Source organism: Tenrec ecaudatus, chromosome 2, assembly GCF_050624435.1.
Source record: "Tenrec ecaudatus isolate mTenEca1 chromosome 2, mTenEca1.hap1, whole genome shotgun sequence".
Lineage (NCBI taxonomy): Eukaryota > Metazoa > Chordata > Mammalia > Afrosoricida > Tenrecidae > Tenrec > Tenrec ecaudatus.
The window spans coordinates 77396521-77540699 of NC_134531.1; the positions used below are offsets into that span (position 1 = coordinate 77396521).

The following is a 144179-nucleotide window of genomic DNA, read 5'->3' on the forward strand; positions in this document are numbered from 1 at the left end:
TGGACAAGGAAGAAACGAGCCAGTAAGGGTGCAGTATAACACCTAGAAACATACAACTTTCCTCTAGTTCTTTAATGCTTCCCACTCCCCCCACCCCCTACTATCATGACCTCAATTTTACCTTACAAATCAGCTACACCAGAGCGTGTACACTGGTACAGATAAGAGCTGGAAACACAGGGAACCTTGGACAGATACACCCCACAGGACCAATAATAAGAGTAGTGACACCAGGAGGGGAAGGAGGGGAGAGGGGGACCTGATCACAATGATCTACATATAATGTCCCGCCCCTGGGATGAACAGCAGAAAAGTGGGTAAAGGGAGACAGTGGTCCATGTAAGACACAGAAAAATAATAATTTACAAATTAGCAAGTGTTCATGAGGGAGGGGGAGGGGGAAAATGAGCTGATACCAAGGGATCACGTATAAAGAAAATGTTTTGAAAAATGATGATGGCAACATATGTACAAAAGTACTTGACACAATGGATGGATGTATGGGTTGTGATAAGAGCTGTTAGAGTCTCCAATAAAATGATTTTTAAAAAGAAGAAGTACATATAAAGGAGGTAATATATGGTTCGTGGATGCTAGGCAGGCTCTCTACCTTATTGCTTGGGATCAGATGAGAAGCTTACATCAATTGAGAGCAGAAGCCTGCCTTTGTCTTGGAGTTTATCCTTATAGCTCTGGATTCATGCAAAATTTATCCTTTTGTGATGGGTTTTGGGGGGCTTTCTGTTTTTTTGAATCAAACTATCATTGTGGGTGTAAAGTAATAACTCACTGTTTTGATTTGCACCTTCCAGATGGCTAGTGATTGTGAGCATTTCCTTCTGCGTTTGCCAAGCATTTGAATGTTGTCCCTTGTGAATTGTCTGATAATGTCCACTGCCCATTTTTAATTGGATTTTTGCTTCTTGAGGTGTTGCAGAATTCTATAGATTTTAGTGATCAGTCCCTTGTTCGCCGTGTCATTGCTAAAGATTTTTTTTATTATTTTGAGGAAGAGAGGAAGAGCTTTGATGAAGGTGTGACTTTTGCCTTTCAGCTGACCATACCCCCAAGGAAACAAAGGGTGGTGACGTGGTTCCTAGGAAGGTAAGAGACTCAGAATCCACCACCTCCCTTAATGCCTTGGCATAGCAGGGAGCACCCTCCAACGTGGTAGTATAACTACAGGCATGGCACTGCCATCACGTTGATGCCAACTCATAGTGACCCTTCAGGACATTGTAGAACTGCCCCTGTGCATTCCCCAGGCTGCAACTATTCATGAGAGTTGAAAGCCCCATCTTTCTTCCTTAGAGTGGCTGAGAGCTTTGAACTGCCGACCTAGGGGATCACAGCCCAATGCATAACCACTAGCCATCTGGGCTCCTTAACCACAGGCATAGGGGCTAGATTTTACAATATATTACAAAAGGGCTTATGGTTACAAGGCCCATAATAATTGGATGCACCTCAGTATCTATGACTAGAATAAAGAAGGGGTGACTGGAGGCCACAGCTGTCAATGAGCTATTGCAATAATAAAATCATCTTCCTTTCCAATTAACAGCAGAAACAATACCAACTTTAGTGGTGGGGAAAAAAGTAATAAAAGCTTTAGATAATTAAAGGACAACTCCTCAGAGAGAAATCATATTGATAATATCCATGAAACTCACAGTTGAATTTATCTATCTAATATACTTAGTCAATTTTGGATGTGTGTGGTTCTAGAAGGAACATTTAAGGTTTGGAGGAAAAACAATCTTTGCTTAAAATATTTAATGCCCTATTCTCATTAAAAACATAACAGCACCTTTTGGATGATTTTATGCTGGCATGCCTACCAAAATTTTATGGCAATTAGAGCTGATTTGCATTGCATTTCCTCAGCAAAATGTAAAAGCTTCATGGGAGAATAAAATTATAATTGAAGAAGTTTTTCAGTTTTACAAAATAGCTATTACTCTTTAGAGAATGTGTTTTGTAGTCTTCAGTACACAAAACAATTCTCATTCACTTTACTCCACAGAATTCATGATGTGTAAATTAGTAATGCTAGTCAAATCACAATTTAAATCCACTCCTCATTGTTAGGAAAGATTGCATTGACGTTTAGAATGCATCATTTGATATGCAGCATTACAATTCTGAGGCAATAACTCAAGTACATTAGAATAGTACTAATAAAAGTCATAAATCTTTAACACTAATGGCACTATTTGTTTGTATTGACTACACCTGTCTAAAACATTCCTTTAATAATAAAAAAGGTGAATAAATGCATAGAGGTCACCTCTTTCCTTAAAACATTTTCAGTAACTTACACTAAGTATATATATACTCTTTCTACATAGCTACCTATCCTGTTTATTTACATACCTACTTATCTTGTTAAGTGCCACTGAAAACGTTGCCTGATCCTGTACCATCCTCAAAATTGTCGCCATGTTTGGGCCCTTGTTGCAGTCACTGTGTCAATCCACCTGCTATGAGAGACTCAAAGAGCCCGTTGAGCACCAAAATGACCTCAGTGACCTTTCAATGACAACAATAAGACTCGTTTTTGTATGACTTATTAAAATAATAAATTTTACAAAAGCTGAAAGTATGTAGCCTTTAGGGAACCAGTGGAGAGGTCTGGGAGGCTGGCCCCAGCACCATAAATTAAGTGGTTTCCTGCCCCTCCCCCGAGAAGAACTTGTTCCAAAGGACGACATTGACTCTGCAGCTATGGGAGATGAACAATCTGATCAGAGCACACGGGAGCAGATGAAGGGGCAGGAGGAGAGAGTGGAGCACAGCCTGGCCCACCAGGCCGTGAGGACGATGTTCCTGAGTAGAGCAGCCAGTCCACAGAGAGAACAACATGGCTGGCCCCACTATGAGACATGATGCCCCTCAGTGGCTAAGGGCGATACAGGGGACAGCACCGGAGACACAGTGTGGGAATTGCATCTGACCTGATCCCACCACACTGAGGCAAAGCACTGGGGGAGTGCAGCGGAACAGCAAGGGAATGGAGTGGCAAGGTCCCCAGGGAATGCTGAAAGTGGACGTTGGGGCCAGGGCGTGGTGCCCCAACAGACTGGACTGGAAAACACTCCTAAGGGCCAACAAACGATCCTTGAACTAACTACAAAAAAAAGAAAAAGAAAGTATGTAGCCTTCTTGGAACTGAGCTTGCTTCATGGAAACATTTAGAGTGCCTAAGGCCTTAATAGATGTTCCTCTAGATGACTCTTCAAAAAGTACTTCTCTGAACTAAAGTTCTCATGGAGTTCAACAGCATTAAATGAAAACACAAACAAAAAATACCACTGAGAAAGAATCAGGAATGCTGGAATTTTGAATTGCTGACAAAGGCAAAGCCACAAACTCCGGAGAGCAGATCAGGGCTCAGATTGGGAATAGAGGTAGTAGAATGGAAGACGCTTCGTGTTAGCATTTAGGTAGGTGGCAGGGATAGGAATCAGTAGGTAACACCAGAATTTTCTTTGAAGAGGTGGGTTTGGTTTTCCTCTAATATTTGAGTAACTCACTATTCCAGAATGCTCAAAACGATCATTTTTGGTCTGAAAAATTAAAAACAAATATTGACAAGCATCCGTAATATTCCATGGAGAATAAAACTCGAGAAGCATAGTTCCTAATAAACCAAAACCAAACCAAACCCAACCATCAAATCGATTCTAACTCATAGTGATCATATAGGATAGAGATCACATAGGAAATGCTTCATAGCATTGATAAGGCTATAAATCTTTATGGGAGCAGGTAGCTTCATCGTTCTTCCAGAGTGTTGTTTAACTCACCACACCACCAGGGCTCCTAACCTCACAGCTTCCTTGTGTGTGTCTATTTAACTGTTAGTCTCAGTTCTTCTCTTTGGTTACTAATTCCCCGCCATGGCCCTGGTTCCAGGAGGGAGGAGTGCCCTTTTCCATCTCTTGACTTTGGGCTCAGCCACATGAGCGCAATGGACTTAGAGGTAAAGGCTTGAAATGAGCACCTGCACTTGCCCTCTTGCTCCTCTGCATGTTGGTGTTACAGGATCGTGCCCCAAAGAGCTGAGGGTCTCAGAGAGTGATGAACTCATGGAGCAGACCCGGACCAAATCTGTAACTTACAGTCAAACCTCACTAGGCCAGTATAGATCTGATTGAACCATCACAGAACCAAAGATGCGTGAGCAAGAAATGATTGTCTCGTTGTTACATTTCACTGACCTTTGCAGAGGTTGGTGTGGAACATTATTGTGGTCATAGGTAACCCATACAATGTGCATGTAGTCTTTTTTTTAATTTTAACAATTTATTAGGGGCTCATACAATTCTTATCACAGTTCATACATATACATACATCAATTGTATAAAGCACATCTGTACAGTCCCTGCCCTAATCATTTTTTTCTCCTCTTTTCTTTTTTTACATTTTATTAGGGACCCATACAACTCTTATCACCATCCATACATATACATACATCAATTGTATAAAGCACATCCATACATTCCCTGCCCCAATCACTCTCAAAGCACCTGCTCTCCACTTAAGCCCCTTGCATCAGGTCCTCCTTTTTTTTCCCCTCCCTCCCCCCTCCCCCCTCCCTCATGTGCCCCTGGTAATCTATACCTCGTTATTTTGTCATATCTTGCCCTATCTGGAGTCTCCCTTCCCCCCTTCTCTGCTGTCCCTCTCCCAGGGAAGAGGTCACATGTGGATCCTTGTAATCAGTTCCCCCCTTCCAACCCACTCACCCTCAACTCTCCCAGCATCGCCCCTCACACCCTTGGTCCTGAAGGTATCATCCACCCTGGATTCCCTGTACCTCCAGCCCCCATATGCACCAGTGTACAGCCTCTGCCCTATCCAGTCCTGCAAGGTAGAATTCGGACCATGGTAGTTGGGGGGAGGAAACATCCAGGATCTGGGGGAAAGCTGTGTTCTTCATTGGTACTACCTCGCACCCTAATTAACCCATCTCCTCTCCCAAACCCCTCTATGAGGGGATCTCCATTGGCCGACACTTGGGCCTTGGGTCTCCACTCTGCACTTCCCCCTTCATTTAATATGGTACATATACAGATATATACACACACTTATATCGTTGTTTTTTTTTTTTTGCATGATGCCTTATACCTGGTCCCTTGGCACCTCGTGATCGCACTGGCCGGTGTGCATGTAGTCTTTAGCACAATAAATTAATATATGTAACTCCCCCAAAACTAAACCCACTGCAATCTAGTTGATTCCAGCTCAAAGCAATCCAATGTATTGCTTCTGAGGCTGCAAATCTGTTGGCAGACAGCTTCATCATTCTTCTGCAGAGCGACTGGTGGGCTCAGACCACTGACCTTGTGGTTAGGAGCCCAATGCTCAACCAAGAGCACCACAAAGCTATTTCCATTTCTTACAGTTTTCACAATATCTTTGTATATTTCTTAGAGACAAAACTTTGGTTCATTTTATAAATGTATTTTAATTTTATAAAGAGTTACAAGATGAATGTTGATTAATGCTTGCTATCGGTTTTCTTCTTGATCAGGCAGTTTAGGGAAACTGTGAGGTAGGCTATGAAAAATATATTCTTTTTAGACAGAAGAAATCGGTATAGAGATGACCACTCACCGGTGATTTGAATACCAAGTGATATGATATTTTTTTATTGTCTTCTCTTTTTTTTAAGTGAAGGTTTCTCATAGGCCCAAACAAGTGGCTGTCAGTGACTGGGGGGGTGGGGGGGGGGAGCAGCCGGAGCGGGTCGGGTCATCTTAATTTTCCACTCACACACAGTGCTAAATGAACAAGCACGGACTCACTACTGCAGTTAGAAGTTGGCAGCCTGGAAAAAGGGGGATGGGGAGTGGTCGTTAAAAAAAATACAACCCCCTTCCCCAACTGGGGGAGCCGCAGGGAAGGAACTTGGTCTGTTTCAACAAAGGAATCAAAGATCAGAAGCCATTTGGGATGGCCAGAGCCGTAGGGGCGGGGCGGAGGGAGGTGGGCTGGTCCAGGGGTTGGGGGCCTGTTTGGCAACTGGGGGGAAGGGATTGCCCTCCCCCTGCTGGGGTCCCCCCAGCTTCTCCGGTCTGGCAGGAAGGGGGCAGCCTGCAGCCCCCCGCAGGCAGGTCTGGGGCTGCCGGGTGCTCCTGGCAGGGGTGGAGGGGGCTCACAAGGGCTTGCCCTCCAGGGAGATGACAGTGCTGCCCCCCAGCTTCTCGGCCAGGGTGCAGCGGTCCTTAACCTCCTCATAGCAGTTTGCTTGTAATTCGTGTTTGATTCCCGTCAGCTTCTTCTTGATGGCATCCTTGGAGTTGGCGTAGATCATTTTGCTCTTAAGGGGTGCACACTCGGGGGCCCAGAAGATGAACACCAGGTCCTCCTTCTTGCTCTCCTTGGTCTCGTAGGTGGCGTCGTACAGAGCGTAGCGGCAGACCTTGTCAGGCAGCATCTTGACAAAGGTGGCGTAGGGGTCGTCCACCGTCTGGCCCACGTCCCCAACCAGGATCTCCTTGCCCTCCTCCTCCAGGATGATGTTCTTCTTGTCCTCGCTCAGGCAGAAGAGCACGGCCTTCTTGCGCTTCTTGACCTCCTCCGGTGTCGAGGGCTTGCGCACCTTCATGTCATTGAACACCTTGATCACTCCGTCGGAGACAGCCACACCAGAGGCCATGTTTCCGGAAGCGAGAAGAGTATGGCAGAGAGAGGAAGAGAAGATGGGAGCCGCTGCAGCCGCTGCCGGGACCCCACTGAACCGATATTTTTTAACTATAGTTTCCTATGTAAAAAGTAAAATAAGTGTGTGGGCCTAAACCACTGCATTGTTTCAGGCTTAGGTGAACTGAAGAGAAGGCACTTTCTTAGTCCGTTTGGAGATGTGTTAGTCTGGGTGGTGTACAGAAACAAAACCAGTGGCATTCATAAGGGTATAAGGAAGTTTATATCAAGAAGTAATTCCATATCAAGAAGCTATCCCAGTCCAGTCCAACTCAAGTCCATAGCTATAAAGCTAGCCAGGGTCCTCTTTCAACCCACGTAACTGCAGGTCAATGATGCTGACAGCTGAAAAGGGAAGCAGGGAGATCGTGGGCCAGTGAGTACACAGTCATGTGGATCCAAAGTCAGCAGAAACATGACGGGCACCGACAGCTCTCAGGGTTGGGCAACTCCCATGGGGCCACCCCTGGAGGCAGGCACAGACTCCCAACAAGCAGGGGGCTCTTACAGATATATATTATAACAACCACAAATCAGTTACACCAAGCGAACATGTCCAGATGCTGCCATCATTTTCAAAACATTTTCTTTCTACTTGAGCCCCTTGATATCCGCTCCTCTTTATTCCCTCCCTCCCTCACCCTACCACTCTTGTGAACCCTTAATAAATTATATATATTCATATCTTACACTGTCTGAGGTAGCCTTTTACCCACAGTTCTGTTATTCGTCCCCCCAGTCTAACAGGATTTGTGAGGTCAAACTGGGGCCATGATAGTGTTGTTATGTTATTGAGACAGGATTAATGAAAGCTATGTTTTGAGTTAATCTCTTGCAAAATATAAAAGGAGCAGAACAAGGAAGCAGAGTCAGGGAGGGAGGTGCCAAGCCATATGATCATCACTCAAGAGCAGATGTTCAGAAGAGACCACAGCCATTCTCCAGAATGGAGGGCAGGAAAGCCTTTCCCTAGAACCTTCGCCATGAATGCAAACTTCTAGTCTCCTAAAGTATGAGAAAATACATTTCTGTTTGTTAAAGGCACCCACTTAGGCTATTTCTGATCTACTAGCCCTTCATAACTAAGACAGCATCCAAACAGGAAAATAAATCTCCAAAAATTCTTCATTTGAAATAAGAACGTCCACACTGCAACCAGTTGTGCTCTTTCTGTGACAAACAATTCAGAACAAACAGTATGTGTTTGAGGGTGTGAGACACTCGGTTAATATGATGAAGCACTTTTCACATAGCAGAGCCCTCTGGTACAGAGATTCCCTGTTGGGGTGTGATCTGCATGGTCGACAGATCTAAACCACCAGCATCTCCAAGGGAGGAAAGGCTGGGCTTTCTACTCTTGTAAACAGTTTCATAAGATTTTTTTGAACAAGGGACCTCGCACATTAATTTGTACTAGACCCTGTGAGTAAGCTTTGTCTTGAAATCTTTGTTCTTTTTCTCTACTTTATGATGCTTGTCTTAATTTTACCAGAAATTTCCCAACAAATTTAATAATAAAATAGTATTAGCACATTCTAGTCTGTTTTCAGGAATAATCCAGATTTTATGGGACCTGAAGTCTATGTAGTTAGGGGGCCTCTTTCAGAATAAAAGGGATAAAATTAGAAAAAGAAATTGGGTATAAAAGTATGTACTGACTTGGAATAAGAAATGAAATAACAAGCTTGGAATTTTAAAAAATCATTTTTATTGTAGGATCTTAACAGTTCTTATCACAATCCATATATCCATCCATTGGGGCAAGCACTTTTGTTCATATGATGCCATCAATATTTCCAAAACATTTTCTTTCTACTTGAGCCCTTGGTATCAGCTCCCCATTTTTTCCCCTTCCTGCCTCATGAACCCTTGATAAATTATAATTTTTTTTCTTGTCTTACACCAACCGATGTCTCCCTTCACTAACTTTTCTGATGTTCATCCCCTTGGGGGAGAGTTATATGTTGATCATTGTGATCGGTTCCCACTCTCCACCCCCACGCCCAACTTCCCTCTACCCTCCTGGTATTGCTACTCTCATTATTAGTCCTGAGGGGGTTATCTGTCCTGGATTCCCTGTGTTTCTACTTCTGATCTGTACCCATGTACATGCTCTGGTCTAGCAGGATTTGTAACGTAGAATTGGGATCATGACAGTGAGGGGTAGGAAGCATTAAGAACTAAAGGAAGGTTGTATGTTTCATCGGTGCTATACTGCACCCTGACTGGCTCCTCTCTTCCCCGTGACCCTTCTGTAAGGGGATGTCTAGTTGCCCACAGATAGGCTTTGGGTCTCCACTCCGCACTCACCCTCATTCAAAATTATATGACATTTTTTGCTCTAAGTTTTTAATACCTGATACCTCATGAGCACACAGGCTGGTGTGCTTCTTCCATGTGGGCTTTGTTGCTTCTCAGCTAGATGGCTTCTTATTTATTTTCAAGCCTTTAAGACCCCAGATGATATATCTTTTTTTCTTCTTCAGACACTATATCTTTTAATAGCCAGGCACCATCAGCTTTCTTTACCACACTTGCTTATGCACCAACTTTGTCTTCAGTGATCGTGTTAGGAAGGTGAGCATCATGGAATACCTTTAATAGAATTAAGTGTTCTTGCATTGAGGGAATACTTGAGTAGAGGTTCAATGTCCATCTGCTACCTTAATACTAAACCTATACATATATGCACATAGATCTATTTCCCCATCATCATATATAAATATATTTACATATATACATGCCTGTATTTAGACCTCTATAAATACCCTTTGCCCCTAGTTTACTCCTCTATTCCCTTTTACTTTCCTCTTGTCTCACTGTCATGTTCAGCCTTCATCTGGGTTTCTGTAATTCCTCTTGGTTACATTGCCTTTGATCAAGTCCTACCAGGCCTCCTACACCCTCTCCAACATCGATTTTGGATCACTTGTTTCCTTGTCCCTGGGTTTGTTAGCTCCCACTTCGTTTCCCCCACCTACACCTCTCCCACATCCCATTGGAACCGTTAGTCTGGTTGTTTTCTCCTCCAAATTGCTTATCCCACCTATCTTATCTAGATAGACCAAGTCAAACACATTTTATGATAGCATGCTCACCTCCAGGACCATGATCTCAGCAGCCAGGTTCGAGCAGAGAGCTGGGAGGAGGAGAGGAGTGTGTGTATGTCTTTATTTCTTCCCAAGGGTTATATATATATACTTCTGGGCATGACTTCAGGTAACCACACACATGACAGGAGGGGCTATACAATAAGCATACGCATCACAGGAAGGGGATGAACTAGGAGTGTACATGTAATAGGAAGTGGAGGGACTAGGTGTACACATGTGACAATATGGGCAGAGCCTAGACTCAAGATAGCAGCCTAACCTTGGTCACCCTTGACTGGGCTCGACCTTCTCTCTGGGCTCTCCTTCAGGGAGACAAACACTATCCTTATCAGAAGCGAGTGGGCCCTACTTAGGGTGGGACAGATTATACAGTCTGATTGCTCTAGATAGCTGATAACCCTTAGGGAGAATAACCTCTAAGCAGGTTGCATTGACCTCCAAGTGTACAGTTGTTTACCATGAGCAGCAAGCAGCGTCTTAGATTTGGCATATATTTGGGGCAACAACCTGGGGAAAACCCTTTTGCATCCCACAATAATTTATAGTTCACCAAGGGGTCATGACGGTGGGAGGGGAAGAAGGAGGGAAAAAAAGAGGAGCTGATACCAAGGGCTCAAATAGAAAGTAAATGTTCAGAAAATAATGATGGCAACTTTTGTACAAATGTGCTTGACACAATTGATGTAGGGATTGTTAGAAGAGCTGTAAGATCCCCCAATATAATGATCTTTTAAAAAACAGAAAAGCCAACCCTCCCAACATAGTCTGCTTAAACAAGAGTAGGCCACACCCCAGAGAAAGCGCCCTTTCAATTGCACTCCATCATATTCTTAACACAACTGCTTATCTGCTCTCAGGAGAGCCCATCAGGAAGTTGATCATTGTTGGGTGTTATCAAGTCAATTCCAACGCACACAGACCATATGCATAACATAACAAAACACTGCCCAGTCCTGTACCATCCTCACAATGGTTCTTATGTTTGAACCCATTGTTGCAGGCACTGTATCATCTCATTGAGTACTTTCCTCTTTTTCATTGACCTCTTCTTTACTAAGCATGATGTCCTTCTCCAGGGATTGGTCTCTCCTGACATATCCAAAGTACCTGAGGTGAAATCTTGCCCTCCTTGCCTCTAAGGAGCATTGGGGTTGTACTTCTTCCCACACAGATTTGTTCATGCTTTGGGCGATCTATGGTGCTTACCATATTCTCCATCAGCACCATAATTCAAATACATTAAAACTTCTTTGGTCTTCCATATTCTATGCCCAACTTTCACACACATATGAGAAGATTGAAAATACCATGGCTTGAGTCAGGAGCACCTTAGTCCTCAAAGCAACATCCTTGTTTTCAATAGTTTATGGAAGTCTTGTGTCCCAGATTTACTCAGTGCAATAAATCATTTGATCTCTTGATTGCTGCTTCCAAGAACACTGATTGGAGATTCAAGGAAGACAAAATCCTTGACAACTTCAGTCTGTTCTCCCTTTATTATGACGTTACGCATTGGTCCATGTGTGAGGACTTTGGTCTTCTTGACATTGAATTGTAATCCAAAATGAAGGCTGCAATCCTTGATCTTCATTAGCAAGGACTTCAAGTTCTCCTCACTTCCAGGAAAGAAGGTTGTGTCATCTGTGAGAGGGAGAACAGAGGCGCAGAACAGATAGAATTTAGCCAGGAATGTGAAGTTGAGAAAGATTTTATTGAGGCAGAGAAAGAACTCCAGGAGGGAAGGGAGAGCAGGGAAAGGGACAGGGTCATCTTGAGCCCCCAGGCAGTTCCGCGACCCAATGAGTTAGGTCAGGGATGTCTCGCCAGGCATTGGGGTGGTGGGATATATATATATGTGGTTTGAGCTAAAGGCATGCGGTTGAAAAGGGGAAGAGAGGCTCCAGGTGCTGTGGCCGCTGGTCTCAGGCCAGGTGCCGTCCTGTCAGTAAATCATGTTGTTCTTAGGAAACAATGCTAGGGAGAGGGGAGCTGTGTTTTGTCCCATGAGGTAAGTTTTGTGAAACTCTGAAGACAGGTGCTTTGAAGTTCAGGTGCTTTGAAATTCAACCAGGTCATTTGTCTTCTCCAGAAGCTGGTACAAGGGACTGCCTTGGTCCGGGCCTGCCCCAAACAATTTGCATATTGCAAGTTGTTAATAAGCCTTCTTCTGTTCTTGGTGCCATATTCTTCTTCATATAAGCCAGCTTCTCTAGTGATTTTCTCAGCATACAGACTGGACAAGTATGATAAGGGGAAGCAAACCTGATGCACACCTTTTCTGATTTTAAAACATACAATATTCCCTATTTCTGTTTGCACAATTGCCTCTTGATCCATATAAAGTTCCACATGAAGTGTTCTGAAATTCCATTCTTGTCAAGGCTAGCCATAGTTTCTTATGATCCACATCTCAACACAGTCAATAAAACAGAAGGAAACATCTTTCTGGTATTCTCTGCTTTGAGCCAAAACTCATCTGACATCAGCGATGATATCCCTATACCTTGTTCCGCATGCTCTTCTGAATCTGTCCTGAACCGCTAGCAGCTCCCTGTCAATGTACTGCTGCAGCTGTTGTTGGATGATCTTCAGCAAAATTCTACTTGCAAGTGATATTAATGATATTGTTCTGGGTACAAATATGGATCTTTTCCAGTCAGTAGGCCAAGCAGCTGTCTTCCAAATTTCTTGGAATAGATAAGTGAATGCTTCCAGTGCTTCATCAGCTTGTTGAAACATTTCAATTGGAATTCCATCAATTCCTGGAGCCCTGTTTTTGGCTAAAGCTTTCAGTGTTGCTTGACCTTCTTCCTTCAGTACCACTGGTTCTTGCTCATATGCTGCTTCCCTCTTGAAATGGTTGAATGCCAACTACTTTTTTTAGGTAAAATGATCCTATATTATTTCTATCTTCTTTTGATTCTTCCTCATTACTCATTGGAGTGCTGGTAGTGTAATGGCTTCAAGTTGGGCTGCAGTCCACAAGGTCAGCAGTTTGAAAGCACCAACTGCTCCGGGGAAGACAGACAGGGCTGTCTAGTTTGGTAAAGAGTTTCAGTCCCAGAAACGTACTGGTCCAATTCTACCCTGCCCTATGGAGCCATTATGTTTCAGCAACCACTCTATGGCAGTGAGTTTAGTTTGGGTTCGGCTGCATCAGTCAATATTTTGCCCTTAGAATCTTTCAAACTTGCAACTCAAGGCTTGATTTTTGTCCATTTAGTTCTTTTGGTTTAAGATAAGCTGAAGATGTTCATTCTTTTTCTCTCATTTTCATTTTTCAGTAGTTTTATTAGCAAGTAATTTGCATGTCATATAGTTCAATCATTCAATAATATCACTGAGAACTGTATAATCACCCCCACATCAATTTTAGAACATTCCCCCTCCCCCATGGTCAAATCGCCTTTAAGATGATTCATGCAGTCACAGTTTGTTCTAGCCAATTTCTAAGTCTTTATACATTTTATCATATTCAACTTTGTCATCTAGATCTGCCCTTTAGAATTTCCTGTTCAACTCGTTGACTTCATTATTTCTTTCATTTGCCTTAGCTTGGTCAATGATTAAGATAAGCTTCAGAGTATTTTCTGACACCCACGCTGAACTTTTCTTTCTTTCTTGTCTCTTTGACGACCATTTGCTTTCTTATTTTATGATGTTGCTTTTGTCCTCCCACAGCTCATCAGGTCTTCTGTCATTAGTGTTCATATGTTAAATATGCACTTGAGGTGCTCTGAAAATTCAGCTGGACATCCTTCTTCAAAGAATTGGAAAAACTGATTACCAACTTCATATGCAGGGGGAAGAAGCCCAGAATTAGCAGAGAACGCCTCAAGAAGAAGGACAAAGTGGGAGGGCTTGCTTTACCTGACTTTTGCACGTGCTATATGGCCACAGTAGTCAAAACAGTGTGGTACTGGTATAATGACAGATATTCAGACCAATGGAAAAGAGCTGAAGACCCAGAAATAAAAACATCAGCATACAGGCAACTGATCTTTGATAAAGGCCCCAAAAAATATTAAATGGGAAGCAGATGCCATCTTCAATAAATTGTGCTGGAAAAAATGGATATCTACCTGCAGAAAAATGAAGCAAGACCCTTACCTCACTCCATGCACAAGAATAAACTCAAGGTGGATCACAGACCTTGAGATAAAACCCCAAACAGTTAGGGCCATTAATGAGGGAATTGGAATAAACCTGAGAACCTTGGCACAGGGAATACATAGGCTATCAGAAATAGGGAAGGTTACCAATACAGAGGAGTCACAAGTAGACAAGTGGGGATAGACTGACGATAAGACACCTGTGTACAACGAAATAATTCACCAAGAGAGTAATAAGAGAGTCCACCAACTGGGAAGACATCTTTAGCAATGACATATCAGAAAAAGGCCTTATTACTAAAATCTATAATACTTTGAAAGCTTACAATAAGAGAAGAGCTAACTGCCCACTGAGGAGGTGGGCAAAGGACTGAACAGAAGTTTCACAGAGTCTGAAATCCAAATGGTCAATAAACATATGAGAAAATGTTCCTGATCATTAGCCACAAGAGGAATGCAAATCTAAACAACTATGAGATACCACCTAACACCCTCAAAAATAGCTCAATTAAAAAAATCAGAAAGCAACAAGTGTTGGAGGGTCTGTGGTGAGATAGGAACTCTCATCCACTGCTGGTGGACCTGTAGGTATATACAGCCACAATGGAAATCGATTTGGCGATATCTAAAATGGAACTTGAGTTACCATACGACCCAGCAATCCCCCCTACTGGGCATATACCCAGTAGAGGCAAGAGACAAACCACGGCCAGACATCTGTGCTCCAATGTTCATTTTGGCACAGTTTACAATTGCAAGGAGTTGGAAACAGCCCAAATTTCCATCAACAGATGAATGGATTAAAAAACTGGTACATACATACAATGGAGTATTATGCATCACTAAAAAGCAGTGATGAACACATGAAGCACATTACCAAATGGGAAGAACTGGAGGAAATGATGCTAAGTGAAGTAAGCCAAGCACAAAAGGACAAGTACAACATGAGTCCACTGAGGTAAGTTTATATATGTAAAAAAGAAAGAACAGAAAAGTAAATGCAAAAGAGACACAGGGAATTAGCTACTGTATACAAACACTCCAGGGGTGAGGTCCAGGTAGTATGGCAGGGGCCAGAGCAAATCCAGGGGTACATATGGTAGCCAACTAAAAAGAGCAGGGAGGGAGGAAAGGGAAAAATAAAGATGTGTGATGGGGGAATAGGGCACTGACCCACCCAAGGGGAGGGTATTGTTTGTGTCTCCACAGGGAAGGAGGAACCAGACTTAAAGCCAGTGCCAAAAGAATGCAGTGTGCAGCCAGTGGAGGAGGCTGAGTACTCGGCCCCCATACCAGCTATGTGGACAACTTCCCCTCACCCCAGAAGAATTTACTTTAGAGGATGGCACTGAAGCTGCAGCTAGGGGAGAGGGGCATGTCTGATCAGAGCAAATGGGAACAAATGAAGGGGTAGGAGAGTGGAGCACATCCTGGCCCACCAGGCCTGGAGGACGATATCCCCGCTCTGAACAGCCAATGAATACACAGATTAGACCATTTGGCTGATCCCACTGCGAGACACACCATCCCTTGCTGACCCAGGGTTCTAATGGAGACAATGCTGGAGACTTAGTGTTGGGACTGGCCCGGACTGACCCCGCGACACTGAGGCAAACCACTGAAGGCATGAGGCAGAGAAACTGTGGGAGCAGAGCAGGGAGCCCCCGCGGGAGTACAAAGGACAGACTCTGGAGTCAGATCGTGGCACCCCATCGGACAAGACTGAAGGACATGCCTAGAGATGTATTTTGACTTTCCTACACTGGCTTTTCACATTCTTCTCCTTCAACCGGTACTTACATATGAGCTATTGACGGTCTGTTTCAGAGACAGCTCCTCCCTGATGTGATCTAGCTGCTGCTGTTGAGCTTCCCCATCCTCTCTTCTCACAGATGTAGTCAATTTGACTTCTGTGTATCCCACTTCTGGAGAAGGCCACATGTTTAATTTCAATTTATGCTGTTGAAAACAGCAACAACGAAGAACGAACAACGAAGAACTTGTTGATCTTGCAAAATTCTAGCATGTGATCTCCAACTTCATTTCTAACACCAACGCTGTTTTTTCCAACTACTCTTCCTTCCTCCTTTTCCCCAACTTCCACATTCTAATCACCAGTTATGAGCAGTACCTCTTTTTTTTTAAAAAAATCATTTTATTGGGGGCTCATACAACTCTTATCACAATCCATACATACATCAATTGTGTAAAGCACATTTGTACATTCATTGCCCTCATCATTCTCAAAACATTTGCTCTCCACGTAAGCCCCTGGCATCAGGTCCACATTTTTCCTCTTCCCTCCCTGCTCTCCCCTCCCCCATGAATCCTTGATAATTTATAAATTATTATTTTGTCATATCTTGCCCTGTCCTACGTCTCCCTTCACCCACTTTTCTGTTGTCCATCCCCCAGGGAGGAGGTTATATGTAGGTCCCTGTAATCGGTTCCCCCTTTCTACCCCACCTTCCCTCCTGGTATCTCCACTCTCACCACTCGTCCTGAAGGGATCATCTGCACTGGATTCCCTGTGTTTCCAGTTCCTATCTTTACCAGTGTACGTCCTCTGTCTAGCCAGATTTGTAAGGTAGAATTGGGATCATGATAGTTGGAGTGTGGAGGAAGGAAGCATTTAGGAACTAGAAGAAAGTTACTACACCGCCCTGGCTGACTTGTCTCCTCCCCGTGACCCTTCTGTAAGGGGATGTCCCGTTGCCTACAGATGGGCTTTGGGTCCCCACTCTACACTCCCACTCATTCACAATAATATGTTTTTTTGTTCTTTGATGCCTGATACCCAATCCCTTCGACACCTCATGATCACACTGGCTGGTGTGCTTCTTCCATGTGGGCTTTCGTGCTTCTGAGCTAGATGGTCACTTGTTTACCAGACTCTTTTTCTTCTGATAGCCGGACTCCATCAGCTTTCTTCACATTTGCTTATGCACCCACTTTGTCTTCAGCGATTGTGTCAGGAAGGTGAGCATCATGGAATGCCAGTTTAATAGAACAACATATTCTTTCATTGCAGGAGTACTTGAGTAGAGGGAGGCCCAATGTCCATCAAGCAGTACATCTTGATTGCTTGTTTCATTATTTCAGATTAAAGAAGTTGGTAAAATTCATCAATCTCTTCATCATTTGCTTTAGTGTTTGGCATATAAATTTGAATAATAATTGTATTGACTGTTTTCTTATATGTGGTTAGGCATTATCCTATCACAGTCAGTATTGTACTTCAAGGTTGATCTTGAAATGTCCTTTTTGATGATCAATGTAACACCATTTCCCTTGAATCTTTTATTCCCAGCATAGTAAACCATATGATTTTCTGGTTCAAAATAGCCAATACTAATCCATTTCAGCTAATGCCTAGAATATAGATCTTTATGCATTCTATTTTATTTTTTACAACTTCCAATTTCCCGGGACTTATACTTTGTACATTCCAAGTGTCAATTATTAATTGATACTTGCAGCTATATTTTCTAATTGTGAGTCATGCTCCATCCACAAATGAAGGTCCGAAGCCTTTACTCCCACAGGTTTTTCTCCATCTGTGTCATTATGGTTGACCCTACTTTGAGAAAGCAGCTCTTCCTCAGTCATATCTCGAGTGCCTTCTGACCCCCAAGGGGCTCGCCTTCTGGCACAATCTCTGACAATGTTCTGCTTCTATTCTTGAGCTTTTCAGTATCTGACAATGTTTTGATGCTATCCATAAGGTTTTCAGTGGATAATTAGTCTGAAGTGAACAGCCTATTCCTTCTCCCTAATCTGTTCTTATATATGCTGAAACCTGTTCACTCTGAGTGACCCTGCTGACATTGTACTTACCAATGACTTAGCCCCCAGCACCATAGCAACACAAAATGAGAGGTGGAGTTGATTACATTATGTCAAATTACGGGGGATTAGACCAGCTATCCCGTATCAAGCTGCATCTGAAATGAGGCTGCGGATGAAAGGAAAAGAAAGAGACGTACAAAACATGGGATTGGGAGGACAACAGTCTGATGGACTGAAGTTCCGAGTATAATCAAAGCTTGGTTTTTATTTTCTTCTTACAAGGGAATGGTTACAAAACAAACATCAAAGAACTTGCTTTTAAAAACGTTCCTGAACTCTTATTATGCAAATGTTACTTAACCAGTCGCACTTTCTTAATATTTGAATAATAAAAGCACTATGTTCTAAGTTACCACAATGACATGCAGGGTTCAAAAGAATCTTAAAGAGGTCATAAAGAACTGAGTTATCTCCCAATGCTTTTAGCTACAAGGTGAAGAGAGGTACAGGGGACTAATTAGTCACCCACCAATTAACACCTTGACCAGCGGACCTCCTACATCAAATTACATTATGGAGGAGAATCCTGGTCCAACCAAGTTGACACAAAACCTATCTACCATACCACCACTAAAATTAAAACAAAGATCACTAAAGAAAGTTCTATTTAGAGAAAACTAAAATCAGCATTGATTTAAGCCCAAGGATCTTGTCCAGGAGTTATTAATGTTTGAAGAGACTTGGACAGGGAAATGACTTCTCCTATTTAGTGCACATTCCCTATAGATATCTTTGGGTTTTGTATTGTTTATATACTATACAGAGAGGCTTGGTAGTGCAGTGGTTAAGGGCTTGGCTATAAATTAAAAGACTGGCAATATTCCGTGCAATTTGAACCCACCAACTTCTCTATAGGAGAAAGATGTAGCAGTCTTATAAACCTTATGGGGCAGCTCTACTTTGTCCTGTGGTGTCCCTGGAAGTCAGAATTGGCTGGATATGAATATATGTATATCTATATATCTATATAGAGAGATATATAGTGTTTAAATTGGGCCGTAACCTCATCCATATGTGAGTCCATACGTTTCTTTAAAATAAATATTAAGTGAATTTTATATTTCTACCAAGGCAAATTTACAGGGTGGGGAAAGATTCTTCTGGTTATCAGTAGACCTCTTTTTCATGTGAAGGAGTAAATCAAAGACATTTTTAATAAAAAATCCCCTTTTTGAACCAACTACCAGATCGCTGTTAAAAAGACAGCAGAAACATGGTCATCTGTCCCAAAAGAAGACAAACAAATGCACCCATGGCCAAGTCGGCTCTGCATCCTGGCAACCAGCAGTGTGTCAGCAGAGAACTGGCTTCCAGCAGGTGTGCAGTGGCTGGTTTTTCGGAAGTCAACCACCAGAGCTTTCTTCTAAGACGTTTCTGGATGGACTCAAACCACTAACCTTACATTAGCAGCTGAGGGTGCAGCTGTTTGAGAGGTTCCCGTTATGAAACCACATATAATAGACATGACCTTTATTCCACCATGCCAGGATACAAGATATACTGATTTTCTTCTTTCCTAAATTAAATATCATCTGTTGTGGGTCTAGGGGGAAAACTTAGCCACCAATTGTTTTGGGGCTCCCCTCTTTCCCTCAGTGTGATCCTGAAACAAAAGAGGGCGTCTACGTCCAAGTTAGGAGGTCAAGCCAGTCTCCCCATCGTTGCATCCTTGCCATTGCTCTGTGAGCACTGTGATGCTGCTGTAGAGCTCTGGCCTCTGCCTCGTGAGTCCTGAGGCTGGAAGATGAGCTCACATGGATCTTCCCACTGATGTCACACTGTGCTTCCCTGAACCAAGTCCCTAAGAAAGCTACTGGGTTAGGCCGCCCCAAATCATGATCTCTTTTCTTGACATAAGGCAAGAAAAGGAGATAGTCCCAGCTCATTCCCACCCCCGAACCCCCATATAACTCAAAGGACAAAGGGATGTTAACCATTTGTTTTGAGCATTGTCTCACAAAATATGCTAGTGACTAACAAGTAGAATATTTCAGTGCACCTCTGTAATCTGAATTGCAGTTCTCTTGCTGGCCATAACTAGTTGTCGGTGGAATTAAATCACCAACAATTGGTTCTTCTCTCTATAAGCCATAAAGCAGACCCATTGCCATCCAGCCAATGAGAACCTACGACAGAGTAGAATTGCCCAGTAAGATTTCCAAGGCTATAAATCTTGTAAATCTCAAGTAGCTTTCTGGTGACAGTTTTAAGTGCTATTAGTTTGATCCCATCACCAATGTTTGACTCTATAAGCCAATCAGAGTGACCGTATTGGACAGAGCAAAATTGCTCCATAGGTTTTCCAAGGCTACTGATCTATGAAGGAGCAGATTCCCATATCTTGCTCCCTAAGAGCAACTGGTGGGTTTGAACAACTGAACTTTTGATTCACAGCTGAGTGCTTAAACACTGTGCCACTAGGATTCCTTTGTTCTAAGCCTGATCATCATGTCAGTTCCATCTTATTGAGCTCCTTGTGCCAACTTTCAATCATTAAATGAATTTACCTATACTAATATATCAAACCTGTATTTAGAAATTTTGAGGTATGAATGGAGTCATGATGATACTTAGCCACAGAAAAGTAAATAATAGTTTTGCAAACAAATATGTCCTGGAGGAAGTACAGCTAGAAGGAACCTTAGAGGCCATCGTGAAAAAGACTTCATCTCACATACTTTGGAAATGCTATTAGGAGACAACAGTTTCTGAAAAAGGACATCATACTTGATAAAGTGGAGGACAGTGAAAAAGAGGAACAATGTTGATGAGATGGATTGCCACAGTTGCTGTAACAAGGGATCAAACATAACGATGGGGAGGATGGTGTGGGAACAGGCAGGGTTTCATTCTGTGTGTATCGAGTTACTGTGAGTCAGAGCCATCTTGATGGCTCCAAACAACAACAACAACAACAACAAAGAATTTGCAAATGCTTTCTAACTTAACCTCTTTTGTGACTTAATTAAAAAACACAACCAGAAATCTAGCTGAGATAGTTAAAGTTTATTGTGTCAACCTGGCCAATAAACACATGTGGGGTTAATTGAAGGATGGAGTGATAAATGGCTCCGTGAGCGTCACCTCTGTAGTTCTCGGGTCTCTTGCTTTCTGATGGTTGGACCAGGGTGCAGCTGCCTTAGCCAGTTGCCTGCTTCAGCTGGCAAGGCTCACTTCCTGCAAGACATCCCCAAGGAGAAGCCACATGGACCTACCCGGATGCAGCCCTGGGTGCTGGAGCAGCTGCGTGGAGACCCCTGCCAACACTGAAATGCTTACACGTTCACTGATTCAGCTTTCCTCCTGCAGTTGGCGTTCATAGTGTGTATTTTGTGAGATGGAGGAGGGCTTTGTGGATTGGTGTTGGACATATGGGTTAATGGGTTAATGGTGGACTAGTGGGCTTGGGCAGCACTGGGTTGGGATGTTTGCTTGAGTTGCACTTACCCTTTATATAAAACTCTCTCGTATACATATGAGTTTCTGTGGATTTGTTTCTGTAATGTACGCAGACTAACACACTAACCTTAAAATTTTAGTCAAATCCTAATCAGATTTCATTTTAATTAGGGTCTTTTTACTATTTTAATAATTTTGTTATAAAATCATAATAATGGATATGACATGTATTCGTTATACAATTTCTAATTGATCTCTTTTAGAAGACACAGGGAACCAAATCATTATTCTAAAAAGTCACCAATAAAGAGTCCAATATTTAACTCCCCTCTCCTGTAAGAACTACATTTCTGAAAACCCAGATAATTGCTACAGGTTCCTGAGCCAGAGAGAAAGGGGCTTCCTGAGGGTCTTATTCTTGATTGGTGAGTTAAAAAATCCAGCCTTGAAATGACACATCACAAATCATTTGCCTAAATCAGTCACTCAGCCTTGTCCAAACACAATGGAACCTAAGAGAAGAGCAAATGGAAAATGTTCGGCCAAGAGTTCTGTTCTAATACCCTCAGAGAGCCTGGGTCTTGATGTTAGGATCATCCACAAGCCCAGGGACGAAGACATAGGAAGCCAGACACAAGTACTGTAGCTCACCCGTCCTTGTGGGCTGTTTGTCTCTTGTGGCTCAGAGTCATGCAACATGTTGCATTCAGAGATTGCATATGTATGTTAGGTAGTTTGTTGACTCAATTACTAATTCCACAATGCTTTTTAAAAGAGAGTATTAAATTTTTCATCTTGGATTAGCAAAATAGATAGGCCTTTCACTGTAGAAAATCTGGAGAAGTAGGAAGAATTGGGGAGGTGGGGTGTGAATTACTCATAATTTTACCATTTCAAGAGATCACAGTTAATATTTGAGTGAATTTTCTTCCAACTTTTCTACACATTCTGAAAAGAACATCATGCCATTCAGTCTTTTGCTTACCTGTGGAGGCCATACTTTTTTTTAACTTCAGGTGAATTTCATTTTACTTTAGGTAAGAGTTTCCATAGCAAATTAGTTTCCAATCAATGATTAATAGGCAAATTGGTTATGACTCTGGCTGTATCCTCACAGGGCATCAGTCCTCTTTGAGTCCCCTGTTTCTGTACTTCCCATTCCTGTCCCTCCAGCCTCCTCGCCTTGGTTTTGAGGAAATGCTGTCCTTCTGATGTCATAAAGTTGATGCGTTTTAGAAGCACGTTCATCCTGGGTGTCTTAGCTTATTTTATAGGCTCGATTAATTCACTGAAAGGTGGGCCCCAGGGTGTCTCTAAGTTTCAAATTAGATGGTTGTCCTAAGGTGATAGTCTTAGACATAGTGGTGTGCTTTCTCTGCACCAACTTTTTTTTGGGGGGGGTAAGGGGGAAAAATCGCAGGGGTCAGCACACCTGGAGTGAAATGGATAAGCCTCGCCCTGGGAAAACCACCTTCGTGATCATGGCATTGCCCCTGCCAGGTAAGTATTCGCACCAACTTTTAACTGTAGGCTGGCTTTGCCTTGAAATCACACTTTGGGGTAAGCTCCTATCTGGCCCATTTTCAATGTGACAAAAGAAGAATTTGATATAAGTTTAAGGAAAATAATAAGGAAGGCAACTCACACTTATAGAGTACATGCTGACTCATAGCAACCCCTCTGGGTTTCCGAGACTGTAACTCTTCAGGGGAGTAAAAAGCCCAGTGTTTCTCCCGGTAGAGCTGCCGGTGGTTTTAAACTACCAGCCATGCGGATCTCAGCCCAATTTGTCACCACTCCACCATCAAGGCTCCTAGAAAACTCAAATCCTTTTAGCCTTCAGATGAAATGGTATATGCTGTATGGCATCTGTGTGTGTATGGGTGCTTCCTTTGTGCGCTGCACTGTGCTAAGAGTTGTAAGGGTTACGGAAGTAAATGAGCTCGGCTGTTTCCTATGAAACAGTTAAGCAGTTTACAATTCAATGTGTCAGTCTTTCGTTTACTAGCAAATAGTTGAGAGAGGTGTTGAAGTATGATTTTTGGTTTATGGAATCAGGATAGGTAAATCTAGAGAGAGTAACTGAATGAATAGTTCCTTGGGTTTATGGCAGGGGATGTTGGGGAGCATGGGGAGCTACTAATAGTGAATACAATAAAGATGAAAATGTCCTAAAATGGATTATGGTAATGATTGCACAACTCTTTTAATATGTTCATACTATTGGAATATATGATACGCCATGTATGAATTACATGTCAATAAAACTATGGAAATGTTACAAGATCTTTGTCCCCCACTTCCTTGAGGGGTACAAACAGCAGAAACATGGGTGAAGGGAGAGCAGACACTGTGTGTGGTCTGGGTGGACTAGAGAAACAAATTTATAGACTCATGTGTATAAGAAAGAGCTTTATATAAAAGAGTAATTGTATATATTTTTTTATTTAAGTGAGAGAGTGAGTGAATTAGTAAGTGAGAGAGTAAGTGAGAGTAAGTGAGAGAGTGAGTGAGAGTAAGTGAGAGAGTGATGAGTGAGTGAGAGAGTGAGTGAGAGTAAGTCAAGTAATTGTATATTAAGAGAACATTCACAACCCAGTCCTGATCAAATCCATAAGTCTGATATTAGCCCATATGTCCAATAGCAGTCTGTAAATTCCTCATCAGACTCACGCAACACATGCAATGATGTTGAGTGCAGGAAGGATCATAGGCCTGTGGGTGGAAAGTCTTGTGGATCCATTGGCAGTACAAGCATCTCAGCACTGGCATGGGTCTCCACATGGCTCCTCCAGGGCTCTGGCTTCCATCAGCATAGCTCCATGTGGCTTGTCAACAGGAATGCCTTGCAGAGAGATGAAGCAGAGAGAGTATGTGTCCTACCTTCAAGAAGGAAGACAGGAGTTTCCAGAATCCTCAGAAGGCCATGCCCACACAGAGGTCTCATTGGCTATGAACTGATTGACAGGCTAGGCTCCACCCCTTCACTAGTTGACAAGAGATTATGTAACTCCCACACAGTGTAAGATGTGAAAATAATAATAATTTATAATTTATCAAGGGGTCACAAGGGTGGGAGGGGAGGGGAGGGAGGAAAGAAAGAAGAGCTGATACCATGGGCTCAAGTAGAAAGAAAATTCTTTGAAAATGATGATGGCAACATAGGAACAAATGTGTTTGATACAATTGATATATAGATTGTTATAAGAGCTGTAAGAGCCCCCAGTAAAATGATATAGCTATCTTTGTGAAGAATCTTGGTTAAAATTTATATGATTGCATAAATTGATTGGAAAGAAGAAGAAATCTGCACTTCAAAGGCAGTACTGGATAAACTATTAAAGAAAAAATATTGACAAAATTTGAATAATTACTGCTGAAAAAATTCCAGGTATCAGCATTGACCTCTAAAGAGCTCAGTTCACATTAAAATTCCCACACTTGAGGAACTCATTCCAATTTTAACATGTTTGTACAATTTATTCCTAAGACTATTCCACCATAATCTGAACTAGCTGCAGGTTTTACTACTTTGAAAGGTAACCAGAAATCTTGGTGATTTAAGGAAGCTTGGTTTTAGAGTATTAAGAATTTGTAAAGCCGTCTCTTTTCATAAGTGAAGAAAATGAGTGGGTGGAGGAAATTCTAGATGCAAAAGAAACTTCCAATACAATTTTTTATTTCTTTCTCTTTTTCAAATTTCTTCAATCTTATTATGAAAAAACAAAACAAATTCATTGCCATTATGTCAATTTCAACTTGTGGAGCCCCCATAGGACAGAGTAGAACTGCTCCGTGGGGATTCTAAGGAGAAGGAAGCCCGTCGCAGTCCCATCTCTGTCTTGCAAAGCAACTGATGGTTCAGACTACTAGCAACCAAGCACTTCAGCCAGGGCATCACTGGTCTCTCTACTGGACTGATCCTAGCCGGCAACACTAGGACTCAAAATGTATTGACCTCAAAGCACTGAATGTGTTCTGAAACGTCAATGTACGTATTAGCCATTCATTTCAAAGCACTATGTGACCATGTTAAAGTGCTTAGTTACAAGGACAACACCAAAAAAACAAACAAACATTTTTTTTCCAGAAGATAAGACCTTTATTATAATTTGTCTGCTGCTCTAGGACCAGTTAGGTGAGTTATCTGGAGCAATGTCATTAATGACACATAAGGTAGTGACCATGAGAACAAGTTGGTTGACTATTTCTTCCAGAATCCACAAACTGTCACTCTATGTACATTTCTTAAATCTAGAATGTTACAACATAACTTCAGATGAGCAATAATTCTGCTACAAAACTGTGGTACTACTATGTTTAAAATTCCAGGTGCATGCTTTACTGATGCTTTAATTTTGTGAGTATCTATAAGGTCACTGTGAGTCGACATCCACTCGATGGCAGTGATTGTGTAGACATCATGCTTGGTAAGATGGACGGTGAGTGTAAAGGGAAGGCTGCCAAGGACATGGATCGACCCAGTGGCTGTAATAATGGGTCCAACCGGACAACAGTATGAGGAAGTCTAGATCCGGCAGTGTGTCCTTCTGTTATGCGTCAGGTGACTATGAAATTGGAACTAAAAGACACATGACGACAGCCAACAACTTACACAGAGTGGAACAGACAGTATTATCTTTTATCCCATGGAGTGGCTGGTGGATTTGAACTGCCAGCTCAGAGGCTGGCCATCCATTGCTTATCTGAGATGCCACCAGGACTCCATACATAGCATGGTGAGCCCAGGTTAATAAATTTAATTGATGATAATAGTCAAAATATCACTATAATATCGAAAACAAAACACGATTTCAAATTCACGGCCATTGAGTCCATTCCCATTTATCATACGTATGTTGGAGTAGAAATCCCCTGTGGGCATCTGAGACAGTAAAACCTTAATGGGAGTAGAAAGCCTGATTATCTCCCATGGAGCAGCTGGTGGTTTTGAACTGCCAGCTTGCAGCTAGCAGTCCAACGCCTAACCCACCCCAACGCCAGGGCGCCTTTCTAAAACAGTTGTATATAGACAATAAAGCACAACTTACCTTTCAATGTCCATGCAACTTAATTTCCACTTTCCTGTCAATTTATAAGCAGGGCAGGGTCTTGCAGTGAGTGCATCAGTGCCATCAGCAGGGAAAATCATTGAGCAACACTGAAAAAAAAGAAGTATATGCTAAAATAGATATCAGCGGTTTCTACTTTTACTATAGGTATAGAAAGAAGTTTTGTAGGATTTATTAACAAACATATCCTTATTGTGTTGTTAATTTACTATTTGTTACTTTATCGTGGATTTCAAAATGTACTCTGGATGGGGCTGGGGGTGGGAGGACGCTGATATTTTTGCTTCCAGAACTCAAAATAAATAGAAATTATGTGTCACTCTAGTGATTGTCCTGTAAGTACTACAAATAGATGCCTTAGAATGCGGAGATGTAGCTCTTTTAAGAAGGAATGCTAAATAGTAGCGCCTGGTATAGGCTGTTAGCCAGTTGACAGAAAGTGTTCTTCAGTTGCCCTTATGAGAAAGGACTCCACTGGAAAGGGTTGTGCGTAACACTAGGTCTAGGAGGATCCCTAAATTTTTGAGGTTCTTCTTCACACATGAGCAACATTGTTCATCGTCTGGATTTTGAGTTACCGTATCAGTTTTACAGATGACCAGTTTTTCAGAAAAGCAGGAGATGATGAACTATTTGAAAAGTCCCTGGTAATAACCGGTCTATGTGCACTGGAAGTAAACAATGAGTATGAGCTATTGCTGTGTGCCAGAGGACAAGAGGCTAAATGTCTGGGCCATAATGCTTGCACTCTGGATTGCTCTTCTGTTGCCTGCTCTGCACGCTGCGTGGACCGCCAACTGCAGAGCCAGGTGCGCCATGCAAGCGAGGTAAAAAGGGGCAAGAGAGAGAGAAGTTCCCCGTGTCACCCTTCTAACTCTACCTCCATGGAGAAATCTTCTGAGAGATAGGTTGGAATCTACCCCTACTTTCACACAGGTGCAAATTGACCTACAATCTAGCCATCCCAGGGACTATCCCATGCATTGCGGGGCGTTTACCTTGGCCTCTACCCACTGGATGCCAGTGGAAACTGCAAAGTTATGGCACTCAAAGTTATCTCCAAACGTTGATAAATGTCCTTTGGAAGGGAAAATTCCACCCGTGCTATTCAGACCCCAACCCTACTACCCTATTGAGAACTACTGGTTAGATTAATAGTCATTGATTTCAAGGTGATTGATTGATTTTACTTATTTTTCTTTCTGTATTTAAACCACTCCATGGATCAGACATTTGTGGAATCCAAGTTAAATACTCACCCAAGACTTAATTAGGGTAGGCTATCACACTTGTAAAAACCTACGAAAATTATAGTGGTTTGTTTCTGTGAACTTGATAATTCAATTTCTACCATTAAATATTTATATATAAAAAGGTAATCGAGGGCTGTAAATTTTATATGGGCAACCTTATTATGTCTTTTTTTAATTATAGGTTTTCCTAAGGTGAAAATCGTGTGTCCTTATGTATCCCCAATGTCTTGTTTAGTAGAGTAAGAAATTGAGTTTTTCAATATATTTAAGGGTCATTGTGTTCCAGGGAAGCAATATGCAATAGTCAAACTCATAGGAAACTGATGTATCAACATGAATAAAAGTTATTCACTGCCCCAAGGAGCTAACCACCACTAATAACTGCTCATTTATACTGAATGTCCTCCTTGAAGCACTGTACACGGATTATCCCATACAATCTACTAGTTCAACCATCATTGGACTATAAGATTACCTAAGTTTAGCAAGGTTAGGTCACATTGCCAATTAGTGCTGGAGCTGAAATTAATGACTCAAAAGACCATACCCTTCACAATCAGGGGCCCAGTCTCTTAGATTTACACATCAATTTAGCACATCCCTTAGATTAAAACAAATTCAGGATATAAAATTATTACATGTACATTATAGAAAATCAACATTGTCCAGAGACTAAAAGTAAGATTTAAAATGACACATATTCTAATCACTTGGCTAGGTCCAATGTGCACATCTTGATATGCTATCTACATATACTCTTTTATAAAGATGATTCAAAACACTACTAAAGGCCAAAAAATGATCCTTGAGCTAACTACATGCTTTTCTTTCTTGTTGTGTTTTGTTTTGGGGTTTTTTGTCATTGGTTTGTTGTTGTTTTGTTGTATATTGTTGCTTGGTTTTGCTCTGTCTTGTTTTTGTGCATGTTATTATCTCCGCAGGTCTGTCTAAATACGATAAGTTGGATGAACAATCTGGAGGAGAAAATAGTAGGACCAACAGTTCTGGGGGGACATGGGAGAAGGGGAGGTGGTGGGAAAGGAAGTGGTGTTAACAAACCCAGGGACAAGGGAACAACAAGTGATCCAAATTGGTGGTGAGGAGGATGTAGGAGGCCTGGTAGAGCATGATCAAGGCTAATGTAACCAAGAGGAATTGCTGAAACCTTGGTGGGGACTGAGCATGATAGTGGGACAGGAGGAAAGTCAAGGGAAATAGAGGAAAGAGCTGGGAGGCAAAGGGCATTTATAGAGGTCTAGATAAAGACATGTACATATGCAAATATATTTATATATGAGGATGGGAAAATAGATCTATGTGCATATATTTATAGGTTTAGTATTAAGGTAGCAGAAGGACATTGGGCCTCTACTCAAGTACTCCCTCAATGTAAGAAAACTTTCTTCTATTAAACTGGCATTCTATGATGCTCACCTTCCCGACACAACCACTGAAGACAAAGCGGGTGAATAAGCAAATGTGGTGAAGAAAGCTGATGTTGCCTGGCTATCAAAAGATATAGCATCTGGGGTGTTAAAGGCTTGAAGGTAGACAAGCGGCCATCTAGCTCAGAAGCAATAAAGCCCACGTGGAAGAAGCACACCAGTGTGTGCGATCATGAGGTGTTGAAGGCATCAGGTATCAGGCATCAAAGAACAAAAAAATCTTACCATAGTGAATGAGGGGGGGGAGTGCAGAGTGGAGACCCAAAGCCCATTTGTCTGCCACTGGAGATCCCCTTGGAGAGGGGTCTAGGGGAGGAGATGAGCCAGACAGGGTGCGATGTAGCAACGATGAAAAATACAACTTTCCTCTAGTTCCTAAATGCTCCTCCCCACTAGCCACTATCATGATCCCAATTCTACCTTCCAAGTCTGACTAGACCAGAGGATGTACACTGGTACAGATAGGAACCAGAAACAGGGAATCCAGGGCAGATGATCCCTTCAGGACCAGTGGTGTGCATGGCAATACTGGGAACATAGAGGGAGGGTGGGTTGGAAAAGGGGAACTGATTACAAGGATCTACATGTGACCTCCTCCCTGGGGGACGAACAACAGAAAAGTGGGGGAAGGGAGACGTAGGACAGGGCAAGATATGACAAAATAATAATTTATAAATTATCAAGGGTTCATGAGGGAGGGGGGAGGCGGGAACGGGGAGGGAGGGGAAAAAATGAGGACCCGATGCCAGGGGCTTAAGTGGAGAGTAAATGTTTTGGGAATGATGATGGCAATGAATGTAAAAATGTGCTTTACATTTTGATGTATGTATGGATTGTGGTAAGAGTTGTATGGGCCCTAATAAAATGATTTAAAAAAATGATTCTATAATGGTGGCTGTCCTCATATTACTTAAATAATGTTAAGTATTCTTAAATATTTAAAATGTTTTCCATGATAAAATAGTAGTCCTCTCATTATTAAAAATTCTTTGTAAGTATAATTTTTAATGATTTTAATCCGTGATCATTTAAAAAACCTTATTCTAGTAAAACATATGTAACGTCTGAGAGACAGTTACAAAATGTTTTCTTCGTTGCCAATGCCAAAAAATGCCACTGTTCATCAAGTCCAAACAATGGTGTCGAATTCTAACAACTGATCAACTGCGAACTTTGATAAGCAGTTCTTGATAACCAGTTCTCAACAATTATTTGTTATTATTAAAGTTTAACATTATAGACTTAACACCAATAACATAAAACTCATATCCTGGCAAAATAGCCACATGGCAGTTCTGTATTCCCTTCCCGTCTCCCGCTGTTCCCTAGCATGTCCTGCCATCTTTCCAAAAATCTTTTTTCAAACGCTGCGGGACGCGGGACAAATTGTTAAAAATCGGGACGGTCCCTCCAAAAGCGGAACATCTGGTCACCTTATGATAACCACAAGCCAATTTTAGTTTCTATGTATTTACTTATCGTAGGTGATTTCCTATTTTCCTGTAAGTGGTATAATATCATGTCCAAGTTTCAGCCGTGTGAAAGCATGTATCGGAGCTTCACATCTCTTTATGGTTGAAGAGCATCCTGTTTATGTACCACTTGTTTATTTTTAATCCATTCATCCGTGGACGGCCACTGGGATGGCTTCCACCTATCGGACATTGTGAATAACACTGCAGTGACTATTAGCGTACACATTTCTGCTGTTGTGTGCTGTGGAGTCAAAATCCAACTCACAGTAACCCTGGAGGGTAGAGAAGAACAGTCTTCTTGGGTTTCTGACAGAACCCTGGTTGGTGTAGTGGGTTATGAATTGGGATGCTAACCAAAAGGTCAGCAGTTTGAAACCACCAGCCACTCCACGGGAGAAAAGTGAGGCTTCCTACTCCCGTAAAGAGTTAAAGTCTGAGGAACCCACAGGATCTGTTCTGCCCTGTCCTCTAGGGTCTCTATGAGTTGTGATCAACTCGATGGCAGAGAGCTTGAGTGTGAACTTTCAAACCTAATTGAATCATGCACGTTGGCTGTCCTTTGTTAACCAGTATGTAGCTTGTGATTAATCTATAGCAAATTTTAATCACATGCTAGTGTTAGGGCTCAGTGTGTGCTCAGGAACACAATTTGGTGTAAGTTTAAGCAAAATAATAGGTGAAGAAGCTACCAAAACCTTGTTTTTGGAAGTGAAATTGTACTTTATATTACATTTATGAGTTCTATGAGTTGTTTATATTGGTTGCCATGGGTTTCATGATTTTCCTCCAAGATAGGTCTGGATAAGTTGTAACCACCAACCTTTCAGCTGCTAGTCAAGTGCTTAATCATTTGCACCACCAAAAGACTACTTTATAGAATATATACTTGACATGTAAAGTTTCTATTTTGTGAATTGGTGTTCATGCATATGTCTTTCCCATTTATGTCATTTGACTATTTAAGGTATTAGTGTTTTACTTTTCCAGTTGTTTTCATTTTCCTCATATACTGTACTGTTTAAACACTTGTCTCAAAATACATTTTTAGACACATGGGTAGTAATTTATCTTTTTTAGTGCATACCATCTAGTAGAGAGAATGAGTCCTGAACTTCTTAGAATCATTTTTTAGGATTAAATGAGTAGGTGATACGAGCAAAGCACCGAAAGGCAGTGCTCTCATACAGCAGATGCTCAATTAATTATAAACATTATCTTAGGCAACTAATTAAAGTTCCACTCTTGAGCTAAAAGATACAATTCCACTTTAGAGTTTGGGAAAATCAAGATTAGAGAGATCAAGGATGCTTGAAACACCACAAATTAGTAAATTGCAGATTTAGGGTTTGAACTGAGATTCTCTAATCTTTCACCACGAATCAAACTTGCTTGGAATATTTTTTGCCTTTTAAGTGTAGTGTGAATGAAGGGAAGGGTTACAGAGCAAGCAGATCATCAGTTTTACATCAACAGTTTACATACATGGTGTTTCACATCAGCCATTGCAATTCCCTCACGGCCCAATAGCCCATCTACTTCCTGCCCTGGGTTTCTCATTTCCATCTCCCTCCTTCCCTAATCCTCTGTACTGTGTCCTCGGATAAATGTTGCCTCTTTGATCTTAAATGGTTGATTATCCTAACAGACTATTCTTTAATTTTTTATAACATGTCCCTTTGTAACTTATTTCCCTCAGCATCTCAGGTTCCTTTATGTTGTTTCAGACTCGTTATTCTTTAACACTGGGTAGTATTCCATTGTGTGTGAGGACTAACGCTTTTTTGTGTGTTTGTTGAAACTAGCTTGCTGAAACTAGTCACCGAAGAATTTAAGTCCATTTCAATTTTACTTTTCCTCCTTTTAGAACTCACTCAGACTAGTGTTTAGGTTTGATGGGTAAGTTTTTTAAGATTGTGGAGGTTTTTTTTTAAGGTGTGACCGCTTTTTTAAAAACTTAACTTTGTTTCCCTTGTATTTGTGGAATATAACATACAAAGGAAAACTATGTCTGCCTTTACACAGCCCACCAAAAGTGACAGTATCCCAAAAGCCTCTTTCTTCTTTTCTTATCCACCCTCCCTCCTTTCCTTTCTGTCCACTGTCCTCCACCCGCGGCCCGCCCCACCATATTTCTTTTCCTGTAGTGTGAAAACTATATTTTAATTTCTCCCTTTATAATAATGGTGTCACAAAATATGACATAACTTTGCTAAACATAATGTCCTCCTGGTTTGTCGATGCCATGAGGTGTTTGATACTCATTGTTTTTTAAGGATGTAATATTCCATTATGTGTATGGCCCAGTTTCCTTATCCATTCTTCTCCCGACGCGGGAGTTGATGGTTTGCATCTTTGTGCTATTACGGACAGCGCTGTGATGAACGCTGAGTGTGCAACCATCTGTTTGTGTAGAAGCTTGCCTGGAATCCTCTTGAGAGATGGTTTTTCAGTTTTAGTTTTGAAAGGTCAGTATGGTTCTTGGCCTTGTGGCAATTAATGGATTCTTCTGCTCCGGCCGCGGGGACACCCTGATACCACACAGATGTCTCTTCTTCCCTCATTTCAATTATAGGAAATTTGAGATTAAAAATGCAGCTCAATGAGCACAGAAGTACATCACAAGAAGATGCATATTTTATTTCGCCATCAGAGAAGTTAGCTTTTGCTTTTAGACAGTGGAGGCTCTTGTGGTGGTTGTTGACAGAACCAAAGTTACACAAAGTCGAGCCACTGAGAATTTGTCACAACCAAAAAACTGCCTTCGAGTCAATTCCGACTCATGGTGACCCAACAGATAGGGCAGAACTGCCCCTTGTGGGTTTCCAAGACTATTAACTCTTCACCGGCGGGCGTAGAAAGTCTTCCAAGGAAAGGCCTGGTTGTGACCCACCAGCCACTGGCAGGAGACCTAAGCAGTTGCTTCCAGGAATATTTACAGCCTTGAAAACCCAATGGGGGCAGGTCTCCCCTGGAGGGCCTGCAGGTAAGGGCTGGGTTCATGCTGCTGCTGTCCGGGGTGGCGTGGGGGAGGTGGGGAAAGGTAGCCAAACCAGCTAGAAATGGCAAAGGTAGGCCCCGCAGGGCTGGCAGCGGGCGGGCGGGTCCGGTCCGGACCGGAGCACGGCGCCCTCCACGCTCCCCGGCCGCCGAGGCGGGGGCAAGTCCAGTCTAGGTCAGCGAAAGGCAAGAGGTGGCCGGACCGGGACGCGGCTCGTCGCTCCGCCCCGGACACAGGGCGTCTAGAAGAAAACGAGTCCCCCGGGCGCATCGGCTCGCCAGGTTTCCGCGCTCGCCAGGTTTCCGCGCCCCCCGCAGCACCGCCTCAGGCACTTCCGGTGAGAACCCGGTGCCCGCAGCGCGGACCCCGCACGCAGCGCGCAGGCGCCTCGGGACCGGCGGAGGCCGAGGACGCGGCGGGAGGGGGCGTGGGATCCGAAGGAAACCCGCTTCTGCGCCTGCGCGGTCTCCGCACCCCGGGTCGGGGCGGGGGACCAAACCAGCCCGGAGCGGACGTCGCGCGTTCCGCGGACTCCCGGCCGGGGTCGCTCTTCACACCCGGCCCAGGCGTGGCGCAGCGCCCAGCGCCCCGAGAGCTCCGCAGGGGTGCGGGAGGTAAGAACTCCCCACAGTACCCCGCCTTGGCCTCTCCGCGTCCGGCTGCCGGCGCGAAGGGGCGGGGGAGACGCTGGACCAGCCGACCTGGCGCCGGCTCGGCTCTGGCCCTCCTCCTCCTCCTCGGACCGAGTCTGGGCCCCGGAGCGGTTCCTCCTTCCGAGCCCCTCTCCCGCCCCCTCGGTGGAGTCGGGGCGCGGGACTGAGGTCTGGGCGCCGGGTCCCACCCACTCGAGTCGCTCGAGGGCTCCGGAGCCGCCGGGAAGCGCCCTCGGAGCCGCCTGACCGGGTCACCCGGTGGTGGTGGGGCGGGGGGGGGGGGTGTCCTGCGCCTGTTGGAGCCGCCGCCGCTGCGCTGGAAGGATTTGATCCCGCAGACGAGCCCGTCACCGCCGCCCGCGCTCTCGCAAAGCCCCTTCCCGCAGCGGTGCCCGCGCACTGCTGGTTAGCGCCGACGGCGGCGGTGACGGTCCTCGGTGCCTCCGAGAGATTCTCGGGGAGAACTTTTCCACTCTCCGGGATTGCTGCTGCACTGATTGAGAGTCCTTACAATCCGGGCTGCGTTGACGTCCCTGTTCGTTGGACGCGTATGGGAAGCTCTCCCTAAATTCCATCTTCCCTGACTGCCATCGAGTCGATACCCACTCATAGCGACCCTACAGGACGGGGCAGAACTGCCCCCGTTGGATTCTGGGACTGTAATTCTTTATGGAGTAGAGATTTCTGTCTTGTCTTCCGCTGTGCGGCCCGTGATTTCGAACTGCTAACCTTAGAGTTAGCCCATTACCATCATGCCATCAGGGCGCCTAAGTTTAATGTTAAGGTAGTCTTTTTCATTTTTAAAAAATAGGCAAGTTCTTGGATCAACTCAACTTCCTCTATTTATTCATTTGTGCCCTTTTCTTGATTTAGCCACTGTAAAAGCTTGATCCGGGAGAACTGTATATAATTTTCACCTAATTTCCCTCTCCCATGTACATTAAATTGCATGGTTAGAATTTCAAAAATTGAATAATACAATAATAAGGGTGGAGCGACTAACTATAATTCCACTATTTAAAAGTAATCATAGTTTGAGTTTTTTTCCACCCCACCCCCATTTTCTTAATTAAGATCACAAGACTTCTGCTGTTGGTTTGCTTGCTTCTCTCAATTAATGTCAGATTTTAAACACTTCCCTCTGCTTTTAAAAAGCTTCATAACTTTATTACATTTTCATTATACAAGTAGTACACGAGCAAAATCTCTTTTGAAACTTTTAAAATCTCTTCTTGATATGGCTGGACTATTGAATTCTATATGTGGATAAAATGCCAGTTAAGCTGTTTGAAAAATGTTAAAACATCGCTGATAAAGCAACATTTCCATTTCATTATCTCCAATCATAATGTCTTGTAACAAAGTTGTGTCCGAGTTTATTTAAATCAGCAGTTCTCACACTTTAAACGTACTGCCTGTGAGTCCATTGCGTCTCAAAGGGATTCTTGCGCAGAGCTACCCGCCCCGCCAACACACAGGCTGTAAATCTTAATGGAAACCCACTGCTACTTGGTTCTCTTGCCAGAACCCCTATACTTAATTCAAAATTACTGAGGTCCAAATGTTTTTTTTTCAAATACAGTATAGTTTTCATTTTATAAGTTAAAATTGAGGAGGGACATTAAGTATATTAATTTAAAATAATAATCACATATATTAACAAAACATAAAACAATTTATTGAGAACAGTGCCATTGTTTTATGTTATTGTAAATCTTGAGGTCTGCCTTTATTGGAGACAGCTGGATTCCCTTGTCTGCTTCTCCATTCAATCTTGTTAATAGATTGAAGAACATGAAGGAATCTAACCTTCCACAGATGGTGTAATTAGAAAGCAGAGGACCAAGCAAGCACCCTTAAAGAGTCTTGGGGATCTCCAGGGATGATCAGACTACAATTTTTTTTTCAGACTACAATTTTAACAGTTTTTCACAGGTTGCAACATTGATTTGTTTTTTTTTTAGTGATAAGTTCTTGTGCACAAGTGCCAGTGTTTCTTTACAAGTAGAATGGTTAGATCACAGAGTAAGCCCATGCAAAAAAAGTTTTGACTGACAAATATTACTTTGGTGACAGCCCAAATTTCTGTTTTTGTGAAGTTGGTATTTATATGGTTTCAAATAAAGACCCAATGAATTATCTTTTTTAAAATTTTATTTATTATTATTTTATATTTTTCTTAAAAATTTGAAGTTTTATTAGCATAGAATGCACTTCATATAATTCAATAGTTGAGTCAGATTAAGGAGAGTTTTATAATTATTGCCACAATTAATTTTAGAACATATTCTTCTTTCTTGTACCCATTGTTATTAGCTCCCCATTTTCTTAAATGTTGAAACAATTGCTAAGAATATTTTTGAGACTATTGACAGATATTGTTACATTGTTGTCCTGCAAGCTTGTTAAGTTTACTTCCTATCAGTAATGTTTTTTAAACATTCAGTATCTTTATTATTAAAATTTTACTTCTCAATTTAATAGGCAATTTTTTTGTAATTCATATTACTTTGATAGTACAGGTTGTGCCCTGAACTTGTTTCATAATCTTCCCAGTTAACTCTTTTTCCTCGTCTGTATTCCAGTATCCACATTTTTCCTAGCATATACTTACTATCTTTTATTGTAAGAATATTACTATTATGGCTTAAGGAAAAGAACAAAATAAGTTTTTTGTTTATAAAATATGTTTTTTTTTAAGTCAATAGTATAGAGATACATAGTTACCACTGGTGTATATCCCTCTATTTTTGCCTTTGTTACTATTGCTAATACTTTTATTTTTAACATGTGGACAAGTGGGCTTATGCTATTCATAACATTTTGTAGCTTGATTTTGTTTTATTCCCTATTTAACTGGATATTTTCTATGTAAGTACATATGACTCTGGGTAAAGTCTTACAGAGTGGCTGTTAGGAATTCTAATGTTGTGATGCTCGTTATCTGATATCAGGCTCCTCTCCTACCTTCTCTTTTTAGGTGATCTTATCCATTGCTGTGTGCTGCCAACCCCCAAATCTTTATCTTAGACTTCTCTCCCCAACTCCAGATCCTTATAGTTACTAGATATCTTCTCCAGGATGATCTCAAGGTACTTCCAACAACAGTCTGACAATGAACTCAAGTTTTCCTCCAAGTCTTTGATCAGTGAGTGGTACCACCATCTACCTGGTCAACTGTTATAGAAACCTGGCACCGATCCTCAATTTCTCCCTCATGTCCACTTTCCACAGATTGCTGATTTTTAGCCACTTTTGGATCTAGCTCCCCTCCATCTCTGCTGCACTGTCTCAGTACTCATCCTCACATCTCACCTTTCACCATTTTAGGAGTCGCCTCGCCATTGTAAGTTGGTTTTGCCCATTTTAGAGTTCATCTTTCATGTTGCTGCCAAAATGGCTTTTTTTCCAAACCATAAGATTTAAAAAAAAAAACAACATTTTTTCAGCGAATGTTATAAAATATTTATAAATCTGAGTGCATGAAGAGCCAAGGGATTTAAACTATTATCTAAACCAGCTTACCATATGAAGATATCTCAACTATCATACAGCTCTCTCCCTGCTAGGGAGTCACTTCCGAGTCATAGCGACCCTACAGCACAGAGTAGAACGGCCCCTGTGGGTTTCCAAGGCTGTAAATGGTGATGGGCAGAAGGCTTCATTGCTTTCCCAAGGAGCGCTGGTGGGTTTGAATCACGGAGCAACCCAACTCGTAGCCCACAATGCTTCAAGAACTCCTGATCCTTTTGGGATTTTTTCGCTTTCTAAAATGTATCATAGAGTGCTGGTCCAATAAATACATCTTGGGTGATTTAAATGTGAAGTAGAGGTACAGCTTAGTAAGATTTCATGTTAACAGGTTTGTGTCTGAATTTTCATCATCAAACCTTTTATAAACGGGTTATTTTAACATACTTTCTGGATCTCTTTCTAGGTATTTGAAATAACATTGTTTAGTAGTATATTGTTAAAAAGAAATTCTGTAAATACTAGCTAATGAATTTCATAGTTTTTTTTGGGAAATCACATGACTATCTAATGAGAAACTATTGCTAGACATTACCATTCCTCTGCTTTATTTTTTTAAACACATTCCATATTCAGAGTTCCTTTATTATGTATTTCTAAGGAGTCCTGGTGGGAGAGTGCTTGCTTACCACAAGGTTAGCAGTTAGAACCCTCCAGCCAGGCATGGGAGAAAGATGGGGCTGTCTGATGACAGAAAGATTTATAACCTTGGAAACGTAGGAAGCAGTTCTACTCTATCATACAATTTATAGAACATGGAATTTGGGTCTCTTACACCAACCCCTTAAAGTGCTTAAATACTGCACTTTCCTTTTCCTTTATAGTCCCAATTTAGTTCTGTGATGGAGCTCCAACAAGTTTATGGCAAATGGAATTAAAAGATTATGGAATTTTCCCATGAACTTTTTTGATGCCTCCTTGTATGTTAATATTTTAGTTGTATCATCATTAATATTTTTAACCTCACTTTAAATGATGGAAGCATTGCAGATAACTGAGTTGAGTTGGATGGTCGTTCTTGGGTGTCTTCATGTCTGTTCCGATTCATCGTGACCCTATGTGCAACAGAACGAAACACTGCCCAGCCTGTGCCATCTTCACACTTTATTATGTTTGTGCTTAGTGTGGTAGCCACTCTGTCAATCCATCTTGCCATGGATCTTCCAGTGGAGGCTTTCTACTCTCCTAAAGAGTTACAGTCTAGAAGACCCACATGGCATCTCTGTCTTTATCCTGTAGGTCCCTATGAGTCAGAATTAACTTGATAACAGTGAATTTGGTTTGACACCTAATCCCCCCTCATTTTCTTGTCTTTTTGTTCTACTTTTAGGATATTTCTTGAATTTTATTTTCAATGCTTTGATTACATTAAATTTATTTTTAATTTTATGAAGTTTAGATTTATAGAATTATTGGCAAGATGAAAGAGTACAGCAGTGATGTGCAAGCATGTGTTTATATTCCTGCAGTCTTTTGGAGTATATATCTAGTAGGAGAATTACTGAACCATGTGTTACTTCTGCGTTTCAATTTTTGTGGAGATACCAAACTCTTTTCTATGGCAACTGTACCATTTTACTCTCCCACTAATAGTGGATTAGGGTGGCCAGTTTTTATAATAGCCTCACTAACCCCTGTTTTTTATTTTAAATATTTTTATTGGGGGCTCATACAGTTCTTATCACAATCCATACATACATCCATTGTGTCAAGAACATATGTACCTTTGTTGCCATCGTCACTCTCAAAACATTTGCTTTCTACTTGAGCCCTTAATATCTGCTACTCATTTTCCCCCTCCCTCTCCACTCCCCCTTACCTCGTGAACCCTTCATCATTCATATATTATTATTATTTTGTCATATATTACACTATCTGAGGTCTCCCCCTGCCCTCTTCTCTGCTGTCCCTCCCCCCAGGATGAGGCTATATGTTGATTCCTGTAATCAGTTCCCCCTTTCTACCCCACATTCTCTTCACCCTCCAGGCATCTCCACTCTCATCACTGGTCCTGGAGGAGTCATCGGTCCTGGACTCCCTGTGTTTCCAGTTGCTATCTGTACCAATGTACATCCTCTGGTCTAGCCAGATTTGCAAGGTAGTATTGGGATCATGATAGTGGGGGGAGGAAGTATTTAAGAACTAGAGGAAAGTTATTTGTTTCATCGTTGCTACCCTACACCCTGCCTGGTTCATCTCCTCCCCACAGCCCCTCAGCAAGGGGTGTCCGGTTGGCTACCATTTGGCTTTGAGTCTCCACTCTGCACTCACCCACCTTTTCAATGATAAGATTTTATGTTCCTTGATGCTTGATACCTGATCCCTTCGACAGCTTGTGGTCACACAGGCTGGTGTGTTTCTTCCATGTGGGCTTTGTTGCTTCTGAGCTAGATGGCCATTTGTTTATCTTCAAGCCTTTAAGACCCCAGATGCTATATCTTTTGATAGCTGGGCACCATCTGCTTTCTTCACCACATTTGCTTATGCACACGTTTGTCTTCATTGATCGTATCAGGGAGGTGGGCACACACTGATATGGTTTTTAACTCTTTGATGTCTGATAACTGGTACCTTTTGCGCCTTGTGGTCAGACAGGCTCGTTTGCTTCTTCCATGTGGGCTTTGATACTTCTCAGCTAGATGGCCTCTTGTTTATCTTCAAGCTTTTAAGACCCCAGACACTATATATTTTTATAGCTGGGCACCATTAGCTTTCTTCACCACATTTGCTTATGCACACGTTTGTCTTCAGTGGTTGTGTCAGGAAAATGAGCACCCACTGATACGGTTTTTAGCTCTTTGATGTCTGACAACTGGTTTCTTCTACACCTCATGGTCAGCCAAACTGGTGTGCTTCTTCCATGTGGGCTTTGATGCTTCTCAGCTAGATGGCCTCTTGTTTATCTTCTGTTTTTAATTTTTTAGTACAGCCATGATAGTTAGTGTGAGATATTATTTCATAGTGATGTTTTGATTCTTATTCCAAAATCAGTGATGCTGGGTATGTTTTTTATGCTTACTGACTATTTGCTTCATTTTCTGGATAAAATCTCTCTTCAGGTTCTTTGTCTATTTTTTTCAGTAGGTTGTTTGGTGTCTTGTAGCAATTCTTTATATATTCTGGATATTGAATTACTTGATAAACAAGTATGTTTCCCATTATTTCCTTCATTGTACAGGTTTTCTTTTCATTTCATTGACCTTTGATGCACAAAACATTTCAATTTCTATAAAATCTAATGAATCTATTTTGTCATTTGTTGTTTGTGCCATTTAGGTGTTATATGCAAGAATCCATTGTTCAAAATGATGTCCCAAAGCATTATCTCTTATGTTTTCTTCTAAGTATTTTATGAATTCAGGTCTTACTTTTAGGTACAAAATCCATTTACAGTTATGTGTTAAGTCTGGATTGACTAGAGAAATAAATCCAGGGAGTTATCATATGTGTATAGGAAATAACTTTATGTACAAGAGCAATTGAATATTGAGAAAACATCCCAGGCCAGACCAGATCAAGTCCATAATTCTGATATTAACCCATATGTCTAATACCAATCTATAAAATCCTCTTCAGACTCACAAAACACATGTTGTGACACCAAATGCAGGAAGATCACAGGCCAGTGGGTAGGAAGTCTTGGGGAGCCAGTGGTGCTGTAAGCCTCTTAGCACTGGCAGGGGTTTCCACATGGTTTTTCCAACTCAGGACTGCATCAGGGTAGGTCCATGTGGCTTCTCCTCAGCAGGGATGTCTCACAGGTAGTTAGCAGAGCGAGAGAGGAAATATAGGAGTTCCCAGAATCCTCAGGAGAAGGTCATACCCACACAGATGCCTCATTGGCTATATCCTGATTAACAGCCTAGACTCCACCCCTAAACTTTTAATCCTCAAATTGAAACCAGATTATTTGACTATTACAGACCATCCCTTGTCAATTTGACACGTTCACATAACTCTTTAGCCAAATACAATTTTCAAACAAACAATAATAAAATTATATCTGTACCTTAGAGGATAAAACTAAAATGCATACTATTAAAAAATAATGCCACCCTCATTTAAACATAACATTCCTTAAGTGAACAAAACAAAAATATCCTATGCCTAATAATTGCAGTTACGTAACAACCTATACCTTAATCTTATATTCCTATGAATATATTCCCCCACCTACGAAAGTTTGTAAGCCAACTACTTCATGCCTTTATCCCACAAATTTTGGATATCCAATTTCTATACTGTCCACTTACATCAACCCACCCAGTGCTCTGAGGAGACAATCATTTTCGACGTGAAGAATCTTCATTCAAGTTGGGACCTTGTGAGTCTGCATCCATAAGCAAAGTCAAATCAGGACAGGCCATCCATAAAGGCCATCCATAAAGTCTGAAGCAAGATGTACCAGTTCACAGGCTGAAAAATCTTTTCTTCATCTGGTTGGGTTCTGGTCAACTCAGTGTGGGCTGCCTCACTTACCCTCACCAGGGTGCCCATTGGTCACCTTGCCTTCAGACCATGGGCTCATCACCAATTCTCAACAAGCCTAATCCCCTTATGCTAGGTTATCAACCTCAGACCAGTCAACTCCCTCTCCTTTTCTCCTCTAGTTCCTATAAACCAGGTCGACATGTGTCAGTGGCCAGACTCAACACATCTCTTTATTCATGCTTTTCTCCCACTTCCATTCACCAAGTGGTTCCACATGGTCACCCAGCAAGCATTTCAGCCTGCCCACAGGCTCCCTTTAATGTTCAGTCCTAGAAAGGAGTTTTCTTCATGGTTCCAGATTTTGTCCAGCTTCTGATTAAAAGCCACTAGAGTTCAAATTTCAAAAAGCCAAAGAGTTATTTTTTCTTCAGTCTATCAACAACAGCCCCTTAGGTGAAACTCTTCAAATACAAACATCCCGAGTACTCCAAAGCACTGGGTGGGGCATATCTTTTCAAAGCTTTCTTTGCAAGCATTTTGAAAACCCATTTGAGGATTCAATTTTAATGGCTGAAGACAAGTGGGCTTACAAACTCTCTATTTTCATACTTCCCAATAAACATTTCTGTTAATCATTATATCAATAATCAGAAGAAATCAGTATAAAAAAGTAGAATCAGATACTGATTTCATTTCTTAAATGAATCACGTTTAATCCTTATTTAGCTTGTCTTTATCTAAACTATTCTGTTGACACAAAATAGGGGATTAGACCGCTGAGAGCATTAAACCCAGAGACAGGCTTTCTGTCAGCCATTTTAACCTTCGGTCAGCCATTCTAAGCAGCCATGAGAAATTCAAGGGGCGATTTCTACCCCTGAGCTCAACCTATACATTAATAACATTCATTTTTGACATTTCACACAGGAATAACCAAAGACTACAACCAAACAAAATAATCAAAACTTTAACTTCCCATATTCTTTCCAGAAAACAACCCAGTAAATTTCATGGACATACCTGACTATGGCTAGCCCAAGGAGAAATGCTACCATGAGTCAGAGGTCAAATAAGGATCCACTCTTCATCTTTATGATTAGTTTCTCTAGTACCCCACTCCCAAGGTACCATAATGTCTTTTTCTGGATCACCTAGAGAAACAAATGCAGAGAGACATGCGTGTGTGTATAGGAAAGAGCTTTAGATACAAGAGAAATTGAATATTGAGAAAACAATCCAGCCCAGGCCAGATCAAGTCCATAAGTCTGATATTAGCCCATATGTCTAATACCAGTCTATAAAGTCCTCTTCAGACTCATTAAACACATGCAGTGATGCTGAATGCAGGAAGCTCACAGGCCAGTGGGTGGGAAGTCTTGTGGATCTAGTGGTGGTGTAAGCATCTCAGCACTGGCAGAGGTTTCCACATGTTTTTTGTAGCTCCTATAGCTGCATCAGGGTAGGTCCACATGGCTTCTCCTCAACAGGGATGTCTCACAGGGAGTTAGCAGAGAGAAAGAGAGAGACAGACAGACTGCCTCCAAGGAGAAAATATAGGAGTTCCCAGAATCCTCAGGAAAGGCCATGCCCACACAGAGGTCTCATTGGCTATATCCTGATTGACAGCCTAGACTCCACCCCTATACTCTTAGACCTCAGATTGACTCCAGATTATAGAACTACCAGAAGTTATTTTTCCTACAAGGTGTGAAGTATCAGCCCAGCTGTATTCTTCTGCATGTGGAAATCCACTTGTCTCAGTACTATTTATTAAAGGGAATATTCTTTACTCATTGAATGGACTTGCCACTCTTGATGAAAACCAATTGAATGAATATGTACAGATTTATTTCTGACTCTATTCCATTGGCTTATATGTCTGCCACTATATCAATACCAGTCTGTTTTGAGGTTCCTGTGCCCTGCAGAGGGTTTGAGTTAACTCAACCACAAGGTTAGATGTTTGAATCCACCTAGAGGCAACATGTGTGAAAGGCCTGGCAATCAGTGTGCTTCTTTAAAGTTTATAGCCAAGAAACCTTTATGAAGCAGTTCTGCTCTGCAACAGGGTTGCCATGAATTGGATTAACTCAAAGACAGTGAGTTGCGTTTCTAGTATTCCTGCATTTTATTATTCTTTCTTAAGATAGCTTATTTGGTGCCTTTAAAATTCCACATAAACTGGAGGATTGACTATTCCATTTCTGCCTGAAAAGGCTGTTGGAATTTTGATAGGAATTACATTGGATCTATTACTTTGGGTATTAATGATACCTTTTTTAAAAGCCAATTTTTATTTGTAAATTAGGTGGGGTTTACATTTCAATTTTGTATTCAGAAGTTTAAATTAGTAATCAAACTCCCCAATGGTTTACCTTTCCCCTGCACCTTGATCCCTCTTTTCTGTCTTGTGGATTCCTGTCTTCCATTCACCTACCACCACCACCAATCTGGTCCATTCTTCTCTTCTCCTCCCTCCCCACCAGGCAATGTCTAATGTCTGCTCCCATTGGTTTGAAAGTCTTTATCTTGTTCCTCCCTGTACTCAGTGGTTTCATAAAATATTTGTCCTTTTGTGATTGACTAATTGTATTCAGCATACTGTTCTCCAGGTCCGTTAATCCTTCCAGTTCATGAACACAAAATGTACATTTACTTAGGTTTTAAAGCCTTTCCTTAATGTTTTGTAGTTTTCAGTGTACGATAATTTACCATCCGTTAAATTTATTCCTGGGTGTTTTATTCTTTAGTTATGATTATAAGTTGAATTGTTTCTTTACTTTTCAGCTGCTCATTACTAACTGCTTTGTTTGTTGATCATGTACTCACATACTAAAAGCTAAAATTCCTTTATTAGCTTTAGTAGTTTCTTAGAGCATTTTAATGTCTACGACCCTTCAGCTAGTTTATTTATTATTGAAGTCTGTTTTACTAATATCTTTCTTAACCTCATTAATGTGACATTATAAACAATGTTTGTTTGATCCCTCTTATTTTAATTGCTGTGATTTCCTTTCCTTTGGGGCTGCTTTTCTTTGAAAGTGCATGCTTTAGAAGGTCTTTTAAAAGCTTCGTGTGAATAAACTCTTTATTTGGGGGACATTTTTTCCCCCTCTAATAACTTGAAATTTATTTTCCTGGGTACACCTTGGTATTTTATCTCCATTCTCTGAATGTATTGTCCCCTTTGTTGTCTGTCTTCTGTTGTTGCTTTTAAGTCTGTTCCCAGGATTGTTGTTCCTTTGAAGATACTCTTTTCAGTCTTGCAGTTCTTTGTGGCTCCCTAATTACACTATGACTTTAAACAGTCCTTGGAGTTCCAGGTTGCTCAATCCCACAGTTTTTATGTGCAGTATTTTGTGTACAGTATGTTTATATAGCGTATAAGTATTTCTATTACTAATTTTAATTCTACCTAGAACTTATTTCTTTAGATAAATGTTTTAACATTTCTGTTAGTTTATGTATGCATTTGTGTAGTTGTGAGATTGGTTTCTCAAAATGTTATTTTAATGTGTATGTTGAGGCAATATTTCTAAGCTAATTATAGATGCATCAACACAGAATTCTTTGACTGTATTCCGTGGCATATAGTAGATAACTTGATATTACTCTATTCAAAAATCATTATATCATACCTTTTATTTTCTAGGTATACAAGAGTTAAATTCTGAATGCATCTACAGGTAGGATGGACAGTTACTTTAAAGCAGCTGTCAGTGACTTGGACAAACTCCTTGATGATTTTGAACAGAACCCAGGTTGGTTCATTTTTCATTTTTTTTTAGTAAGAGTATATTTTCAAAATATGTGTAATTCTGTTTATAGAGTACTCAAAGAACAATTTACATCGTTAGTTTCTGTAAAAAGTACATTTCATTATAGTATAGTAATTTACGTGTTCTTTTCTCGAGAATGCCCCACGTTTTGATTTTTTTCTTGACTTTCTGTCTTTCCTGTTATTGTTGGTGTTTCTATATCCTTTTTCAATTCTGTGAGGATTTAATTGACATATTTTGAGGGTCTTTCATTGGGTGCATATGTTTATTATTGTTGAGGGTTCCTGAGCTATTGTTCCCTTTATCATTGTGTAGTATCTGTTCTTATCTCTTACTACATTGTTTGCCTTGAAGTCAATCTTCTCCGAGATTAATATTGCTACCCCTGCTCTTTTGGTTACTGATTGCTTGATATGCTTTTGTCCAGTCTCTGATTTTTAATCTGTTCATGTCTTTGTTTTTGAGGTGTGTTTCTTGTAGGTAGAATCTTGATGGGGTTTTGTTGTTGTTATCCAATCTGCTACTCTCTGTCTCTTGACAGGTGCCTCTAGTCCATTAACAGTGAGATTATTGGTTTGTATTTGTTACTGTTATTTTGCTTTATGCGTGTGTGTTGTATGTATGTGTGTGTGTGTTGTATTTAGTTCCTTTGTTCTTTCTGTATCATTTCTTTGCTTTGGGTGTTCTCTCTGTGTTGCTTTTGTGAGGTATTTCCTTGTTTGTTGGTTTCAGGTTGGTGTGTTGTTGCTGTTGGTTTTTTTGGCTATAGTACTTCGTTGAGTATTTTTATAGTGGTGCTTTTGTGAATTCTTTTAGTTTCTCCTTGTCTTGGAATGCTTTCATTTTGCCATCATATTTGATTGATAATTTTGTTGGATACAGGATTCTAGGTTGACAGTTTTTTTCTTCTAGTACTCTGTATATGTCACTCCATTGCCTTCGTGCCTGCATGGTTTCTCCTGAGAAATCTGAGTATTCTAATTGATGACCCTTTGCGTGTAACCTTTGACTGTTCATAGAATTTTTTCCTTGCCCTTGATGTGAGACATCTTGACCACAATATGCCAGGGAGTTTTCCTTTTGGGTCTCTCCAGGCTGGGGTTCTTTTGGCTTCCTGAATAATGATCTTTTCCTCCTTTAAACATTGAGGAAAGTTCTCTTGCAGAAACTCTTAGACTGTTCTCTGTATGGGTTTTTTTATTTTCTGGAATCCCTGTATGATGCAGGTTGTTCTTAATTGTGTCCCATGTAGTTCTCATGCTTTTCTCAGCCTCTTTTGCATTTTTTCCCTTATCTTTTAGGTTGGAATCTGTAGATTTCTCATGTTGTTCCTTTATAGTGTTGTTTAATTCTGCTATTGTAGTGTTTGATTTTTGTGTCTCTGTTTGGAGTTTCTCTAGTGAGGTTACTAGCTTTTCTATTATTTTACCTTTACTCCTTGAGTGTTGCATGAGTGAAATACATTCTTTTAAATTCTTTTTCTGTTAAATCCATAGTCTCTTCAATATCAGACATTGCATTTAAGTCTGGTTGGTGTTTGGTTTTTGTTTCTGTTCCCCTGTGTGCACCAATGTCTTCTGTGGTTTCTTTGACACCTTGGAGTTGCTTTGGAGTGTTGGGTAGGTGGTGTCATTTGGGGGTGGTTAAGTGGAACAGTAGTGGGGTGGTGGACAGTTTATATTAAGTATCTGGAGGTGAGTGTTAGATTAGGTGTTAGGGGAGCAATCCGAAAGTGGGGGAGAAAGTGTTAGAGGAGGGAGAGTGAAAGATGCAATAGGTAATTAAAAAAAAAGTGGAAGGGATCAGTTAGGTTAAAGGGAGAAAGATTTGGCCCCAAAAATGCCTGCTTTGCAATGATGGAAGAACAGGTACAAGTATTTGATAGAAAAAACTATTTTAAAAGAGGTAGTAATAATATTAGCTCATGCTTTTATGAGAATGCAATGTAAAACAAGGTTTGACTAGAAGAAAAGTGAAACTAAAAGATAGGTTAATCGGGGTAGGAGGTAAAACTTTACATACTTAAAGGAAGGGGCAAGAGTAAAACACAGGAGAACTGTGAATGTATGTTAATTCGTGCTCTAAGCTTTGCCCAGTTTAGTCTCTGTTGTGGGTGCTAACTTTAGGTAGATGGTATGTTAGGGCACTAGCAAATAAATTAAATTTGGAGGTAAAAAGTAAGTAATAAGTATGAATTTCCCCCGTCCTTACCCCCATGTAGCTCGGTAGTCTGTGTTGTCTCTGCTATTGGGGAGCCCTGACTGGGGTATCCATAAGGGGTCTTCAGATCTGGATAGAGAGCCAAAGCAATTTATTTTTTCTTTTCCCTAGTCCCAGTCTGGTCTGTTAGAATTATGACCTGTTGCTCTGTGGTACCTACCCAGCAGCTAGCTCCTTGATTCACAGACCTGGGATTCTGCCTTTGGGTGGTTGAGTGCCTCAGGGTGATGACCAAGGGGATTCTAATTGGCTGATGTTGCTGCTCCCTGATTTTAGTAAATTTGTGTCTACTTATCTTTATGTTGAAAATCCTGTGGTCTGGCAGTGGTAGTCCTCTTAGTGGCTCCATGCGCTGTTCTCTGGGGAGTCCTTGCTGTGTGTGCTACTCGGTTGCTATCTTGCCAGGATCCCTCCAACACTTAACTCTATTTCTAGAGACTACTCTGGCAAAGTGGTTGCTGGTCCAGCAGCCACTGGAAATGCCCAGGCGAGCGCCAAGCCCAGCAAAAATATGCCTGGTTGCCCTCCTCCCATTTGCCAGCCTCCTCCTGCCTGCTGGCCTCCTCCCTCCTGCCACTCACCATAGTAGTGTATTACACTGAATGGAATCTATAACCAGAAGCAGACATAAGAAAACCAAAAGTTTCTCTGTAGGTACAATTTCCATATAAGAGAAGTCTTTAAAACCAATTTATGAACAAGCTAAAAGCAACTTGAAAACTCTGCAAAAACTGGTGTTTAATTACTACAACAGATAATATTTTCTTAGTGTTAGAAAAAGGACTAGCTTCCTGTCTGGTTGACCGAGGAAGTTAGATTGTCCGTCAGCAGTTCCTTAGTCTGATTTTTATGATGCAACTGAGTTACTGGTACAATTCACACCACTTTATGGAGTCTGTATTCAAAAGTAAGAAACCAGAAGTATTTTTAAGTCCAATAAAAAGTTTTAGATAAGGGGAAGATGGGAAGGGAAAGGGGAACCAATCACAATGATCTACATATAACCCCCTCCCAGGAGGAGAGACAACAGAAAGTAGGTGAAGGGAGACATCAGTCAGTGTAAGACATGAAAAAATAATAATAATTTATAAATTATCCAGTGTTTGGGAGGGAGGGGGGAAATGAGGAACTGATACCAAGGGCTCAAGTAGAAAGAAAATGTTTTGAAAATGATGGTGGCAACATATGTACAAATGTGCTGGATACAATGGATGGATGTAGGGATTGTGATAAGAGCTGTATGAGCCCCCAATAAAATTATTTTTTAAAATAGCTTTAGAGTATTACTTGGTGTAAAGAGATATCCACCTAGGTTGAAAGCTTTAGAAAATATAACATCTTCATAATTTTATTTCATTTCCATCTCCTGAATAATGTGTGTCTCTCTTAATTAGATCAACAAGATTATCTCCACGAAGCACAAAATGTGTATGATTCTAATCACTGTTCAGTTTCTTCAGAATTGGCCTCCTCACAACTAACTTCACCACTGCCAAAGGATCCACAATGCATTAATACTTTCGCCTCATCAGAAACGTCCTCTGAGACAAATCAGAATGCCCTAACTGAAACAACCCTTGAGGGACTGACTTCTGTACAAAGTGAAAAAAATGTCACAGGACTTGATCTTCTTTCTTCTGTGGATAGTGGTACTTCAGATGAAAGCAAGCCTTTGTACATGGGTCGGTGTGGTAAACCTGTCTGTGATCTGATAAGTGACATGGGTAATTTAGTTCATGTAACTGGTAGTGAAGAAGAGGTTAAAACATCATTGCCTGATGATTTTAAGTCTAATGTAGATTCTTTGATTGGATTGGATCCGTCCTCAGTGTTAGAGACTTTTTGTGTTTTTTCAGCAGATCATGTTAGTGATCCTGTCATAGAGGAACAGAATGATGCCAACTCAGAATTACAAAATAGAGAAATCTGCAGGGCCAAAGAGTTGACCAAGAAAACAGACACAGCTTTTTCAGATGCATGTAACTTCAGTGGATCAGAAAATGTAAAGGATAAAGAGATCTCTAATCAGTTAGAACCCGTTGACTTTAACGTGCCATCTGCTTTGATTCAACAAAGTTCTCAGACTTTTGCTGCCAAAGACAGTTTACAGCTCGAGGACCAGACGAGTGAGTTACTAAAAGATGATGGGTGTTCAGTAAAAGAGGAGGTAGATGCAGCCGTCGGAGCTGCCACCAAATCTTTAAAAGAAGTGGGTAGTAAAAGTGCTTTGCCTTGCACCCTTCCAGAAAATGAAAGTTTATGTTTAAATGATTCGAATTCACAAGAGGAAAATGTCAGAGTACCTGACTTTCCTTTTCAAGAAGATAAGGTTGCTTTATGTATAAAACAATCTGTAAAAGAAAACTCAAAAAATTTAAACATTAAAGATAATGATGAACTTCACGATTTCCATTCAACTGTCCATACTTCAAGTGAAGATGTACAATTCTCCTTGTCCTGTCTCCCAGTACCTGGATCTTTGTGTGGATCCTTAATGGAAAGTAAAGCTTGTGGTGATTGTTTACCTCACAGTGAGCAGAAAGATAGCATAGACAATGTGGTGACTGTGCAAGAAGAAAGACTGAAGAATGTTCTTCTCGCTGGGGAATGCTTTCAGGAGACTGAGCGCTTGAAACAGGAAAAATGTAAAAACATGCCCCCAGAGCTGGTAATTGAAAAAATAAGAGCAGAAAAGGTAGATCCTGTCCAAATTAGAACCTCTGTGGAATCTTTGAATTACCCAGATAGCAACAATCCTGCAGCTGCAGCACCTGTGATGGAGCTTTCCCTTGCTGATGCCCCAGAGTCACCTGATCACGGTGAAGGCCCTCCTTTTTCAAGCACTGATATCAATGGGCCAGACTTAGATTACTTCAATATTGATGAAGGCATGAAAAGCAGCACATTAATTAGTGATGCTGAACTTGATGCCTTTTTGACTAAGCAGTATCTTCAGACCACTAACATAAAACCCTTTGAAGAAAATGTAAGTGACTCAGTATCTCAAAAGAGTCCGATGGACATGAAAGGCCTAGTTGGTGGCGACACCAGTAATACATATTTCAGTGCCGAAGCAGGCACTACCGGGGAACATCCTGGCATTGATGTGATCTGTGGAGCCGTCAGCAAGCAAAGTACAGCAGAAAATGGCAGTCTTTCTTTAGGGGAAAACACAATTCCAACTGAACAAGGGTTATCTAGCAGTAAATCTGAGAGTCCAAATGAGTTATCAGCCTCTCATATTAACAATCAATCTGTTCACGTGGGAGGAGCCAGACCTAAACAGTTGTTTAACCTTCCACCCAGAGCAAGGACTTCAAAGGAACCACATAAGCCAGATGTTCCAAATACTCCCAGAAGTGAACCCAGTGAGGCAGGTGCCGTTGCTCCAAGCACTGGGACCACAGCTTCTACAGCTGACCCTCAGGTTAGCTTCAACTCTAACTACATTGACATAGAAAGTAATTTTGAAGCTGGATGCAGTTTTATAACTGCAAACGAAGACTCACTTCCTTTACCTGAGAAACCACACAAAGGAGGCTTGATTTTGGGCCAGAAACAGCCTCCTTGGGTTCCTGATTCAGAAGCTCCAAACTGTATGAACTGCCAAGTCAAATTTACTTTTACAAAACGGAGGCACCACTGCAGAGCATGTGGGAAAGTAAGTTACATTTTAAGTCTTTTTGTTCTTTAATTGACATTTCAATGAAATCTATGGCCCATAAGCTAATTAAAAGGAAAACGGCAAGGTCTCGTTTGTTTAGAGTAAGTGATTTTCTACCTACCAGTGGAAATAGATACGACCATTGCCACTTCACAGATTGCTTGATATTTTAGTAAAATACCACATTGTCACGGGTATTACTTGCCAGGAAATAAGGAACACCTGTTTAATTACTAATTTTTATGAAATATATGCCAGTAACACCCCAATCCAGGCTCAGGGCCTTTTGTCCTCTAATACATAATGTCAAGGCCATGTTCAGGGAAGTTAGTGTGGTGGTCAGTGTCCAGGGAAGCACTGAAAAGTGACAAGGCTGGAACAGGAAGTTGGAAGCATCTGAGCTCTGACTAAGCTCATGGTCTGTAAACTCTCAGGGAGAGCTGTAGAAATAATAGTGTGTTTTTTATTCAGCGCCTTTCAGCAAGATGTTGGTTTCAAATCAGTCTCAATCATCATGCAAAAATGCCAACTTTCTATTTTTAAACAATTAAAATAACTTCAGAAAGTTTTTGACTTATGAACCTCACCGCGTTGTCCCCTTTTTAATCAATTTCACCTAGAAATGATTGAAGAGAAATCCTTATCTGAAATACAGTTTTAAGTAGCAGAAATTTTAAGTGAAAATATAAAATAAATAACTGCCCCAAGTTATGGTAATTTAGGAAATTATTTATGTCATAAAGGAAATGGTATTTTGTTAATTAGGGTTTGGGTTGCCTGCCTCTTTCCAAAAGGTTTAAATATGTTTAAAACAAACAGATTTGAGGGAAGGGAGCATTAGAACTGATTATGATTATGTGTATACAACTCTTTAAAAATGATTTTAACTGTGGAAGTGTATTATATGTGAATGTCATACCAAGAAATCTACTAAAAGAAAGAAAATGAACTTGACCTATAGTTACCATGGGCGAAGGTGGGAAGAGTATTTGCTTAGGGCACATGGAGTTTATGTAGAATAATTTGGAAAAGGATATCAATAATGGTTGTACAACACCAAGAGTATAATCAATGGAACTGACATATATGTAGAAGTTGTTGAATTGTAGAATGCTTTGTTGTATATATTTTTGTCATAATTAAAAATAAATAAATTACACAAATAACAATGAGTCCAAGGGGGAAAAGTGAACACATTTGCCCGATTGTTTTTCATCCAGGTATTCTGTGGTGTCTGTTGTAATAGGAAATGTAAACTCCAGTATCTAGAAAAGGAAGCAAGAGTATGTGTAGTCTGCTATGAGACGATTAGTAAAGGTGAGTATGAACCTGACACATTTTCTTCCAGTTATTGAACGTATGCATGCAAACAATTGTTTGACTTACCTGTCTTAGGTGGGATGAGCCTTAGTTTTTTTCTTCTTACTGTTCTACTCTCACAATTAATACTGCCAGTGTTGGAAGGAAGCAGTCAGTGTCTGGAGTGACTGTCGATTAACTTTTTAACGGGTACAAGTCCCTAAATGCTGCATTTCATTGGTTTTGTCATCATCACTGTTATCCTCATCATCTTACTCTAAACTTCGTAGAATATCTACCTATACATAGTATCCAGTACTATAAATAGCACAAGACAAAAACACAGTTCCCACCTAAATAGGGAATAAAATACTGGGCAGTCATGTTTATGATTTTATAGATAAACTCATACAACTGCCACATGATTTGCATATTTATGTACATATGTGTTTATATGCTTGGTTTTGTTTTTCCCACTCTCTGAAACTTTAGGATTTTTTGGTGTGTTTCCATCATTTCCTCCGGCTTCTTGCCTAGCTACCATGATCAGCAGTCAAGGTGGTCTTATTTGAGTGCTCACAATGCCGTGTTATGTAAACCATGACTCAAGTGTACGTTCTTTTAAGGTCATCTTGGAATTTTCTAAGATTTGGTGATTATTTAATTCCCAGCAAACGTTACTTGGGATTTTTGTAGACCAGACCTGTGTAATAACTCAGGCACTACTTCCAGTTAACCAGGAGAATAAAAATCATTTTTTTTCTCTTTTGAATGAAGATAGCTTTTTTCAACAGTTACCCAAATAGTTCTGATGTGAGTCTGTTAGTCTGAGGTAAGCTGCCTTACTCTGCTGTTGACTTCTGCTCGGAGGATAGTAGAATGAATATTCACCTTTTGTAGTTTTGCAGTATCACCATTGTTTATGATGAGGTTGATTTATGTGTTTGGTTTTTCCTTAGGGTATTTCAATAGCCCAAAAGACAGCAGCTGGTGCTGCTAGACCAGGGAATCTGCTGAATTCAGAAATGTTAGAACAATCTCCCACTTAGTGATTTCTCCTGCTTTAAAAACAAAACAGCCGTGAATATTTGCAGCATTTTTCAGTTGGCAGATTGGAGTTTGGGCTGAGCACTGAGAAGAATTGGCTGTCAGGGTTGAAGTGGGGAGAGGGTACGTTTCACCAAAGAGATTTAATTAAATGCGAAAATCAAGCTTGGGTTGATCAGAGAAAATGTTCTGGAACAAAGTTATAAACTTATTTGTTTTATATATTTTATTTTGATATAGCATGTGGTTTCATGGTTCTATTTATCATTGAGCTGATGTACCAGAAGTACATATTAGGTTTATTTTAGGGTCAGCTGTAAGGTTTCAAGTAGCATATGGGAAAATAACATAAAATTAGAGGAGCTAGACGCTTCAAAGTTTGTGAGGCACCTTCCACGAAAGATTGAAAGAGAGTTTGAGTGGAGACTTTGGATAATGAGGAAGTTATGCTGAGACTCTGAATTTCAAGGAAACACCCATGAATGCCATTAGGGAGGTTTGAGACAAATTCAAAATCGCCCTTGCAGCCCAGACAAAGAAGTTTGTCATTTAGCAGTGTTTGAGGAAGAAGACAATTGTAGCAATGGCAGCATTTTTAGCAGGTCGGGGTTGACAGTGTTGAAGCTACCAGTTCAGTTATTTGGATGAAGGCTCACACAGCCCTATTCAGCCACTGGGTGTAGGTTCTGGAGCTCCAGCTGAAAACACAGTAGACTTCTTGTCTGCGTGAAACATTTCAATGTGGGGGATGAACAGTGAGTAAAGAAAATGCTTGAAGGTAACAGCACTCTAACTGAAAATAGAACAATGTGTGAGAAAGATAGTAACAGGCCAGTAATAAGAGAAGTAGTTTTTCATAAATTGGTTAGGGCATAGCTATATGAGTATACAAAAAGTGAGCAGAGACTGATAAATGTGAGATCAAGGTTGTGTGTATATATGGGAAAAATATTCCAGGCAGAGGGAACAATAAGAATGAAGGCTTGAGCTGGATAGTTCTTCCTTGTTAATGAGGAGGCTGGGTGGCTGGATCATAGTGAGTAAATGGGATGATAATTAGACATCAGGTCAGAAGGTGGTGGGAATGCAGATTATTTAGGACCTGGTGGCACAGTGATTAAAATGCTGGATCCTTAACTGAAAAAGTTAATGGTTCAAACTCACCTGGTGCTCTTGGAAACCCTATGGGGCAGCTCTACTCTTTCCTGTAGGCTTGCTAAGAGTCAGAATTGTCAGCAGTGGGTTGAAATTGAACCACTGTAATAACAATCTTTTTTCTCTTTACTCCAGTTAAGAAAGTGCTAAGGAATAGTAAACAGGGGGACAGTGAAGTGCCTTATGCCATAGAAGAATGACTGAACCATACTGGAAATAGGATCTAGGGGCACAAGGGCAGAAACAGAGTCCTGTCCAACCAGTATGATTTTCTGTAGTAGGGGTCAAACATGTCAAATCTAATATCTAGGTAACTGATGCATGCACCAGATCTACTGTGCTCCAACATGGCAGTGATTGTGAAGATAGGGCAGGAGTTGGCAGTGTTTTGTTCTATTGGGGCCGCTGTGAGTCAGGCCTAAGAGCAACAGCACTGAGGTGGAGGGTTGCCGACTGGAGTAGGAGCCTGTGCTAGCTACTCAGACATTAATCATTGCCGAGTGCCGCTTCTTTTTCTTGCTTGGATAGTCTTCTTTTCTCGTGACAACTAGGAAAATAGAATAATTATTTTAACATATTTTAAATCTCTCTCCCTTCCCACCCCCCACCCCCTCCATCTTTATAGCTCAGGCATTTGAGAGGATGATGAGTCCAACTGGTTCTAATCTTAAATCGAATTCTTGTGATGCCTCTACCACCATCCCGGCTACCCAGGAGACCCAAACATCTAGTAATTCTTCACCATCAGCTGTACCAAACTCAGCACTTAAACAACCATGTGCTGAAGGTAACTAGAAAAAAAAATGCTATGTCCCAGACTAAAGACTGATCATCTACATAGTCAAGATCTGGTAGGAAATCGAAAGCAGACTAGCTGCCAGAAAATTTTAGTGCAGGGTCTTGGTTACAAATGCATATTTGTATCGTCTGGACGAACACAGAGTAAATGCTGAAGTAACTTAGAAATTAGTCATGACATGAAGCACCTGCCTCCCTTAGCACTGAGGGGCCCAAAGGAGAGAGAGAACTTAATAGGGCCTGGTACAAGAACTCCGGAGGTGCCTGGTTTTCAGACCTGCGGGTGGCTGCTGCCCTAACGTCAGAATCGTCAGAGGGCCAGTAATAGGGTTGACGCTAGACTGCAGGACGAATTTTGGTTTACTGATGGGTAACATTGTTAGCTGCCATTAGTCGGTTCTGACTCTCAGTGACCCAGTATACAGCACAGCAGAACACTGTCTGGGCCTGGGCCCTCCTCAGCGATCCTCTTATGTTTGAGCCCATTGTCGTAGCCACTTTGTCAGTCCATGTTGTCAGGGGCTTCACTCTTTTTCTCTGCCCCTGTGCTTTACCAAACACGATGCCTTGAGAGAATGGTCTCTTTCTGACAGCATGGCCAAAGTGTGAGACAACGTCTCACCATCCTTACCTCTCAGGAGCATTCTGGCCGTACCTATTCCGAGACAGATTTCTTTGTGCTTTTGGCAGTCCGTGGTACTTTACTTATTCACCTGCACCATAATTCAAACATACTGATTCGTCTTCAGTCTTTCTTTTGCGTTGTCCACCGTGGGTGTCAGGAGCCCTCAGGGTCAGGGGACTTGCAGCTTTATCTGGTACTGCTGTTGCTGCAAAGATCCCTACAGAAACTAGGAACCAGACTCTTTTCATCTCCCACCAGTGCCTGCCATTGTCAGAACTTGAACAGAGACAGCTAGAAAGGGAGTATGGGAAGTGTAGTGTCTAAATCCTTAGCCAGCCCTCAAAGGACACTGCAGTGGAAGGTGGGCTTCACTGTGAGAGAGAAGGTTAATAGCTGCACATCTCCCATTCTTTCAAAAATCTTCTTTTAATGCTAGGATCTCTTTTTCTTATTATCTGCCATAGTTTAGGAACTTGAGGAAGGCAGGTGCAGATTTTTAAGCACAAACTGTTCATCTGTTACATGCTGGAAACAGTAAATGTCAGTTAATGCAGATTCTTCTAACAATTGTTTTAGACTTCATTTTTATCTTTTTTTTTTAAAGAAATCATTATTAGGTAGTTTTGATGCCCCCCCCCCTTTTATCTTCTCTGTAGCTATTTTCCACTTACTGTCATTGAGAAAAAGGATTATTTGTGTACATTGGGTAATATAGCTCTAAATCAGAATAAATTTGCATTAAAATATTTACAGATTGTTTTATATTGACAATCTAAATTATTACATTTTAAAAGTATCATATGTTCACTCACAATCAAGAATACGTGTATGATTTTGACATTTTTCAGTGTTAATCTGTGCTATGTTCCAAAAGGTAGATCACTGTTTTAAAATCATCTGGGAAAATAAATAAGTAAAATCATACGGAGGACGTGATTTTTGTAGTTTTCTGCTGTGGATCATGTAAAGTGGAAAAATTATGGTATTTGTAGTTATATTCTATCAACTTTGGGTTATTTGGGTTATGGTAATTTTCAAATATTAGTGGTGTTTAATATCCACGTTATAAGGATAAAAGGGGTACACTGCTTTTCTTAAGTAAATTCACTATAAGAAATGACCTCTGATTTATAAATGATCTTGTTTTTTTAATGCCCTTTTCCACTCCTGAATGTTTTACTTTGCATCTCTGCCACATTCTGCAGTCCACTGCATTTTTACCCGCCCCCCCCCCCTTAGTCCCTAAATGTGTTCACTTTCCACTCCATACTCAAAGACTCCTTCAGTAATGCAGGCTTTAAATCTGCCCCATTGTCATTAAGACATAACCTCTCCTGGCCAGTCCTTTTCCAAGTACCTCATTCCCAGGGATGCCCTGATCTAATACGCTGCCTTTGTGTGAATTAGAAAGACTTACCCACAGACTGGATGAATGACAAAATGTCATCTTTGCTTCTTTGCTGCCCGAAGCAGGGCTCACCACTGTACAGCAACAGCTCTGTAAGAGTGCTCATCCTCCAGGTTGTCATTTGTTATCCCCCTCTGTGCAATAACCAATTGGGCATTTCATTCATAGCCACCTGTGGCTTTCTGCTCTTTGTGTTTGTGTGAATGGTGTGTGTTAAAGAGAGTTGTAAAACTCAACCACATGCATGGCAAGTTTTACAGAGCTTTTAAAGACGTTTCCTGACCCAATTGCTGTAGTGCCAAATTAAAATAACTGACCTCTTCAACTTATTTCAGGACTGTGTTCCAAAGAACAGAAGAGAGTACGCTTTGCAGATGGTATACTGCCCAATGGTGAAGTTGCAGATACTACAAAGTTATCATCGGGAAGTAAAAGGTGTCCTGAAGACTCTAGTTCTCTCTTACCCGACATGCCCTTGGTAAGGAGTCTAAAGAATCGCCCAGTCATGCAATTTTATTTTGTAGATAATTCCTTGTATGATAATTTGATTTTGGAGTACTTTTTTTATAAAAATAATGCTTTGAGCCTCTTAGAGCTCAAGAAGAACTGAAATCATGTAATGAATATATTTTCAATTTTACCTTAATGTCAGTTGAAGACAATGGTTCTCAACCTTTTTGGTCTCGGGACCCCTTTATACTTGTCAGTTACTGGGGACTCCCTTGGGTTATGACTATTGATAATTATTCTTTTAAATTTAAAATGGAGAAAATTTTAGAAACTAGTTTTAAAAGTCATAAACTAGTTAGGTTAACAAAAACTATTTTTATGAAAAATAATATTCTTCAAAGGAATTTTATTGGGAAGAGTGGCATTGCTTTCCATTTTTATAGATTTCTTCAGGGTCTAGTTTAATAGAGGACAAATATATTTTCTTATGTGCTGCTTATTATTTGGTTAAATTATATGAAGACAAAGTTATTCAGTGACTCTGGAAGAGACCTAGAGTCCCTAGATGCCCATGTTTTGGGAACCACTAGGATTTCATTATTGAGTTTAGACAAACTTTTGTTTAGTGCTTTCATGCATACTGGGAATTATCTGGTGGCATTTATGTTCATATTTATATAAGAGGGCAAGTGTTAAATTGAAGATACCCAGTGTACAGACACAGCTCACTAAGAACACTCATTGTAAAATATCAAAGTACTCAGAGGCAAGTATTAATGTGTGAATTAATAATGTTTTCATTCATTAAACATTGGTGTTGGGTACCTAAGGAGTCCTGATGATGCTGTGGGCTGGATGTTGGGCTGCTAACCACAGTTTTGGTGATCAAACCCACCAGCTGCTCCATTGTAGGAAAATGAGGCTCTCTGCCTCCATAATGCTCTGTCATCTTATCTTAGACATCCTACCTATGGTCACTATGAGTCAGAATCGACTTGACGGCAGTGCGTCTGTTGAGTTACCTACTGTATGTTAGTCACATGGCTCATCTTAAGTATACAAAATTAGGCAAACTATTGCAGCTTGCATACTAAGTAGATGGAAATTGCTTGTCTGTCAACATGCTTGAGGTAGATTTTATAAGTAGCCACAATCACTGAAGGCACAATGCTAAGGCATTTCATGTGTGAGGATGTGATATTTTAACAAAATGAAAGTTTTAAATGGGACAGTAAGTATGATTTGAGTTCACAGATGATTCTCATTTACTGTTCATTCCGACTTGAGCCGTCTAAAAGGGGCTTTACTGAGACAGACGTGATGTGTGGTTCACTCCAGGTGGCTGCTGTCGCAGGATACATCTAACGCCCTGCTTGCCTCCCACCCTCCCTGCCCAAACTTTGTTGACGGTTACAAGGAGAGCCTTGGATTGAGCTAAACTTTTTTGCTTGTTGTATGATATGGTACAGGGTCCTGAGTTTCCCTTGCCTCATTTTTTATTTAAAAAATTTTTTTTTAAACTTTTCACTTTGTCATTAGTTTCTCCTCCAGTGTCTTGCAAAGCTAAAAGTAAAATACCTTACTCATACTTTTGAAATTAAAAGAAGTAAAGTGGTTTTGTGTCTTGGGATATTGTACATCAGAAAAATGTGTGAGCCCATTTTGGTTTTTATTTTATTGAAAGGGATTGTGCCGCTATTTATGTACATGAAGATTTTACATAAAGATGAATTGGGTTTTTTTAAGGTCATTTTATTGGGGGCTGTTACAGCTCTTATAACAATCCATGCATTAATTATATCAAGCATATTTGTACCTATGTGGCCCTGATTATTTTCTAAACATTTACATTCTATTTCAGCTCTTGGTATCGGCTCCTCTTTTTACCCTCCCCTCCATGACCCTTTGATAAATTATACATTATTATTAATTTCACTGATTTTTTTAATTCTCTATTTTACAGATGGTAAACACAGTGGATTATGCTCATTCTACAGAGGAAAAACCAAATGAGATAGCAGATAATACAAGAAATGAAGTTATTCAAAAACCTGTTCCTCAGGATATGGCTGTGGAGAAACTGCCTATCAACACAGGAACTGAAGGGCTCCCTTCTCCTGGTTCTTTTGTACGAGACAGTGACGTTTTTGCGGAAATCAAGCCACCATCTAGTCCTACTGGTGGTGTCGTGGTAGACAGTGTTTTACCTGCTGGTGGCATTTCAGATTATAATTTACTGTCTTGGATTAATAAGTATGTTTCCAATAAGATTAGTCTTCTACCTACTGATGAGCATGGCTTACCACCACTTCTGGTGACATCTAGAGAAAAGGAATCAGGTAGGAGAGAGTGGTTTGTTTGTTTGTTTTTTATTTAAAGACTGCTCATGATTTTTTGGTTTTGTATGAAATGCATTAAAAAAGTTTTTTAAAATTTTAAAAGGTATGATAGGGAACCTGATAGACATTTGGCTGTGAAAAATGTTTCTGCTGTATTAGAAGGTTTGTTTTTAAGTCACATTGATAGCCAATGAGAAGAGTGTAGGAACTGAGAGTAAAAAAATTGTTACCCATTCTGCTACTTGTAAGGAGAACTGGTAGGCACTTTTGGATTTGTCTGCTAACTACAAGATTGGTAGTTCAAACCCACAAGCTTCTCTTCAGAAAAAAAGATGGAAATTGTCTGTTCCTGTAAAGATCAGAAACAATACAGTGACAGTGGGTTTTTATTCTGCTACTTTGCATGACTCGATGCATGTTGTTTAATCTTGTTGGGCTCTGTTTCTTCAGTAAAGAAGAAAAGGAACCAGGTGATCTGTAGGGTCCTTTTCAAGCTGGAGATACGGTGGCCAGCTCCCACCTCAGCTGGTTTCCCAGGACAGGTCTTTGTCATGGTACGCTTTGTGCTGCCACACCGTGAAATGATTATGTTCTCTGAATGTAAACACTAGTAGGAGAGGAGAATGAGGGATAGGGTTTTGTTCCGTTAGTCAGAACCATATCACCAACGTCGCTATAGTGGCAAAAAGTATCTTAAGTCTGAGTCTTTGCCTTCCATATTTTCCTCCTGATTGTCGATATGAATTTTTGCTATCTGATGACTTTCACAGAGGGTACATTTTTGGAAGGATAATTGGCGTGACTAGCCAACTGAAATCCACTATACAAAAATAGTGCTTTAAATCTTTACAGGTGGTAAAATTGTATAAATATACTGTATAGTCAACACACTTTTATTTATCAAATTTTCAAGACTCATTACTTGCATTATACAGGAGACCTGGTGGCACAGTGGCTAAGCAATCAGCTGCTAACCGAACGGTGGGTTTGAACCCACCAGCTACTCTGTGCCAGGAAGACATGGCAGTCTGCTCTATAGGCTTCACAGCCTTGGAAACCCCGTGGGCAGTTCTGCGCTGTCCAGTAGCATCTCTGTGAGTTGCAGTCAACCCGACAGCATGGGTTTGCTTTGGGTTTTATGTGTATTACAGTTCTAATGTCTTTACACGGGGAAAGTAAAAAGTCTATAACAATTGTCCAGAGTTTTGATCGAGTCTACAAAGCTTGGTTGCTTTTGTTTTGAAATTTGGTTAGTCATTGTTAGGGTTTAGAAATAATTTCTTTGTAAGCACATTTAATGTATGTTTCCATTGCAAGTTGTATTTATCATAATTATGATGTTGCTTTCATTATTTAGTGCCCATAGTTGAAGACCAGCCATCTCATGAGCAGATTATTTCGCTGCTTGAAGCTGAAGGGTCACATCCTGTTACATTTGTCTTAAATGCTAATCTACTCGTGAATGTCAAGTTAGTATTTTGTAAGTAATGAGTCACCTTTCTTTGCCTAATTGGTAACCAGGATTTTGGAACTAATGACATCTTCAAATGAGATTTTAACAGACAACAGAGAAAGCAATGTCAGATACTGGGTTTTTTTTAAGTAGATAGAACCATAAAGAAATGTTGTAAATGTATATGCCTTTGAACTTGAAATAGCTGCTTTGGGATTTTTATTATCATCTTCCAGTCAGTCCGAGGTGAAGGTCCTGGGCTTATAACTGAATTGTATTTTGATGCTCATGGAACAATTGACTGATCTATTTTGATATTTGATAATTGGATAAACCAGAATCCTGATTATTAGCAATAAAAGATGATTTTTAGTGTCATAGTACCCAGTTAAAAGGAAAGAAGTAAATCATCGATTTTAACATCTATCAGCTTTTCATTCTCTTTGAGACTAACCTAATTCTTAACCACTACCTTTTAGTGTGTAGTATGTATCTTTTACTTATGTGTTGTTTGATTCCTTAAGAGAATCCTTTATGTAAAAAATGATGTCTTTGTGTGTTCTCTCTTTTTTTTTTTTACATTAACCTTATACAGTTCATCTTAAAGCTATTGTGAGGAGAGCTTTGGAAAAATAGGAATTTGAAAAGTTGTGCGTCGTGCAGAGGACAATTATTTGAAGTATTTTTTGTTAATATAAGTTGACATTTATAGTTCTATGCTTTTATCACTTAAGATTCCTCAGACAAATATTGGTACTTCACAACCAATGGATTGCATGGCTTGGGACAGGCAGAAATTATTATACTATTGTTATGTTTGCCAAACGAAGATACTTTTCCTAAGGACATCTTCAAACTATTTATCACCATATATAAGGATGCTCTAAAAGGTACAGCATTTTATTTTGAACTTTTCAGACCAGGGAATGGATAAATTACTAAAGGCATTTATGCTTTTGGCTATGATAACTTTCTAAAGTTTTATTTTGAGATGAGATTGCTGATTTCTTTAAAGGTTCTTAATATCATTTCCAAGCTCCTTAAAGATAACATTTTATGTCATCAGAGTCTATACACAGACATTTTGATTATTTTAATGTAAATAAATATGCCTTGTTGATTGTGTGTGCCTATGTTTTATTTTGCTTTTATTGAGGAGATGATAGAATGTTTTTGATTTGCCTGATCCAAAGCAGTAAGATGAAAAAATGTTAAGTACCTATGCTGGAAACACTTTCCGTTTTTGTTCATAATCCTGAGTTCTCCAGTAACAATTCATCTTTGTGCACAGAGTGATCAATAGATGCTTCTTTAAGAGTGGAAATAAGGAGAAAGAAAAAACAAATTTGCATTGCCCTTATGTATATTATGATAAGATCGTCTAACTGAGAAGACTTTAAAAAAACTAACTTAAAATATTTACTAATTATTTTGTTTCTAGGAAAATATGTAGAAAATATGGACAATGTTACCTTTACTGAGAGTTTTCTCAGTAGCAAAGATCACGGAGGATTCCTGTTTATCACACCTACTTTTCAGAACCTTGATGATCTCCTGTTACCCAGTAATCCTTTTCTTTGTGGAATTCTTATCCAGAAACTAGAGATTCCCTGGGCAAAGGTTTTCCCCATGCGTTTAATGTTGAGATTGGGTGCAGAATATAAAGGTAAGCTTTAGCATGATAAGCTAGATTGCATGGGTTCAAATATAATGAATATAAAATAATTTAAAATGAATCTTTGAATTAATTAATAGGACTACATTTGTTATGTATTTTTAAAATTCAAACCAACCTCCTTTTGCTATCAAATTAGTCTAGATGACCAAGGTATGTCATAAAGATGTACAAAAATTGACATTAATTTTTTAATTTCAAAATAAACCTAGGGAAACTTAGTATTATTTTTTTGTAAAAGAGTCCCTAAAAGCTTGTGCTGTTGGGACTTCATTTTTTTTATGTTGCTTGCATATTAAGAAGGTAAGGTATTGCCACTCATTAAGCCAAAGACAGAGGATTTTTTGATATTTAGTGCCAGTTCTTTCAGTTGACAACTGTAATCAAAGGGTAACTATTTTTAGGGAAGGAAATACTTGAAACTGGTTCTCATTTTTCTAAGCTACAGGTTCCTTATTTTTATCATCCAAAAGTGATGTGGATTGCATTGCTTGTGTGTGTGTGTGTTTGTGTGTGTGTGTGTACTTACGTGTGCGTGCTCGTGCTTGCATGCAGGAGTGTATGCTTACGTATCTACCCTTACTAAAAACAGAATATGAAGCTGTTTTGAAATAATGATTATGTATATGGTTATTTATAAGTTGAAATAATTTCTATTATTAAACTGATGAATTTCCACCCTTTCTTTATTCCTGATTTTTTTCTCCAAAAAATACATACTGCATATTACATCTAATTAATTTTTAGACATATGATTAATATAGTGGTTCTCAACCTGTGGGTTGCAACCCCTTTGAGGGTCAAATAACCCTTTCACAGGGGCTGCCTGATTCATAACAGCAGCAAAATTGCAGTTATGAAATAGCAACTAAAATGATTTTATGGTTGGGGGGGTCACCACAACATAAGGAACTGTATTAAAGGGTCGCAGCATTAGGAAGGTTGAGAATCACTGTTCTAATATAAAGTAATAGATATTTCCCTGGAGGAGGAAAATTAAATGTAGAAAGTGATAAATGTGAATATTAATGTTTCAAAATGGACAAATTCAGTGAAAGATAAATTTATTTCATTTCTTATACTTTGTAAATTTTATTAAACTCTGATTTTAGAGAAGGCCGAGTTTACCTGCTCCCCTAAAGATTCAGAGTCTTGGAAATCCTATGTAGGGTCTCCATGAGTCAGGATCTACTCAATGACTGGGGTTTAGTGTTTAAAGGATTTTTAAGACATGATGCTATTAAGTTGTATAGAAAATTACAAAATTCAACCTTTAATTTTTGATATTATGTGTATCAAAGAGCTTAAGAAATTTCATTTTGAGTCAATTCAGTCTAGTATTTTTAAATCTCTGACACTGATAAAAGCTGTATTGCGGAGTAGAAAGCTTGATGGTGTAGGCGTTGTCTGTTCGACTGCTAACCTCAAGGTCAGCAGTTTGAAACCATCAGCTGCTCTGCTAGAGAAAGATGAGGCTTTCTGTTCCCATAAAGAGTTATAGTCTCAGAAACCCACAGTGGCAGTTGTGCCTTGCCCTGTAAGGTCTCCATGAGTTAGAATTGACTTGATGGTAGTGAGTTTTTTGTTCTGACTCTTGGTGATCCTGTAGGACAGAGTAGAATTGCTTCCTAGGATTTATGAGACTGTAGGTCTTTTCAGGAGCAGAAAACCTCATCTTATGGTTAGGAACCCCATGGCTAACCCAAAGCATCACCAGAGATCCTTAGAGTAATGTACTTCTAAAACCTACTGCCATCGAGTCAATTTTGACTAATACACTAGCTACTCTTCAGTCATTATGGTATATATCATCTACAAATTTGGCTCGTCTTTTTTCCTGAGATAGAAAGTAGGGAAATTATGGAGCAACATAAGGGACCTTGCGATAGTTCTTGAGAGGTGAACTTGCAAAGCCGCGCTTGCTGTGGACTGATGGTGAGTAAAAGCTATGTTCAGAATTCTTTGTGTTCTGAATTTTAGATAGAAACGTTGATATCCAGGCGTCTGTAGAGGGAGTTCTGGTGGTGCTCTGGTATAAGCCTTGGCCTGCTAACCTAAAAGTTGGTGGTTCAAAGCTACCACATGAGCTGTAGGATTTCTAAAACCCTAGGCAGTTCTACATAGCTCTTCATATGTCACATGGGGTTGCTGAGTCAAGATCAACTTGATGGCAACTAACAGCAATAACTCTGACTCCGAGTCCCTATAGGACAGGGTGTAACTGCCCTTGTGGGTTTCTGAGACTGTAACTCTTTACAGGAGTAAAAAGATCTAGTCACTTTATTCTTAATTTCCTAGTTGCCACGTTTTTATGGTAACGCATATAGTAAAGAAATTAAATACTTTGGAATCAACCAAGCCTAGTTTCAGTTTGTTTCACCACTGATTAACGTATTTGTAGTGAGCAAGTTTGCTAGTCTGTCTCAACTTTCTCCTCTGTAAAGTAGGCTGAGTAGGATTTAATTAAGAAAATACAAACTCACAGCTCAGTATAGCATTTAGTAGATGCACAAAACCAAAAGCCAAACTTGCTGCCATTGACTTGATGCTGACTCATAGCGACCCTATTGGACAGGATAGAATTGCCCCCATTGGGTTTCCGTTTTCGTAACTCTTTTGGAAAGAGTTTTCTCTCCCACCGAATAAATATACAGTAAAGGTGAATTTCATCTGTCCTTTTCCCTTGAAGAACTGACTGGATGGTATCTAACTACAGTAGCAGAATTGGGGTCAGCAGATGTCATTTATGATTGGTGTTTCTTAATGAGTTGTTCAAAGAAAAAAGGGTGGCGGAGAGAATTGCAGGTGCTACATTCAGCACTTCTTTAGTTATTCTCAGAAACCAGCTTTCCTTCTTTATGTTTCAGCATATCCTGCACCTCTAACAAGTATCAGAGGCCGCAAACCTCTTTTTGGAGAAATAGGACACACTATTATGAATTTACTTGTTGTGAGTAATTTAAATACTTTTATTAATATGTATGTTTATACTGTCACCCAGATTGATTCAGCAGATATCACAGATTTATAGTTCCCTATTTTAATTTGGCACGTTGAAAGTTCATTTATAGTAAATTCTACTTTATTTAACATAAATGGGCTCTTATTTTTTGACAAATTGCTTTTCAGAATATAATAGCTTCTGAAAATGAAGTGCTTGCTGATCCTTCAGTATGGATTGCAATGCAGTGTAAAAATGAAAACAAAACAAATCCTCAAAACATGACCAGTAGACAACATCATGACAGATAAACAGAAACAGTCGAACAGCTAGGGACTTCATTTTGTTTGAATCCACAATTAATGTTCATAAAAGCAGTAGTCAGAAAGTCAAGAGGCCTCCTGCATTGGGAGAGCCTGCTGTTCAAGATTCTCTACAGGGTTTGAGTAAGGAACTCCCTTGGAAAACGAAGGTGCGCCTGATCCAATGTGATTTGACTCAAGATCTGTATTTTCTTTGAGGGAGAGGAACAGATACAATGTTAAAACAGGTTTCCTACAAAAATTAAATGCTCCATAGTATCACAGTAGCACATATTTGTGAAGTGGTGAACAACTGTTGTGCACTTAATAAACCAAATAAATGCAAAACAAACAACAACAAATATATATATATAAAACAGCTCCTTATTTATGTGCCACACCCTGAAAATAAGAAGACTCAAAGAGTGTGACTGCAACAATAGACTTGAACATTGTAACAGTTGTGAGGACGGTACAGGACCAGGCAGTGTTTTGTTCTGTTTTATTATAGGGCTGCTATTTGTTGACACCAACTCAATGGCACTTAACAACAACAGCAATTTATGTGCAAGAGAGCAGTGGTACTCCACAAGTAGACTTTTTACCTTCCCTGGGGAAGAGCTAGGTTCCATTCCTGGCCAGGTTATCTTAAATGTATCCACAGTCTGTCAGCGAAGGCTTTATGTTGCTGTGGTGCTAAATCGAGGTTTCAGTGGAGCTTCCAGATTAACATAGAAATTCTATTGATCTATTTCTTAAAATCAGCCGATGAAAACTAATGAATCATACTTCAACCCAACTGTGCATGGTATTACCATGAGATGAGAGCTGACATGCAGCATTTATACGCTCCTGGCTTTGATTGATTTTGGGTTCATTCTACTTCAGTTCCTGTGTACTCATAATGTGAGGCTGCTACATAGTTGTTGAACTTTTAAAAAATACATGCATAAAAGTCAGTTTTGTGATTTTGAAGAAACTGTATCTTGAATCTCTTCATTTGTATTGGGATGGCTTGGATTAAATTAGGTCTCAAGATCCTTTATACCTCTGATTTCTGTAACTGTATTTACCTATTACCATAGCATTATGGATTGAATTATGATTCCCGAAATATGTGTGGGAAATCCTAGCCATTTAACCTGTGGTCATAATCCCATTTGAGAATAGCTTGCCTTTGTTATAGTGATGAAGACGGATTAGTGTAGGGTGTATCTTTCTTTAGTCTCTTTCGGACTAGAGAGAAGTTAGTCCAGGAGCAGAGCAGAATTTGGGGAAGAGAGGTCCCAAGACACATGAAGATCACCCAAGAGCAAAAGCACAAAGAAACGAGAAAAAAAGACCTTCCCCTAGAGCTGGCACCCTGAATTTGTACTTCTAGCTTCCTAAGCTATGAGAAAAGATAGTTCTGTTCATTAAAGTCACCTGCTTAGAGGGTCATGGATTGGATTATGTCCCTCCCAAATATATATGCCAACTTAGCTGGGCCATGGTTCTCAGTGATGTGATGATGATGATGTGATCAAGCAATCTTCTGTAAGGTTATTAGGGTGGAATGGAACATCCTTAGGTTACATCGCTGGTCCCATGCAAGAGGAATGTCTCTGGAGTGTGGCCTGCATCATTTTTTATTTTAAAATGGATCAAAGAAGAGAGACAATAGGACCTACTACCACCCAGAAAGAACCAGGAGTGGGCCTCGCCCTTTGGACCTGTGTCCCTGTGATGAGAAAATCCTATAACCAGGGGAAGATTAATGCCAAGGCCCATGGAACTCTTCCTGGCGTACTAGACCCTGTGATCTACAGGAAGAGATGAAAAGAGACCAAGGAGCTGGCACCCTGAATTCCGACTAAAGTATGAAATGTATGGACAAAAGGGTGAACCATGAAGAATGCATCAAAAGAAGCGATACAGAGTCACTATCAGAAATAATTGGTCAGATTTCAGCCAGTGCAGGAGGCAACATATGCTCAAGGACCAATGGCCCTGAAAGACGCCCAAGCTGCATTGCAGGAATGGGTTTAAAAAAAAATTTTTTTTTTAAAGCAAGGTTCCAGGAATTAACAATATATCAGCTGAGATGTTTCAACAACAATGGGTAGAGTGCTTGAAGCACTCACTCATCTATGTCAGATAATTTGGGAGAGAAATACATAAATGACCATCTAACTCCGCGGTTCTCAACCCCATTAATGGTCAAACGACCCTTTCACAGGATTCGCCTGATTCATAACAGTAGCAAAATTACAGTTAAGAAGTATCAATGTAAATAATTTTATGGTTGGGGGGTCACCACAACATGAGGAACTGTATTAAAGGGTCACAGCATTATGAAGGTTGAGAGCCACTGACCTAACTGGAAGAGATTGTATTTGTGCCTATTCCAAAGAAAGATAATCCAGTAGAATTTGGAAATTATTGAACAATGTCATGATCACGTGTAAGTGAAGTACTGCACATAATTGAAAAACAGCTGCAGCGACATAGACAAGGACTGCCAGAAATTGAAGCTAGATTCAGAAGAGAACCCGAAACAAAGGATGTCAGATGGAATTTTAGTTCAAAGCAGAAAATAACAGAAAGATGTTTACTTACGTGTCATTGACAGTGTAAGAGCATTGAACTATGAATAATAAGTTATGGATAACATTATGAAGGATGAAATTCCAGGTGACTTGATTATGGCCATGTGACTCCTGTGCACAGAACAAGAAGCAGTTGTTTGAAAAGAGCAAGAAGCTACTGTGTGATTTACAGTCAGGAGAGGTGTATGTCAGGGTTATATACTTTTACCATACACCATGTGTGTGTTAATAAAATAATCCAAGAAAATCATCTGTACAAAGATCATGGCATCAGGATTGGAGGAAAACTTCATTAAAAACCTGTGATATGCAGATTATATTACCTTACTTGCTGAAAGCAAGGAAGACTTAAAAGTATTTCCTAATGAAGATAAAAGACTACAGCCTTCAGTATGGATTACAACTTAAAACCAAAATCCTTACGACTGGGCCAATAGACAACATAGTCCTAAATATGGAAAAATATTCCTGTTAAGAATTTCATTTTATGAGGAGCTGATGCCAGGGGCTTAGGTGGAGAGCAAATGTTTTGAGAATGATGAGGGCAATGAATGTACAAATGTGCTTTACACAATTGATGTATGTATGGATGGTGATAGGATTTGTATGTGCCTCTAATAAATGATTTAAAAATTGCATTTTACTAGACTCCACCATCAGTGCTCATGGAAGTAGCTGTCAAGGAATCAGGATATATTGCTTCGAGCAAGTCTGCTGACAAAGACCTCTTTTAAGTGTTAAAAAGTAAAGACATCACTTTTGAGGCCTAAGGTGTATGTCTTAGGGTGTGAAATTTAAGAAGAAAATAGCTCATCTTTGCCACATGCACTATGAGAATGAAGACCATTCTCAGTATCCAGATGACGACATTCCAGAGAATGTACATTATTTCCCTAAAGAGATGCACAGTTATTAAGGGCCCCAGGGGAAGCCATTAGTCACATCAATGTAGAACTCCTTGGAAAGAAAAACAAGAGCTTTCATGTTCACAGATCGAGGGGAAATGGAAAGGAACTGGCTAGTCTGAACTCTCTGTGGTAGTATACAGAACATGACCAAGGGTGTTACACTGCACTTACCATACAAGACCAGGTCTCTGTGTGCTCATTTCCACCATCAGTGCGGTTGTTCAGGAGAATGGATCTCTTGCTGAAATCCATAACTTCTTGGGTGAAATGTACATCTGGGGGGTTTATATGAGGACAGGTGCTACTTGTTCCATTTCTCAAGCCCAGAAAGATGAGTTAATTCTTGAAGGCAACAACTTTGAACTTGTATCAAATTCAGCTGCTTTAATTCAGCAGGCCATGACAGTTAAAAACAGGATATCAAAAAATTTTGGTGTGTTACATATGTTTCTGAAAAGTAACGGTTTAGCAGGCTGACGATAAGATCTAAGATGTGTTCAGCTCCACTTTAGAGAATTCCTTTAGACCTGCCTTTGAGGCTTTGATGCAATAAAATTTATGTAAAAAAATAAGTTAGTAAAATGGCTAGTTTAGTAGAAGTGAGTAAGTTAACCAGTCCCGACAAGTTACAAATCCATGGGTCAGATGTAGGATGTAGGCTTCTCCTGACTCATGTAGCTGTGGGGGCTGATGAACCCAGTATTAGTAGGAAGATGATAGGCTAGTGGCAGCAGAGTTGAATAAATCTAATGTTGACTGGTCAGATGGAAAGCTGATGATGACTTTATGATTGGCAGACAAGAACTTCAGAGTACCAAACGTCACTAAACCAGATACAGGATCCAGACCTAGAAACAGCAAGCAAGCTTTTTTGTAGTGCCCTCATATATTAGAAGTAGGCCACTCCCCTGAGGGAATTGTTTTTCATTTGATCGGATCAGGATTGTGATCTTACTAAGAGTGTTACATCCCACCCTGATCTTAGAACTGACTGGATGGATGCTCCTGGCAGGCCCTATTACGGAGGTGATTGCATCGTACTAGATAACATCAGTGGGAACGAGGTCTTAACTGCTAAACCATCGAGAATCCTGGTCCAGCCAGTTAACACAAAACCTATCAGTTCACCTGACCCAAGTCATGGTATAAAACCTATCAGAGTTCACCTGACCCAAGTCATGGTATTTTTAATTGCTTCCTGCATGTGAAAGCAGGATAGTGAATAAGGAACAGAAGAATTGATTCCTTTGAATAGTGGTGGTAGCAAGAAATATTAAATATACCATGAACTGCCCGGAGAATGAACAAAGCTGTGTTGGAAGAACAGACAGAATACTCCTTAAGATGGCAAGACATAGTCTCACATGCTTTCGTCATGTCAAAGGAGGGACCAGTCCCTGGAGGAGTATCTCATGCTGGATAGAAGATGAGTGAAAAAGAGAGACCTCATTCAGCTGAATCGACACATTGAACACCATCATGACACCATGAGGATGGTGCAGGATCTGGTGTACACAGGGTCACTGTGAGTCGGAAATAACCATCACAGAGAGTACATGTTTGTTTCTCAGTCACCCACTCATGGTGATTTTGTGATAGCAGCACTGGTTAATTAACTAGAGATATAAAAAAGTATTCCAAGGAGACTCATTTTTGTTTATACATGCTTAGTTTGAATACTCTATTTTAGTTGATCTGTATCGATAAGGAAGGAAACTTGGTAACCGTGGGCAAAACATTGGGTGATAACCTCAAGGTCAGTGGTTCAAATCCACCAACTCCTCTTTGGGAGAACGGTGAAGCTGCTTGCTTCTGTAAAGATTTACAGTCGCTTATTAACATTAGTTGGATTTGACTTGACGGCAGTGGGATTGGTTTGGGGAGTGTGTTTTTGTTTCTATTTTGTTTTGCTTTTGTAGCCCTAAAGAGGTATTCACCTCCAAATACCAAGGCACCTTTCTGAGACTGATCATCTTTGTAACTGATGTGGCGTAGCTGGAAGGATTAGTTGCTTTACTTAAATTGATACTGGCTTTGTGGATGGAACTTTGGTAGTAAACATGACAAACTATAAACTGATAGCCTTTTTAAGAGCGTTCAATAAATGGGTAAATGTTCATGGTTAGTGGTAGTTTAAAGTTCATGGGAATTTGATTCTTTTATTCAGGACCTTCGGAATTACCAGTATACATTGCATAATATAGATCATCTATTGATTCATATGGAAATGGGCAAAAGCTGCATAAAAATACCCCGGAAAAAATACAGTGATGTAAGTATAATTGCTTTTATTGAATCTTGCAGATAATTCTTAAACATCAAGTGTCCTTATAGGAATTGCATCAAATTAAATTTGTTTTTTGTTTTTTTTTTTGAATCAGATGTTTTAATATGTACTGCCAAAATACCCACTGTTTTTTAAGTTTGAGAATTTATTTCCTAGTGAGGAATTCGTTTATAGTTTGTTTTAAATGTGTTTTTTTCCTTCACATTTTTTCTTACTGTTTTATTGAAAACATTTTTATATATCATTCCAGGGAGTTGCCCTGACTCAATTTTGATAATTATAAGGTTGATCAGGGATATGAATTATTATAACCAGTAAAGACATATAATGTTGATATGAGTTTCTAAATGAGTGTTTTCCCTTCCAGGTAATGAAAGTCATAAATTCTTCTAATGAGCATGTTATTAGCATTGGAGCTAGTTTTAGTACAGAAGCAGATTCTCATCTAGTCTGTGTACAGAATGATGGCATTTATCAAACACAGGTCAACAGTGTACCTGGCCATCCTAAGAAAGGTGAGAGTTATGGTTCTGAATGCTTATTCATGATACCACCATTATCAATATCATTCCTATCAAAGGGGAAAAATAAATAGTATATGGCATGTGTATGTGTTTATGTGTGTGTGTACATCACATATACCCTATATGTGTGCGTATATGTATATCTATAAAACTTCTGGGCTGAATTGATGATAAGACAATTTACTTTAATATTTCCTATGTACAAAAAGCAGATTAAACAAATGTATGGAATGGATAACTTCAAGTCTACTGTATGCATAGGTTTTGTCAATTTCTTATCCATCTTTCCAGCAACATTTTTGTTTGTGAATTTTTGCAAATACACAGGCACACACATATTTTTATGTTAACTCTTTAAAAACAAGTTATAACATTTTTTTCTTCTGTTTTTTTGCCTTGCTTTAGTTTTTAGTTAACATGTCTTGTCGATTATTCTGGTAGGATGGAATGTTTCAGGAGCCATGGTGGCGTCCCAATAGTTAAGCGCTCAGCTGCCAACTGAAAGGTCAATGGTTTAAACCACCAGTGACTTTTCAGGAGACAGGGCTTGGCAATCTGCTCCTGTCAAGAGTGTGGCCTAGGAAACCAGAAGGGACAGTTCTCTTCTTGTCACATAGGATTGCTGTGAGTTGGAATCCATTCACCAGAACCCAACAGTGGTAGTATAGAAAGAACTTGTTCATTCCACTTAAGTTTTCATTTCATAACAATTGGGAGATGTTGCAGGATCACCAGTGTTTCATTCTGTTGTTCATAGGGTTGCTGAAGTCAGAGCTGACTGGTTGGCACTTAATAAAAACAACCTGTGTCTGTCATTTAATTGTCCATTATTAATTGTAACAGGTATAATTGTTACCAAGTACTGAGAATTTATAAAGATACTACAGTGGATAACTTTGCATCTTGGCAATTTGCACATGTGTAGGATAAGTTCCTAGAAGTGAAATTACTTCATCACAGAATATGTGTTATTTATAGTTTTATTAAGTATGATCAAGTTGTCCTATGTAGAGATTGTTCAGATTTGCATCATTCACAGCAGTGGATGCCTGATTTCCTAGACTCTCACTGACACAGGTTTCAGACATTCTAAATACTATAATTATTAAGTAAAAATATTATCCCTCTGTAATATTTTATCTTAATTTTACTTCCTTTGCTTTTTTGGTTAGCTTTCTAATGTTCTTTTTTAAAATCATTTTACTAGGGGCTCATACAACTCTAATCACAATCCACACATACATTAATAGTGTAAAGCACATTTGTACACTCATTGCCCTCATCATTCTCAAAACTTTTGCTCTCCACTTAAGCCCCTGGCATCAGGTCCTCATTTTTCCTCCTCCCTTCCTGCTCCCGCCTCTCTCATGAATCCTTGATAATTTATAAATTATTATTTGGTCATATCTTGCCCTGTCCTACGCCTTCCTTCACCCACTTTTCTTTTGCCCGTCCCCCAGGGAGGAGGTCACATGTAGATCCTTGTAATCGGTTCCCTCTTTCCAACCCACTCTACCCTCCCCGTATTGCCACTCACACCACTGGTCTTGAAGGGATCATCCGCCCTGGATTTCCCGTGTTTACATTTCCTATATGTACCAGCCTACGTCCTATGGTCTAGTCAGACTTGCAAGGTAGAATTGGGTCATAATAGTGGGGGAGGGAGGAAGCATTTAGGAACTAGAGGAAAGTTGTATTTTTCATCGTTGCTACATCGCACCCTGACTGGCTCATCTCCTCCCAGAGACCCTTCTGTAAGAGGGTGTCCAGTGGCCTACAAATGGGCTTTGGGTCTCCACTCTGCACTCCCCACATCATTCACTATGATAAGATTTTTTGTTCTGATGATGCCTGATACCTGATCCCTTCAACACCTGATGATCGCACAGGCTTGTGTGCTTCTTCTATGTGAGCTTTGTTGCTTCTCAGCTAGATGGCCGCTTGTTTACCTTCAAGCCTTTAAAACCCCAGCAGTTGTGTCAGGAAGGTGAGCATCATAGAATGCCAGTTTAATAGAAGAAAGTATTCTTGCATTCAGTGGAGGCCCAATGTCCTTCTGCTACCTTAATACTAAATCTATATATATACCCATAGATCTATTTCCCCATCATATATAAATATATTTGCATATGTAAATATCTTTAGATATCTATAAATGCCCTTTTCCTCCCAGCTCTTTCCTCTATTTCCTTTGACTTTCTCTCCTGTCCCACCATCATGCTCAGTCCCCACCAGGGATTCAACAATTCCTCTTGTTTACATTACCCTTGATCATGTATTACCATGCCTCCCACACCCTCCTCACCACTGATTTGGATCACTTGTTCCCTTGTCCTTGGGTTTGTTAACACCACTACCCTACCCCCCACTTCCCTCTCTCCCATGTCGCCCTGGAACTGTCAGTTCTGCTGTTTTCTCCTCAAGATTGTTCATCCAGTCTATCATATTTATTAGACAGACCTGCGGAGATAATAACATGCTCAAAAGCAAGACAGCAAAACCAAGCAACAATATACAATAAAACAACAGCAAACCAATGACAAAAATAAAAAACAAAACACAAGAAAGAAACACTTGTAGTTAGTTCAAGGATTGTTTGTTGGCCTTTAGGAGTGTTTTCCAGTCCAGTCTGTTGGGGCACCATGTCCTGGCTCAAAAGTCCACCTTCAGCCTTCCCTGGGGACATCGCTGCTCCATTCCCTTGCTGTTCTGTTGCACCCCCTTAGTGTTTTGCTTCGGTGTGGTGGGATCAGATTGGGTGCAATTCTCACACTGTGTCTCTGGTGTTGTCTCCTGTAGGGATATGGGTCAATGAGGGGCAACATGTCACATAGTGGGGCCGGCCACGTGGTCCTCTCTGGAATGGCTGCTCTAATTGCGAACATCGTCCTCATGGCCTGATGGGCCAGGATGTGCTCCACTCTCTTCTCCTCCCTCTTCATCTGCTCCCGTGTGCTCCGATCAGGAGCTGCAGATTCAATGCTGTCCTTTGAAATAAATTCTTTTGGGGGAAAGGGCAGGTGTCTACTTAGTAGTTGGGATTGGGGCCAGCCCCCTAGACCTCTCCACTGATTCCCTACTCCACACTGGCAAGTTGTATTCACATCTTGGAGCACTGGGTTGAAGTCTGGTCCCTCTTTCCCTGTGGAGATATAAACAATATCCTGTCTGGGTGGGTTAGTGCCCTGTGTCCCCTCTACCCATTTCCTTTTTATTATTATTTTTCCTTTCCCCACCTCCTTTTCAGTTGTCTACCATGTGTATCCCTGCATTTGGTCTGGTCCCTGCCATATTACCTGGTCCTCACCCCAGGAATGTCTGTATACAGTAGCTTTTTCCCTGTGCCCTTTTGCAATTTCTTTTTTAAAGCTGACCTCAGCGGACTCATGTTGTACTTGTCCTTTAGTCCTGACTTGCTTCGCTGAGCATGATTCCTCCAGTTCTTCCCATGCAGCGATGTGCTTCATACGTTCAGCACTGCTTTTTAGCGAGTGATGCTTCGTACTCCATTGTATGTAAATACAACAGCTTTTTAATCCAATCGTCAGTTGATGGAAATTTGGGTTGTTTTCAACAGCTTTCTAATGTTATTAGTGTGGGCTTGACATTTATTGCATATTTAAAATGTGCCATGCTCTCCATTCAGTGTGTATTTAACAAACATACAATGGCAAATTAAGATATAAATAATGTATTCTCTCTCTTTTAGGACATAGGGTTTATGCATAAGAAGATATTTTGTATAGTGAGAGCACTTTCTTTTCCTTCATTAGAAAAAAAGTAAAAGTTCTTAATGAGAATTGTGCTATACAATATCACAAGAATCAAGTTTACTGTAAAAGATTAATTCTTTAACAGTAAAAGTATTTTTTAAACTTGTATTTATAATGAAAACACACCCTTTCCCTAGAAAGTTTTATTTGGTTTCTACATTTCTAAGAAACAATATTTGGTTACCGAAATAACTGTGTGGCTGAGGCCGAATTATTTTTGTGACTCTCTTTATGAGAGCCAGAATTGTCTACAATTGTCTGCCCTGTGGCATCATGGTGGAGGATAATCTGTTTTCATGTATCCTCTTTTTCATTCAGTGACAGGTGCAAGTTTTGTGGTGTTCAATGGAGCTCTAAAAACATCTTCAGGATTTCTTGCTAAGTCCAGTATAGTTGAAGGTATGAATTTTATGTTGTTAGATGGATTTGTGGCAAATCTGTTTTGTATTACCTTAAAGATATATATTTGGTGCTTATAAAAAATTTTTGTAATTTATGCAAAATTATCATCCAGCCCCAATGTTTGAATCTACTTATGCCCCCTTCCTTCTCTCCTCAAGAATTAAGTATTATCCTGAATAGTATGTTTCTCATTCTCATGCTTCTCATTGTGTATATTCAAGGAGGTACCCCCCAAAAACCCAGCATTGTGCTGGGCGGAACAGAGCCTCTGTGGTGTGCATTTTACCAGCAGCTCGCTCTGAGGGAGGGAGTGCCCTCAGTGGTGTCTCCTGGGAAGGTGCTCTCTGGTCACAGTGACTTGTTGCATAAGAGTAGTTTTGCTTGAACCTCGTTTTTTTTGTGATGACTGATTTAAGAGTGCGGCATATGGCTGTGAAATTTTGTTTCCTGTTTGGGAAAAATGCTGCAGAAACTGTTGTGATGTTGAACACAGCTTATACGGACAGTGCTATGGGAAAAACACAAGTGTACAAGTGGTTTTCTCATTTCCAAAAAGAACGAAATGTCAATTGATGACAAACCTTGTTCTGGGTGTCCGTCAATTTCCCAAACAGACGAAAATGTCTACTCTTAGTGTATTTGGAGTTATTCCACCAGGTTAGACTGTTAATCAAACTTTCTGGTTAGAGGTTTTGAAAAGATAAAAAATAATGGGGTGACAAAAAAAGACCTGATTTGTGGCAGAAGGGGACTGATTTTGCCACCACAACACTGCCCCTGCGCTCACAGCCATCTCTGTGCCAGTTTGGGGCAGAAAACGGCATGCCTCTCTTGCCCCTCTGACCTGACTCACCTGACCTCACTCTGCAACTTCTTTTTGTCTCTGTGAATGGAGAAGGACATGAAAGGACAAATATTTGATGAGGTGAAGAAAAAACGAGAGTGGTGCTGTCAGCCATCCAAACAAATGAGTTTGAAAAATGTTCCCAAGAATGGAATCCAGATTTGACGAATGTATTAAGTGTAATGGAGAGTACTTTGAAAGTGATAAGGTTATTTTGTTAAAAACTTTAAATACATAGTTTTGAAAAAAATTCCATTTTGGGGGGGTACCCACTTGTACGTATCTCAAAACAATACATTGTTTATTGCATATTTGCAGTATTAATAAAAGATATTCTTTATATTACCATATGTCATATTTTTATTCAGAATTGTGTTTCTAAGATTTAGATATGTTGTTGCCTACAACTATGGTGTCTTCATTTTTAATGCTTTTCGTGTGGGCAATTTAATCAATGCTATTAAATGTTTTTGGACATAATGACATGGGTATCTGGATTGTTTTTCGTGACTTGTTATTATGAACATTGGTGCTAGTAACTTTCTTAAATTGGGCACTAGTCTTAAGGGGTTTTTGTAGGATATTATTCAGGAGTAGAATATCTGGGCCAGTTGGTAAATAAATGTCCAACTTTAGAAGATACTGCTAAATTGTGTGTCTAAGTAGTGAGACCAACTTGCACACTTCCTGGAATATAAAATTTCCTGCTGATCTAAATGTTCAGGTGTGGTGTTATCACTTTATTTGTGCTGACCTGGTAGGTGTCTCTGAAGGAGTGCTAGTGGTACAGTGGGCTGCTCATTGAGCTGCAAGCCACAAGGCTCCCGGTTCAGATCGACAGGAGAAAGATGAGGCTGCCTGCTCCTGTAACGATTTCAAGTCTCAGCCTCACGGGGCAGTTCTACTCTGTCTTACTGCAGGGGCTCACACTTTTTCAGCATGCGAGCTGCTTACAAAGTGATCAAGTCAAAATCTACCAACTACAAAAATGCAAAACTTTTACATTTATTTATTACATTTATCCATAAATGCATTGAGAATTCTTTATATGTACAATGTATGTTTATGTACCTTGCGTAACCCCATGAGTCCATATTGCACAACACAACACAATTAACAAAGTATATTTTTTGTCATGACCTGAGTTTACTCTGATGACTTGCACTGAATGGAATGAGCCAGGGATGCACAGTCCAGACAGCAGCTGCTGACAGCCAGCCTCAAGCACACTTCCAAATGATCATCAGTCATGGTGGAACGGTGCTTGGACTTAATGATCTTTACGTGGGAAAAGGCTGACTCACATCAGTAAGTAGAGCCGAATAATGCCGTCAAGGAGGTAGCACATTTTCTCATGTTTGGGTACTTTCCCTCTGTGAGTAAGTTCCAGAACTGTGCATGCGCTCTGGACTTCAGCTGAATGTCGGCTTGTAGTGTCAACATATCCCATTCCGTGTGAAAGTGATCAAAGAAACTGGTCACCAGTCTTCCTGCACAGCGCTTTCAGTATGTCACTGTCTTGTCCCTCATGGAGTGCGCTTTCATGTACCTCGCACAGCTCTCTTTGGCCATGTGCTGCTTGTAGTGCTGAGCTCTGAGTTTATCCTACGAGGAGTTCTTGGAGGTTCTTGGCTATCTAGATTATAATGTTTTTATCAAATATGGGGAATTCCCTGTCATTTTTTCATGAATATATTTTCAGCAAAGGTAAATACATATACAGATATCTCCTATCAAGTCTGTTCTTTGTGGCTATACTCCCCCCACTCCCTCCCACATCTGTTCAGCTTGCATGTCTGTCTAAGCATCTACTCATAGAGCACCACTATTTCAAGGTTGTGCATAGAACAACATTCGCCTCCATTGCCTGTAGCTCTGGGAAACCTCCCAGTGTTTTCCCTTGCCTCCGTGAGGTTTACTGCCCTCCCTCTTATTATGCAGTGCCCCTCCCCTTCACCAGGAGCATGCTTGTCTGCCGGAGAGCCCAGGATGTTCTCTCCTTCTCCTTGGCAACCATCAAAAAATGTTTTTTTAAAAGAATATTTCTTTGAGTACCAAAGCTTTTCTTGACTTTTTCTAACAGTGTTTTATTTATTTTTTTATTCAACTGTGACATTCAGCTTTGGAAGCACACATAACATTAATTTTATTTTTACCAAGGCTCCATATAAGAGCGAAATGCTACATAGAAAAGACATCTTTTTGGGTAAAGGGAGAGATCGGTCAGTGTAAGACATGAAAAAATAATAATTTATAAATTATCAAGGGTTTGGGAAGGAGGAAAGGGGAAGGGAAAAAACTGAGCTGATACCAAGGGCTCAAGTAGAAAGAAAATGTTTTGAAAATGATGATGGCAACAAATGTGCTTGACTCAATGGATGGATGGATGGGTTGTGATGACTTGTATGAGCCCCCAATAAAATGATTTTTTTAAAGATCTTTTATTAAAATGTTGAACATAAAGACTCATTTTTAAATATTTCTTAAATGTTTTATTTTTATTATTTTTTTAATAAATCATTTTATTGGAGACTCTTACAGCTCTTATCACAATACATCCCTTGTGTCAAGCACATTTGCACATATGCTCTAACAGTGTTCTTATATAACACTTGTTTTTCTTTTTATTGACGAATTTCACTCCCATATTTTCTTCCAGGTTCGTCCGTGTTGTGAGATGTTTTGCAGATTCATTGTTGTTCTTTAGCATTGCATAGTATTGCATTATGCTTATCTACTAAAGTGTATCTATCCATTCTTCCATTGCTAGACATTTTGATTCTTTACATTTTTTGCTATTGTGAACAGTGCTTTGATGAACGTGGGTATGCATATTCATGTTGCAGCTCATAGTTCTTTAGGACAAAGACCAATTAAGGAATTGCTACTGCGTGACACTGTATTTACATTCCTAGCCTTTTGAGGAAGCACTGCTTCCCACAGTGATCCTAATCACTGGACAGTCCCACCTGCAGTGAATGAGCTTTCCAATTTCTCTGCATCTTGCCAGTTTTGGGGGGTTTTCTGTGTGTGTGTGTGTGTGTGTGTGTTGTTTTTAACTTTACTATTAATGCTGGGGTGAGGTGATATCTCATTGTTGTTTTGATTTGCAGCTCTCAAATTTCTCCCCTATTCTATGCATTCTCTTTTTACACATTTGGTGAAGTCTTTTGATTCATATAAGTTGGATCAAATTTTTCAGGAGTTCCCAGTGATCTGTTACATCTCTGCTATTCTATTTGTGTGGTTTTTTAGTATGTTTGATAAACTTGTTCATTGATGAACTTTCATGTTTTCATTGATGATCTTTTTAATTTTAAGTTTTACATTTCAGTCTTTGTTTCATATTGAACTTTGATTTTGAATATGTGTGAAACATGGATTCTCTCTTATTCTTCTGCGAATGATAACCAGTTTTAGCAGCACCATTGTCTTCCCCACTTAATATGTTTTGACCCTTTGTCAAATATGAACTCCATACATAGGTAGATTTACTCTTGGAATCTAAAATATATTCTATTGGTCTATATATCTATCGTTGTATTTGTACAAGACTATTTTTACTACCATGACTGTGTAATAGGTTTTGAGATCAGTAAGTAAAGGGCCTTCTATGTTGTTCCTCTTCTTTAGTAGTACTTGACTTATCTGGGGTCTCTTTCCTTAACATGTAAAGTTAATGATGAGTTTTTCCATCTCTTTGAAGGCTAAGGATGGATTCTGGGTTGGGATGGCTTATGTGGTAGACTGCTTTGGTTAGTACTAACATGTTCACGACATTTAGCAGTCCTATTCATGAGCACAGTTTGTTCTTCCGTTTATGTCGGTCTCTTTTGCTGTTTTCAGTAGTAGTTTGTGATTTTCCTTACACTGGCCCCTTGTTTCTCTGGGTGTCGATTGTAAATAATATTGCTTTCCTGATGGCCTTTTCAGTATAAAAGAACAGTTGATTTTTGTATGTTGATCTTGCGTCCTGCCATTTTGCTGAATTGTTCAATTAGTTCCAACAATTTTCTAGCTAAGTTCTTGGTATGTCCTATGTATAGAATCATAACTGCAAATAAGAGAGAATGTTTTATTTCTTCGTTGCTATTTTAATGCCTTTGATTTCCCTTTGTTGCTTGATATCTCTAGCTAATGCTTCCAGCACAATGTTGAATATGAGTGATCAATAAAAAAGACATCCTTGTCTGATTCCTGTTCAAAAGGGAAATACTTGAAGTTTCTTCTGAGCATAATGTTGACTGTTGATTTTGTATAATACTCTACTATGTTAAGGATTTTTCCTTCTGATTTTGTTCATTTTTATCTGAAGTGGGTGTAGGATTTTGTCAAATCCTCTTATCAATTGATATGTTCATATATTTATTTTCCTTAGTGTTATTTATGAGAGATGGGTTACAGTAACTGATTTTCTAATGTTGAACCATTTTTGCGTATGTGATATTAATCCTACTTTGTCATGATACATTGTTGGATTCTATTTGGTTAGGATTTTGTTGAGATTTTTTTGCATCTATGTTTCATTAGGAATATTGTTCTAGGCATTTTTCCTAGAATATTGTGTGTAGAGAGTTTTTTAATACAGTCTCTTGTCTTATACCAGGTTTATGCATGTTTCACAACATAATTTTTTGCGGTCTCTTCTGGACTAGTTTTTAATTGGCACCAACTTTTCTCTGAGTGTTTGGTAGAATTCACCAGTGAATCCGCCCAGGCCTAAATTTTTGTTGGAGGTGGGATGGAAGGGTCAGGATGTTAAAATGACCTAGTCAGTTTCTTTTCTTATAGGTCTTTCAGAGTTTTATATAGGTTATCCCATTACCTCGTCTGCATAGTTTCTGCTGAGAAGTCAGAGCTTACTATTTCCCCTTTGTATGAAACATTTTTTCCCAAGCTGTTCTTAAGATTCTTTCTTTGGTTTTGGAAGGTTTGATTATGATATATCATTGTTTTCTTTTGAGGTCTCTCGTATTTGTGGATCCCGTCAGCTTCTTGGATGCCCATCTCCTTGTCTTTCGTGATGTTATAGAAGTTTGCTTCCAGCAACTCTCTGACAGTTTTATCTGCACTTTTTGTTATTCTTGTTTTGGAATTCCAGCCACACATAGTTCTATGACTTTTTCTTTTTTAAAATATGTTCCTCTAGCAGCTTAGTATTCAGAGATTTGTCTTTAAGATCACTAATTTAGCCTTCTATTGATTCAATTCTATTCCATTACTCTTTCATTGTATTATCTGTTTCTGAAATCATACTGTCAATCTAGATTTCTATTTGCTGTTTTTGTATGGTTTTTAATTTTTCATTTATTTTTACCTTTGTCCTTATGGTGTTTCCTGAATTCTTCCATATTTTTTTCTGAGTTTTCCTTGCTTTCGTTGATCTTTCTCTAGCTTGATTAAAAGAATCAAAGTATCATTTGTTAAAACTCCTTATTAGGTAGTTCCAGTGTCTTTTCTTCCTGAGGAAATGTGCTGGCTCTGTACATTGGTCACTTCTTTGAGTCACTCTGTCTTTTCCATACAAACTGGAATCTTATGTTTTCTCCGAGACATTGTGGTGTTGTTATATTTTGCATGTAATCAATGATTGTATGTTGGTGAGACCTTAGCCATTCACTGCCTGCCACGCTTTTCATTGTCAACCACCAGTGTGGACACTTGTGCTAGTTCTGAGCAAACAGAACTGATAATGGCACACTGTGCCAGGCCATTAGAAAATCCACCTGTTTCCTTACTGGCTCCTTATTTACCTCCTCCTCCTGGGCATTAGTCAATCTGCTGCTCTGTTTTTCCCTTTGAAACTCGAGTACTAGGGTTATCCTCTGTGCGTGCTTCGGCATGGCTCTGGTACCTGTGTTGTAGAGGGTCTGGTTTTATGTGTCTGCCTGGTCTGCCATCTTGCTGGAAGTTTCTCAGTTAAGCTTTCAGTCCCTTTTTTCTTCTCGTTGCTGTGCTTTTTAAGACTTATTTTAGACTACTCAGACATTTTTATTGTTCATTTTTATTGAGTCTATTTTATTCTTAGCTATGTTGCTTTTGTATGACTGTGTGTACTCATTTAACTGTCTGCTGGTCTTTATGGTCTCCAGTGAAAATGGAGCCGTAGTTTTTGTTGCTGTATATTTAGCATTTCTCTTTTCTAAGTTTGTTTTCAAGAGATTCTCATCATTTTTTTTACCAGTTCAATTGTGATGTACCAAATGTGGCTATCTTTGTTTTATCTTTATTGGATTTTATCGAGCTTCTTGGGTGTGTATGTGTGTGTGCAATTTAGTACTATTACCTCTTCAATTTTTTTTCTGCCCTTATTTCTCTCTTATTTTCATGACTCCTACTACATATATGCTAGACTATTTAATATATTCCCCAATTGTCTTCAGGCTGTTGTTATTTTTCTTCTTTTTTTTTTCTTTAAATCTTTCTGGTTGGATATTTTTATTGATCTTTATGTAAGTTTTTTCTTTTGCCACCTGAAGTTTACTGGGTTTTATTCATCAGATGCAGTTTTTATTTCTACAATTTATTTTTGGTTTTTTATCCAATTTGTTTTTCTCTAAGTCAGAATTCATTCACTTAGCCGATATTCGCATTTTAGTCTATGTGTTTGCAATATCATTCGTTGTAAAGTGTTTTTGTTGTCATTTTTTGCTTGGGTCTAACGTCTTGACCATCTCAAGACGGGTTTCACTTGGGGGATGGTCATGTTCTCCCGTTCCTATCTAGTAATTTGGTTGTCTTTGTTGGTATATTTTAGGTTCTATTAGCTTTAGAAAAATGTTTATTTTTATTTTAGTAGGCATTTCAATGGCTTGATCACTTTAAGCCTCTGTAGACTTGATTTTACATTTTGTTAAGCTGGATCTGAAAGTTCAAGTCCAACCTCCTCCAATTTGGCAAGACTCGGCTTCCAAACAGTTTTGCCTGTAGCTATTTAAAGGGTTGTCTTTTGGTTTTATCAGAGTATTAATTGTTATTGGGGTGTTAAGAAGGTTTCTCCACTTTGGCTAGCCCAGACTACAAACGTCTCCTGTGCCTCACGTGACTTCTGTTAGACCTGTTTTATTCTTAATCTTGTAACAGCTACTTTGATAGGCCTCATGTAGACCTAGTCTAAAGACTAAACGGGATTCCTGAGTACTGGGTATTCTGGTGGCCTGTTCATGAAGTTCCTTCCTCTTTAGTGTCTTGGCTCCAGATTGTAGGCATTTTAGCTTGCTCATACTCTTTATCTCTTCACTCTGAGCTCAGTAAGGCTCAGCGGTCACTGTGCGGAAATTATCTCCAGGCAGAGAACCCAGGCAATTTTGGACTCCGCTCTTGAGTTTCCTTTAAGGGTCACAGTATTACATGATCTACTTACTGACCAGGACCTGAAAGCAGTTGCCTCATCTGTTTTGTCCATTGGTAGTCTTCAGAGGGCTAGTTTAATACCTGCCAATCATCTCATCACAGCCAGAAGCAGGGGTTCTCAGTTTTATTTCTGTAACCTTAAAAAAACAAACTTTAACCATCTAAAATACAGTGTTTGGGGTTTTTTTCCCCCTCCTCTATTGCAAAATAGCGATTAAGATAACGTGTCTGAATTTATCTCTTTCACAGATTTTATTTTGATGGGCGACTTTGTGACTTGGGTGTGCAGAGTGACACTTGGTGAAAGAGTTGTGACCCTCTCATTCCAGATGGCCTTATGGTGCAGATGACCCCGGAGACCATGGATGGGCTGCGGCTAGCTCTGCGAGAGCAAAAGGACTTCAGAATTACGTGCGGGAAAGCGGACGCAGTGGACTTGAGAGAATATGTAGATATCTGCTGGGTGGATTCTGAAGAAAAAGGAAACAAAGGGTAGGGGCTTTTTTTTTTTCATTACTAAAATGTAATAGATTTAATTAGAAGGAGGGATAAAAATATTTCATTAATAAAATTTGGTATTTTAAAAATGAGTGTGGAATTGTACCATTAATTTGGCATATGGTATATGCCGATTAATTTATGTGGTCTGTTCTTTTTGTACATGCAGCTTCATTTGTCTTTCTTGCTCGGATGTTGAGAATTACTGAAGGACTGACAGTGTGAGAGCTGGCCAATGGTAAAAGGTCCATTGTGTAGCACTTGGGGCCTGATGTTGGGCTGACAACAGCAAGACACTTTTTTTGATCTTATGTGCTTCTTTTTCAAATTTAAGTAAAGGGTTCCCTTTGGATGGCAATTCTACATTCTATTGTCTCAAGTAAATACTAACAATGGAATTGAATTGGAGATCTTGCAGAATGTTACTGTTGCTCCTTCCTCTTTGCAGTTAACCCATTTTTTTTTTGTTGCTGTTTAGTTTGTTTGCTTGTTTGTTTTGAGGTTAGTTGTTGGTGTGGAACAAAGAAGGAACAAGAGGGCCAATTTTGAAGAATCCCAAATAAAAGTTTTGAATTAATGAGACAGCTTTCTGTTAGGAGACTGTTTAAGATCTTTAAAACCCCAGAAGGTTTGAATGGACGCATAAAACAGTACTTGCAATCTATTCATCAAAAATATATAATACAGTGAAGAAAACTTGGTAACTAGCTGCGATTACATAATTATTTTGTGTATAATTGAGATCTCTGCTTTAAGTTGATTGCTTTTACCATTTTTCTCGCCACATTTGTTTAACTCTAACAATTCTGTTTTGAAAAGCACCATGTGACTAATAATTCTATTGTATTATATTTTTTTCTTCAGTGTTGTCAGTTCAGTGGATGGAATATCATTGCAAGGATTTCCAAGTGAAAAAATAAAACTGGAAACAGATTTTGAAACTGAGGAGAAGATTGTAAAGTGTACTGAGGTAATTGAGAAAGAGGATTATCCCTTTACATGCCATGATGAATGTGCAGTTTGGTTTTATTTATTTTTTATTTGAAAATTCCTCACTATGAATATTTAAGTGTGGCATATTACACTTCCTACATTACACATTGAGACACACACGTCCTTTCCCCAGATATCCTGTGTACACCAGGTTTATATTTCTTTTTAAGTATTTGAGCCTATTGTATGAGGGTACTTGCCTGCCAACTAACAGTTTAAGTTTCGTAACATTGCCATTTTTGTTTATAGGATACGATACTTGATGGTATTATTTTATTTTGATTTTGCTCTTAATTTCCAGGAAAGATGTTCAAACATGTGGAAATAGCATTTATGTGTGAATGCTGATTATACATTGATGTCAATAAAATACTTATTTTTGAGGGGTTTTTTCCCCTAGGGCATTGGGTGGGCCATAGCTTTTCAAAGCTTTCTTTGCAGGTGTGGCCTAAACCCATGTAAAGATCAAATTTTAATGGCTGAAAGTTTTACAAACTTTCTATTCTCATACTTCCCATATTTTTCCCAGAAAACAACCAAGTAAGCAGTGTGGTTTTATCTGACCTCTGGCTAGACAAGGAAGAAAAACTTCCATGAGGGAGAGAGAGGTCAAACAAACCTCTACTCTCCATCTTATGATTTGTTTCTCCAGTACCCCACTCCCTAAGCTGGGAGGCTCTACAACATTATTTAATTGTTTGATGTTAACTTCATATATTTATCCCCGAAGTAGTGGTTCTCAACCATCCTAATGCCACGACCCTTTAATACATTTCCTCATGGTGTGGTGACCGCCCAACCATAGCATTATTTTCATTGCTACTTCATAACTGTCATTTTGTTACTGTTATGAATCGGGCGACCCCTGTGAAAGAGTTATTTGACCCCCAAAGGGCTTGTGACCCACAGGTTGAGAACTGCTGCCCTACAGGATGGAGATATTGTAGGTCAGACTGATTAATATTGTTCTCTCAACTAAACAAGGCTTCCTTTGCTCCACAAAGTAACATTAGGGAAAAATAGCTGAACTGTTTCCATATTCCATAATCTTTGGCTTGACGTTTTTATATATATTTTGCATTGAACAGTAGATATAGAATGCTCTTAACTAGTGGATTGCAAGATACTGGTATTAGAGTGTTGTTAATAAAGTTGAAAACAAAAATCATATTTTTTCACTTAATCATGGCTTGTTTCCTCATTAAACCTATTCCAGGTGTTCTACTTTCTGAAGGGCCAGGATTTACCTAATTCATCAACTCGATACCAGTTTGCAAAAGAAGTCGCCATGGCTTGTAGTGCCGCACTGTGCCCTCATCTGAAAACTCTAAAGAGTAATGAGATGAATAAAATTGGACTCAGAGTTTCCATTGACACCGATATGGTGAGATGTTTTTGTGATGTATTTTTAAAGTAAATGTATAATAAAATAATGGAGGAGGGTGGTAATAATCAAAAGTTTTTCTCAAACCTTTTCCTTTGAGAGGAAATGAAAGAACTAAATTTTGTTGGGTATCAAGTGTGTGCTATATCCATGGCATACATTTCCTCTTTCATTCTCCCCAACAAGGGTTAGTTAAAATGTCTTAGGTGCCGTGGGCCTTGTGGTGTCTGTCACAGCTACGTGCCCTCCCATGTAGCACCACAACAACTAGATGGTTATACACTTAGATGTAAATAGCTTGTAAGCCAATGAGTGTGGCCAGTTTCCGTTCAACTCTTCTTTACAAAAACCGCTATCTGCCTGGATTTCGCCCATAGGCTACCATTTGACCACTCATGTTTCCATAGCCATTCTGCCTAATTTTTCATTCATTTAACTAGACTCTGTGTTCACATAATTTAAAATAACAAAAGTCTAAATGTGTATACAAAGCACCTTCAGAGACCAGCGTTCACACTGTTTCTACGTAAGTGGTGGCCCCTAGAGATAGAAACTGCACAGTGGCATGTGGGTGGCATCCACTAGAGTTCTGCAAAGCGTCCTTGGGATTGTCTGCATGTACAAGTAAGTGAATGTATCTTAGTGATATTCCATTAGTATATTTTCTCTCTGAATTATTGCATAGTAGTCAGTTGTACAAATACACCATAATATATTTAAGTGGATTTTCATTCAAGTTCAATGTGGGTTGATCAATATTTAGATTTTCACAATATTTTACTTTTGTGTAACTATGAGTGCATCCTTAAGAAATATCCCTGATGCCTGACTTTCTAAAGATACAGTGTCTGGGGTCTTAAAGATTTGAAGGTAAACAAGAGGCCATCTAGCTCAGAAGCAACAAAGCCCACATGGAAGAAGCACACCAACCTGTGATCTCAAGGTGTCGAAGGGATTAGGAATCAGGCATCAAAGAACAAAAAAATCAAATCATTGTGAATGAGAGGGAGTGCAGATTGGGGACCCAAGACCCATCTGTAGGCAACTGGACATCCCCTTAAAAAAGGGTCTCGGGGAGGAGACCAATCAGTCAGGATGCAGTGGGGCAACAATGAAACTCACAACTTTCCTCTAGTTCTTGAATGCTTCACACACAGACACACACACACACACACACACCCAATCATGATCCAACTTCTGTGTTACAAATCTGGCTAGACCAGAGGATGTACACTGGTAGATGGGAACTGGAAACACAGGTAATCTAGGACAGATGATCCCTTCAGGACCAGTGCTGAGAGTGGCGATACTGGGAGGGGTGGAGGGAGGGTGGGGTAGAAAGGGGGAACCGATTACAAGGATCTACATATAACCTCTTCCCTGGGTGATGGACAACAGAAAAGTGGTTGAAGGGAGACGTTGGACAGTTTTAAGGCAGAACAAAATGTTATAAATTATCAAGGGTCCATGAGGAAGGGGGTAGCAGGGAGGGAGGGGAAAAACTGAGGAGTTGATACCAAGGGCTCAAGTTGAAAGCAAATGTTTTGAGAATGATGATGGCAACAAATGTACAAATGTGTTTGACACAATGGATGGATGTATGGATTGTAAAAAGAGTTGTATGAGCCCCCAATAAAATGATTAAAAAAAAAAAAAAAGACCAGAAGAGAGGCAGGGGAAGGAGATACTAGGTAGAAATTGTATAACTCTTCTTGATAATGTTCAACTATTAAATAGTATGATACATTGGGGGAAAAGATAAATTCCTGAAAGTAAAGTTGCCAGACCTGAGCATAGACTTCGTATATATTACGAAATTACCCACAGATAGACGTGTGTGCATGTGTGCACTCACCAGTTTTCGGTAGTTTTTCTTCCGCCGTTACGTAGGAAATAGATAAACAAAGGTTTGAACATTGCCAGTTTGGTACCACCCCTATCCCACACACCCTCGTACTATTTTAATGTATGTTTCTTTTATAATGAGTGACGGTGATCATCTTATAACAACTACTCATTTGCCTCATTACTGTCAGTTTATATATGATAAATATCCATATATATTTGTACCTCTTTTCATTATCTAAAATGATAGCTATAAAGTCACTTTTTGGTTATACCTGAGAATGGTGATTTTAATGTGAACATGTTCCAAGTGGTCAAGGTTTGCTCCTCTCCATCCATGGTGTGTTGTTACACGATTATTTCTTAGTGAAAAGACAAGGTTTCATCTCACTGTGGTACCAGATAATGATTAGTTATTTGAATAAGCACTGTTAATATTGGCAGCAACAAATTTGAAGTACTTTATTTATTTTTGGTTTGGGGTTCTCTTTGTCATTTTATTGGGAGCTCTTGCAGATATCATAACATTCCATAGTTCAGTCACATCAAGAAGCATTGTACAATTGCTACCACAGTCATTTTCAAAACATTTTCTTTTTTCTTGAACTCTGTGATAACAGCTCCCCTTTATCCTTTCCCTCTCTCACCCTTCCCCCCAGAAATGCTTACTTGTTGCCACATCTTATACCATCTGATATACCCATTTACGTATAATTTTTTTGTTATTCTCCCCCCCCCTTCCCGTTCCCTGAGGAAACCATTACTTGTGTTACTGTTTGAAATATTTTAAAGTGAGTTTCTTTAACATTGTGAGATCTGTACTTAAGTCTTGTCGGTCATTATTTAGAGCCCGTAATGTGTTTAAATGTTCAGAGAGGACAACTAAACTATGAGCAAGTAGCATTTTTAAATGATATCTGTGAAAGGGAAATTATAATTATGCAGTAGATTAAAACATTTTATCTATTGCATAGTTTTATGCTGAAGGAAGAACATTTGTATATAAAATATCAATTGTTTTATTAACAATGATTAGACCATTATTTTTGAAGTACTTTATTTTTTTATTCATCTGAGCTAAATCAGATTGCTCATCTTCAAGGGTTAGTTGATAATTTTTCTTTTCTTTCTTCAGGTTGAATTTCAGGCAGGATCCCAAGGCCACCTTCTTCCTCAACATTATCTCAATGATCTGGATAGCGCTCTGATCCCTGTGATTCATGGTGGGGCCTCCAACTCTGCGAGTCTGCCATTAGAAATAGAGTTGGTCTTTTTCATTACAGAAAATCTTTTTTAGTGGTAGGACATGTCATGGTAACTATTATGAAGTGATCTGTTAGACGCATTAAAATGGAAGTGCTTTGTACTAAATATTTACACTAAGAGTAAATATGTTTGGTATTCGAAACGTGTACACTTTGCTTTTTAGGCAGGGATGATCTTTTAAAATCATTAGCACAACATTTAGAACTCTAAAATTGTAAGGGACTCCGTTTTGAAGCTTTACACATAGACAAGCACTAAGAAACAAGCGAGGGTCTCATGCCTAAGAAGTTTGTGTCGTTACTGTGTCGTTAAGTGCTAAGCCAAAGTATCTGCACGTAGGTATACCTCTTTGTGCCGTTAATGGTTCTAATGAAGGCTGTTTCAGTTGGAACCTTGGGGAGGGAAGATGGCTTTGTTTATGTAGATCGCTGGCTTCCAGAGTCTCTTAAAAATACATTTTAGTGGCATAGGCCAGTTTTCAGATCAGAGATGATGATTCTTTGAATAAACAAGATAACTTATTTGTGTAATTGGAAGTGGAGACCTACCTCCATGATTAGATAAACTCTTGATTGTTTGGATTAAAATCAGAATTTTGCCTTTTTCCTTCTCAAATTATTATATATACCTATATTACATATTTGTTTTGTTTGTTTTTACTTTATTATATGGGCATACTTAAAATAATTGTGGGTGCTTCAGGACCTTGTGCTTCTCTATTTAAGTATATTGTTTTTATATCAAGAACATATAATTCACCATGTGTTTTATAAATCTTTAATAATTTATAAATAGGTGATATTTTTCTATTACAGTGCATTATTTCCCCTACTTTTCTTCCAGAATTACCACTGTATTCACCAGGCGTTTTAGCAAAGGACCCTGGAAGTAGTCGTTATGTAGCAATAAGTGAAGCATGAAGCAAACCGAGCTTTATTTCCACTTTAATCCTTAGAATTTTCTTGGCAACTCTGCATATTTTCATGAGTAACAATGTAACAAGTATAAATTTTAAGGAAATTACTTTTGCATATTTAAATTCTTTATATGGTAGTTATTTTTGATAATGAGATACTAACATACGTTAAACTGTGTATTTAAAGGACACGTGACACTAGAAATTGAAAGACAGAGGCCCTTTGAACCCTGATCAAGTTCAGAAACTGTTACAGCGCTTTCACCTTTACTTTAGATGACAGAAGTCTGCTTTTGGAAAAAGTTAAGGGCGTCCTTTAGTTAGTCCTGTCGTTTAAGATGCGCAAGACTGTCATTGTTGTGATGCTTTTTAAATTCTTGGAGAGAGAGAGAGAGAGAGAGTGTGTGTGTGTGTGTGTGTGTGTGTGTGTGTGTTTGCATCAAAAACACTCCTTGTCTATCTCAATAAAAAGAAACTACACTAAATAGCCTTCTCCCCCCATTTTAAGAAAAATATTCCTGAAATATCTCCACATAAAGACAGGATCAAGGTTACCACTCAGCATCTGCGGTCTCAGGCTCAACGAGATTGGGAGTTTGCATGAGTTTAGCTGAAGCACATCTGCAGTCCTAGCCAGAGTGCAGGAGAGGTCGGTCTTCTACCAGACGCTCGTTCCTGCACACGGTGTGACATGTTGCTGGTAGCAATGAAATGGAAACTTATGTTTTCTGAAATCATGTAAGATAAACTGCATTTGTGGCTTCTTTACCGGGTTCCTTTTGCAGTGTAAATAGTTGTACATCTGCAGGTACTGCGTTTACCATAAAGAATCAAATGGTGGAGAGCTCTCGATGCAGTAGGATAGCTTTGGATTTATATTCATAAAGGCTCCTCCTTCAGTAAACTTTGGACTAATGTGCCCAAAACTTGCAGTCTCATTTTAAAGTTTTCTGGGAGTTACATGTTTCTGAACACACTTGTTAAATTATTTGGTCATGTTCTTCACATTGGCACTTAATTTTAAATGTGAGGTTTTTCAAGGTAAAATGGAATGATTCTTGGTGCTCAGTCTGCAATGATCTATTTTGGGGCTTTTCATTTGAAATATGAAGCAAAACCTAGCTTTTCTACAGCTAGGCACAAACTGTGTTTGTCCAGATAACTGTACACTCACTTGATGTGTATAGCACTGTATTAGATTCCATTGGTTGAAAAATGAACAAAATCATTCTTCTTGGAGCTGATGTACCATAAAACCTTGAAAGCCAGGACCTGTGTAAGGCAGACACCTGTCAGGAAGGAAAATGTAGACATTTTCCTTTGAAAAGTGGGGATGCTACACCCTGTCAATGGTGGGAACTCTGTAAGAGAGAAAGTAGGCTGGACAAGCTCCAGTTGTCTGGGGTTTTACTGTGAGAAAGCGGTGGCTGTGATAGAGATGAGGAGCCCTCAAGGTCAGCCATTTGAAACAACCAGCTGCTCTTCCACAGAAAGCCGGGGGTTTTACTCCCATAAAGAATTACACTCTCAGAAACCCAGAGGCAAATCTCCCCTGTCCTATAGGGTCACTGTGAGTCAGAGTAGACTTGATGGCCGTGAGTGTTGGCAGTAACTGAGTTCACTGGGTGGTTGGCAAAGAAACCAGGAGGATAACCATCCACCAATGAGAAGGCCATCTGTGAGCCTGTTAGACCGCAGTCAGCGCTTCTAGGACCCAGAATTACAATGGGAACAGTATGTAGAACGACTCAACTTCCTCTGACCCCTGAAGATCTCACCTTACAATTGTGTCATACAAGTACTAGCCTGACTATGGTTCTCAACTACCCACTTCATAGCAGCACAGTTTAGATGTTAGATTTCTTTAAGGTGAGCAAAACAAATAATCTGACTCAAATTTTAAAACAATTTGAAATAAAACTTTAATCCAAGTCATAGTTCTTTGTGATTAAAAGAAATTCTAATATGTAATAGACACAGAAATATATAATAGACACAAGTTCAAAATTCAGAAATCCACATTAAAAATTGAACAATTTGCTATGTGCACCTATCTTACATTCTCTAATTTTAATTAGTTTCTCATATCTTCCCAATGTTTTGGTGTAGTAGCAGTAAAAAGTAAACATCTGTTCTTATTGCACATACACTCCCACGCTTAAACAAATACACAAAATGTTGTAGGCTGTCTACACTGAAAAATATGATTTCATCTCCTCAGGTTCTGTGGATTATGTGACTTATATTGAGGCTCTTAAAAGATTCATTGTTTCTCCAAAACCCCACTTAGTGATTGATAAAAGCATGTTAATTTCAAAAAGATAAAATCTGTTATTGGAATTATGACCATAAGTTTCAGTAAGAAAACTGTTTCAATATAATTTTTATTACTAAAGTAATTACAATGTTACTTTTATTTGAGCCATATTGTAACACTAGTTTTTTCTACTAGTCACTAAACCTTGCTAAATTATCTTTTACCACTTAGTTGATTTTTTTAAATTACTTTAGTTTTTTTAATCTTGTTCTTTGTAGCTCCTGTTTTGGTTTAGCTTGGAATGTAATGAAGTTTAATATTTAATACCTTTTGGGAAACTTTTGTACATCTGCATTGATAAAACCAGACTTTCATGTTTTTTACAAATGAAGAAACAAAGTGAATTCTTGTGCTTTGTATCGTGAACCTCCTCTGGATATGATAAAGGGTTTGAATTTTGGTGAAAACAAGGTGGCCAAGATGGTCTTCAGCATGTCCACTCCCGTATGGTCTCCACAGCTCTGTAGTCTCCTTCCATATTGTGCCAGTGGCGTGCCTCTTCTGGGAGGAAGTTGTACACGTCTGGTTTCCATCTGGGTGCAGATGGAATCACTATGTTGAACCACTCATTCTGAGAAACAGCTTCCTGGCATGAGCAGTGCTAGAGAATTCCACTTGATGAGGAACCGAAGCCTCCTGCCAACACCCACCTAAGTGATTCGATCCTTCACCCAGAGTCACGCCTTCAGACTTCAGCCCCAGCTAACAGCTTGACTGCAACCACATATGAACAATTCAACTAAGCTCATCTGGAGGCTTGTCCCTCAGAAACCATGTGAAATAATAAATGTGTGTTTTGTTAAACTACTAAGTGTTGTGGTAGTTTTTCCTATGCAGCATCTATGACTAGATAGATAACTTTGAGTGACCGTAAATTAAATATTGCTAAAATGACTGATTTTCGTGACACATGTTTCTTGCCATTTTTTATTCCACACCATACACATGTCAAGTACAGAAGAAAACAAGAGACAGAGGAGGATATGGTGTGATAGAAACAAAGCTGTAGTTGTGGAGACCATTGATCTGGTGACTGGTAGACATTCAGACCCATGCACCTGCTGAAAAGAACCAGTGCTGCTGAGAAGACAAAAATCACCTGAAAACCAAAATGATAATGTCCACTCCAAAGCCAGAGAAAGAATGTGAAGCAGGGCCCTGTTTATACAACCCTAGAGGGACAAAAGAACAAGGCGAATTTAACAGAAAGCCCCTCTCCCCCTAAGTTCTAGGTGAGAATAAACCAAGTTGGAATCCCAGTAATGATGGGAGGAGGCTAAACCCGTTACTGTCCACCAAGGAAGGGAAAGCTGGGAAGCAGGGGGTGTCAAGAGTTTCCCAAGAGGAGCTGGAGGGAGGGGGACGCTGTGTGGGAGACGAGAGCAATGCCCTGCATAGCTTTCAGTGGCTGGTTTTTCACCATCAGATTGCCAGGTCTTCCTAACTGAAGAAAAATCAAAACCAAACGCACTGCCATCAAGTCAGTGCAGACTCATCATGATGTCCCTGTGTGTTTCCCTGTTGATGGGAGTAGTCTTTTCGATGTCAGCCCAAGCCATAACCACAGTGCCACCAGGGTTCGCCATAAAGATGTGGCCTGTATGAGGAAGAAATGAACCTGTGACCTTGGCATCAGCACCGGAGAAAGGGCGCACTTAAATCTCTTCAAAACCACACACTTGCAGGCCAGACATCGGAGACCGACTCGGATTAGGAGAGCAAAGCCTCCGAACACTGAAGGATGGTGAGAGTGTCTGCTTGTTAGGCCGGCCTCTGGACCATGCATATGTGTGGTAGACCAGAATAATGCTACCAAGGCCCTGGAAAGCATTAACATGGGAAACATCCCAAAGGAAGCTGGCCAGGGTATGTGGCCTAACAGGATTGCCTACCTGACAAAACAAAGCCCCAACATTATCCTGAAAATTTAAACCTGACCCATGATCAATCCAAAATTACTCAACAGGGCTAGAAACATCTGAACGTTCACAGGAAAAGACCGACACTAGAAGACAGCAACAGGGTGAAATTACTAGAAAAACAGCTTGTCACAAGGCAAACTTTTCTTGAAAGAAGTTCACACACACAAAGTAGCTGTAAAAGAACCAAGTGAAAATGGAAGAACTTAAAAACTCACTGAAAGATGAGTGAGGAAAGATAACGGCACTTGAGGGTCCTCTTGGACAGTATAGGGTTCAGGTTTTGTGCTGCGTGTGTCTCAAATGAGGGGAGAAAGAGTGTAAGAACACCCGAAGAAATGAGTGAATCCAAGATCAGCAGCTCCCTGATAGCTCCAGGGACAGGCAGGCAACACAACAGGAGCAGGCAAAGGGACGGGCTTGGGCTTTTACACAAAATGCTACACCCTCAAGGAGGTGTCATCAGACATGTACCACCCCTACCTTCCCCAGGTACATCTACTTGTCAATCTTAACAATCACATTCCTCAAAAAGATAAGCACAGAGCTACAATATGGCATATTATTTCTACTCTACACCCAAAGCAGGAGCCCTGGTAGTATGGTGATTAAACATTGGGCCGATAACCACAAGGTCAGCATTTCAAAACCACTCAGCAGGAGACAAATGAGGCTTTCTACTCCCATCTTGGAAACTCACCGGGGCAGTTCTATGCTGTCTTAGAGGGTCTCTGAGTGAGTTTGGTTCTTTGATTTTGGTATGTATCCAAGAGAAAGGGAAGCATACACCCACACAACAAACTTTTTTATATTTATAACACCATAAATATCATAGCCAAAGCAACACAAGTGACTATCAGCTGATGGATAAAATGCAGCATATATACCAGGGTACATGCAGAAGCATGGCTACAAACCCATAGAACCCAGTAGTTAAAAATATATAAAAGCATGAAGCCATTGTTTGATACAAAACTTCCATCGTGCTCTGTACATTTCGGAAGGCAATGTTTGCATTTCTCTAATCTTTCCACACAAAATATGTTGCTCTTCTTAGTTTACACCACTTAAATGGTAGTTTAGCATCTCAGGGGATTCAAATCCTGTTCCTTTGAGTATGGAGAACAAAAAAGTCCAACACAGGTGGGACTACAGAAAAGGGACCTGGCCCATCCTTGGGACACACACTTTTTGTTAGATCAAAAAGCTCCTAAGATTGGCTCAGGGCCTTGTTACTAAGACAGTCAGGATATGACTCACGGCATGCTTCCCCAGCGTTCCACATTTCTTGAACAACACGCCCGGGTAAGTCCAGAAGGGTTGGGGGTGCTGCCTCTCCCTGGGTCCTGAGCGCAGTTAAAGTAAGCCACTTTCTAATACATTCCGCCTGAGAGCAAAACTATTCCACTGCTGGTCAATGGTCCGAAGGAATTCAATGGAGGCTGGGTTCTTGTGGAAACTCATAAATGGATTTAGGGCTTCCACTGTGAACCATAGCCATTTGCAAACTTGGTGTTCAGACATTTAAACTCTAATAAACTACCCTCAATGAACAGAGCAGTTGCAGTATGTTGGGGGAAAAATTCCTCCGGGCAACATTCCTGGCCATTTTCTCACTAACACAGATTTCAATTGTCTTAAAGGAGCTTCCTAATAGCTTCCTAATAAGCTGCCATGACCTTCCTGGGTCCTTTGAGAATACCTATCACGACTGCCTTTTGGGGATCTTCCTTAAAAAACAAAACAAAAAACATTTACCCAAACTTTCTGAGCTGACCCTTCTGCCTTGCATGTCTCTGGGTCAGCCGACTGGACGTGTGTGTGTGTGTGTGTGTGTGTGTGTGTGTGTGTGTAGGCATCTTAACAAATCTAAGACATGTATTACTGAGAGAACTAGCCATCCACTAAGTATAGACATGTTGAAGCATGTTTTGTTGGGAATAAACCTGTGTATGCATAAACTGGAACCCCAGTCGCTGCAATACTTTTTTGACTTGCACAAATCCATTGAAAAGCAAACCCCACTGCTAATGAGTCAATCCCAACTAAGAGCAACTTGCTAGGGTGTCCAAGGCTTTGAACAATTTCAGAAACATGTTGCCACATCTTTCTCCCTCAAGGTAGCTGGTGGATTTGAACTACCGACATACAACAAAAGATTATTCACAGAAACGAAGTTCTGATAAATGCTAACAACAAAACCAAGCTCACTGTCATTGCGTCAATGCTGAATCACAGCGATCCCCTAAGACATGTGTTCTCAACCGGTGGGTCACGACACCTTTGGGGGTCAAACGACCTTTCACAGGGGTGGAAACATATTTCCAATGGTCTTAGGAACCGAGACACCACTTCTCTATCCGTCTCCTGCCCCTCGAGTTTGTTTCCATACTCTCCTAATGGGAGTAGAAAGCCCTGTCTTTCTCCCACAGAGCTGATGGTAGTTTCCAACTGCTGACTTTATGGCTAGCAGCCCACCGTGTAGCCACTATGCCAATCCTGGCGATAGTGTGCTAAGCGAAGGAATCACAAAAGACCATATATTGTATCATTCCGCTTAGATGTAATAGCCATTAGAGAAAAGTCTACAGATTGACAGCCTGGAATGGCATTTTGTTTTGTTTGTTTTTTCCCCAGTAGAGACAAAAAATAGATTAGTGGTTAGCTAGGACTGAATGGGACTGGGGTGGGTGACAGGTTAAGGGATGTGGGTTTCTTTTTAGGGTGTTGACAATGTTCTACATTTTATTGTAGTGATGGTTGCAAAACAGAGTATATGAAATCCCACTGAATTGTACCCTCTAAATAAATGACGTGTATATCTCAATAACGCTGTTGGGCAAAAGACCGATAGAGTCAAATTTAGGGGTTTAGAGTTAAATTGAGAGGTTTTTCAAATATAAGATATATATGTGAAGCCCTGGTCGTACAGCAGTTAACCACTAGCTACACGGTCAGCAGTTCAAACCCCATGGCTGTGTGGCGAAAGACAGAGCTGTCTGCTCTCGCCAAGCTTTACAATCTCAGAAATGTTCAGGAAGCGCCCCGCCAGGTTCTACCAGGTCCCTGAGTCTGAGTGGACTCGGGTGCAGTGGAGTTCTCTGTCGGTCAACCTCCGCCACCACCCGAACTCAGTGCCATCTAGTCGACTCCCACCCTCAGCCTCAGGACGTCCCGACAGAGGGACCGAGGGGCCACCAATCTTTGCAGGCACGGACCGCTTCCCTCTCTCCCACCCCCGCAGCGGTCAGCGGCAAATGTTCAGCAACAACGCCTTTCAAAAAGGCGAACTAGGCGGGCTCAGGACTGTGGCTCCGCGGGAGAAAGACGGGGCTTTCTGCACCCGTCAAGTTCCAGTCTCCGAAACCCACCGGGGCGGCTCCACCCGGTGCTACCGGAGACTGGCGACCCGCACGGGGCGCGGCCGCTGCCCGGGCCGGCGCGGGAGGTGGGGAGCGCGCGCCGGAGACCGGAGCCACAGCCTGTGCGCTTGCGCGCCGCTCCAGCCCCTTTCCGGCTCCGCTTCGGAAGCGCGCGCCCGGCGGCCCCGAGGCTGTCGGTGTCCAGAGCCCGCGGCGCCTTCAGTCGGGCTGCCACGCCACCCGCGACGGTCGGCCGCGCGCCCACCGCCCCGCGCCTGCGCGAACTGCGGCATCGGTCACCATGACAGCGGCCGCCGGGAGCCCGGGTAAGCGCAGGTCGCCGCGGGCTCGCGCCGGGAGCAGGGTCCGCGCGGGCGCGGCGCGGGCTGGCGGAGGGAGCGCCTGGCTCGCCGCCCGGGCCTCCTGCCCGCGTGGGGGCGCTACAGGCGGCTCCTCCCCTCGGGCCCACCTAGCCGCCCGGCTCGCGTCGGCCCCGGGAGCCCTGCGACAGCCGGGCTGGGAGCCACGTGCCCTCCCCCTCGAGGGCGAGGACCTGGGGCCCTGGGGTGGGCGTTCAGGCGAGAGGGTCGGGGAAGGAGAAGAATGGCCAGGGCCTGGCTGTTCGAGGTCATGGTTCGTATAGAAAGAAGGTGCCGCGACCTCAGCCCCTTTCCGCAGGCCCAAGGCCAGTGTGGCTTCTCTCCGGGAACTGGGAGGGAGTGGGAATTGCAGACGAAGCCATGTGGCTAGGCATTCTTCCAGCTTACAGTTGCACAACCTTGGGGAGCTGTGGTCTGAGCCCTGGAATCAGGCGTTTCCAGTCGGGCGTGCACAGTATTCAGAAGGTTACAGCGTCTTTTACATACCCTTACGTAGTCGCATAACGTGCCACCCGCCCCGCCATGCTTTATTTTTAACTCCTGGTTGTAACTATATCAGACGCTCATTATAGAACATTTATGAAGTATCTTGAAGGAGGAAAAACTTTCTTCACACTGCCAGTACTCAGAGAAACTGCTAGTAACTTTCTGGCATTTGTCTGACAAATCTCACTTTTAAGAAAATATCATGAAGATTACAGAAAAAAAGATTTTTTTCCCATTGCTTGAACTGTATTTCATCAAACAGATATACTTTAATATATTTAAACAGTGTCTTAAATACATCTCAGGAAATTATCCATTGTTTCTTTGGAGTTTCGAGAACATCTTTGCATAGTTCCTCATTTGTGAACCCTGCACGCATAATCGACTTCCTCACCCCCATTTCCCATAGCAAGAATTATTGGATCAAAGGATGTGAATCGTTCAAAGGATGGTGTTTAAGCTTCATGCAACATTCTTTTTAGATCAGAGTTCTCTCTCCCTTCCTCCCTCCCTCCCCCTACCCCCCCCCTCGCTCTCTTTTAAGCCTGGGGTTCTTTTTCTTACATCCCAGAATAAATCCATTTAATGCTTAGTTTTCCCTTTAAAAAAAAATCTGAATGTAGGGCAAAGGTCAACTCAAAACACTGCCACCTTCTCCTCATTACCAGGCTATAAATGGAGGTTCTCTTGTGAATTGATGCAGGGCTTACAAAATCTGAATAAAATGTGTGCTAGTATGGGAAATGTTCCAGATCAATTCTATTCTCATTCCCAGGTTATTGATGAGATTAATTTTTAACCAGATTCTTCCATCATATGAATGATTTTCTCACCCCTATTAAAAAATAATTACAGGCAGTCTTTGGTTGCCACATCCAACTTCAGATAAAAAATATTTGGAAAATAAAAAAGCAATGAAATGATCAAAGCAATCCCTCAAAGGCTAAGGTGGAGCAAGCACAAACTGCTGTTTACATAATAACTGCATTGTGTTTGGTATTGTAAATACTCCGGAGGTGATTTAAAGTATATGGGAGGCAATGCATGGAGGCTATGCATAGGTGATCTTCAGAGAAAACCCAACTGACTCATCTAATCATTCCTGACATAGTGACCCTATGGGATAGACAAGAACTGCCCCTGTGGGTTTCTGAGACTGTAACCCTTTATGGGACTAGAAAACCCTATCTTTCTTTTTTTTTTAATTTTAACAATTTATTAGGGGCTCATACAATTCTCATCACAGTTCATACATATACATACATCAATTGTATAAAGCACATCTGTACAGTCTTTGCCCTAATCATTTTTTCTCCTCTTTTCTTTTTTTACATTTTATTAGGGACTCATACAACTCTTACCACAATCCATACATATACATACATCAGTTGTATAAAGCACATCCATACATTCCCTGCCCCAATCATTCTCAAGGCATTTGCTCTCCACTTAAGCCCCTTGCATCAGGTCCTCTTTTTTTCCCCCCTTCCTCCCCTTTCCCCCCTCCCTCATGTGCCCTTGGTAATTTATACATCGTTATTTTGTCATATCTTGCCCTATCCAGAGTCTCCCTTCCCCCCTTCTCTGCTGTCCCTCTCCCAGGGAAGAGGTCACATGTGGATCCTTGTAATCAGTTCCCCCTTTCCAACCCACTCACCCTCCACTCTCCCAGCATCGTCCCTCACACCCTTGGTCCTGAAGGTATCATCCACCCTGGATTCCCTGTGCCTCCAGCCCTCATATGTACCAGTGTACAGCCTCTGTCCTATCCAAGCCTGCAAGGTAGAATTCGGATCATGGTAGTTGGGGGGAGGAAGCATCCAGGATCTGGGGGAAAGCTGTGTTCTTCATCGGCACTACCTCGCACCCTAATTAACCCATCTCCTCTCCTAAACCCCTCTATGAGGGGATCTCCATTGGCTGACACTTGGGCCTTGGGTCTCCACTCTGCACTTCCCCCTTCATTTAATATGGTATATATGTACATATACATATACACATATATACACATACATACACACACTTACATCGTTGTTTTGGGTTTTTTTTGCATGATGCCTTATACATGGTCCCTTGGCACCTCGTGATCGCACTGGCCGGTGTGCTTCTTCCATGTGGGCTTTTTTGCTTCTGAGCTTGATGGCCGCTTGTTCACCTAACCCTATCTTTCTACAGAGCACAACCAAGGCTCATTGATAGGCAGATCCTATGCCATTTCATACAAGGGGCTTGAGCATCTATCCATCCACAGTGGTCCTAGAAGAAAGACCCCACCCCCCACCCCAGGACTCACACAGACACACACCCTGCAGATACCTAGTAACAACTATAATACATTCTCAATGTTAAAAACTTAACAGACACAGAATTTATAACAACAACAACAACAAAATCCACCAAATGCCCCAACTAATTGGTTTTCTTCTACACAAGTGGCTACTGTTTTTGTGTATACGTTCAGATACATCTCTCCTTTTCACTGCTGATTTTCTCTCTTACACAGCTGGCAGTCGTGTTAGTTTGGTGGCACATGGGGCTGTAACAAATGACCCCTGGAGGTTCAGAACAACACAGATCTATTCGCTTCCAGTTCTGGAGGCCAGAAAGCTCCATGGATCTCACTGGGTTAAAGCAGGGCTGCATTCCTTCTGGGGGCCTTGGAGAGAGAATCTGTCTTCTTTCCATTTCCAGCTTCTGGAGGCTGACTGCATTCCTTGGCTGGTGGCCCCTTCTCCACACATGAAGCCAGAATCCTCTCACACGGCATCACTCTGATGCTGACTCTGTTGCCTCCTTTCTTCACTCATAATGCCCTTACGATTACACTGAGCCCACCTGGAGAATCCAGGATTGTCTCAAGGTCAGCTGATGAACCGCCTTCACTCCAGCTGCACCCTTAATGCCCTCTTACACTTGTTCTGACAGACACAGGGATTAAGACGCTGCTGTTGCATCAGGAGGTCGTTCGTTCTCCTACCATAGAACCTCGACATACTGGTCTCCATTTTACCTAGAAAAACAGATGTTATTTTTATTGTTCACAGTAGACACAGCAGAATGTCTACCACCTTACCAATGCCTACGTGTACAATTCAGTAGAAATTCTCCTCTGGGTTTCTAAGACTGCAGCTAGCAAACTGAGGCTTTCTGAAACTCCCATAGTGTTTCAGTCTGGGCCACCCGCAGGGGAAGTTCTGTCCTGTCCTGTGGGGTGGCACTGACTCAGAAGTGACTCGACGGCAGTGAGTTTTGCAGGGTTATAGGTACCATTCAGTGGCTTTGATTATATTCTTTGAGCTGTGTAGCCATTCTCCACTCCATCCCCAGGGACTCCTCCCCACTGACATAAACTCACTGCCCACAAAGTTTCCAATGTAATCTTTTTCAATGTTTTATTGGGAGCTCTTAGAGCTAGCATGAATAACATCCAGTGGTGTGCAGCTAGCTTGCAGTATTGTGTAATTGCTACCACAATCAGCTTCACAATATTTTCTTTCTCCTTAAACTCCTTGACAACGGCTCCCCTTTGCCCCCTCCCTTCCCTGCATCTTCCCCAGGAGCCCCTTAAAAATTATCTAGTTGGTTTTTTTGTATGTGAATAGATAGGGTTGTGTAGGATATTCCAATTTACTCTTTTGAGTTGTTGTTCGGTCAGTTTGGTTCCATCCTGATGGATCCTAAACAATCTCATAAGGAATCCAGAATTTGTTCCTTTTCAGGACCTGCCGGGGTTGTACTGGCCATGAAGATTCATAATTAGCTCTTTTTTTTCTTATTAAAACAAATGAAACTCGGTTTGCATTTCCTTGGCCTTGTTTTCAGACCCGTTTCTTGTTTCAGGTGCCAGCTAGCCAGTACTATGTGTGCAGCAGGGCTCCCGAGAGGTTTCACTGATGGACTTTCGGGGAAGCGGGTCACCAGGCCTTACTTCTTAGGGGCCTCTGAGTGGACCCAACCTTTCAGCCTCTCGATCAGTTGAATGTGCTGTTGGGACCAGCCAGGGACGTTTAGGCCTGTGTGCTCTTGTGAGTGGCCATCAAGTTGGCTCCAAATCATAGTGACTTATTTCAGACAGAATCCAACCTTGCTGCATGGTCTTCCTGACCCTCAGGATGCTGGAGTCCACTGCTCGAGCTTGTGTGTTCACTGATCCATTTTCACGACTCGCTGCTTTACTCAAGCCTCGTGTCCTCTTACATCAGTTGGTCTTTCCTGATGATGTGTCCAAATTAAGCAAGCCCAAGTCTCCTCATCATTGCTCCTCAGGAGCCTGGGGCGTGTGTTTCTTCTACTGCTGACTTGTCCGTTCTTCAAACTGGTCACCGACCTGAAAACAGTGATAATGCTGCACCAAACCACAGATGACTGGAGCCTCTTTACATTCTGAAAGACTACGCAGTGTGGCAAAGGCCAAGGTAGCAACCAGAATTAAGGCCATCAAAAGGGGAAGGAGAACTTTGCCATTTCAAATGTTTTTAATTCCACATTGACGGGGATGGAATTTTACTATTAATTTCTAAGTTACTTTTATTAAACAATGTGTTTAATTGGAAGGTGTCAGGGAAACATTCACTAGAATTAACTTTTCTCCCCCTGGTAACACACACGATTGCTGTTTTTCTTAGTCATCTGGAATTGCTCAGAAACTGAATTTTGAATAGCCATATAATTTATCATAGAATATTCTTTGATTTTACTGCTTTCCAATGAGCATTTCAAGTATATCCAATAACTAATGTGCCTTCCAAAACAGCCAGTTTTAATACCGACAATCACAGCCATCTGAGAACCCACAGCCAAGTGATAACCCTGTGGGGGGATGATGGATAATGTTCTATAACATAAAGTGACAGTGATGGACGAACCAGAGACATATATAAACTGTAGATCATGAATGGCTTTGAGACTTCCACTTAATTCTAGCCCAAATCTAAGAACAATTAGTTCTTATGCAATGGTCCTGCTTGATAGTGACTCACCCTCATGAGTAAATCACCGAAGATGTGAGTGCTATAGCAAAGTGTGGTGAAGAAACTATGTGGTGCCCGGCTACCAGAAGGAATAGCTTCTAGGCTCTTAAAGTCTTGTCTTTAACAAGTAACCATCTAAGTGAGGTGTCAACTAAATTCACATGGAAGAAGCCCACCAGCCTGTGTGATCCAAGGATTGTAACTAATATAATCCAAATCAGATGGGGGGAGTGGTATCAGTGATTAAGTTCTGAACACCTGATTTGCAGGAGGTTATGGATGACATTGGAAGCCCAGAATCCATTTGCAGGTTCCATGCATGAATTAAAGCCTCTGAGGAATTCCCTCTGATCATAGTTGAGGGATGTAAATAGTCATATCAGAGAGAGCACTATAAAGTCGATTATGACAGACATAGGTTAAATTGTAACCTCTTACCATTTGATCTCTCTTTTGACCCATTTTAATGTTGTTTCAGTTAAAAAAGAAAGTGAAGGGCAAATACACTGGATTAAGCCCTTGGTGCAGTGGTTCTCAACCTTCTAATACCTCGACCCTTTAATACAGTTCCTCGTGTTGCGTTGACCCCCCCTCCCCCCAACCATACAATTATTTTCATTGCTACTTCATAACTGTAATTTTGCTACTGTTATGAATCAGGCAACCCCTGTGAAAGGCTCGTTCGACTCCCGACCCACAGGTTGAGAACCGCTGCCATGGTGAGTCCCCTCTGATGATACACCAGGATTGTGAAAAGCCTGGCTGACATGCAGGATGCCTTAGAAAGTGAACTTGTTGGGTTAAAACTTAACACCTTATCGTCCGATCTCTCTTTTCATCCATTTTTAATTTGTTTTGGTTTTAATATTTTCTGCTTTTTTTCCTATTGAGTTATTTTTCTCTTTTTTTTTTGGTTTGTTTTTTGGCTTCATGCTTAGTGAAATGGCAAACTAGAAAGATGTTTTATTAGTGCAGATAAGTGAAAGGAAAAGTATTCTTTAAAATGTATTGCTTTTTCCCCCAGTTTTATTTACAGCTTGTACCATTCAATAGCTCAGTCACATCAAGAAGAGGTATGCAGTCATCCGCCACCATCTGTTTAGAACACCTTCTTCATTCTTATAGCCATCATCATTAGTTCCCCATCTCCCCAGGGGACCATTCATCCAGGTACTGTCTGTAGAGAGTTACCTCTCCTAGATTTCATATACAGAAAAGCCCTCCAGTTATATTGAGAGTCAATGTGGATAGCTCTTTGATCAGACTGAGAGCATTGTCAAGTCGATCATGATTGACGTGGTTAGGTTAAAATGTAATATCTCCTCACTTGATCTCCTTTAGACTCATTTTAAAGATGTTTCCATTTTTAAAAAAGCAACGGGGAAGTACCTGTGGATTGATCTCCTGGGAAATCTCCTGTGATCATGGACCAGGATGTGCACAGCCCTGCTAACATGCAGAGTGCGTTAGAAAGTAGATTGTTTTAGATGCAGTTAGATTAAAATTTAGCACCCTATCATTTGATTCGTGATCTATTTAAATTTGTTCTAGTTTTTATTATTTTCTCTATTGAGGCTTTTATCCATTTTACTTTGCTATTATTAATTTATTTGTTTTTAATATTTTTCTGTATATGAATCCAGGATAGGCAAATCTATAAAGACAGTAACTGGATTAATGGTTACTTGGGGCTATGGCAAGAGAGGTTGGGGGAAATGGGGAGCTAATAACAATGAGTACAAGAACAAAGAAAATATTCTAAAACTGATTTTGGTGATTGTTGTACAACTCTTCTTAATATGATTGAGCTATTGAATTTCATAATATGTGAACTATATGCAAATAACACTGTTGAAAGCACTCACGCACGGGGTCACTATGAGTCAGAATCCACTAGGCAGCAGTTGGGTAGGGGGTATAGACTATGGGTTATGAATTCTTACATTACATGACACGTACTTACTAAAATATCTATCAATGTCATTATGACTACCACATCATAATGTATGTTCTTTGTTTTCAAAATCTTCAAAAAATGTTTCCAGTCTGATCCCCTTGTTCCCCTTCAGAATATCCTCTTCCTTCTTTGATTGGTAACAAATGTCTTCCTCCACAAAGAACCTATTCCCTCACATGTGAACGCTCTTGTTTTAGGGTCTTGGAGTGAAAACATCCTGGAATATTTTCTGAGAAATAACCAGATTACAGCAAGAGATGGCGCGGAGATCACCTGGTATCATGCCGCTAATCACAAGGCCAGGATGAAGGAGGCGCTGCAAAGTAAGGCTGGACAGTCGCTTGTGCTGCTCTCGGTAATAGATGAATCCAGATACTTTTGCATACGTGGGCATATTTTCCAGTGTTGGAGACATAACTATAAATTATGTATCACCAAGTCTATCAAGGGCCCTATTTTAAGTTGCATAGTGAACACATTTCCATAATTGAAGACTTTGGTTGTTTTCCAGCACTGGCTTCCCTTCCCTCTGCCTGTTTGAAGCCTTTCTGTGTTACTGAACTGCCCTGCCTGTCACCGTGCTGTGAGTGAAAGTGTTAAGATCAGGCTCCTGTGCCCCACAGATGCTGACTCTTCTCCACTGTAGGCAGGAGAGGTCCTGACAGTGAGCGAGTGCTGCATGGAGAGACGAGGCCCCTGTGCACCAAAGCACAACTGATGCTGTTACCAGAGCCAGCCCACTGCTGAGGAGCTGAATGCAATCCAGAGCAACCCTGGGTAGGGTCCCTGAGGCTATAGATCTTTGCGGGGGCACACAGCCTCCCCTTTCTCCTGAAAAGTGCTGTGCCTTTGACGTGCTGCCTTGAGGTTAGCAGCCCACCCCCAGCCCACAGTACCGCCAACAAACCAAGTCCAAACTCACTGCCACCCTATGGAATAGGTAGGACTTCCCCTGTGGGTTTCTGACATAGGAACTCTGTGAGAGTAGATAGCCTCATCTTTCTTCTGAGGAGCGACTGGTAGTCTCAAACTGCTACCCTTATGGTTAGTAGCTCAACACGTAATCAGCAGGCCACAGTACCGCCAGACAGTATAAATTATCTTGATACGCCTGGCCAACATCATACTTCATAGTGAAAAGCTGCGTGCTACCCCCACTAAGATTGGGAACAAGAACACATGGCTTCTCTTGCCACTCTTAACATGGACAGAAAATAAAACGCATTCAGAACAGAGTCGAAGACATAAACTACAGAGAGTCTGTGACTTACAATATAGTCACGCTACATCAAACCACGTTTAGGACCATCTATCCTTTTGTCCAGCTTAACGCCTGTAGTCTGTCGTACATTGGGGCAGCATGGAATTTGCTGTTGTTAACATTCTCCCATGTTCACTTACAGATCTTCCACGGTTGGATCTATAAAGATACTGACAATAAAATATAATCATAATGAAAACTTAAGAGAAAAAGAAGGTATTCAACTTAGTTGGAACCAAATTCCAAGGAGTCATCAGAGTGGAACCTTGTCTTAAGACAGGGACGGGCTGCCTGTGAGATGACCTAATCTTGTATTTGAGAAATGCCCAAGGAATGTATGGAAGCAAAACAAAGCCGAAAAACCCCTAAAACTAATAAATGAGTTTAGCAAAGTTGCACAGTCTAAGATTAATATTCCCGCCCCACCCCCACTACCATGACTCTTACCAGTCTGGCTAGACCAGAGAACACATATTGGTACAGACCAGAACTCACATGGAGAGTGAGACTCTTTGATCTGTCATTTCATTTGTTTCCCACCGGCCTCGCAGGGTTGTCATGTGAACTAATGAGATAGAACGTACTGGTCAAAAAGAGGCAGGCCTTCAGCAAGACGGATGGACACAGTGGCCGCAACATTGGGCTCAGGCAGAGGAACAATTGTGAGGATGGCCAGCCCCGGGCAGTGTGCCCTCGTGTTGTGCACAGGGTCGCTGTGAGTCAGAGCCACCGTGATGGCATCGAGCAACAGGAACCCCTGCTTGGTAATAAGGAACTTAGTATTTCTCCTGCAGTAGGCTTGTCCATGGGCTTTCCCACATCTCAGAAAGCTCTGGACTACAAGAAGCTCTCGGGTCCCTCACATAATGAAGGTTTGTTGTTAGGACAGATGGGAATTGAGCCAGCAGTTGAATTCATCTCAGAAATAAGGCAATTTGGTGCTTGAAGAATTTAAATGCTACAGAAAATAAATGTCAGCTCCTAGAAACTCTTCAAAGGAAGCAGCTTTCTCTGCTTCTATTTCCCTTGCTTCTTTTGTCATTGCGGCTGTGACTACTTAGTTGGTTAATCAGAATTCAATGTAAACCATGCAGGATAGAATGCTTCTAACAGACAATAAAATCTGTCCATAAAAAAATATTTTTTAAAGACGGTCTTTGAACCGGTACCTATTCCTTGGTCAGATGATACAACACTTGGTGATTTCATACTCCAGAGCTGACAGTTTTACTTAGGGCATATTAATCTTCAAACAATCTTTTCCCTAACCCCAAAGTAATTTGTATAAACATGTTTTTAGAAGAGAAATGCTAGGGAGGAGGGTAAAACATGAAACCTAAATTCTCAATAATTAGTGAATGGATCAGACAAACTGTTGGCTAGAATTCAATAGAATAGAATCTATTTAGAGTGATGTAAGATAGTGGACCATGTTAATACATCAAACTTTATAGATTAAATGAAAAAAGAAAAATAGGATGGTTCACACTGATTACACAAATAGGATGCACAATGGACATGCGCCAAACAGAATTTAAAAGTCACTGAATTTTAAAAACTGGATTAACTTATAATAATTAACAGGATGCCAAGAATGGAGTATATAGTCTTCTAGAATTCCAATTGCTATAATCTATTCAAAAACCTTTACCAAATAATGGTAGACGTCAATCTGTGGAGATCTAGTAGAATTGTACTGTATTTCATGTCTCTCACGGTCACGAGTTCTGAGAAATCTGCCCCCACTCATAGTTATTGCGGCAAAAGCCACCCATCCAACTACAGAAAAAAACATCTTCAGAGCACTGTCACTTTTTACAGACTGTGCGTGTCCGTGTATGTTCAGAAAAGGCGCGAAAGACTTCTGAGAGAACAAGCCTTGAGGATATGAGTGATTTAGATTGGAGACAGGACAGCGTCCGTTAAGGAAGAGGGCTCGCCACGACTGAGCCAAAAGACAAGGAATGGGCATGGCATTCACAAAGCAGTTTGGGTGTGTATGTCAAGGTGAGAGGAGGGCTCCGTAAAGCCATCACGAGGGCAGTAAACTCGCTGCCATCCAGTCCTGCCGACTCACAGGAACCCTTTAGGGCAGGGTAGAGCTGCCCCTGCGGTTTCCGAGACGATAACTCTACAAGAACAGAAAGCCCACCTTTCTCCTGCGGAGCAGCTGATGGTTTTGAACTGCTGACCTTGTAGTTGGTAGGCCAACTCCTAACCATTATACCCATGGGCTCCTTGGGCAGTAAATATGTGTGGTTAATGATCTGGAGAGAGAGAAGAAAAAAGTTCTAGGTTTTACTCCCAGAAAAGTAAAGGAAGACTTACTAATATTCCCTCTGCATGCATACTTTGTTAGATATCAAGAAGAAATTTAACAGCCACGTCAGACCAGAAGGAAAATCACTTACCTTTCCAGCCCCCGTGTGGTCGCCTGTGCAAAGGAGGAACAGCAGATCAGGTTGTCGAGTCACCTGGCACAGAGCCGTTACTCAGTAAACGTTCGTTTTCTCTGCTTCCTTCCATCTTCCGGGAAAAGACCAGCCCGTCTCCCGTAGCTCTGCCCACTGTTTTGTTAGCATTCACTCCCGGTCTTTTGTTTGGACAGGTGCTGTGCACATGATAGAGGCCGATGTCCTTCTTCCCGAAGAGGGATCCGAACACGGCCAGCCAGTCATGGCGCATCCTCCAGAGGTGAGCAGCGATAACACTCTCCAGGAGTGGCTGGCTGAAGCTGTGAAAAGCAATAAAGGCATCAAGCTGGATTTCAAGAGGTATTTCTACAAACATGTTGGATCTGCTTCGCATGTTGTCGAGGGGCAGAGAGAGGAAATAGCCACATGTATTTGTGTCTGGTTATCGATCCTTGTACTTTGTTTCCAAACTAAAAATAGAATTATAGACCCAGGATGCTTTAGGAATGGACCTAAGACCCACTGAGTTGTTTGCTAAAATTGTTTTTTTTTTGGGGGGGGGACTCTATGAGGCTAAAATTAATTTTTATAAAGGAGCTTATTGTAAGCAGCCCTATGATATAATAACCAATACCAAACCCACTGCCCCTGAATCGAAACCCTCCTTGGGTTTCCAAGACTAACTGTTTACAGGAATAGAAAGCCCTTCCTGTCTCCCTCGGAGCAGCTGGTGACCTTGAACTGCGGATCACGGCCCGATGCATAACCACTACATCGCAAGGCTCCTGTATAATCGAATGGTAACATTAAAATGTTACTTGTATGGCCAGGGCGCTCCTTAGCGGCGAGGATGGCGAGAGCTCGTATGACATACCATGGGCCTGTTGTCAGGAGAGCGCAGTCGATGCAGAAGGACATCACACTTCATAAAATAGAGGGGCAGTGAAAAAGAGGCCGGCCCGCAGTGAGACGGGTTGGCACCCTGGCTGCAGCCATGGGCTCAGGCAGAGGAACAATGCGAGGACGACCAGCACCAAGCCATGTTTGCTTCTGTTGTGCCGGGGTCGCTGCGGATGGAACTGACTCGAGGGCACCTGACCAGAGTAACCGCTTTCATTAGGAAGGAGCCTGCGAGAGAGGAAGGGGAGGCCATTTTGCTGAAGAGTTAAATGCGACATTGCATGATTTATGTTTGGCCTTTGTGTATGAGGGAATTGATGTTGAATTTGTCAACCAAAAGGTTTCTTACAAAAGTGATTTTGTACATTTGGGAGTCCTTGAAAATAAAGAGCAAGGATAGGTGTCATTTCCTTTCCTGCCGCTCTCCCAACAATCTTGACTTCTGTGCTATTTTGGTGGCAATGCAAAAACTCCACGTAAATCCAGGAATTCATTGTGACACCTCCAAAGTTGACCAGCTCTGACGGATACCAGGATTTATCCAAACTCATCCCTGTGCAGCACTTTGAAATTGATAGCACCTTAAAGAATTATAAAGCTCTTGGAAATCTTACTCATGGGATTAATGATGGCCTTCTGACCTTTTATTATGGGACTCAGTAGACCATCAAAGCTCATTGTTCTGTTGATGAATGAATGGGTGTACAGAAACTTGATCTGTAGGAGCTTGGCTTAACAATGACTTATGACTTAAAGAACTATATATATATATTTAGGCACTGTGTTAGTCTGGGTAGACTAGAGAAACCAATTCATAGACGCTCATAAGTGTGTCGGAAAGAGCTTTAAATAAAGAGTAATTGTACAGTAAGAAAACTTCCCAGCCCAATCCAGATCAAGTCCCTAAGTCTGATATTAGACCTTATGTCCAGTACCAATCTGTAGTTTCCTCTTCAGCTCATGCAACACATGCAGTGACACCAAGTGCAGGAAGATCACAGGCCAGTGGGTGGAAAGTCTCATGGATCCAGTGGTGGTAAAAGCATCTTAGTGCTGGCGAGGGTCTCCATGTGGCTCCTCCAGCTCCAAGGCTCTGACTGCCATAAGTGTAGCTCCATGTGGCTTGTCAACAGGAATGCCTTATAAGGAGTGAGTGTGTGTCTGCCTCCAGTGAGCTATTTGTCTCCTTAGTGCCTCCAAATGAGGTCAGCAAGCTGCAACCTGATTGACGGGCTAAACTCCACCCCTTCACTCTTAATAGTGTCAAGTTAACAATAGATTATGTAACCCCCACAGGCACTCTATACACACTGGGTTGCCCTGAGTCAGAACTGGTTCAACAGCTAACAACAGCATAAGGATCATTCAGCGTTTAGAGTCGTGAATGTTCCAACTTTGCTTTATTAGCAAAGAAACTTTGGCCCAGAAAGAAGAACCGATTTAACCATCTAAGTTTGATGGCTATGCCACACCAGAAGCCAGGTTCCACCTGGAGCCAGTGTTTTCTCTTGCCTAAAACCAAGCATTGGCTCTTCCATGCTAGGTGACTCCACGTGGTAGGTCCTGCCTTCCTTCATACTCAGATCCTTGCTTACTGTTACCCCATGGATCGTTCCCTCGGATGTGTTTCTGACTCCTCCACAGTAAGATTCAGCGCCTTCATTCCAAAATCCTCGCCTCTTATAAAAAGAGTTTGTACGTGGTTGGATTGTAGCACATCTGAGGTGGAACTAATGAAAACCATAGTTACACGAACACCTGTTTTGTCTCAGGCACTGTCCTAAGTGCGCCACACGTGTTAGTTCATGGAATTGTCATCCTCATCCCAAGGGTTCGGTGACCGCTATGATCCTTGCTATCCAGGCCAGGGACCTGGGAGCACCTGAGCATTCTCATGAATGTGGCTTTGCCAGTTACTAACACTTCTAACGTGTTGCCTTGTTGATACCTTCACGATTTTCTTAAATGGTTGCTGCGTTGAATCATCCTTTCTAACAGGGAGTCTTAAACCTCTCTCTGTCCACATATAGTGTGGCATTGATAGGATTTGTAAGGTTCCATCATGCATAGTGCCTACAAGTCAACATTTTGAGAGATAATGGCATGCTAAGATAATGATGTAAGTTATCTGTTGCTTGATTATATTTAACCCAGGCATTACTCTACAACACTTGAAAGATAGTTTTGGTGACATGTAATTCACCTAGCCTGCGATTCAGTAGTTCCAGCATGCTGAATGGTGCAGTCACCGCCACAATCAATGTTAGAACATTGTCTTCCTTCCTGTACTCACTGTTGTTAGGACATTACATTTTTTTTTAACTTCTTTTCCTCTGAATTTGAAAACTCTCCAAGTGACAAAACCAGAAGCATCGTGTGCTGCTGTAAGCACACACCAAAGTGAAAACACAATTGGCAATCCTATCCTGTGCTATTCATGTCTTCATTTTGAGAGAGAGGCAAGCATTTTTGTAGCACCTGTAAACAAGTCAGTGCGATAGATGACCAGAAGTGTATTACACTTTTATTATGAATTTGAGAATACAGAAACTACTGCTCAAAAGGATGTCTTTCTTTAGAGCTCTCACTGTAGGCATGTGTGTGATTGGCACAAAGTATGTTTTCAGTCTGGCAGCTGTCGAACCATCCATGATGCTCTTGGGAAACATGAAGAGGTACCTGAAGCGCCCCGTGTGGATCAATGCTGATATTCTTCCTGGTCCAAATGGAAGTGGCCGAGTGGTGGATGCAAAACCATTTCTAGACACTGTGACTTCCTTCTTTCCAGATGTGACATTCTCTCTGGGCTGGACCACGGGATGGCATCCTCAGAAAGTCAACGAAGGTCAGATCCTCACAGTGTACATTTTTAATTGAGCAAGTTAAACAACTCTCTAGAGATGAAAATAGCAACCGTGGTACAAAAACCAAAACACACCCCCTTCCCAATACCTAGGAGCCTGATAGAGTTGGAGGCCTGGCTCCTCTCTCTGCTCTCTCAGACCTGCCCTGCCGTGCGTGGTTGGTGACCTTCTCTCACTAAGCCCCCAGGGGAAGTATTTATTCGGAAGGTCCCTAAGAATCGAAGCCGCCTCCTGACATGCTTGGAACCAATTTGTAAAACGTTGAGTACTCTCCTTCCCCTACCTCAAGTGGAGGCTCAGGAGGGGGCAGGGCCCGTGGGGGGCGGGGGAGGTTTGGATGCCACAGTAAAGGAGTTCAAGAGACGTGAGCCAGTAGCTGGGTCTTTAAACTGCTTTGGTGTTGAAGGTTTCCAGGCTGCCTTTCTCCCTGTCCTGTCACGGTTACCAACTTGAACTCGAGCTTCCATTTTGGTAACACAGGTTTAAAAAACGGGATTTGCAGGTTTATAATCATGTAAGGAGAGTTTTCTATTCAAACTCAAACAAACTCACTGCCATCAAGTTGATGCCAACTCACAGCGACCTTATAGGACAGGGTCAAACGACCCAAGTGAGTTCCTGAGACTGTACCTCTTTACAGGAGTAGAAAGCCCTGTCTTTCTCCTTGGAGCGGCTGGTGGTTTCGACCTGCTGACCTTGCAGTTCGCACCCACTGAGGAACCACTAAACCACCGTGGCTCCTGAGCTTTCTAGTAGCGATTTCTCTTTCTAATTCAAAAGGCATAATCTTCCAGACCCTAAAAGAAAGTAGGACATTTTCCTTCTTTCATTAAGAATTTTGCTGCAAAGTTAACAAATTCATTTAGAATTTATATAAAATATCTCTTGATAGCATTTAGTTAGGGCTATATAAAAAGTAATCTTTGAAATACTTTTTCCTTGATGTTTATAAATAGGCAATGTGTTTTTCAGAGTCTTTTTTTTTCAGTGTCTTAACATGATGGAAAGCATACATATAAAATCATGTATGTGTTCATGTATGTCTACAGTAGATTATATGTGCAAGTAATTTAGACTACCCAAAACAATGGATTAGAAGTTAAATATCATTTAAACAGCTAGTAAATACACAGCAGCTCTCTTTCTTTTGGAAAACAAAAATTAACCCAGAGGTAAATACGTTTATTGAGACTGTTAATGATGCAGTATACCTAAGAGTGGTGCAAAAGGCGAAGTGCTGGTCTGCTAACCGCGAGGTTGGCAGGTCCCATTCACCTAGACACACCACGGAACAAAGGCCTGGCAACCTGCAGCCGTTAGAACAGTGGGGCTCGGACCGCCACGGGGTCACTATAAGTCAAAAAAGAAATAGAAATAACGAGAGTAGCAATACTAGGAGGGTATGGGGAAGGTGGGGGGAGAAAGGGGGACGTGATCAAAATGATCTACCTATAACTCTCTCTCAGAGGCATGGACAACAGAAAAGTGGGTGAAGTGAGACATCGGTCAGTGTAAGACATGAAAAAATAAATTATGAAGGGTTCATGAGGGAGGGAGAAAAATGAGCTGACTCTAAGGGCTCAAGTAGAAAGAAAATGTTTTGAAAATCATGATGGCAACACACGTGCAAATGTGCTTGACACAATGGATGTATATATAACTGATTAAAAAAGAAATCGGAAGCAATGAAAAAAATCATCAGCATGTGTTCAGCTGTCACTGGGCTGGGTTTTTGTAATGCTTGTTTTTTTTTTTTCTTCCAATATCTAACAAAGAACCCAAGAATCTTTTTTTTTCACTTAAAAAAATTAGTTTAAAAAAATTTAGTGTTATTGGCACATAATACACATATCTTTAATCATATAAAGAAGAATTTTATAATCATTACCACAATCAATTTTAAAACATTTTCTTTGTTGTTGTTCATGTTTAGATCACTTTTAAAAAGAGCTGTGTAATCACAATCAGTTCTAGTGCTCCCCTTCCTACCTTATTTGCTCCTGAAATCCCCTGACCCTCCCTGTTTCCCCACCCCCCACCCCTACAGGCCTAGAAATCCTTGCCTCAGTTATTATCTCTATGCATCCACTACTTAGGTGCTTCACAAACTGGGAAAACCAACAGCAACGATAAAAACCAAAAAATAAAGTGGTAAGGATAATCTAATAATAATAATATAAAGATAATAAACCAATAATGAGTAAGAGAGAAAAGACCACCATCGATATTTAAAAAGCCAGGGAAGAAGTTTTTGTCACGGAACAAGGAAGAGATACTTGCAGCTAGAACAAATTCAGGTTGGGTCAAGGGGAGGTCTACTGACCCAGTATCATGTTTGATCCAGCATAATCAAGATTACAGTGATCTCTTTCTGATAGTAAAGCTGTTCAGGACCCTTGCTTATAGCTGAAAGGGATCTGCCAGAGGCTCATTCTGACTAGATACTCTGCAGATGGGTTTTGGGCTCCCACTGTCCTCCTACCAATTAGGAGTTCACAATTTAAGTTCTGATACTTTTCCCTTCATCATATTGATTTTGTTATTGTCAACTTTGGATCACACAAGCTGGTGTGCTTCTTCCATGTGGACTTAAGTTGATTGGCCTGTAAGACCCCAGCCACTATTCCGATTGATAGCCAGTACCATCTGCCGTCTTCCCCACCCGCTGCTGTAGTACCTTCTCGTCAGTGATCATTTTATGAAGGTGAGTCTCGAGCAAGGCCACGGTATCAGAACTAACCGTTCTTGGATTGGAGCTAGAGTTGAAGTGGGAGCCCAGCATCCATCTGCTTGCCTGTGGGATGTGCATGACTCATGCATATACTTTGGCAGCTGTATTATGACAAAATCAAAACCCCCAAAATGCTACTAGACCAAGAACAACAACAAGCCAACGAGCAAACAAAAAATGAAAGCAAACAAACTAAAGGCAGGAAAACAAAACACATATAAACAAAAAGGCAAGACATTGTCATTTATCCCCAGCCCTCCAGTAATGACCACTTGAGGAGTCTATGTGAATATATTTCCAGCTGGAGCCAAAACCCATGTGTTGTTGCCCTACATAGCTCGAGCTCCAGTTCAGTTGAGCTCTGTTTACCCTAAGCATGGGGATTGGTGCCAGGAGGAAACTTCCTGGATCAGTTGTAAGTGCAGATCCCTGCCCACAGACCAAAACCTGTCATGCCACTGTGAAAAGGGCATTGAGGTACTAAATACATGGTGATTCTGGGTCCCTGTCCATCGGACACCCACCATGCCCGGGGGTCTCCCCAAAGTCCAGTGACTCCCAGTCCTCAGCCCAAGGGTATGGGCAACTTTGAGGCAGGGCTCAGTTCATTCTGCAGGACGTCTATGTTAAGTCTTGCCATAGCCCCTGGGGCATGCCATGCTGCCTGCAAGGTCAGGGCCCAAGGTCATCATGGGGCTTAATCCTTTCTGGTGGTTCACTGAGGATTGGATAGAAACGTATGTGTAATGTCTACCCAGGAACATAAAATCTGGCCCATTGTCCAATCATTGTTTAGCATCCCTTCCCCAAGCACCCACCATCCTCACCAAGGGAACTGTCAGTGTCTGCTAGGCAATGGCGAGGTTCCCCTCCCTGGCCTCAGCTTGATTTTCCATCCGGGCTGTCCTTCCCTTGCTGTGGAGGTCTATTGATTTGTTCCAGCCTCGTCTCCGTGCTGTGTAGCCTCAAGCGGATGGTCTTCTCCCATTTCCCACCTCTTGAAGGAGTTACCTAGACCATGTGAGGTCTCCTTCTTCAAGGTGAACCTGAGAATCTTTAAAGTAAATAAAATAGGGTTAAATGTGCTTCTTTTTACTTGCAATATTGGTAAACCCCTTTTAACATTTTAGTTTTTGCCTAAATTTACTGTGGTATGATTTTAGATTTAATTTTTATCCACATATGTCCTAGTATTCAGTGGTATTTTAAGTAATACCAAATTCGAATGGAAACAAATTTTCTAATGGAAATTTATATGTTTATAGGAAATTTAGGTTTTTATTTAATTGACTTTCAGAATTTCAGTCAGAAGAGCTTTGTTTTTTGTTTTCGTTTCAGGTTACAGTTGGTCCATGGTGAAAGAGATGGACTGCATATGCAGTGAGCTGAGTCAGCCTGTAACATTTCCCGTCAGAGCAGCGCTAGTCAGGCAGTCGTGTTCCCAGTTACTGTGGCTCTTAGAGAAATCCAGCAGGTATGTGTTTACATAATCCTCCTTGTGTGCGTGCAAAAGAGCATCTGAGAGACAGACAGTGAATGAAAATTGGGTTATGTAAGGACTGCATATGGGAGACAAAGGCAGAAAGGAGAAACACAGATTTCATAAGCACAGGCCCCATTGCGGGACTGGTGGTCCTTTATGAACCTTAACTAATTTATGGCATCGTTTCCTCTCAGAAGTGTTTATACTTCATAAGTGCCCAGTAAATGGTTTTGGAGTTTTGTTGTTGTTGTTGCATTACACATTCGTGGAAAGATATAAGTAGATAAAATAGTTTCACTGTAATTTCTGAATTCCATGGTAATTTCTGAAGTCTCTTGTCACATATAAAATTTTCATTATTTAACGGTATAATGAAAATTCATTGAGCCATCTCTAATTATTAAGATATAAAGGAACAGATAATAAAGCAACTCGGTGCTGTTTTTTGTGGGGATTTTTTTTTTTTTGGTGGTGGGGGGATAGATTAGTCATTAAGGAGCAGCGAGTAACTAGAATAAACCAAGATCCCCACAGCCCTGATGTGTGTTAAAAAAGAATACTTAGAAACCATCAAGTGGAAGACTCAATCAGATAATCCCTCCATTACAGAGCACAGGGGACACATACACATCATTGGTGGGCATGTAACCTGGCCAGTCATTTCCTTGGTGGGGAAGTCTGGCCCACCTGTGGGTTTCCTTCCTGAGGGCATGGATTACTAATAGAGGTGCCCTAAGTCCAGAGATGTAGGAGCACCCGTAGTCCTGGAGGACTGTTTATAAAAGCAAAAGGACAAAGCAATTGAACTGGCATCACAAAACTGGTTGGAGAAAGTATACAGTTCCCATACAGTGGAATATTGCTTGCCTGATGGCAACCTCAGGATCCCTGGCGCCATAGTGGGTCAACTGCTAATCACAAGGTCAGCAGTTATAAACCACCAGGAGAAAAACAAGGCTTTCTGCTTCCATAAAGATATATGGCATCAGAAACCCACAGGGGCAGTCTGACTGTCCGTAGGCTCCCTATGAGTCAGCGTTGACTGAATGGCAGCACATTTGTGTTTGTTTCATTATAAATCACCTTTTCTTTTTTACTTAATATTTCATTGTATTTTAGGTGAAAGCTTACACAGCAAATTTTCCCCTTTGACAATTTTATACAAACCATTCTGTACTATTGGTTCTCACAATGTGTCTAAACCAAACCAAACTTGCTGCCATCAAGTCAGTGCTGACTCTTGGTGATGCCCTGTGGGTTTCCAAGACCGCAGCTGTCCATGGGAATAGAAAGCCCAGTCTTTCTCCTGCGGGGATGCTGGTGGTTTCAAACCGCTGACCATGTGGATCGCAGTCCAGTGCGTCACCAATTCTCCATCAGGGCTCCAGGATCTGGAAAGGGGAGACTGAGCTTCTTACAAGGATGGGTTCTCCATCCTTTGTGGGCCTAAGGATGATGGAGGGAGCTTGTTAAAATGAGATGCCAGGCCCCGCTCCTGGGTGCATAACCCAAACCCTGTGTTGCCAATGCTCCTTACAATGTGTCAGCATTGTCATTAGTCTCATGCGTTTGCTCTGTTTCCATTGATCTAATTTCCCGTCCTGCTGTCTCAACTCTGCTTTTCAGGAAATGTTGACATAATTCACGCTTATTTTGTAAGGCAGTTTCTTTTGTATCATTTTCAGAAATAGTTTCAACTCCATGTTCACAGGTTATCTTGCAGCGATAGACTCAGGGGTTCCTCCAGTCTCTCAGTGCAGTAGGTCTAGACTTTTAAAGAGATTTCAGGTTTTTCTACTCTCTTCTTCCATTCTATCTGGGACCTCCCAGCATTGGAGGCTGGGCACCATCTAGTGCAGCGGTTCTCAAACTGTGGGGTGCGACCACTTTGGGGGTTGAATGATCCTTTCACAGGTGTTGCCCGGTTCATAACAGTAGCAAACTGACAGTTATAAAGGAGCAATGAAAATAATTTGATGGTTGGGGGGGGTGAGCACAACATGAGGAACTGTATTAAAGGGCCGCAGCATTAGGAAGGTTGAGAACCACTGCGCTAGTGCGTCTGGCCTTCAGTTTCAAAAGGTTGTAGTTCGTGTGGATTCCTTTCTTCTTTGGTCCTCTGCTTGCTGTCATTTTCTTGTGCATCCCAAGAATAGAGACTAGCAGCTATCTCTCAGAAGGCCACCCCAACCTTCCAAGATTCCAGACATAACTCACCAAACCTGGATGTTGAACATTCTGATAAACTCTCTGTTAAGGTGGATTGACCTCTAAAATACTTTAAATGGAAAAAAAAATCCACAGGCAGAATGGTGAGTCTGGTATGTCTCCAGTTGTAGGGGGGGGAAACAGAGGCTGTATGAAGGCATTTATAGGTAAGCGGGTCTCCCAGGATTCAGTCCGTGGCTCCTGGCATCACACTGAAAGAGAATCAGACGGTGCCAAATCTATACTCATCAAGTTCTTGGCTACAAATACCGGGACCAAATTCTGGCTCCCTCAAGCAAGAAAAGAGATTTATTCGGAGCGTATCAGGTCGCTCACAGAATCAACAGGAGTCCCGGAAAACGTAGAAAATGGACCAGCAGGAAGGGTGGCTGGGAGCTGAGAACACGAAACTCTGCTGTCAGACCCTGCAGCTGTAGACACTCCCTGCCCCAGGATGGGACGCACAGCGCTGCTGCCACCACACCGCTGGCAGAGTGGCTTCTAACCCATCCCTGTCTGTTGGGTTAGTTCCCTTCAGCCAGGCTTCACCACTCTGAGACCCCTACACCTGTGGTCTGATTGCCAGGGTTTGGGAGAAATGACCAGCACTGGGAAAAAAACACAAACAAACAAAAACACCAAGAGAGAATAAAAATATAAACATTAATATAAAGATATAGAAAGTATAAAACTTTGAAACAACACGATATTTGCTTTTATGTAATAATATATTTTTAACAGCAACAACAAAGTAAAATCAAGGCCGTCATCCGCCCTACAGGAATTTCTTCTCTGGTGCACATTGAATCACGTGGAAACATCAGTGGGGGCTTATGAGTTTTATGTGGTGGTGGTGGTGGTGGTGCAGCGGGATGTCAGGGTGATTGTGACTCCCAGTGGCCCCCTGTGATAGACTAGAATTGCCCCAGGCAGCCTTCTTGGTATCCCTTTCATGGCAGTAGATGGCCAGTTTGTCTGTCCCTGGGACCACAGGATGGGTTCAAACTGCTCGCTTTTCGGTCAGCAGCGAAGCACTCAGCCATTGTGACACGAGGGTCCCTACATTATACTAGGCAGCTATTAACGACTGTGGTTCCATAACTTGGAACCAGAACTAGCACGTATGTATATAAATAAATAAATAAATAAACAAACAGATGGCTGCAGGAGCTTTGTGTCAATGGCTCTGGGCTTTGTTTTCATCGGAATAGATGAGAAGGGCGCTAGAATGTGATACACTCCTGTGCTAATGAGTGCGGGGAAGCCAGACCAAAGGAAGAGGAAATGGTTTATGTACCGAAGGACTGATTCACTCATTGTTGGGGTTTGCTGGTTTCTAGGTTTCATAATTAAATATTTATTGTATGAATCCTGTTATTGAAGCTCCTGGGGGAAATGGGTGCTTTTAGCTCCCAGTCTCTCTTAAAACGTTGCTCAAGTTATGAATTTCAAGCACACCTAAAAGCAATCATTGTGCCATAACGGAAAAGATTTGATCTAAAAATAGTTCTATGAAAATTAGTTGAGCCCTGAAGTACTTGACAACCAGTTTCTTTTAAATCTCTCTAAATTGAACAATGTAGGACGGAAATTCTCCAGGTGTGATCCCAGGACCAGCAGTGTTCCTGTTGCCTGGAAACTTGTTAGAAATGCAGGATTTGGATTAGCCCCTAGATCTCCTGATGGGGCTGAAGCCCACCAAGTTGTGTTTTCATAAGGTAGCTAGCTGATTCGGATGTGCAATGAAGTTTGAGAGCTTTTGATATCGACTATAGGTAAATAGGATTACTTTAAATCAGATCAAGTCTGAAAAAGAGCATAATAGTATAAATACTAATAAATGGACCACTATTCAAAAACAAATATGGAAGCCCTCTTTTTCCACTCTCCCATTAATTAACCCATTCCATGGGTTTTTATTTTTAAATATTTGAATCTATGTAATTTGACTTAATACATCTTAGAACATTGGGACTTGGAAGGAAAACATAAATGCTATTCCATAGGAGGAGGCTTAACATTTTTTGTATACAAAATAGGATTAGCAGATAATAGATTTTCCCACAACTCTTCTGAAGTCCCCACGTGTTTGACAGTAGACCCAATTGCCATTACTAAAGGACCAGTAGATGCGTCAGTTGAGAATGTGGACTAAATGGGTCTTAAAAAATTACGTCTATTTCTCCCACCCATGTCCTCGTCTTATGGGGCGGTTGGCGTACCTCGGACACAGCACTCATCCCCTCCCCTTGAGTCTGGCCTTAGGAATGCCTCAGCCAATGGAAAGAAATGGAAGGGGGCCGTGTGACTCCCAAGGCTAAATTATGAAAAGGTTGCAGCTTACACTCTCTCTTTAGAGATGCTCAACTTTGGAACCTGTCAGATTGTAAGGAATTCAGGTAATAGTTGTATGTGGAGAGGCATTGGGGCCTCACACCAATAGCCAGCATCAACTTGCCAGATAAATGAGTGTACATGCTCTTCTGAGAGAGAGAGAATAAATGTTATAAAAGATTAAATTTTATTTGTTGAAACCTAACACTGAGCTAGTGAATAAGCAGTCTATTTGTACGATATGTAGAAATGCTAAAATAAAACTGTAAAGGTGAAACTGAGGTACAGGGAGACAGACAGACATAACTGACAGGACAAGGGAGAGCGGAGACAGAAACAGCTTTATTAAGGGGAGCTCCTGGATCCTAGGCCAACAGGTCAGGGAAGTCGTGCTCAGTAGCAGGAGGGGGGGGGGGCAGAGGTTTTTAAAGGGGTTGTGAGGCATGTGTGGCAATTATAGCAATTAGCATATGGGGTCTGGAAACAGCGAGAATTGCTTGTCCACTCCTTGTAGCTTTCTCTGAACCCAGGGCATCTGGTTTCACCGGTTATCTTACCTGGCACCATCTGCTGCCAACTTCCTGGACATGCAGGGAAGTGGGGCCCTGACCTGCTTCAGCTCAGCCCAATCCAAACATCTGTGAAACTGAAAGAAAGGGGAAAAGACAGTGGAAGCTCTGTTGTTGTTTGGATTCCTGCTCATAGCCACCCAGTGCACCACAGAACAAAATGCTGCCCCGCCCTGTGCTGTGCTCACAGGTGGTCCTCTGCTGGAGCCCACTGTTGCAGCCACTGTGTCCATCCGTCCGTTGCAGATCTCCCTCTTTCTCACTGCCCCACCACTTTCCCAAGCACGGTGTCTTTCTCCAGGGACTGGCTCCTCCGCACAACATGTCCAAAGTATGTAGAGAAACTCTCACCATCCCAACCTCTAAGGAGCTTTCTGGCTAGACTTCTCCCAAGACAGATTGGTTTATTCTCTTGGCAGCCCATGGCCTTTTCAAGAGTCTTTGCCAGCACCGTCATTCAAATGCATTGATTCTTCTTCCGGATGACTTATTCAGTGTCCAACATTCACATGCAAATGAGGCAATTACCATGCCCTGGATGAGGCACACCTTAGTCCTCAAAGTAACCTCCCTGCTTTTCAACACTCTAAAGAGGTCTTGTGCAGTAGACTTCCCGAAGCAATATCGCTTTTGATCTCTTGACTGCTGCTTCCATGAGCATAGATTGTGGATCCAAACAAAATGAAAAAGATGGCAACTTCCATCTTTTTTTCATTTAGCATGATGTCACCGAGCAGTCCAGTTGGGAGAATTTTGGTCTTCTTTCCACCAGTTGTAATCTGCACTGAAGGCTGCATCATCAGCAAGTGCTTCGAGTCCTCAGTCTGAGCAAACAAGGCTGTGTCATCTATTTATCACAGGCTGTTAGTAAGCCTCCTTCCGATCCCGATGCTACATTCTTCTTCATATAATCCAGAGTTTTTAGTATTTGCTCAGCATACAGATGGACTAGTATAATAAGAGGATGCAACTCTCACCCCCATTTTAATCCATGCAGGATCCCCTTGCTTTATTTATACAGTTGCTTCTTGATCCTTAGAGAAGTTCTTCGTGGGCCCAGCGAAGTGCTCTGGAATTCCCATCCTTCTCAGCTTTACCCGTAGTTTGTTATGATTCACACAGTCAACTGCCTTTGCATAAGCAACAGAACACACGGAAACATTTTTGGTATTATCTGTTTTGAGCTAAGCTCTATCTGACATTAGTAATGTTCCATAGCCTCCTCTGAATCCAGCATGAATTCCTGGCAGCTCCCTGTCAATGTACTGCTAGAAGAGTTATTAGATGATCTTCAGCAAAATTGTACTTGCATGTGATATCAATGATATTGTTCTATAATTTGTGCATTCTGTTGGGTCCCCTTTCTTTAATATAAGCTTGTCTTTCCCCCCCTCCCACCAACCTATATTCCCCCCTTCTTGCCCTTTCCCCTCCCTGGAGTCACTTTTCTTTAGAAAGGAACAAATTTAGGTACAAATATGGATCTCTTCCAAACAGTTGACCAAATTGACCCTCTGTCAAAACTAGCTGACTGCAACCCCATTGGAAATATGACTTCAAACTCATGAGAAGCTGTACAGTTAGCAACTCAATGTTTCCCTGACAGTGTCACCAGGAACCCACTTAAGTACAAGGGGGTATGCCACCCCCCCATAAAGCAGAATTGCAAATCTGGAGTAGAAAACAATGGGACCAATGGTTCTGGGGGGACATGGGAAAGGAGAAGGCGGGGAGGGGGTGGGAAGGAGGTGGTGTTGACCAGTCCAGAGACAATAGAGCAATAAGTGATCCAAAATTAGTGGCAAGGAGGGTGTGAGAGGCCTGGTAGGGATTCAGCAAGGGCAATGTAACTGAGAGAAATTACTGAAACCCAAATGAAGGCTGAGCATGATAGTGGGACAAGAGGAAAGTAAAAGGAAATAGAGGAAAGAACTAGGAGGCAAAGGGCATTTTTAGAGGTCTAAGTACAGGCACACACAGATGTAAATATATTTATATAGGATGGTGGGGAAATAGATCTATATGCATGTATTTATAGATTTAGTATTAAGACAGCAGATGAACAATGGACGTCCACTCAAGTACTTACTCAATACAAGAACACTTTGTTCTATTAAATTGGCATTCCATGATGCACACCTTCCCAACATTATCACTAAAAACAAATGTGTGCATAAGCGAATGAGGTGAAGAAAGTTGATGGTGCCCAGCTATCAAAAGATATAGCATCTGGGGTCTTAAAGGCTTGAAGATAAACAAGCGGTCATCTAGCTCAGAAGCAACAAAGCCCACATGGAAGAAGCACACCAACCTGTGTGACCATGAAGTGTCAAAGGGATCAGGTATCAGGCATCAAAGAACAAAAATAAATCATATCATTGTAAATGAGGGTGAGTGCAGAGTGGAGACCCAAAGCCCATGTGTAGGCAACTGGACACCCCCTTACAGAAGGGACGCAGAGAGGAGACGAGCCAGTCAGGGTACAATGTAGCAATGATGAAGCATACAACTTTCTTCTAGTTCTTAAATGCTTCCTGCCCCCACTATCATGATTCAAATTTCACCTTACAAATCTGGATAGACCAGAGGATATACACTGGTACAGATAGGAATTGGAAACACAGGTGAGAGTGGCGATACCGGGAGGGTGGAGGGAAGGTGGAGTAGAAAGGGGGAACTGATTACAAGGATCTACATGTAACCTCCTCCCTGGGAGATGGACAACAGAAAAGTGGGTGAAGGGAGACATCGAATAGTTTAAGATATGACAAAAAATAATAATTTATAAATTATCAAGGGTTCTTAGGGAGGGGAGCAGGGAGGGAGGGGGAAAATGAGCTGATATCAAGGGCTCAAGTAGAAAGCAAATGTTTGGAGAATCATGATGGCAACAAATGTACAAATATGCTTGACACAATGGATGTATGTATGGATTGTGATAAGAGTTGTACAAGCCCCCAGTAAAATGATTTAATAAAGAAAAAAGAAAAAAAAGGCAGAATTGCAGTGAACAGAGCAGAGCTTTCATAATACACATTTTCCCACCTAGCAAGTGCACCCAGTGGCATTGTCTGGGAAGGTCTCTCTGTTCACAGTGAATTTTTCATAAAAGCAGTTTCACTCTCAACCTTTTTTGTGATGGTCAATTTAAGAGAACAGTGTGTGGCTGGAAATTTTGTTTCCTGTTCAGAAAAAATGCCGCAGAAATTGTTGTGATGTTCAACACAGCTTACAAGGCCAGCACTATGGGGAAAACTCAAGTGTACAAGTGGTTTTCTAGTTTCAAAAAAGGTGAAATGTTGATTGATGACAGTCTTCATTTTGGACGTCTGTCAACTTCCTGAACAGATGGAGTTTGTTCACCAGGTCAGATTGTTAATGAAGCTCTCTTGAGCTAGTGGTTCTGAAAAGATTACATAACAGTGTGCTACAAAAAAAAATACCTGGTTTGTGGCAGGTGGGTGGGGGACTGGTTTTGCCACCATGACAGTGCACCTGCTCATGCAGCTATCTCAGGGGGCCCACTTTGGCAAAAAAAACACAAAAACAACAACAAACAAACCCCAAAACCAGCATGCCTTTCTTGCCCCTCCCACCTTACTCACTTGGCCTTACTCCATGCAACTTGTCTTTTATTTCTGTGAATTAAGAGGGACATGAAAGGACAGTGGTTTGACAATGCAGAAGAGGTGAGGAAAAAATGAGGGAGATGCTGTCAGCCATCTGAACAGATGAGTTAGAAAAATGTTTCAAAGAATGGCATCCAGATTTGACAAATTTATTAAGTGGAATGGAGAGTACTTTGAAGGTAATAAGGGTGTATTGTAAAAATAAATTTAAATACATAGCTTTGAAAAAAATCCAATTTGGGTGAGTGGGTACATATGTACCCCCTTATATGCAAAATTTCTATGTTTTCCACCTCTATGCTAGAGCCAGAAGTTTGAGAATTAGGTGTAGTTTTACAGATCAGATAATTATGTTTGCATTCAACAACCTAAACAACTTTTCAAACCTCCCAGTGACTTGACCTGTTTCTACCTTTGCCTTCGCCCCCATCTTTGGCTTGTAGTATATTATCTTCCCCTTGACCCAAATTAACACCTGTTTACTGCTAGCCTACTGCTTCCCGTCTAGCCTACTGCTTCCCGTCTAGCCTACTGCTTCCCGTCTAGCCTACTGCTTCCCCTTTCCTCCCATTCCTCCCACTCCTAGTAACCATTGAAATATTCTTTTGGTATGCAAACTTTGTCTTGATTTTTTAAAATATAACAGTTGTCTTATATATTATTTGACCCTTTGTACTTGACTAACTTCACTCAGCATAATGTCCTTCAAATCCATTCATGTCATGCAATGTTTCCGTTTATCCAGGAACTTTTTTAAAAAATCATTTTGTTGGGGGCTCTTACAGCTCTTCTCATAATCCACACCTGTATCCATTTTCACATTTTCTTTCTACTTGAGCCCTTGGGACCAGCTCATTTTTCGCCCCCGCCCCCCATGAACCCTTGATAATTTATGAATCTTTTCATGTTTTACACTGACCGATGTCTCCCTTCACCTCTTCTGTTGTCCATCCCTCTGGAAGGGGATTATATGTAGATCATTGTGATTGGTTTCCCCTTTCTCCCCTCACCGTACCCTTACCCTCCTGGTATTGCTACTCTCATTATTTGGGCCCGAGGGGGTTATCTGTACTGATTCCCTGTGTTTCCAGCTCTTGTGTGCACCAGTGTACATGCTCTGGTCTAACCATATTTGTAAAGTAGAATTGGGATCATGCTAGTGGTTGGGGGTGAAGCATTAAAGAACTAGAGGAACGTTATGTGTTTCATCGGTGCTCTACTGCACCCTGACTGCTTCATCTTTTCCTTGTGACCCTTCTGTAAGGGGATGTCCAATTGTCTACAGTTGGGCTTTGGGTCTCCACTCTGCACTCCCCTTATTTATATTGATATGATTGTTTGTTCTGGGTCTTGATGCCTGATACCTTATCCCATCAATACCTCATGATCACACAGGCTGGTGTACTTCTTCCATGTGGACTTTGTTGCTTCTCAGCTAGATGGCCGCTTGTTTATCTTCAAGCCTTTAAGACCCCAGATGCTATGTCTTTTAATATCTGGGCACCATCAGCTTTCTTCTCCACATTTGCTTATGCAACCATTTTGTCTTCAGGAATCATGTTTGGAAGGTGAGTATAACAGAATGCCGAGTTACTAGATTAAAGTGTTCTTGTATTGAGGGAGTGCTTGAGTACAGGCCCAATGTCTCTGCTACCTTAATACTTGACATTTAAATATATGTACATAGATCTATTCCCCCAGCAATATATATAAATATATTTACATATGTGCATGCCTGTATTTAAAACTCTATAAATGTCCTTTGCTTCCTGATTCTTTCCTCTATTTCTTTCTATTTTCCTCTTGTCCCATTGTCATGTCCGACTTTCATTTGGGTTTCAGTAATTCCTCTTGGCTACATTGCCCTTGATCAAGCCTCATCAGGCATCCTATCCTTTCCTCACCATAGATTTAGATCACTTGTTGTTCCTTGTCCCTGGGTTGGTTGGCACTCCCCTACCATTCCCTCAGCTCCTCCTCTCCCAGGACCCCCCAGAACCATCGGTCCTGTTGTTTTCTCCTGTAGATTATTTATCCTGCCTATCTTATCAAGATAGACATTCAGAGACAGTAATAAGCACAAAAACATGACAGAGGAAAAGAAAGCAACAAAAGAAAACAAAAATCCCAAAACAACCAACAACAAAAAATGAAAAGCTTATAAATACCCAGGAAATTTATTAAAAGCCTTTTCATACATTTAAAATTGTTTTTAATGCTATTGCAATAACTTTTGAATGATTATGTTCAATCCTGATAGAACTTTGAATTCACAGAGGCACCTAATAACCCAAGACACTCTAACTGAGATTAAGTCTCAGAAAGATTTTTATGCATAACCCAGAAATATTTTTTAAAAGCAGAATGAACATGGCATATTTTGTTGGCATGATGGAAACTGTCATTTGCTGACTGGGCATCTGTAGACTGTTCAATATTGCAAAACCATTGTAAGAAATTTAACAACCAAACAGAGATGACCGTATATACTTATGTATAAGCCAAGTTTTTCAGCATGTTTTTAATGCAGTTTTTGTAGTAAAATTAGGTGCCTCAGCTGATATTTGGGTTGGCTTATACTCGAGTGTATACAACATCCTTTTGAAGTATATGAAGTTAGATTTTTCAAACCAGGAAAATATTACTTTATAGCAATAGTTTATTTTTATCTATAGCTTTTCACATGTATGTAGGCCATAGGGAGGGGGGAAAACTATTGCAAAACAGGCACTTAGACAATGTTCTGCAGTAAAGGTGACCTTCAGTTTGAAAAGTGGCATTATTTCCTTTAAGTTATCGCTCAAACAAGGTTGACATAGTAAGAGCAGTGTGTATGGTTCGGATTCTTTTCTCCCTTCCATGTGAATCTCTGTATGAGGAATATACAGAACATGCATATCAGGCATATCCATACACCACTTACCATGTGAACAGAGCATTAACAGTAGTGTGGAATTGATCTGTGTCCTCTCCAGCCCTGCCCCCATTCCAAGGTCACAACGACCTTCATTTTATATTATTTGTTGGAGTCCTCATTTATCTTGTATATGTGGATTCCTAAACAGCATTATGTAAGTGTGCTTGTTTTTAAAACGTCCAGAAAGGGTGTGATACTATATTCTGTCTTTTCTGACCCACTTTTTGTCCTTTGTGTTGTCCTCTTTCTGGCTATAGCCTACTTCACTCCTCAACCAAGAACCTGCTTTGGAACAGACCTCCCTTTATTTCCATTTTGCTGCCGAAAGAGTTTTGGTTTGTTTCCAGTGTTTTGCTATTTGAAATAATGACGACATGAAATGTTAATGACTTTATCTGGTATACACATATGGGAATGGAAATACTGATTTAAGATTTTTCACATCTTCAGCTTTATAAATTATTTTCAAAAGGGAGTATAGTATTCCATTGAATATACCCACCAGCATTGTACCTCCTAAGGCTTGGTGTCCTACTGATTATAAGATGGTTTCTCATTAAAGTTTGAATTTGCATTTGTATTATTACTGATGAGGTTAGAGATCTTTTCATAATTTATTGGCTACTTATATTTACTGTTCTCTGAAGTGTCTGTATAGTTTCCTTTCAGGGTATTTTTTGGGTTTTTTTTTAATCTTACAGATTTTTTAAAGATCTGTATATTTTCTGGATATATCTCCACTGGTTCTGTGCATCACACATTTGATCTTTCAATATATGGCATTTTTTCCGTTAATGGGAGTCTTTGGGTTTTTTTTTTTACTTTTTGTTGTGAGTTGGGTGAAGGTGTACAAACCAGATCATGAGTCTTGCATTCACCAATTCACACACATTTTGTTTTGACTCATCCACTGCGATGCCTTCAGTGTGCCTTGCACTCACTCTGCTTCCTCCCTGAGCCTTCTGTTTCCATTGCTCTTCTTCCCTAAACTTCTGACCTTCATTCCGAGGGAAATGCTGCCCTTTTGATCTTAATTGGTGTTGATAACACACTATTGTCATTGTTCCCTTTATAGACCTGTACATTATTTGGCTGAAAATTGAATCACAGGGATGAGTTCCGTTCTAGACTTGAAGGGTGACTGAAGACTATCAATAGTCTTGAGAGTTCCCCGCGTCTCTATCTGACCAGTAAGCCCGGTCCCTCTCATTATTTTGAGTGTTGTTCCACTCTATCTCAGACCTTCTAATGAATCGTTGTAGAATAATTGGTAGCGATAGATGGCACATCCAGTTCTTCTGGGCTCAGGGTTATGAGACTGTCTATGTGGCCCTTGAGTCCACTGGACGAATTATCTCCATGTTTCTTTCCATTTTAATCATTCTTCTTTCCTCGGGACCAGAAGAGACCACAGTTGCACCTTAGATGGCTGCTCACAGCTTTGAAGACCCCAGTTGCTACTCACCAAAGTAGGATTCTAAACCCTGTCTCTGTGAACTGTTATGCCAGTTTTCCTAGGTGTCCCCTGAGACTGTGTTCCTGAGCTCCTCAGCCCAACAACTCTTAATGGTGTGTTTTTGATGAAAGTAAAATTTTCATTTCAGTGAAGTTAAATACGTAGGTTCTCTACCTTTTTTGTAAAGGGTTTTTCTTAAAAATCGTTTCCTCTCTTAAGAACACAAAAAGCTTTCCTCTGAAGTTTTAAAGTTTGCCTTTCATATTGAAGTATTTAATCTAGTTGAACTAATTTTTACATATAATTTGAATGTATAGATTATTTTCTCCACATGGATATCCACGTTCCCCAAGACCATTAATTAATAGTCCATAATTTTTTCATTAATATATAGTAATATTCTGGGATGATCCTAGCCTGGGAAGCAGGAAAAGTGGAAGTAGTGTTAGCTGATTAGCTAGCTCTCACTGCTAGGATTGGAGGAAGGCTAACTAACAATCTGCCAGATGCAGATGACACAGCCTTGCTTGCTGAGAGTGAGGACGACGGGAAGCCCTTACTGATGCAAGGACTGCAGCCTTCAGAATGGATTAAAACTGAATGTAAAGAAGACCATGATTCTCCCAAGTGGAGCGAGAGGCAACAACATGATATATGAAAACAAGATTGAAGTTGCCAAGGATTTCATCTTACTTGGATCCACAATTGTTTCTCATGGAAGCAGCAGTCAAGAGATCAGAAGCCATATTGCGTTGAGTAAATCTGCTGCATAAGACCTCTTCAGATTGTTGAAAAGCAGGGGTGTTACTTTGAGTACTAAGGCGCACCTGATCCAAGCCATGGTATTTTTAATTGCTTCATATGCATGTGAAAGTTGGGCATTCAATAAGGAAGACCGAAGAGGAATTGATGCCTTTGAATTATGGTGCTGTGAAGAATCATGAAAGTACCATGGACTGCCAACAGACAGACAAATCTGTCTTGGGAGAAGTACGCACAGAATGCACCGGAGAGACAAGTAAGGTGAGAGTTTCTCTCATATACTTTGGACATGTTGTCAGGAGAGACCAATCCCTGGAGAAAGGCATCCTGCTTGCTAAAGTAGTGGAGCAGTGGAAAAGAGGAAGGTTTTCAACAAGATGGATTCGCACAGTGGATACAACCACGGGTTCTAGCAAGGGAACATTTGTGAGGCTGGTGCAGGACCGGGCGGTGTTTTGTTCTATTAAGCATAGGTTCATTATGACTCGATTACACCTAACAACAATGCACAGTTCCACACATATAGAAGTCTAGAAAATGCAAACTAATCTTTAGTAGCAACAGAGAATTCATGGAAGCTTTGTGGAAGTTAAAGAGACATTACAAAGGAGCTAGAGGAAATGTGTTGGGTTGACGGCTGTGTCTGTTACTGTGGTGGTGTGTGCGTGAAAACAACATACTGCACACTAAAAAATTAATTCTACATGAGATAGGACATCAAATAACCCAGTGAATATCTATACATTTGTAATCCAATAAAAAGAAAATGATTTTTGTCCATATAAGGAATCAAATTTCCTAACTCTGTTTCTTTTGATATTTCTTGCAATCCAATCAATTCTTTCCTGAGGTCTTTTCTTTGTCATAAGACGTACTAAAAAAAGAAAGTGAAAACTAACATGCTTTTTTGCTCTTTAAAAAAACAGACTATTTCCCTTAAAGCGACAGCTTCATTGGGCATGCAGTTAGCCATGGGGTATTATGTAATGTTTTATTCTGCCATAACATAGGCCAACACTTTTGGGTTTTGATATCAGTGTCCATGTCACTGGTTAGCAAAGCCGGGGCCACATTCTTTATACTTACTCAAATTCACTGTGATCCAGTCTATTCCAATCTCATAGCTACTCTACAGGACAGGGTTGAACTTCCCGTTGGGGCTTCCAAGACTGCAACTCTTTACGGAAGTAGAAACTTGTCTTTCACCCTTTTGAACTGCTGACCTTGAGGTTAGCAGCCCAGTGTATTACCACAGTGTCACAGGGCTCCACATTCTTTAATCCTTTAAAACAGAGCCTCATTCATGGTGCACATTTCTGTATTGATTATGATAACATTAAGGGCTGTGAGGTACACACTTTAAAAACTCAACAGATTTACACAGAAGTTTATATCTGCTCATGTAAAGTACTAAACTGATGTTTCTGATTAGCATACTATTGCCCTCCAAATGATTCTGAACCCCAGATTCCTTCAGTATTGTAACAGCGTGTTTTCAATATGTGCTTTCCCTGGCTTGTTAGTCTGTGTTGCCTAGAGAAATAGATCCAGAGAACTTTTGTACTTGTATATGGAGAAAACATCCCAGCCTAGTCTATATCAAGTCCATATGTCTGATCTTAGTCCATGTGTCCAATACCAGTCCATAAATTCCTCGTCAGATTCACACAGCGCGTGCAGTGACGGCGAGTGTGGGAAGATCACAGGGCAGTGGATGGAGAGTCTATGCCAGTGGAAGTATTTCAGTGCTGGCTCCTCAACAGGACGGTGAAGCAGAGCAAGAATGCATCCCACCTCCAGGGTGGAAGAAAGGAAGTTCCCATAATCCTCATGAGAAGGCCACACCCACAGAGAAGCATCATCAGGTGGTGTCCTGTTTGACAGGCTAGACTCCATCCCTTCATTTTACTTCTCAAATTGACATGAGATTATGTCACTACCACACTGGCCACCTACAGAACCACTTCAATTGGATGTGTTAGTCCAAATCCAGTGACACTCATTTGTGTATAAGAAAGAGTTTTATGTCAAGAAATAATTATATATCAAGAAGGCATCCCGGCCCAGTCCAACTCAAGTCCTTAAGTCCAATGTGAGTCCATTAGCCCCTCTTCAGAGTCAACGTAGCCACATGCCAGTGACGCAGAATGATGAACCAGGAGGACGCAGGGACATCACAGGCTGGTGGATGCAGAGCCACTTGGATCCAAAGTGAGTGGAAGTACAGCAGGGCACCAGTAGCTTTCAGTGTCAGGTGGCCCAAATGGAGCCAGTCTTTGAGGCAGGCAAAGTTCTATCAAATCAGAAAGTAGAAGGTCAGAGAGGGAACAGTTCCCAGAGTCCTTCACTTCCAAAGAAGTATCATCAAGCTACCACTTGAATGCCAGGTTTAATTCTACCCCGAGCCATGAGTGTCTAGTTGACATAAAATCATCCAACTGCCACATGAGGCAGCCTTTCTTTGTGTGCTTTCTGCTGGCTCAGTTCTGTGGTTGCACCTAATAAGAAAAGGTGGGATAGATAGTCTTCGAGAGCAGATGACATGGGCTTATCCAGTAAACGATCTGTGTTTAATGTACAAGACATTGGTAGAGAAAGTAAGAACGCTTGATTGAGAACCATTAGAGAAGACAGAAATAGATGGAGTGAAATGCCATATTCACAGGGTAATTAGAAGATTCTGTATTATAGAAAACTGGCAATGTTTCCCACATTGATTTATAAATTCAATTCCATCTCAATGGAAATTTTAGCAGGCTTTTAAAATTTAAGTTTTGTTTTACTTTGAAAACTCAAGCTAATTATAAAATTGGGGGGGAGGTAAAATGTCAAGATACTTCTGAAGAATAATAAGGTATCAAATACTTAGACTTCTTACAAACTCAGAGTAATTAAGCTTTGTGATATTGATATAGGAATAAAATAAACTGACAAAAAATTCAGAAGCCAGAAACGGACTCATGGATAGATAGTGCTTGATTTATTAGCAGCAGCGGCTCTGCAAGGAGGTGGAGAAAGGAAAAAAAATTCACTAAGAAGTTTCAAGACATGTCCATGTGAAGAAAAAAAACAACAGAGTGAGAGAGATGAGACTTCTCCATTATTGTGTACCTAAATATAACAGGTAAAACAACAAAACTTTGGTGTAATATATTAGGGTATGACTAGAGAATGTCTTCATAATACGAGTCCAAGCAAGGACTTCTTAAGGTACAAAAGCCTTGAAGACTATGTCAGAGATGTTTTTCCATGGAAAGAGACCATGAAGAGCATGAATCAGGCACAGAATGGGAACATTTTGTAACTAATTAAAGGGCCCTGGGCTAGGCATTGGGCTGCCATGAGCACAGTCAGCGCTTCACAGCCGCCAGCCAGCGCACAGGAGGAACACAAGGCCGCCTGCTCGCATAGAGATGTGCGGTCTCAGCAGCCTCGCGTAGGCTTGCTGTGCGCTGGAGTCGGCTTGCTGGCAGCGGGTACGGAATTCATAGCTGTATTTGTGTACCATTATTTGTGTATTCCATTCATTTCTTCCTGTTATTGAAGGGCCTTTGAATTGTTTCATGGTTCTGGCTATTAAAAAGGAGGATTGCCGTTGTGAACACGCGTGCTAGGGTGCACACACAAGCTAGAGTGCATTAGTTTTGAATGTCTGTCTGTCTCCTTTCCATATCTCAGTAGATGTATGCTTGTACATCTGGTGATTATATAGAAAGAAATCACTATGGTTAGAATTTCTAGAGCGTAGGGTATTAATATTTCCAACATGAGTTGATAATACTAAACTGTTTTCCCAAGAGAATAAATGAAATAGAGCTATACAACTTTGATACATCTCATAAACATAATATTGAGAATTAAAAAAGATTAAAAAGTTGCATACCATATGATTCCATTTATATGGAATTAAAAGCAGACAAAAAGTAAGCTATTGTTTAGAATGCATGCATACCAGGGGCTTTAAAAAGTTACTGGGAAAAGTGGATTAAAAAGAAAATGGATTTGTTTCCTTGAGTATGTTGAAGACCCCTTGTAGGTGGTGAAACTATAAAGAAATGCATGAAGACGCCTATCAGAAAGTCAGGATAACGGTGAACTACAGGACAAAGTACTGTGGACTGCCGGAAGATCTTGGAAGAAGTATGTGCAGGGTGCTCCTTAGAGGCAAGTTTAGGGAGATTTTGTCTTAGAAACTTTGGGCATGTTGTCAGGAGAGACCAGCCCCTGGAGACGAGCATTGTGTTCGGTGAAGTGGAGGGGCAGCTCAAGAGAAGGCCCTCAGGGAGATGATGGACCCAGCGGCTTCAACAGTGGGCTCAGGCACAGCAGCAAGTGGGAGGATGGCACAGGACCGCACGGTGTTCCCTTCTCTTGTGTGTGGGGTCACTGTGGATCAGAACCTTACACAACAACAACACAAAACAAAAGAAAGATTGTAGTGGGAAAGTAACGTGCAGGTGCTTTCTGAGCCCCCAGCAAGCTTCTATTGCTTGATTTGAGATTTAGTTACATTGTAGTTCACTTCATAATAATTTGTTAAAATGTATATTTGTGTTTTAGGTACTTCTTATGTATGCTATTTCACAATTTTAAAAAAGACTTAAACCTGAGGATTTATTTGCATAAATACAATTTAAAATAAACTTGGGTAATTTTATTTTTCCCACTTGTTTAAATTCAATAGAGGAAATACTAAAACAAGGAAAATAACACCAGGAAGCGTGTCTTTTAATTGGAACGCTCATATCGCTTCCTTTTTATAAGGTTGGCCACTAGGGGCGCAGAGCAAATAATAAAGATGGCATTTTAGCAAGAAACAAAGGTCTCACCCTTAATTTTCTTTGTTCCATTTCTGCATTCTCAGTTAGAGATTACAAATTCTCTTTTTAGCTGTCATATAACTATGTGATGGGGAAAAATCCAAAATACAAGGACAACTCCAAATGTACTGCTGCTACGGTTCCCTGCATGCATGGGTTTAGTGCACGCAAAACCTGTGTAAACATGTCTCTGCGGTCAGTAGATGGCTGCAGACAAGTTTTCTCCGCAGCACACTGGTCTGGGTCTCGTGAGGGTGCCTACAAAATAGGAGGGGCCCAGCCAACACAGTGGCTTCCAAGGGGATCTGCTGGGCCCCTGCAGAGAGGTCAGCTCAGACATGTACGACAGCTGTTTTGTTTGTACTTTTTAATTTCAGAGGGGTCGTCTTGATAGATTTTCTCAGAGGGCACTTGGTGATCGTGGAGGCCCATTCATGAAGGAGCTTTAAGGAAATCGGAAACTTCAATGAGGCACACAAACCCAGGAAAGCTGTGCTGCGGACTGGTCTTCCCTGCTCGCGCTTCAGGGGCAGCCAGGGCTGTCCCAGGAGCAGTTCTGTTAAGAAATCTTACCCCATTCGCCCAACAGACTCCCCAAGCTCAAGGAACACTGACAAAGAACACAAGGGATCCCTCAGGGGTGATGTCACTGTTGCAGCCATCGAGCTGGTGCGACCGTAGCGACCCTCTGCACAACAGAATGAAATACTGCCCCGTCCACACGTCGTTCCTGTGCCTGAGCCTGCGTTAACCACTGTGTCTTCATCGTGGTGAGGACATTCCTCTTTGTTACCGCCTCTCGACTTTGCCAAACATGATGTTCTCCCACAGGCACTGGTCTGTCCGAAGTATGTAAGACAGAGTCTTGCCATCCTTGCTTCTAAGGAGCACGGTGGACATACTTCTTCCAGATAGACTCTTTTTGTCCTTCCAGCAATGATTTCAATATTCCTCCCGGCACCGTAATTTGAAGACTGAAGAAGAATGGATGCATTTGCATGGTGCTGCTGAAGAATATTGAAGTACCATGGCCTGCTGAAAGACAAGGAGGGTTAGCGAGATGGAGATACTTGCCAATAGCTTCACATTTTGTTATTTTTGTTTAATAAAGGTTTCTATGATTTTGTAGCAATCATTCTTGACTTATTCTCCTACTGTCCTCTGTTATATTTCCCAATGGTGGTGCCATCCTGAGGAACAGGAATGTGTAGCTATAACAAGAGCAGGTACCTGGGTGAGGCCGTGTTTCTTCTCATTAGTTTAATAATAAATGTTATGGAGATTTCCCCCTGGTTTCCAAGAAGTTTGTGGAAAAGTAAATATGAAAAGACTGTGAGCACATTTGTATTTCCTTATCTCTCAAGGAATAAGAGGAGCTTTACTGGAAGAAATGAAAAATATATACTTTGCATAACATTGAAATTCTGAGCATATTCTTGCATCCATAATAAATATGCATATATTATCATTGTTTTCAACATTTCAAAAAAGGATTTAAATTTATTTTATTTGGCATGCTTACTGACAGCTTTTGGCATTCTTATATCTCTGGCAAAACTCCCCAAAGGGATAATAAGATTACTTAAAGAAAATGTTTAGGATACTGGCAATGTTCGGGTCACTCCTCCGTTCTAGCAGTCCCTTGAAGAGACCTGGTTGAAAAACTAATTACACTGCCATCAAATCCATTCCAACTCTTAGCAGCCCGGTGGGGTGGAGAACTCCCTAGGGTTTCATAGTTACAAATCTACACCAGTTGAAAGCCTCATGCCTCCTCTTTCTGCTGTGGTGGGTTCAAACCATGCCCCTGGCTGTTTGCTGCGCAACGTTTAACCAACTTCACGGCTGGAGCTTTTCGAAGAGACCAGCTCAGACCTGGAGTGTTAGATGCAGGGACCAGCTTAGTTGATCAACAATAGTCCCCCATAGTTTCCTTCTAAAATGTAGCCTATGTCCAGCGCTTCCAGCCCCTAGTTTTTAAAACCGTGGAACATTCCTGCAGTGCACACACTATCCAGAACTAGCAATTGCCTGATATAGATAACGAGGATGTGCATTTTGCTCTCTAGTCCCCTTTCAAGACTGATGAAAGAATGAGACAAGCACCTACACATTTTTCATCCGTGTGCCTTTGACAAGTGAGAGTAACTTATCTTTGGGATTAATGGAATTGCTCATCATGATTCCCTTTCTTTCACTTTTAACATTACAATTCTGCCTTATTTTAATGCAGGTACAGCCTGACTATTTGGACGGGAAAAGAGGATAACTATGCTGTTGAAGATTTACTTTGTGTTAGAAACCATTTTGACAAAAGTCAAGTTTTCTATGACATCTTGGAGCCGCAAAACCATGAATTTAAACAAGCCATTGGAATCAAAATTGACCGCTAAGAAGAAGCCTCTTGGAAATAATTTCCTATGTCTTAATTTCATAAACCAACCTTGCTGTGCTGTGATCTGATAAATGACCATTGAAATTATGATTATTGATTTATGGTATAACTCAGCCAGTCAAACCACATAAGAGTGCTTACTCTAGTAGGAATATGTCCTTATAACACTATGTTTACATAAGAGATTTACAAAGAAGAGACTTCAATCTAATATATAAGTAATTACTAGTCTAGTTGTTAATAACTTAGCTAATTATTAATATAGTAAGTCAGGAAAAGTTCAATAATCTTGGAAAAGAATGCTCTGAAATGCATAAAAATAATTATGATCTGCTAAGGTGATGAAAAAATTCACATATCATAAAAGTCCACTGCCTTCAAGTCAATTCCAATGGATAGCTACTCTATGTATGAGAGCCGGTATCCTCCACACAAAATGACTCCGTGAAAGTATAGCACACACTCCTTTGTTAGGGAGAACTGAGAAAACGAGCAAGGGGGCTGCAAAATATGTTGACCTTTTACGGGGAGAGTTTTGATATTGTTGGGTGCCATCAAGTTGGCTTCCCCCCACAGCGACCCCTTGCACAACAGAACAAAGCACTGCCCGGTCCTGCACTGTCCTCACAGCTGTTCCTGTGTCAGAGCCTGTTGATGCAGCCACTGTGTCCATCCAGCTTGTCAAAGGCCTTCCCTTTTCCACTGCCCCTCCGTTTTCCCAAACATGATGTCCTTCTCCAGGGATGGTCTCTCCTGACAATATGTCCAAAGTATGTAAGATGAAGAAGCCCTCTGGACATACTTCTTCCAATACTGGCTGGTTTGTCCTTTTAGCAGTCCACTGTACGTTATCTATTCTTCTCCAGCACCTCAATTCAAATGCATCGGTTCTTCTATGGACTTCCTTATTCAGTGTCCAACTTTCACATGAATATAATGCAGTGGAGAATACCGTGGCTGGGGTCAGGAGCACCTTAGTCCTCAAAGGAACATCCTTGCTCTTCAATACTCTAACGTGGTCTTGTTACTGCAGATTTACCTAATGTTACACATCTTTTGATCTCTTGACTGCTGCTTCCATGAGCATTGATTGTGGATCCAAGCAAGACAAAAAAAATCCTTGACAACTTCAACATTTTGTCCATTTATCATGATATTACCTATAGGTCCAATTGTGAGGAATTTGGCCTTTCATACATTGACCTGTAATCCATACTGGAAGTTACAATTCTTGGTCTTCATCAGCAAGTGCTTCAACTCCTCCTTACTTTTAGCAAGCAAAGTTGTGTCTGGATATTGCAGGTTGTTGATAAGCCTTCCACCAATCCCGATACCACATTCTACTTAATTTAATCCAGCATTTCATGATTTGCTCAGCATATAGATTGAACAAGTATGATGAGAGAATACAATCCTGACGCAGGTCTTTCCTGATTTTAAACCATGCAGTATTCCCTTATTCTATTAGCACAACTGCTTCTTGATCCATGTAACAAGTTCCAAATGAGCACAATGAGTGCTCTGGAATGCCCATTCTTCTCAAGGCTGTCCACAGTTGATTAGGGTCCACGTAGCAGAATGCCTTTCCAGGGTCAATGAAACGCAAGTGAGCATTTTTCTGGAATTCTCTGCTTTGAGCCAAGATCCATCTGACATTAGCAATGTTATGCCTTGTTCCAAATCCTCTTTTGAATCCTGCCCGAGCTTCTGGCAGCTCCCTGTCGATGTACTGCTGCAACCATTGCTGGATGATCTGAAGCAATATGCAGGGAAGAGTAGTAGCTTTCTCATACCAAGATCAAATCCATTTTCTGGAAACAATGTAAATTAAATAAGATGGATCTAGAATCTCCATATTATTGGGAAGCATACTGATAGCTGTGTATCTTTTTTGTATTATTTGTGTCTATCATAGTACCTTTATACATAATGAGCAAAATATTAGAGAGTTGTTTTAATCCTTATAACATTTGTTTTCTAGGTTTTTCACCATCATTACAATCATCCATTTTGATGCCGTAATGGTTATGATTTGGGCTGCTAACCACAAGGTCAGCAGATTGAAACCACCAGCTGTTCCCTGGGAGAAAAAGAGGGCTTTCTCCTCCAATAAGAGTTGTGAGAAGCTCATAGGGGCAGTTCTACCCTGTCCCACAGGCGGCTAGGAATTTGATGGGTTTGGGTTTGGTGTTCTACTAGAATTTTATGAACTTCCTTTTCAGGATGTCACCTTATGCTCTCTATTCAGAGCACTCTACATGTCCTATAATCAAAACTTCCTGAAGCACTGCTTTGTGCCAAGTGAAAAATCTTAATTTAAATGTTATTGAATTTGCCTCTCTTGAGCCCTTTAATAAAATGGTGCTACATGCACAGTGATCTTGATGTCCTCCAACACAACACTTCATTTCAAGAATGTACAGCATCCATGCTTTATAACTTTTAACAGGTCATTTGAACTCGTTAATGTTGGACACTAGTTGTGTTATACATTTTACGTCTCCTCAGCTAGACTAAAGTATCCTTTTTAGGACCTAGCATAATCCTGAACAAGATATCCATGAAGCAACAACAAAAAACCTTACTTTCTTGAGTTACTGAAAATATTTTACTAGTGAAGGTCCTATACTATGTCATTTACCTTTCGTTAGTCAAACACTTTTCTCTATAAAGTGTTTCTGTGTCAAGCTTCCCTCCTCATCCATCGGTTTGTTGTCCTGTGGGGCTGCATGTTTGTTTTGTTTTGTTGTAACGGGGGCTGCATGTTGCCGAGATACTAGAAGCTGCGCCACCAGTATTTCTAGAACCAGCAGGGTCAACTGTGGTGAACAGGGTTTTTTTTGGTGCTTCTAGACAAAGACTAGGAAGAGGAAGTTCACTTTTGAAAGTGTGCCATTAACTTCTTTAAAGCAGGTGGATATTTTCTGATAATGTGCCCCTCTGTTTGGAAAGCATTCAAAATCTGACTGGAGAAGAGCTTCCTCCTCCAAGCACAATTGGCCTGAATGACAGCTGACGAGGCATGTGTTGGCCCAGGTTGACTAGAGAAACAAATCCAGACACTTCTATATGTGTTAAGAGAGAGCTGTATGTCAAAGAGAAATTGTATATTGAGAAAACATCCTAGCCTAGTCTAGATCAAGTGTATAAGTCCTATATTAGCCCATATGTCCATTATTAGTCCATAAATTCCTCTTCAGACTCATGTTGCCACTCACAATGATGCCCAATCCAGGAAGATTACAGGCTGGTGGGTGAAGAGTCTTG

At 40.9% G+C, this 144179-nt stretch overlaps 2 protein-coding genes and 2 pseudogenes across 6 annotated transcripts in view; 2 read left to right on the forward strand and 2 right to left on the reverse strand.

Annotated features, from left to right (window-relative positions):
• Positions 1-6096: 6096 nt before the first annotated feature.
• LOC142440866 (cofilin-1 pseudogene) lies at positions 6097-6717 on the reverse strand (annotated as a pseudogene).
• Positions 6718-22552: 15835 nt separating this feature from the next.
• On the reverse strand, positions 22553-22692 carry LOC142441823 (U1 spliceosomal RNA; annotated as a pseudogene).
• Positions 22693-33884: 11192 nt separating this feature from the next.
• Positions 33885-95906, forward strand: ZFYVE16 (zinc finger FYVE-type containing 16). 4 transcript variants are annotated; one of them, XM_075541221.1, is made up of 19 exons: positions 33891-34041; positions 37315-37426; positions 45695-45803; positions 49436-51702; positions 52926-53022; positions 55832-55993; positions 58373-58515; positions 60451-60826; positions 62184-62306; positions 63014-63169; positions 63721-63945; positions 66822-66904; positions 72861-72965; positions 73348-73495; positions 77596-77676; positions 86206-86368; positions 87239-87344; positions 88584-88751; positions 91732-95906. In XM_075541221.1, the coding sequence occupies exons 3-19, from the start codon at positions 45734-45736 to the stop codon at positions 91891-91893; spliced, it is 4635 nt and encodes a 1544-aa protein (XP_075397336.1). In that variant the 5' UTR covers positions 33891-34041; positions 37315-37426; positions 45695-45733; the 3' UTR covers positions 91894-95906. The 4 variants fall into 4 exon arrangements, with proteins under 4 accessions (XP_075397335.1, XP_075397338.1, XP_075397336.1 ...); XM_075541220.1 differs by lacking the exon at positions 37315-37426 and having other exon boundaries at positions 33885-34041; XM_075541222.1 differs by lacking the exons at positions 33891-34041; positions 37315-37426 and adding an exon at positions 39688-39709.
• Positions 95907-100503: 4597 nt separating this feature from the next.
• FAM151B (family with sequence similarity 151 member B) overlaps positions 100504-144179 on the forward strand; it is a 44983-nt gene continuing 1307 nt past the window's right edge. The window contains exons 1-6 of one of the 2 annotated variants that reach the window (XM_075541225.1): positions 100504-100702; positions 108367-108492; positions 112039-112204; positions 115372-115589; positions 119678-119813; positions 138895-139636. In XM_075541225.1, the coding sequence (XP_075397340.1) occupies positions 100678-100702; positions 108367-108492; positions 112039-112204; positions 115372-115589; positions 119678-119813; positions 138895-138955 (732 nt within the window). In that variant the 5' untranslated portion in view covers positions 100504-100677 and the 3' untranslated portion in view covers positions 138956-139636. Of the gene's footprint in view, positions 100703-108366; positions 108493-112038; positions 112205-115371; positions 115590-119677; positions 119814-138894; positions 139637-140750 lie in introns of those variants that run through there. The other variant, XM_075541224.1, reaches the window with a different exon arrangement.

Coding starts and splice junctions, on each gene's coding strand:
- ZFYVE16 (XM_075541220.1), top strand. CDS start 45,734: ATGGACAGTTACTTTAAAGCAGCTGTCAGTGACTTGGACAAACTCCTT. Junction 51,703..52,925: donor ACTGCAGAGCATGTGGGAAA/GTAAGTTACATT, acceptor TTTTTCATCCAG/GTATTCTGTGGTGTCTGTTG. Junction 73,496..77,595: donor ACCTGGCCATCCTAAGAAAG/GTGAGAGTTATG, acceptor TTTTTCATTCAG/TGACAGGTGCAAGTTTTGTG.